We start from the raw sequence: 135,471 nt of genomic DNA, 5'->3' as shown, positions 1-135,471 counted from the left end.
AGAGCCTCAGTAAATTCAAAAAGATTGAAATTCTACCAATCAACTTTTCAGACCACAAAGGTATAAAACTAGAAATAAATTGTACAAAGAAAGCAAAAAGGCTCACAAACACATGGAGGCTTAACAACATTCTTCTAAACAGTCAATGGATCAATGACCAAATTAAAATGGAGATCCAGCAGTATATGGAAATAAATGACAACAACACAAAGCCCAACTCCTATGGGACACAGTGAAAGCAGTCTTAAGAGGAAAGTATATAGCAATCCAGGCATATTTAAAGAAGGAAGAACAAACCCAAATTAATAGTCTTATGTCACAATTATCAAAATTAGAAAAAGAAGAACAAATGAGGCCTAAAGTCAGCAGAAGGAGGGACATAATAGAGATCGGAGAAGAAATAAATAAAATTGAGAAGAAAAAAATCAATGAAACCAAGAGCTGATTCTTTGAGAAAATAAACAAGATAGATAAGCCTCTAGCCAGACTTATGAAGAGAATAAGAGAATCAACACACATCAACAGAATCAGAAACAAGAAAGGAAACATCACGACAGACCCCACAGAAATACAAAGAATTATTAGAGACTACTATGAAAACCTATATGATAACAAGCTGGAAAACCTAGTAGAAATGGACAGTTTTCTAGAAAAATACAAACTTCCAAGACTAACCAAGGAAGAAACACAAAATCTAAACAAACCAATTACCAGCAAAGAAATTGAAGCTGTAATCAAAAAACTACCCAAGAGAAAAAACCCCGGGCCAGATGGATTTACCTCGGAATTTTATCAGACATACAGAAAAAATATAATACCCATTCTCCTTAAAGTTTTCCAAAAAATAGAAGGGGAGGGAATACTCCCAAACTCATTCTATGAAGCCAACATCACCCTAATACCAGAACCGGGCAAAGACACCACAAAAAAAGAAAATTCCAGACCAATATCCCTAATGAATGTAGGATGCAAAAATACTCAACAAAATATTAGCAAACCAAATTCAAAAATACATCAAAAGGATCATACACCATGACCAAGTGGGATTCATCCCAGGGATGCAAGGATGGTGCAACATTCGAAAATCCATCAACATCATCCACCACATAAACAAAAAGAAGGACAAAAAGCACATGATCATCTCCATAGATGCTGAAAAAGCACTCAACAAAATTCAACATCCATTCATGGTAATAACTCACAACAAAATGGGTATAGAGGGCAAGTACCTCAACATAATAAAGGCCATATATGATAAACCCACAGCCAACATCATACTGAACAGTGAGAAGCTGAAAGCTTTTCCTCTGAGATTGGGAACAAGACACGGATGCACACTCTCCCCACTGTTATTCAACATAGTACTGGAGGTCCTATCCACGGCAATTAGACAAAACAAAGATATACAACCAATCCAAATTGGTAAAGAAGAACTTAAACAGTCACTATTTGCAGATGACATGACATTGTACATAAAAAACTCTAAAGACTCCACTCCAAAACTACTAGAACTGATATCGGAATACAGCAAAGTTGCAGGATACAAAATTAACACACAGAAATCTGTGGCTTTCCTATACACTAACAATAAACTAATAGAGAAATCAGGAAAACAATTCCATTCACAATTGCATCAAAAAGAATAAAATACTTAGGAATAATCCTAACCAAGGAAGTGAAAGACCTATACCCTGAAAACTATAAGACACTCTTAAGATAAATTAAAGAGGACACTAACAAATGGAAACTCATCCCATGCTCTTGGCTAGGAAGAATTAATATCGTCAAAATGGCCATCCTGCCCAAAGCAATATACAGATTTGAAGCAATCCCTATCAAATTACCAATAACATTCTTCAACAAACTGGAACAAATAGTTCAAAAATTCATATGGAAACACCAAAGACCCCAAATAGCCAAAGCAATCCTGAGAAAGGAGAATAAAGTGGGGGGGATCTCAGTCCCCAACTTCAAGCTCTACTACAAAGCCACAGTAATCAAGACAGTTTGGTACTGGCACAAGAACAGAGCCACAGACCAGTGGAACAGAATAGAGTCCAGACATTAACCCAAACATATATGGTCAATTAATATACGATAAAGGAGCCATGGACATACAATGGGGAAATGACAGTCTCTTCAACAGATGGTGCTGGCAAAACTGGACAGCTACATGTAAGAGAATGAAACTGGATCATTGTCTAATCCCATACACAAAAGCAAATTCAAAATGGATCAAAGACCTGCATGTAAGTCATGAAACCACAAAACTCTTAGAAAAAACATAGGCAAAAATCTCTTGGACATAAACATGAGCGACTTCTTCATGAACATATCTCCCCGGGCAAGGAAAACAAAAGCAAAAATGAACAAGTGGGACTATATCAAGCTGAAAAGCTTCTGTACAGCAAAGGACACCATCAATAGAACAAAAAGGTACCCTACAGTATGTGAGAATATATTCATAAATGACAGATCTGATAAAGGGTTGACATCCAAAATATATAAAGAGCTCATGCACCTCAACAAACAAAAAGCAAATAATCCAATTAAAAAATGGGCAGAGGAGCTGAATAGACAGTTCTCTAAAGAAGAAATTCAGATGGCCAACAGACACATGAAAAGATACTCCACATCGCTTGTCATCAGAGAAATGCAAATTAAAACCACAATGAGATATCATCTCACACCAGTAAGGATGGCTACCATCCAAAAGACAAACAACAACAAATGTTGGGAGGTTGCGGAGAAAGGGGAACCCTCCTACACTGCTGGTGGGAATGTAAATTAGTTCAACCATTGTGGAAAGCAGTATAGAGGTTCCTCAAAATGCTCAAAATAGAAATACCATTTGACCCAGGAATTCCACTTCTAGGAATTTACCCTAAGAATGCAGCACTCCAGTTTGAAAAAGACATATGCACCCCTATGTTTATTGCTGCACTATTTACAATAGCCAAGATATGGAAGCAACCTAAATGTCTATCAGTAGATGAATGGATAAAGAAGATGTGGTACATATACACAATGGAATATTACTCAGCCATAAGAAAAAAACAAATCCTACCATTCGCAACAACATGGATGGAGCTAGAGGGTATTATGCTCGGTAAAATAAGCCATGCGGAGAAAGACAAGTACTAAATGATTTCACTCATATGTGGAGTATAAGAACAAAAGAAAACTGAAGGAACAAAACAGCAGCAGAAGCACAGAACCCAAGAATGGACTAATAGTTACCAAAGGAAAAGGGACTGGGGAGGACAGGTGGGAAGGGAGGGATAAGGGCGGGAAGAAAAGAAAGGGGGCATTACGATTAGCATGTGTAGTGTTGGGGGGGCACGGGAAGGGCTGTGCAACACAGAGAAGACAAGTAGTGATTTTACAGCATTTACTATGTTGAAGGACAGTGACTGTGAACTTGGTGACAAGTAGTGATTTTACAGCATCTTACTATTTTGATGGACAGTGACTGTGAACGGGGATGTGGGGGGGACTTGGTGAAGAGGGGAGCCTAGTAAACATAATGTCCTTCATGTAATTGTAGATTAATGATACCAAAAAAATAAAAAATAAAAAATAATAATAACAAAAATAAAAATGTGATTAGAAATACTGTAAAAATAATAAATAAATAAATAAAAATACTGAAAAAAATGGTTAAGACAGTAGCATACCTCACCACAATAAAAGTAAATAAATGAGAAAAAATACCAACTATCTTCTATTCTGGCAGTAAGTGAAGGGGTAATGTTGATGTAGTGGAAGTCACCCTGAAGCTTTCAAATTAGATTTCAAATCTAAGTCCTATGATGAGATGATGTATCATTTTTTCATTAATGTTGTTGGCAGTTAAGGAGAGGTACAAGGCCTTCTCCATTTAGCCCTTTCTCTAAAAATAGCCCTTGTTTGCTGAGTTAGGTTAATGTCAGAATTCTGCTCCATTGAGTACATCAATGGCAACTCTACATGGTTTCCAGTTACCACTAGCCCTGGCATAAGACAGATTGCACTCAAAATTTAAAGAAAAAAAATTGTACCATATGCATGTCTTATACATTCAAAAACAAGGGAAGGAAAAAATCCATTTTAAACAATACATAATTATTACATTTTGTAATGTTCCTTTTGTGTACCCGTCAAAATCTCCTGCACATATAACTCTTTGAAACACTGACCTAGTACGTGCCCCAGTCATCTCATCTTCATCACACTGGTTTTAACTGTGCGTTCAAGTTTCACTTTCTACACCAGACTTGGAGAGTAAGAGCCTGGTCTGAGTCCCACTGTCCCCAAGCACCGAACGCTGGACTCCCAGTGGAGCCTCCTAGCCGTTGCAAATAAAGACCTAGCCGATTCCTTCGTCCCTTTCAGCTACCGCCGTCCACGAGTTCCGACTGAACGTTGTTGAACAACAATTTCGCCTTTTTTAGCCCCGATTTTCTCTGCTGCAAAATGGGAACGAGGGTAGCAGCCTCGCCGTGTGAGAGTGAGAAGTCAGATGATGGGTGTGAAACTGCTGTAGCACTCTAGAAATTCATTCATTCATTCATCTATTTAACAGGCAGTTACTAAGCTCTCAGAGCAGTGCGGCACGGTTACCACAGCGTACACCCTCTCCTAGCGCAGATCTCACCCCTTGGATGCGGTGATGGAGAGGGCGTCACCCCACCAGTTTTTCTCCCTCAGAACTCCGGGTGGCGACCTTATTCAAAATGGCGCAGGCAGCCTCGGGGGGCTAGTGCGGCGGCGCAGACTCCGCATGCCCTCTGACCTGCTGGCAGCGATGGACGGGCAGCCGGGCGCCGCCATATTGGCTGTTGTCCTGTGAGGGGAGCGGCGGCGGCGGTGGTGGAGGCGGCAACACGAGTGGTGCGAGAGGTGCGAGGGAGCGGCACGAGCAGCAGCATGACTCGGAGGCGGAGCAGGCCAAGCGGCGGCGCGGGCCGCCGTGATCGGGCGCGGGCCGCGGGGCCGCAGAAGCCCCAGGCGCCCGAACCCCCGCCGCCGCCGAGCCTGGAAGCGGGACCGGGAGCAGGACCCCCAGAGGCGCTGGTGGAGCCCGACCGCGACAGCCCCAGGGAGGAGGACGAGCTCAAGCTGGCGCCCGGCCCTCAGGTAGGAGCCAGCGAGTCCGGCTGCTCCGGCGCTTTCACCTCCCGGAGCGGGGTCGGGGCGGGCTTGGGGATAGACCTTCCTCTCCCGGCTGGAGCCGGAGCCTTTCCCCCAGGGCCGTGGCCGAGGCGTTCTCCCCCGAGGCGGGAGTGAAGGCCAGACCCTTCTCCCCAATGCCGAGGCACGGCCTGTCCTGCCCTCCTGAGACCAGGCTGCCTGTCCTCTCCCAGCGCCTGCAGCCGGAGGAGAGGCTGAACGTTCTGGTCGCACACCCACACTGGTACCGGCCCGAATCCGGAGAGCACAGCTCAGCTCTCTGTCCTCCACCTCCCGCCGGGCCCACCTGCCCCCTAACCCACCCACAGGCCATTTCAGGGCGCTGGGGCTGGAAGGCTGCAGCCTTTTCCCTCTCCCCACGGAGGCGGCTCCACCCTTTCCCCTCGCTGCCTGCAGCCACTGCCCCCTCAGCAGCTGTGCCCCCAGCTCCTGGGGCCTCCCTCCTCACCCTGCCAACAGAGTAGTTGGAGCAGACAGGCCGCCCAGAAAACTATTTGGTGGAGCTCCCGCACTGAGGTGGAAACCCAACAGAGCCCGCCCTTTCTCCCCTCTGTACCCCTGACCCCCGAGGCAGGCCGCTCGCGACCCTCAAGTCCCTGGGTTTGGCGAATCCTGCTGAGAGCGGTAGGAGGGCTCTCCAAAGCTTCCAGCTTGCCACTTGGAGGAAGGTCACTTTGTTTCGAGCAAAGAAGATAATGGGAGGTACTCTGCCAGTGTTCACTGAGAGGCCGGGATGGCATGAGCCACAATTGCTCTGGGAGGGTTGTAGCACCTGGGGCTGGGTGGCTCGCCCTAAGCTTGCTCTGACAAAAGAGTTTGAGTTGGTCTTTTGGCTGAGCCTGCCTAGGAAGGCAGGCTCCTGCAGGAGTCTTGGAGGGTCGGATACAGCGCCGGATGAGGATGAGGCGTGGCGGAAGATGCGTTTGGCTCTGCAGACACTGCATCGGGCAGCAGGGGACTCTGGGAGGCTGGTGCAGCCAGAAGGCATGGCTCTTGACAGCCTTCTAGTAGAATCTCTGGAATTGTGCATGTGAGTGGGGATGCCTTTTGGGGTACCATTCCCAGAAAGCCTTTCCTGACCTCCCCAGTTGTGTGAGGTGCCCTCTCTGTGCCCACAACCCCCTGTGCTCCTTTCTGTTAGCACTCCCCATTCTGTGATGAGGCATTCTGTTGATATGTCTGTTCCTCACACCGCACTGTGAACTCCACAGGGGCACAGACTATGTCATCTTTCTCTAGTCCTCCACACCTAGCCCTGCGACACCCTGACACAGAGTAGAAATAACTAGGAGACTGAGATGAGAGAATGAATCCATTGAGAACTTGTTCTTATCGTAACACAGTTTTGATGCTGGTCTCCTTTGTGTCTCAGATCACAGTAAGATTTTTAATTAGTGAAAATGTCACCACTTACTGAGTGTCAGAAGCCCCACATTCACCCACACCCCGGGCTGAGACTGGTTCCAAAGGATGTGACCCCCCCAAGTTGGATTCCCCCTTCACCTGGTCTGATTTCCAACCCTGAAGGTGCTTGCCACTTAGTCAGCTTACAATATTCATGGCCAGAAAGTTTGAAGGGTGGCTTAACTATTTAGCTTTTATTTAGGACAACTTCCCTAAGAGCAATAGGCTTTATTAACATGGTAGGTTCCTACCATGTTCTTATCTACTTTGCTGTTTGACCTGCCAATTCATTCATTTATTCATGCCAGGCACTTTACATATCTTCTAATCTTCCCACCACTGCTGTGTTCTCCTTAGTATTTAAGCACAATGTGATGAGTTAACTTGGTGGAATTATTGGTCTGCTTTTACTACATAAACTCTGAGAGTGTAAGAACCCATGTCAGTCAGTCACCATTGTACCCCTATGCCTGGTGATTAACAAATGTTAATGAATGAACTGAAGGATAAAAATACTATTACCCCTGTTTTTCAGATGAAGAAACAGAAACTCAAAGCAACTAAACATTTGCCCACAACTAAACATTTGCCCAAATAACTCCCATTACAGGTCTCAGCTCCCCCACCCTCAAAGGACACTCTTGTGTGCTCTGGTGGATTTAACAAGGTATTTTTTTTTTTACAATAGCCACAAAGATGAAACAAAGTGACAGATTCTGCTCTCATTGTGTCCCAGCTTTTTGGCTGTGGAGGGAGGTTCTGGATGCAGAAGCAGGCTTTTGTGCCCTGGTGAAAAGCACCTGCTGAAAGGGTTGGGGTCAGTCATTCACAGGTGTGCCTTTGAGGAGGATCTCTGGTTCCCACAGCCACTTATACCCTTGTCTTACGTACACAGAATGGGTAGTAAGTAAGGTGAAATTCAGTGTCATGTGCTGAACTGAAGCCAAAGAACAGCAGATAGGACCACTTGCAGTCCACAGACAGGTTCTGATGTCCCAAGTCACACATTGTTTTGGTTTTATTTTGATTTGAGCCAATATTTTAAAAACCAAAAGGTTTCCCACAAAACTGGAACTATGCCATCTCTTAAAACTAAAAACCTGGTGCCGCTGGGCCCTTATTTCTGTGAGGCAGTACTCTGCAGTCTCTGAGTAATGTGTGCCCTTTATCGTATGAAGGATACCTGACCTGCGCCAGTCCTGGGGCTGCCTGGGAATGCAGAAGTGAATGCCCACACGGGGCTCATCGTCCAGAGAACATACATATATAATCGCAGTAAGGCTAACAGAGCATCCCTTCCTCTGAGTTAAGGTTCATAGGCCACTCTGATTCCACCCCGTGCCTGTCGTTATTTGCATAACCTTATACATTTAAATACAGGACCTTGAGGTTAACTGGGATCCCCAAAGTCCTTCCATTGTTTTAGGCCACTAAATTACATTGATCTGTCCACTAAGAACCCAATTCCTCGTTTACTAAACAAGGAGACTAAAACGGTTTATTGACTTATTAGCAAAGAAAAAGCAACAAAGCAGTTGAAGGAGCAGTGAGAAATAGTGTTTAGTCTTACAGACTTGAGGTGAACTCTTAAGCTCAGTCTCTTTCTGGTTTTGGGCTTGGCATGTTTCTTCCCCTCTCTCACCCTCCTTAGCAACATCACAGGAGAATGTGGAGCAACCCACATAGCACCTAGCCCAGCAAGGCTCCTCAGGCAAGAGCAGGAGCTGGAGGTGGTGTGGGTAGTAGCTGTGCCAGATGGCCACCCAAAGCATGAGGGTTCTCACCTGCCAGATCTGCTAGCTGTCTTTAGGTCTCTCTTGGACCACTCAGCTTGTAATCCATAAACCCCAGGAGACTCCCTACACTATAAACCAGCAGTTGGTGGGGGTTGAGCTCATCCTGCCCTTCCCATCTCTGATCTCTCTACAGCATCCCCTGAGACTTTGCCCAGCCTAGTTTAAACGGACTCTAGAGACCTGGTACCTCCACTGCTCAGAGTTAAACCTGTTCCCTCAAGGGCCTGGAGCAGATGATCAGTCAGTATCTTTATTAAAACTGTTTTATTATCCACTCAACATGCATTGCAGCCTCTGTGTCAGGATTTTATTTGGGGCATACAGATGAATAAGATAGTCCCTATAGCCACGGGCCTCCCCTGAACATCACCACCCACCCAGCCTGGCTACTCATTGTAAGTAGGAGGAAATTATAACTGAAAGGAGATCCCTGCCACCTCTGGTTCTTGGTAAGCCAGTAGAGATTCACTATGTAGAAATGCCAAAAGGCCTTTGAAGATGAAGATTTAACCACTAAGATTTTTTTAATTTTAATTTCCTTAAAATATTCCAGAGCTACAAGCTTAATGTCTGACAGCAGATGAACTATTAAGATCCTAACACCTTTACAGAGCCTAGAATTTTGACAGCAGGGGCTGCTTAATTCATTTCTGGGGTATTTATTGTGCATGGTCCTTATGTGCTCAATAAATGGCTGTTAAATGATAATAAAATAATAAGCTAGGTTTCTATCACTTTTTTCTTACCTGCCCCTAATGCTGGGCCAGGGTGGCAGTCATTCATGTAGGCCCATTGCACACACACCATGAGCAGTCTTCTCATCTGAGCTGGCGTTCATCTGTTCTGCAGACACTAATGGACACCTAATCTGCCAGGCCCTGGGCTAGCTGGAGATGCAGAAGTGAATCAGACATGCTTCCTTCCCACAGGGGGCTCATGGTCTGGAGAACGTGTATGTAGTAACTACAGTTAGGCTGGAAGAGCATCGCTGCCTGTGAGTTAAGTTTCAAGTCCTTGAATCTAGTATGTGGTTTTCAGAAGTGTTTCAGCCTTTTGGTTTGTTTTCTCACGTATAAGATAATGGTGATGCCAATATTAGGGTGTCAAGCACTTAGCACATATGGTGTCTCTGATTACTATAGATGCTTGGTGCTGAGGATGCACAAACATGATAGCCTAGAGAAGGCTTCTCAGAGCTGAGGCTTCAAAGCCAAGTAGAAGTTGCTCCAGAGTAAAAGATTGGAGAAAGAGTCTAAACAAAGGAAGCAACATAAACAAAGACCCAGAAGCAAGAACTGTCTGACTCTGGAAAGTGGCAGGAGGTCAGCCTGGAGAGGTTAACGGGGTTCTTGAAAACCACACCAAGAAGTTTGGGTTTTATCCTATAATCAATGAGGGATCAATGAAAGACTTTAAGTAAGAAAGTGAATGTAATAGACTTCAGTAAACTCTCTGATAGCATGGGATGAAGTTCTCTATGATAGAGGCAGCTGTGCTTGCTTGATTTCTGCTCTTCCTCACCCCAGCCTAACTAAATAACAGATCTCCTATGCTTTGCTGGACCCTGCCCCAGACCTACAGAATCAGAATTTTTAGGTCTGCAGCCCAGGAATCTGTTGTTGTTAAATTGCCCCAGGTGATTATGGTGTGTAGCTGGGTCTGGGAACTGCTGAATTGAGGGTGCTGTGGGGATCTTTGTGGAGGCCTAGGATATTCTTCAAACAGTGGGTCTTCCTAGGAAGGAGCTTTTCAATAAGGAGGAATAGAAACAACTTAAGTTTAAAAAAAGGGGGGTGCCTGCCAGTTTTGTTGTTGCCCTATTAGTGATGTTCTCTAACTGGCAGTCTTCCATTGTATATCAAAACACTTACCCTTGCCTACCTACTATATGCTGACACCTCTGCTGAACAGCTGGGATGCAGTGAATCATGGGATGCAAGGCCCTGCCCTTGAAAAGCTCAGGGTTGTAGAGTATGTACCAACAACTGGGATACATGAGATAAGCTCTATTTGAGAGATCTGTAAAAAAAGGTGTTAGAGCATCCCAAATCAAAGCACAGTTCATTCTGCTTGTGAACTTAGGAGAATATAACACCCAAACTAAGCCTAAAAAAGGAAGAGGCAGAAGGAATAGCAGGGGTGAGGGTGCAAGTGCTTTACATATTTGGTGGATGGAATAGTTAATGGTTCTTCATGGCAGGATGTGCAGAGCAGAGAAAGAGTGAGGAGAAGCAGACTCATGTCCAGGGAAAAGCCACATGTTTGCATCCTTTGGTTCTGTGCCGGTGCTCCCACCATGCCCTTCAGACTAAGCTCATGAACATGCTGCAGTTTATACACCATCTCCCCTTTACCCAAGGCCTTCAGCTATCCAGCTTCCTTTGGGTTTCCCTGTACATTCTGAAATGAATAGATCTCCTTATATACCCTGCAAAGTGATACAGGGAAACTAAGACAGAAAGAAGGGGTCTGAAACACCAAACGTTCTTACTAGGAAGTTGTAGCAGAGAGCATGGACTGGGGGGTTCAAAGAGGCCTTGGAGGTCACCTGTCTAGTCCTGTCCTGTGCTTCAAGTAATAACTTTGGATTGGGCAAGTCTCACTTAGTAAGTTTCCCTGTCATTTCTTCCAGGACAGAAGAGGAAAGAAACTAACGGGTATTGAGCACCTACTGTGTGCCAGGCCCAGGCCAGGTACTTTACATGATTTATTTCCTTCTGTCCTCACAACTCTGTGAAGTATGGTTTTATTCTCATTTCATAAATGAGGAAATTGAGGCTCAAAGAAATTTAGTAATAATCCAAGATCATACTGAAAATGGCAGAACTGGGATTTGAACCACAATACTCTATCTCCAAAGTTTATACTCTTCCACCCATGAGAAATTTGTTCTAGGGTTACAGGGTAGTAGGTAACATTGTTCACCTGAGATTCCAGGTTAATAAGAAGCAGTTTAGGCCTTCCTGTGACTGCTCCCAAAAAGCAGGTCCAACAGATGAGTTAGCCTCAGTGGGGTGGAAGGCTTTTGGAGTCAGGGAGATTCACTGCCCCATCCTTGACTCAGCTTGTACAACCAGAGAGGATTCTCCACAGACTGGCTTAATGGTATGAAACAGCTGTCCTTCTTGGAAGGACCTGAGCCAACAGCCTGAGTAGGAGTTTGAGTGAAAGTTTTAGGGCACTAAGGTGCAGTTACATCAGCTCCCTAAGAATTTAGCCCTGATGCCAGCATTAAAAGTATCTGAGATTCTTAGCACTGATGCCCTCTCATCAGCGGCCTGAAGTGATGCAGTCATTCCTTAGCAGGAAAGGGTTGGTTCATCTGTGTCTTAGATTCTATCCTTGGTGTAGAGCAGCTGAGACGTGAACCAAAGGGGCTTGAAGCATTTGTTCATTTATTCAATGAATGTCTGCTATGTGCCAGGCCCATGCCAAGCCTAGTTTCCTGGGCACGCTTAAATGACCAAGATGCACCCCCTACCCCCAAAGAGTGCTCATTCTACCAAGGGTTTGGGGGCAGACAGAATATATCTATGGCACACTGTGATAGGTTCTGTACTCAAAGATTGAATTCTGCTTATTCTGGCCCAGCAAAAGCTGCTTCGACCTTTGGCCAAGATCTTGGAGGATGAGTAGTAGTTTGCCAAGAAGTAGAGCTGAGGTGCTAGGATGTATCTGAGGAACAATAGGAATAGAACCTAAGATTCTCAGGTGTTAAGTGTGGAAGTGGAGCATAGAGAAGTCAGCTGGGACAGAGATTGCCATGGTAGTGAGCTCGACCAGAAAGGAAGGAAAGATGAGCTAAAGGAAGATCCTCAAACTGGATAGGTATGGAAAAGGCACATAATAAGCTTACATGGGGTAGAGAAGCACAACATTCTAGTTTTTTTAAATTTGTGCATTGATTTTAATTGTGTATAATTTTAATTTGTGTTCCTGCCTGATTCTCCAAAACATATATGGGAGTTGGGGAGCATTGACAACTGAGGCATGAACCTGCCTGGTTTAAGCATGTGTTTTTAAGGCAGGAATTCTATTGTTTGATGTTTCCTAGCACCTAGCACAATGGTTGGCACCAGGTGGGGGCTCTGAAAGTGTTTTGCTGGGTGAAGAGATGAATGGATGAACAGAAGAGTGAATGATGATTGAGCTGATGAGTTTTTCTAAGCTGAGGATTAATCATTTTCTCTGCTTCTAGAAGGGAACTTTACCTGCTACTGTTGTCCTCTGCCTGTGTTGGTGACAGGGAGGCTCTTGGGAGTTGGTTGCCTCGAGAGTAGAGTGCTCTAATGGGCCATTTCAGAGTAAATTTTTGAAGCTGTTGCAGGGCTGCTGGGTAGATACAGCATGTGTCTTGCGGGAACCCTCTACAAACATACTGGAACTCTTGCAAGTGAAAGGAATCCATGAGAGGAATGAGAGCCAGGTTTAGTGCTGGAAATTAGATCCAACTTCAGAACAGTCCTTGAATACTGCCTGGTCTGGTGACCTTGGGTTATTCCCCAGCAGTTCCCAAATTCGGACAGAAAGGTGACATGGAAAATTTATTCATACCCCAAAACAGCTATCCAGATATGCTCTGAACTGTATTGTTGTTCATCACTATTGCTTACTGCACACCTGCTGGGTGACAGGTGCTGTTAGCACTGTTAGATGCTTTACATCAGCAGTTCTCCCAAGTGCTTGTTCTTGGGGCTCTTTTACATTCCTAAAGATTATTGAGGACTCAGAAGAGCTTTCTTTTGTATGTTTTATCCATTGATATTTACCAAATTAAATAATAAAGCAGAGAAAATTTAAAAATAGTTACTAATTCATTTGAGAGTAACAGTATTAAACCTGTTTAGTGAAATAAAACTATTTTCAAAGTCGTGAGAGAAATGGTCTTGTTTTCATTTTTGCAAGTTTATGTCTGGCTTAATAGAAAAAAGCTGGATTCTCATGCATGCTTCTGTATTCAATCTGTTACAATTCATTGTTTTGGTTGAAGTATATAAAAAAAAGCCATCCTGAGGCACAGATACATAGTTGGAAAAGGGAGGCCTTTCCAGATGATTGTTGATATTCTTTGCAATATGGGATCTGAGCCTATATCAATGAAATCTTTATACTCATTTACATTAAAATCCTTTGGTCCATCTAGCACTTTTGAATGTATTTTTTAGTAATGCATGATTCTGTAACATCATGCTTTGATCATTTGGAAAATAGATTCACTGAGCTATGCAGATCTTAGTGTTTCTCTGTTTCATTTTACATATCAAGAGATAACATTTATTAGTATCACCACCAATTTCACCAGAAAAGTCTTTAAGTATTGGGAAGCTGTTAAGCTCATGATGGTGGACACAAATTTTCCAAAATTCTAGTTTTAGACTGCAGGTTTGAATTTTATCATTGGCCACACATAAAAAGTTGTTTTGCTTGACGTGAAGTTTCCTTGAAGCTCATTTTGTATATTTTTTCAGAAATTGTCTGCCAGTACCCAAGTCCAGATAACCATAGTTTTTACCATTCTTTCAAGTAAAAATCCATGTCCCATGAAAAAATTGGATTCCCCTTCTTTGATTTTTACCTCTTTTTATCCAGGAAAATTTAGAATGCCTTAGCATAATGTTTCTCGGGCAAGACAGAGAAGTCGGGCCTGTTCAGATGAAGGAGCAGAGATACTGGTTATAGTGGCTGCACACAACAGCCTCCTGGGCTAGGAGTTGCCCTTGTCTGTGGTTCATCTGACTCCTGGACCACTCTAGGGGTACACATAAGACATGGGTCCTCTGTGTGAGTGACCTACTCTCCAGAGATTCTGTTTTTGCTCAGAATGTGAAGCAGAATTACCCTGGAGCTTTTTTGAGTAGATCCCAAATCCAAAGAACCGCTAGAACCATTCCTTGTTCTTCCCCAGTCTTTTGCCTAAGGCTAGACCTATATCTGGAGACCAAGGTCTGGTCTGTATCCAGACCTGAATCTCGAATTTAAACAGGTGAAAAGGAGTAATTAGTCATTGCCGAGGGCTGTAGGTTTAAGAATCAGATCCATCAGCCTTTGTGATAACGAAAAATGGTGGGTGTTTCATTCACTCAGTGTACATTTATTGATCTTGTTCTTGTGTGGGAATACTGTTTGAGGTGCTAAAAATACAGCATAAGAACAGCTAGTTGAAAGCCTGAGTTGACTTAAGGGCATAAGGGGTCATGATCTCCCGGAATCTGGAAAGTAGCAGAAGATTGCAGTCAAAGGGAATTCTGAACTTATTATTTCTGCCAAAGCAAAAATTTGAGGAGCTGTGGTAGTGCTGACTGATCATAACATCTCCAGGGTTTGGGATTCTCACCACCCTCCAGCAGTTAGAGAAAAAAATCAGAAAAGTCCCCAGGTTCCACCGGGCACTGTACCCAAGGGCAGGCACCAAGGCTTAGTGTTTAAGACAGCTTTGGGGGTGGCCCCCAGACCTTCCTGAGCCTAGAGAGAAGGACAAGTATACCACACTCAGGACAGTGAATAAACTAATTTCCAGTATAGTCTTACTAAGAACAGAACAGCTAAGGGGTCTAGATAACAGGTTGAGTGCCTACTGTGTAGATCCCTTGAGCTAAGCTTGGCATCTGTGATGTCACTTAATTCTCTGGGCAACCTTATGCAATGTGGTCAGTATCATCCCAGCTTCAGTTAGGACTCGACTAGCTTTCCAGGCCCTGTGTTTCTTCCTTTAACTGGAAGCACAGTCTGTCCTGTAAATCCACTTCCACTAATGGCTATTCTCATTTATTATGTATACCAGTTTGGCTCTAGGAAGAGTCACATTATTTCCATGAATAGGGCATACCATTGTAATTCCTAAGGAATGCAGTCTTCCACTGTCCCTCACTTGGGATTGGAGCCATTCAGGTGGAATTCCAGAGTGGGAAGATGGCTTTTCTTTGTGGGGAGCAATAATTTCGAGCACTGTTTCACCAAGCTGCCTGCTAGCTGTATTGTCATAGGGACACTTAACAAAGCAGATTTAGCCACCATGTGCCTAACTGAGCATATACCCTGTGCTATACTGTGAGGGATCCAGACAAGAATCAGAACTGGTGCTTGCCTTCTAGGAGCAAAACCTATTAGAAGGGACAGAAGATGCAGGTAAATAAATTAAGTGGAAGGTACAAGTGCTGTAACCAAGGCACAGTGGCTATGGAGGTGCAGGGAGGAGATGTGAATTATAAGAGGGATTCTAGGAAAGCTGGGATACGGTTAGATTCAAGCTGGGTCTTTAAGCTCCCCTCCCAACTTCTTACTGATAAATGTAGAAAGGAAGGGGATTTTCAGCAGAGAATTGCCTTTAGCAAAGGCATGAGATAGGAGAATACAGAGAGTATTGGGGGATCTCAAGGAACGACTTCATAGAGTTGTGGGCAAAGATTAAGATGTTTTAGATTCATCACACATGAGAGATTCTTGCATTCTTACAAACTACAGTAACTATTTTCAATCCTAGCCCTGATTTTAAATATTATTTCTCACTACTCTCATTATGTTTATGTTAGTTCAGTATGTTGAGTAACGTGTTACGGGTCTGGCACCAGACTAGATGCTTTATCACATTTAATGCTCACAGCGACCCCACAAATCAGGACTTAATCCGATTTTACAGATAAGGAGACAGAGTAGAACTTGCCCAAAACCATATGGCTGGTAAGCGGTATGGAAATGCCAAAGCCAATGTATTTCCACTAACCGTAGCATTCCCCAAAAGTGCTTTGGCAACTAGTATAGTCACATTGACCACACATTTAATTTACAAGAATTCTGTATTTTCTTTTAAAAGAAACAGGAAAACACTTACGATGCATTGCCATATACATTACACATTTGAATTATTGATGCCGCCAAAATCATATATGCTGTACTTCATTGGCCATATAAAGAATTTCAAGAATAATTTTACTCATACATGATTTTCATCTTATATAATAGTTTTAGAACCTAACACCCAAATGAAAGGAAGCTCTATTGTAGTAAAATTACATGTTCTGGAGTTTGCCTTACAAATATGGTCACTATCTTTACAGGGAGAGGGACTTGGTTGTTGGCTTCACCTTCTCCCCACCGGGGTTATTGTGGCACCTTATAGCTATCAAAAGTTTCCTGGTACACTTCTCAGAAAGGCATCCATTGCCTTAATTTCTCTGAACACCATCCTTCTCCATCAACCCTCCACCCTTGCCATGAGATACTCAACACCATATGCTTCTACAATTACAGTGAAGTTTCTCTTCCTTGCTCATTGAAATGCTTCCTTGGCAGAGACCATTTAGGCAGCATCTCACGTGAGTTCCACTCTCTGCCTCTCTTTCTCTGTACTCTTCCAAGGTCCTTGTACTTCCCCAAATGTTTTATCATGCTCCTTCTTGGTACTACTGTTTGGTGCCTTTCTTTCTAGAAACGAGAGACCCAGGTCAGTTACAGACTTAAGGATACCCTGATGCCAACGTATTGTGAGAAGGTGATTTTATTCAAGAAAGATGATGGCATTTATTTTATTGGTAGGATGAGGATGATGTCCTTAATCCTTTACTTAATCCTCTGCAAACACCTGTCACCTAGTGGTGGGTAAGTTTGGAAGGTATGTCAGTTAACTATTGTGTGTAACAAACCACCCCTAAAACTTAGTGGCTTAAAACAACACTATTATTTTTAATGAGTCTCTGGGTTGATTGGATGTTCTACCCTGGGCTCACTCATGTATCTGATCCACTAGCTGATCAGCAGGGAAGACTATTTTCTCCATGTCTTTCACATCTCTCCAGCAGCTAGCCCAATCATGCTCTTACAGCACGGCAGAGGCACACGAGCGAGCAAGCCCAGCCATGCAAGGAAGCAAGTATTATTGCAAACTTATGCTGGCAGCACCTTGGCTAACATCCCATTGGCCAAAGAAAGTGACATGACCAAGCGCAGTTTCAGAGAGAGGGGGGAGCTACAGAGTTGCAGGATATAAAAAAAGCCATTAATTGGGGTCATTAAATCAATCAGTACCCTAGTACATACCCCTCAAAGTGACAGGAAACCTATAGACATGTTTCTAGGTCATATTTATCCTAGAAGGAAAAAAGTCCAAATTATAATTACTGTGTATTGGGCCTGTGCTATGGACATGCACAGGGCTAGGCACTTCCCTGTTTATTCACTGAGCCTCATAACAACTCTACAAGGTAGGTAGGAAGTCAGAGCTTGGGAAATTAAATAACTTGCTCAAGGTCGCCTGGCTAATGCGTGGCAGGCCAGGCAGGGATTAGAATGTGTGTCGGTCTGGTGCCCAAAGCCCAACTTCTTTTCACCACACCTCACTGCCTCTCAGAAGCACCAAGGTCTGCCTTACCTTATCTCCAACACAGTTTCCAGATGAGTTGATGCTTTTTGACTAACTATACAAACCCCTCCTCCAGAATGCTGCTGTGATCCTAATAGAATTGTGCAGCTTTCCAGAAACCCACATACTCTCCCAAACTCTGCATTAACTGAAAGCATTTTTTTCCTCCCAGATGGCATTGGTCTGTGGACTGCACAGACAATCCAAAATTTGCGGCCTGTCCCAGACATTCCAAAGAAGGAAGGGCCATCTTCTCATTAACCTTCAAGATTTGGGGACATTGGGGCATTAGGACTTTGAGCATAAGCTTTGGAGTCAGCCTGAAAGGGTTCAAATCCTAGTTCTACCACTCACTAGCTCTATAACCTTGGGCAACTTATTTGATTTCTTGAAATCTGTTTCTTCATCTTTAAAAAAAATGGGAATGACACCTAGTTTGCAGAGCTGTTACAGTAACTAAAATTGTGCATATGAAGTGCCTAACCCAGTGCCTGGCACGTAATAAGTGACATTATTAGTAGCATGAATATTATTTCTAAGCAGAGCCTTTCTCCTCCTGGGAAACCCTGTTTCTGTCTGTTGGACAGGTTCCCCCCACCTCCAGCCAGTCTGTGCAGACTTGCTGCCTGCTGTGTCATCGGGAACGCAAAGGCTGGGAAGAAGGCCCTTCCCAAAACGGACTGGTATTGCAGGGTGAGAAGCTGCCCCCTGACTTCATGCCAAAGCTCGTCAAGAATCTCCTAGGCGAGATGCCTCTATGGGTCTGCCAGAGTTGCCGAAAGAGCATGGAGGAAGATGAAAGGCAGACAGGTCGAGAACATGCAGTGGCGGTAGGTAACCGCTGAGAAGGGGTCTCTGAATGCAGGAAGGCTGCCTGCCCAGAGAAGTCTGGCTGTTGAGCTGTTCCTTCCCTTTAGCTGGCTCTCCTTGGACAGCTGCTGCGCACAGGTGCTGAGAGGCAGCTGGGCTGTATCCACACACTGGTGGTTTGGGTTCACAGTTGGGGAAAGAAGAGAGGCTGCAGGCGGCCCACTGGCTCCTAAGGAGAGTCTGTGCACGTTGTGAGGGCCAGCTTGTAGGTTCTGGTAGATCGAGATCCTGCCCCTTCCATGTCATCTTGCTGCCGTCATCTCTGTGGCAGCTGAAAGCCAACCAGTATGATGTGGAGGGCAAAGGTCAGCTTGAGAGTCTGTATTGTGCCTCAGTTAGAAAGTCTCCCAGAAGCCTGAGAGCCATCTTAAGTGCCATCTCCTGAATCACAGTGGCCAGACTTTCCTTCAGCCCCTCTCTTTTACCCAGGACCAGACAGCTTCAGGACTCCTGACTTGAAGGCCCTTGCTCTCCTTGGCAGCTCTCAGGACTCCCTAAAGACCCACAGTTGACAGGCAGTCAGTCTCTGCCCCTACCAGTCTCTCTCCCTAGTATCCACACCCTTCACTTCATCAGGGGTACCACAGCCCCTCCTGGCAAATGTTTGGCCAGAATTTGCCCTTGTACCTGGAGTTATGGGAGTTGTGCTTTGGCCACATGGCACAGGGGCCTGGAGGAGGTAAGTTAGTTTAGGCAGCAGAGGGTCAGCTCTGATGTGTGCTCTTTCACCATAAGCCTTTTTCTTCCCCCTTCTCCAGATCTCCTTGTCACACACATCCTGCAAATCACAGTCTTGTGGGGGTGACTCTCATTCTTCTTCGTCTTCTTCTTCATCGTCCTCATCCTCGTCCTCCTGCCACGGGAACTCAGGGGACTGGGATCCCAGCTCGTTCCTGTCAGCACATAAGCTCTCAGGCCTTTGGAACTCCCCACACCCCAGTGGGGCCATGCCGGTTAGCTCGCTTGGGAGTCCTCCTACCATCCCTGGTGAGTCTCCAAACTCAGAGGAGAGCCAGGCCACATAAATGTAAAGAGCTGTGTTTTCTTAACCACTTTGTTCAAACAAGTCAAAAGATCAGTTATTAATATAAGTAAAATAGCAGCTCTTCTAATGGAAGCAGAGGGGATACCTAGCCCTTTACTGTTTCTGTGGGATGGGACTCCTGTTCCTAGGACTCTGAAGTTGAAAAATACCGCTGTCATTGGTTCTGATCACTATTCCCATTGGATCCAGGAAGGGACCTGATGAACACTGGCTGAGAAGAAAGTGGAGTCTGAGAGGGCCCTTACGAAATTAGGCCTTAGATCACCTAACACCTGACCCTGGCGGCAGCACAGAGGACCTGGGTGCCTTCATCTTCCAAGGCCTCCTTTTCTCCACCTGAGGGATGGATAGAAAAGCACTGCACTTTCATCCACAAGAGATTGGCAGTGTAAGCTGCTGTGATTATTACCCAATTTTGCAGCTTTATAAGCCTTCTTTAAACCCTGAGATAACTTTAGAAACCCAAGGAAAAATCTCAGCTTACTGATGTACTATGTAAATGTGAATTGCTATCTACTTGAGTTCTTCAAAGGGTTCCTTCCCCCAGAATTGTGCGAGTTGAACAGTACATAATGCCAGTTATTCTGGAGCATAAGCCAGAGAGGGTCATCAAAGCCTTTTCCCACTTCTCCTCTGAAATCTGGGACCACCTGAGAGTCCAGCATACCCTGGCTGCCTCAATCCTCACGGCCCAAAGGCAGAGTTAGCCTGCTACTCATTGGCTTTTGTAGATTCTGCCCTGAACCTGAGCAATGCCAATAAACAAGCAGGTCCTAAAGAGACCCTGAAAGATAGAACACGTGTCCTCTGTGCCACGGCAGAAGTGTGATGGTCTTCCATGGGGCCAGCATTTTGGTGCCTTCTCTCTCAGGCCTGGGTTCCTTGATCCTGCCATGTTGCTGCCTGCAGAGAAACCTCTCCAGCCCAAGCCACCACTGGACTTTCCCAAAATCTCACAAGTCCACTGTGCTGAGACAGTGGTTCCTCTGGTCATAGTAAGCAGGATGCTGTGACAGTGAGCCCCTGGGCTTTCCTTCCCATGGTTTGAACTCCCACTCTGACTTCTTTCTCCCCCGTCTGCCCACAGGTGAGGTTTTCTCCATCTCGGAGCACCACCGGCACTCAGACCTCACTGCTCCACCTAATAGCCCCACCGGCCACCACCCCCAGCCAGCATCGCTGATCCCATCTCACCTTGGATCCTTTAGCTCACCACCCCACCCACATCTGCTGCCCACCACCCCAGCAGCGCCTTTCCCTGTCCAGGCTTCTGAATGCCCTATTGCCGCTGCTGCCACTCCCCACACCCCAGGGACATGTCAGAGCCCCCATCTGCCCTCCACCAGCTTGCCGCTCCTGAAAATGCCCCCACCATTCTCAGGGTGCAGCCACCCCTGCAGTGGGCACTGCAGCGGGCACTGCAGCGGGCCTCTCCTCCCGCCACCCAGCTCTCAGCAGCTTCCGAGCACTCACAGGTAAGTGGGTGTGGGAGGGGCAGGCGCCCCACTCACCTGAACTTAGCATTTGGTTGGAAATTGAAGGGTACATCTTGTTTGTTATTTTTCATAGTTTTTCCAGTTATAAAAGAAACATGTGCTCATTATTTTTTTTAAACTTGCAAACGTTTAGAAATGTATAAAGAAAAAGTTCCCTCACAACCTAAAGATAAACTTCTAACGCTGTGGTATATTTTCTTCCTGATATTTCTGTGTGTAAGTATTATAATTCGATCTAGGTTCTATACATTTTTGTGTACTTTTTAAAATTATACCATAATCATTTCCCCAGTTAAAATTCTTCAAAAACTTTTCAATGGCCACATAATGTTTTACTGTATAGCTGTAACATAATTTATTTTATAACTCTCCAATTCCCGGACATTTAGGCATTTCTAGTTTTTAACCATTATAAACAAGATTCTAATATGCATCTGTGCACCCAGATCTGTCTTTGAGTCAAGAATTATGACTTTCAGGTAGATTCCTAGAAGTAATTAAGTACTGAGGAAGTTTATGTTAATATATTTTCTATATATATAAACTTGAAAGATACAAATTTTTGGAGAATATAGATGTACATTTTTGTATTATAAATCATATCTGTGTTTATTATGCATTTCCATTTCCCATTCTAAAATCCTGCTACCCCAATACAACTACTCTTAGCTGTTTTCCCTCTGTGTCTTGCCCACACAGTGTTGGTGGTATCTGTCATTTTTGACCATCTGGTTTCACTTGGCATTGTTAAGTTCCTGTGTGGTATTTTGAGGCCTTGCTAAAGGCTAGAAAATACCCTCCATAGTACACTTTTTCTCCAGTTGCCAAACATTTAGGTCATTCCAACATTTTAACATTATAATGTCTCTGAAGATGTCTTTGCTGAAAGCTTTTTCCCTCTTTTGGATTCTTCTCCTTGGAAAAGATTCCTCAGACTGAAAAAAGTTCTCATTTTAAAGGATGTTAAATGTCTTTTTTTTCTTTGTCTTTATTTTTGTTAAGAAGTGTTCTTAACACACATTGAAAAATTACTTTGCAAAGGGCTCTTCAAACTGACATATAGCCACCAATATTAGGGGGCTAGTTTTCTCCATATTCTCAGGAGCACTGCATATTTTGATTATGCTAATATAGAGGAAGAATGGTCAGTTTGAACTAAGCATCTCTAAGCACCACTGCTAATGGCTCCGGCTCTCCTTTTCTACCCCTTCAGCTCAGACTGCCCTGGGAGCTGAGCCTCCTCACTGTTCTTTGCCCTATCTTTCCTCCTGGTTCCCATCACTGATAGCCAGCACAAGGCTCTGGAACATTTAGCTCCAATTCTGGGACCTTGCAGGCCCATGTCTCTTCCTTACCCTGGAAAAACAGTCAATACTAAAGGTGTTCCCAGTGCTTCCTCAAGTCCAGAGGCAGAGCAGTGTAGTGAGAGAGCATGAGCTTTGCATACACAGAGACACAGGCTGAGTCCTGGCCACTCCTTGGCCAAAGCAGTTAGGCACTCTGAACCTCTGTCTCTTCCACTGAAAGGTGGTGAGAGTGGCACCTGTTTTGCAGGACTTTGGGGATGGTTACAAATGACATGCTACAGATCTGGTACAAACAGTAGTTGTTAGAGTTTGGCCTACAGGGCACATTTGCTTTCCTAACCTCAAGGCACCATGGCTAAGGTAGCTCCACCCACTGGTGCCGACTCAGTCTTAAGGAGCTCAGAGAGTGAGAGGAGACCTCGTTAACCTCCTTCAGGTGCTCTAGGGAGCTATCCAACCACTAATCTGCTCAGACACCCATTTACTGAGCACCTACTGTGTGCATGGATGTTAAACTATATACTGGGACCCAAACATAGAAGTGGCATGGTCCCTGCCCTCAGGGAATGTAAAGGCTGGTCTGAGAGACAAACAAGCAAACAGACATTGCAGTAAAGTGTGATAGACAGTACGTTACAGAGAGATATACATGGTACCCTCCAACTGCAGGAAGGTTGCATGGTAGGTGTGGGCAGGGGAGGCATGGGAAACTTTTCCAGAATAGCATCATTGAGCTGTGCCCTGAGGGACAGTGAAGGTGTTGGCCCTATGAAAAGCATTGATGTGGTCTTACTACCTTGCCCTTCATAGGATGAGACAGAGGAAGGGTAGTTGTGACGGTGATGGGTGGGGGTGCATTCCCAGGCTCCCACGTTGCAGCCTACCCTCCCTCATGTTTGGGCCTATCTTTCTACCCCATCAGCAGGGACCCTGGGTGCAAGGGGCACAAGTTTACACACAGTGGCCTGGCCTGCCAGCTGCCCCAGCCCTGCGAGGCAGATGAGGGGCTGGGCGAGGAAGAGGACAGCAGCTCAGAACGTAGCTCCTGCACCTCATCCTCCACCCACCAGAGGGATGGGAAGTTCTGTGACTGTTGCTACTGTGAGTTCTTCGGCCACAACGCGGTGAGTGAGCCTGCAAGGCCACAGAGGGCTGGGAACCGGCCAAGGTGAGCCAAAGAAATACCCCACTCTCCCCAGAGACCCCTTTGCTCACAGGGGTAGTAACTGCACTGGGACCCTATGAGTCCTCACATCTGTGTCCGCTCACTTGATCCTCAAAGCACATTTGTGAGGTAGAGACTTAAATATTTTGTTACCTTTGCACTTTTTGCGGTTTCTCTTAAGGTCGACTTTTTTCCTTAGGCAAAAGGAAAGGAAATGGCAGAGAGAAAGCTATGATTCTGATGAGTGTGTATATGTTTATAATCACAGAGAAGTGAACACTTGTGTGTGATGGAGGCAGAGTGGAAGCAAAGGCTCTCAGTCCTTCAAGTGTGAGGGACAGGCCATGAGCAGAGATGGCACCAGGAAGGAGGCTCAGAGCAGAGTACATGCTATCTCTCTGGACAGGGGGAGAAGACAGTTCAGAAGTCTCATAAGGTGAAGAGGAGAGGGCTGCCAGCTAGGGTAGAGCAGTTGAGGACAGAAGAAAGTAATCACATTGCTAGTCACCTTTGAGCTAGTGGTTATTATCTTCATTTTAGAGGTGACAAAATAGAGGCTCAAAGACTCAGTGACCTGCCCAAGGTCATACAGCATCCAAGTGACAGGGCCCGGGCTCAAACCTTCTTTCCTACTCCCAACACTGTCACATCCCTTCCACTTCCTCCACCCACCACTGCCTTGGCTTTGAGCCTGGCTGAGGGTGAAGCCATTTGGCCTTTGTGGCTGTGGTAGAAAGAACAGTTGTCTCACTTCTCACCACATGTTCCATGCCAGTGGGTGGGAGTGCTATGGGCTTCCCAGGCCCAGGGTATAACATCAGCACCTCCCCCTCCCCCAGCCACCCGCTGCCCCGACGAGTCGGAATTATACCGAGATCCGAGAGAAGCTCCGCTCAAGGCTGACCAGGCGGAAAGAGGAGCTGCCTATGAAGGGGGGCACCCTGGGAGGGATCCCTGGGGAGCCCGCCGTGGACCACCGAGATGTCGATGAACTGCTGGAATTCATCAACAGCACGGAGCCCAAAGTCCCCAACAGCGCCAGGGCCGCCAAGCGGGCCCGGCACAAGCTGAAAAAGAAGGTGGGTGTGGGGGGGAGCCCAGCTCTACCACCTCTCTTCCCTGAGGAATCCCTTGTCCCAACCCCCAAGACTTGGAGCATGAATGGTGCTGGCTACCAAAGGCCTTGGCATAGTTCTATGCTCTGGGAAGGTCTGAACGAGCTCAGGAGGCATTGGGGTCAGGGGGCCTGGAGACCAGTGACTGGAAGGAAAACACATCCTGGCCTCAGAAGCCACTTGCTGGATTCCTCAAAGCCCAGGCAGGACTTGCTTCAGTCAGTCAGTCAGTCATTTATTCTCAACAAACACTTCTGCAAATACTGGGAGCCAAAGTATGATGCAGTTAAGTTCTCATCCTAGAAAAGCTCAGCCCAGTGAAAAGACTGGTAAAACTCGACAGGCGCATTAGCATGTGACAAGTACTGGGATGAGGGAAGCCCCCCATCATCCTGCCTGGGCATGCTAGAAATGGTTATACCAAGAGGCTGACTTAGAAGCTGAGTTATAGGGAGTAAATACAACTTTTATCAGGAAGTTCCTCCTAGCAGTAGGCATAGCACATGCACAGCCACTTGGTGAAACCAGAGCTCAAACAGAGAGTAGAGGTGGGGAGGGGCCTCATAGCCTGGCTGAGGAGCTTTGACTTGATTCTACAGCTGAGGGGGAGTCACTAGAGAGCTTTAACCAGAGAATGCACTTGGTTGGATCTGTATTTCAGGATTACTGTGTTGCAATCTGGAAGGCCCTGGAGGGATGATACTCCAGAAAACTGAGAGCCAGGGGAGAGATGAATGGTGGGGGTGGGCTGGAGAAGGAGAGATGGATCTTGAGAGGAAGCAGAAGTGACAGGCTTTGATGATCTAATTGCAGGACAGGGAGATGAAGGAGTCAGAGGTATCCCCCAGTTGTTTGCTTGGGTGACTGGCAAGAACATGCCTTTCACTGAGCAAGGTTAGGATGGCAAAAGACTGGGTATTCAGTGGGGCACAGTGACTTGGAGGTTCTTGTGAGACATCCAAGTGCAGGTGAGGTGTGGGGCTGGGAGTTGCCAGCATGGTGATGTAATTAAAGCTATGGGCATGACTTCACCCTTAGGCTAAGTGAGCTTCTCCCAGTGGGCTGAGGATAGACCCCAGTGAGCTATTTCCAGGCAGCCCTGCTGCCTGGTGAACCCCAGGGCTTGATGGCTCGTCCCCTGCCACCTCATTACCTCTTTGCCTGCCTGCCTCCTGCTGTGTCTCCATAGTGCCACACTCAGGAACTCAGAAGAAATTGGGTTTGGCCACCAACTAGCTCCAGGTCCTGGGTGGTCAAATAGCTCTGGTGCTCTGGAAAGCAGCAGTGATTATCTTTCTCTAGCCTAGAGGACAACCAGGACCCTTTCCCTGCAGCCTGAAGTAGTGAACCAAGGGGTCCCACCACTCTTCAGAAAATGGTCGGCATTTTTGTTCTCCCATCCAGGATCATCTGGCATGCGGTGGGCAGCAGTGGTATCTTTGGCCTTTCCTCGCCTCTTAAGGCAGCGTTCCTGTTAGGTCCCAGCAAGCACACTTCAGAGTTCCCAGGCACAGTGTGCTTTCCATAAATCATGTGCCCACACATCCTTTTCCTTTCACCAGTAACATTCTCTGCTTCCTTCCAAGCTCAGTTCAGATGTTTCCTCCTTGGCAGACATCCTCAGGTAACTTCTGCTGAACTGCTACACCTTGCACATCTCTCTAGTCTGCCATTTATCACACTCTGCTCCCTTATTCCAAAACTTGCTGCACAGCTACTGTCTGCCCAGCCCAATCTAGAGGCCAGGATACAACACGGAAGCAGGCAGCTGCAAATTAGTGTGATAGGCAGTAATGGCCATTAATCTGTTTCTACATCAGACTCTTCCCCAGTGTCCCTTCCCCACCTCCCAGATTTAATTACCCACAGTCTTGCTGCCCACCAAAAACACAGCTTTCCCTAGGAGCCATCCAGTGTAGATGGCACATCCTTTCCCGCTTTGGGAGAAAGATAAAACTGAATGTCTCTCTGCCCCCTGACACCTTTTCCAGACTTTAACTCTCTCCCCTTCATGTCCTAATCCCTGCTTCTTTGGAACAAACCTCTGTCTCTGTCATCTACAAACTCCCAGCCACTCCTCTTCATCTACTGAAGACTGTCATCTGCTGCTTTCTCCTCTTTCCAGACCAGTAGAGATCCCTTGCCCATTGTTCGCTTGCTCTCTCACTGACATTCCTTGCCCCATTGCCCTTCCATTACGAACACTCAGAAAAATCACAACCCTGGGTTCCATCCCAACCTGCCTTTCCCCTTCTGCACCTCAAGGAAAGCACGGGATCCAGCCTATCTGTGGCACCCTGGCCACATGGTCTCCTGGTTGCCTGAGCTACAGGAGGTCTCTGGTAGCTCCCTGGTCTTCTTGCTTCTCATCATTTCCATTCACCACAGCCCCTTTGTCAGACCCATTCTCCTCAAACCTCCAGGCTTTTCCCACCCCACCTTATTTTTTGACAGATAACCTTACTTGTTACTTCAGCAAGATAAAAAAGCAGGGGATAGACTCTCTCTGTCTTACCACCCTACCTGCAAACTTTCTTCTTGTCAAGAGGGAAGAGTTACTCCTTTTCCTCCCAGAGGCTAGTGCAGCCCTTTTCTGCCTCCTCAGTCTAACAGCTACTTCCTGCTCTGTGGCTCCCACCTGTCCTCTAGGCTGTTTCCCATCAGCATTTAAACTACACCTAGTACTACTCTCTTTTAAAAAGCAAACTGTTCCTTGGGTGTACAGCCTCTCTCACCCATCTACTCTCTTTCCTGTAGATCACAGCCAGATTTCTTAGAAAATGTCTGCATTTACTGTCCTTACTCTTCCTGTCAGCTCTCTGCCAACTGTTTTCCACTCCACCCCCAACAAAGAGCCACTAGTTAATTTTTTGTCACCAAATCACACTCTCCTGTTCCATCTTCCTCATCCACTAGGTAAAGTTTACACTTCTGTGTTGGTTCTTCTCTTCAAACATTGTTCTCTTTGGCATCTCAGTCCCCAGCCAAGTGCGGGCAGGGAAGGGACATGGCAACACCATGTTCTCCAACTTGCTCACCTTCCTCTCTGACCTCTTTTCTCTCTCCTTTGTGAGCTCCTCATCCTCTATCTGACCCTCCCCCTTGAGAACATCTCTTGGGCAAAAAGCTATCATCTAGATAGTGTTGCTCCCAGTTCAGTTGATTTAATGTCAGCCTGTTTCTTCCCTGCACTTCATTCACACTGATGTCCTACAGCTGCTGTTGGGTGCCTCCTCGCAGATAGCCCGCAGGTACCCAAACTGAGCTTGTTCTCTTTCTCCGAAGAGGAGAGGCCTGCTCTTCCTTCTCTGTTGCCTGTCTAGTTAATGGCACCACCATCTATACAGTTGCCTGAACCAGAGCCTGTGTGCCATCCTGGGAGGAATGCATCGTCGTGTGTAAGAGCAGCAGGGCTTGGAGTTGGACCTCAGTTTGAAACCCCGCTCTGCCACACTCACTGTATGACCTTGGGCAAATCATTTAACCTCTAAGCCTCAGTTTCTTCATCCATAAAATGAGAATAACAGAACCTAACTCAGATTGTTGTGAGAGTGAAATGGAGTGATGCACAGAAAGGTTCAGTAGAGTGAGCACCTGGTCAGTGTAGCTGCTATAGCAGTAGTCTTGGTTGTCCATGTTTCCGGGACTCACCCCATTCTCTCTCCCCAACTGTCACCAAGAGTTCTGGCCACACTGCCTACCAAATAGCTCAAGCCGTCCACTTCTCTCCCTCCACCTTACTGCCGCTACCTTAAAAGCCTTCAATGACTGAACATTGCCCTCAGGACCAAACCCAGACTCAAGCATGGCCTGCAGGCCTCTTCAGGATCCAGCCCCTGCTTAGCTTTCCAGCTTCATCTGTCAGTCGCTCTCTCTGGCCTTCCTGTCCACCCCTAGCTCAGCCCCCATTCCAAAAGAAATCTGGGTTCCACCTATCACTCTGATTGCTTGTATTCCCTAAAGATTTTGTGTGTTGCCATTTCCCAGCCTTTATACTTGCTCTTCCTTCTGCCTAGAAGATGCTTGTCTTATGCTCTCCAGGATAACCCATTCACCCTTCAGTGCTCAGGGAGATACTGCCTCCTCTAAGAAGTACCCCCTCATGACCCAGTCTGGAATCCCAGAGCACCCTGTGCTTTCTTCCCTGTAGCTCTTGTCGCTCAGAATTAAGCAGCCTGTGTTTGCATGTCTGTCTTCCCCAGCATAGAGCAGAGTGAGCAGAGACTGTGTCTCATGCACGGCTGAATTCCCAGAGCCCAGCCCAGTGCCTCACTGTCAACAGTCAAGAAAAGGATTATCAAACAGTCTTGAAAAACCCTAGGAGCTCTGCCGATCAGCTGGGTGTGCTATCCCCCTCTGCGGTGTGACCTTACGCCAACTCCTTATTCTTCCCAGAGTGGAGTACCCTCATCTGTAAACTGAGGAGGATGCTACAACAAGGGCAGTTGTGAGGATTAAATGAAACTTGGAGGGTGGGTGGTACCAGGCTCTTGGTACATAACAGAAAATAAGTGCTTCTGTGCTTTTCCTCTCGCTACCAAACTGTACATGGTTCCACATCACTTGCTGTTCACCATTAGTTTTCAGACTTCTTTGTTTAGTAGCAGAACTCTTCTGCAAGTGGAATCTTCCATGGAACCTCAATTCCTAACAAATAAAAGCAAAGCTGTTCTGGTGCAGGGGAGGAGCAAAGTAAAGGACTTTCCAGTCCTTTGCCTGTCCTCAAGGTCTCAAGGCTCTGCCTGTGGCTTTGAACTTCACAGCGCACAGCTGGAAACACCCTTCCAGACTGAGCTTCTTCCTCACCTGAGCACCACAGTGCCAAGGCATAACCTTAATAACGCCTGTGGAAAGGGACATACACCCTCTCAGATGTCCTGCAACACTATGAAGTATATAGGTGGATAATTTTTCTCCCACATTTACAAATGAGGAGAATAAGGTTCAGAGAGAGTAAGTGATTTGTCCAAGGTCCCACAGTTGTGGTCCTAATAAGCTGAGCCTGTATTCAAAAAAGATGAAAGAATAAATGTGTACCTGCTGGGGTACAAGATCACCCTCTCTTAAGTTGACTGTGAGGTAGTAGCAAGGCCTCTTTTGTTCCTGTTTCCTTTTCCTGTTTCTCCGCATCCATTCCCAAATCAACTAGAAATACCTGAAATGGTGGAAGTCATCCAGCTCCTGGTACATCACCCCCTACCTGTAGGCTTTTGACATCTGTCTCCTATCTCCCCCTAAAGGCCTCCCTAGCCTGCTGGTACCTTGAGGTTGGGCAGAGGAGTGGGGAGACTTAGAGCCCACAAACTCATTTTCACTCTCAGAACCAGGTCTGTTAACACTGACTGGCAGGATCCAGTCTCCCTAAGCTTCCTGGTCCTCACCCAGTCAGCAGGGCTGCTTTTACATATTGCTTTGGGGCCGCATGTATCTGTCCTTTGTATGCTATTGGGCACAATCTAGATGTGCTAACCAACTGAACAGTGAATGGCCTTCCTATAGGAATATCACCCTCTTCAGTAGCACTCATACATGTTCAGAGGGCACACACATTCCTGGCCACCCAAACCGTCTGATAGACCATGGCAGCCTAACAGCCCCACATCTTCCTTCTTGAAAAACCCCCACCATATCACAGCTTTTTTGTCCCCTACCACTTGCATAATTGGAGAAAATGTCTCTGCAGCAGCCATCTTCCTTACATGGATTCCCTCTTTGGTCTTCACACCAGAATTATGTCCCCATTTTACAGATGGATCCACTGACACTCAGCCAGAAAGTGAATTGCTTAAGCTCAGGCCTAGGAGGCAAGATGTAGTTAGCAATGTTCCTGTCTCTTTGAGTCCTAGCCTTCAGGCCCTGTGACTGACACTGGGGCTGTAGATGAACAAGCCATAAACACCCTACCCTCTGTGGATGTAACCACCTCTGCAACTGGGACAGGTACCTGTCTGATTATATTTTGTCCTCACTCCTGCAGAGTGGGCAAGTAGGCCAGGTTCATGAGGCCTTGCCTCTATCCAGTTAGCAGCAAAGCTAAGCCCCAGGCTGATGTGTCAGGTGTCATCTTGTGATTGGCAGCTGCCAGGTCCCAGCTCAACCTGCCTCTTGTATTGGCAGGAAAAGGAGAAGGCCCAGTTAGCGGCAGAAGCTCTAAAGCAGGTGAATCGTGTTTCTGGAAACCGGGAAGCAAGGTCTGCCAGAGAAAGGCTCTTGGAGTGGCCTGACCATGAGCTAGATCGGGTCAACAACTTCCTGAGCAACCGTCTGCAGGAGATCAAGAACACTGTCAAAGACTCCATCCGTGCCAGCTTCAGTATGTGTGAGCTCAGCATGGACAGCAATGGTTTCTCTAAGGAGGGGGCTGCAGAGCCAGAACCCCAGAGTCTACCCCCCTCAAACCTCAATGGCTCCTCAGAGCAACGGCCTGACATCAGCCTTGACCTGTCCCCTTTGACTTTGGGCTCCCCTCAGAACCACACGTTACAAGCCCCAGGCGAGCCAACTCCACCCTGGGCAGAAATAAGAGGGCCCCACCCACCATGGACAGAGGTGAGGGGCCCCCCACCTGGTATCATCCCTGAGAATGGGCTAGTGAGGAGACTTAACACTGTGCCCAACCTGTCCCGGGTGATCTGGGTCAAGACACCCAAACTAGGTAACCCTAGCTGTGAGGAGCCAGGTGCAAAGGAGGTCCCCATTTGCAAGCAAGAGCTGCCTGAGCCTGTGGCCTCAGTTGGGAAGCCACGGAAAGGCAAAAGACAGGGCAGTCAGGCCAAGAAGAATGAGGTGAGCCTAGTTGCCCGGTCCCCAGCCAGTCTCGAGGTTCCCAATACCAAGGGCCAGACTCCCAGCCCCAAGCAGCCAGGTAAGGCTCCAGAGCCTCCCAAAGAGGGCAGCTGTGCCGAAGCTGGAGAGGGAGGCGGAGGGAGCCAGCCAGGACCAGGCTGGGCCAGCAGCCCCAAAACTGACAAGGAGAAGGTCAGCATCTGGCGAAACTGGCCAGGTGAGGCCAAGGCACGGCCTCCAGAGCAGGAGTCTGTGCAGCACCCAGGCCCAGCAAGGCCACAGAGTTTGCCACAGGGCAAGGGTCGCAGCCGCCGCAGCCGCAACAAGCAAGAGAAGACAGCCACCTCCTTGGGTGAGTGCACTAGGACCTGAGTGGCTGACCCTCACCCAGCCAGGCCACAGGGTGGAGGGCAGTCCTTGTGTGTGGGCAGTGCTTCCCCAAGAGCGTGACCCCTAGAGGCCTGGCTGTGGGCACTCAGCCCTCCTGGCTGTGTCTTCCTAGACGATGTGTTCCTGCCCAAGGACATGGATGGGGTAGAGATGGATGAGACTGACCGGGAGGTGGAGTACTTCAAGAGGTAGGTGAGGGGCTGCCTGCTCTCCGGCCCACACTCAGGCCTCTCCCTCAGCCCTGTGCCTCCAGAGGAAGAGCCTCTCTCCAAGGTGTCTCCTACCAGCCTATCTGCTGGAAGCCAAGTAACCACTTGACAGGACAGGGCATCTGAGAAAGTACAAGGGAAGGGGAGAAGGAAGCAAGTCAGGCCCCAAGAACCAAGGCTTTCTCCAGCTTTATTCACTTGTACTTCCTCTGCTCTGCCTGGGCTGAACTCTGGGGCAGAGGTGAGTCAGACAGTATAGATGGGGAGAATGAACCACAACCAAGCTGAAACCTGAGGAATAAGACCAAGTGGGCCAGATGAAACGGAAAGGATATTCATGACAGCAGGGCTAGCAGGTAAAAAGGTTTGAGGGTAAAAAATACATACAGTACTTAGGGAAACATAAGACAGCCCAGTATAGCTTGAATAAAATACAGGGTGAGCAGAGAGCCTGTATCCCAAGGCATTGTTACTCTCTTCATATACTGTTCCCTGGGCTCGTGGACACCCTGTCCAGGAAGCCCCTAAGCCAGCGAAGCTCCCGTACCTGTTAGACCCCAATATCTGGGAGCCAGAGGAGTTGTGCGGAGCTGACCTGGTCTCTTTACGTTTAGAAGAGGGGTTCAGCAGGGAGGGGAGGGAACCTCTGATTGTGCTTCTCCCAAACCTGATAGATTCTGTTTGGATTCTGCAAAGCAAACTCGTCAGAAAGTTGCTGTGAACTGGACCAACTTCAGCCTCAAGAAAACCACTCCCAGCACAGCTCAGTGAGGTATGGAGACCCCCAAGTATTGTGTGCACCCCTCTCCCCAAGCTCTGCCACCTTCTGGGTCCCTGCCAGACTATTTCATACTCTGGGGCACACGGAGTTGGGCTGGGGCTTGACAGCACTGGCCCCTGCCTCTCCACAGTGACCGCCCCAGCGGGCTGTGCGCTCTGAAGACACAAGCCCCTTTTCTCCTATGGCACTCACCCCCAGGCCTCCACTGCTCCTCACTGGCCCAGGCCCTGAAGAGCCTGCACTGTCACCCTAGGCTACCTCCACCAGGCTTCCTTTTCCTTTACTGGCTGCCTCCCAAATGCCCAGGCAGCTGTGAACCCGAGGGCTGTACCCACCCCTGACATTTTCAGCCTGACCTTTACCTGGCCTGGTTCCTCCATGTAGGCTACCAGAGTACTTCCCAGCTAAAGCCACGCAAGAAGGAGCCAGACCCAGGAGAGTGGGCAGACGAGCAAGACGAGACCTTCGAGAGAGGTTATGTAGGCCTGGAGAAGTTGGTGGGCATTCTCCCCAAATAGAATAGGTTCCATCAGGAAACTGATAGCTAAGCTGCCTCCTAGAATAGATCTGGCCCCAAGCTAGGCTGTGGCCTCTCTTCCCAGCCACCTGCATAGGTCCTTTTGTCTGAGATACTGGCCTATCAGATGACTAAGAACAGAAGACTGAGAAGGCACTGGGCTGAGAACCATATTGCAGGAGAAAAGGTGTCTGGCTGGCAGGTCTTGGTGCTGGGCTTGGGCCAAATGGCTGTGCAGGGCTGTATCTCAACCCTGGGCTATGTCCCTGCAGTCAGGCATTTTCTGGCTAGTAACCACCCAGCTTGTCTAGGGCAGGTGGGCTGAGCTCAGGGACTCCACAGAAGGATGCTCTCGCCTGTGCTCTTTTCAGTGCCAGGGCAGCAGACTTCCTGGACCCTTGTTCCCTTTTGGGTCGGGATCCCCCACCTTAGATGCCAGCCTTAGCTCTGGGCTTTCATCTGTTGCCCCTTTTCAGAGGAAAGGGAGTGCACCTCCTCCTGAAGGCCAGTGCCCCGTCCAGGAACCCTCATCCAGCGTCTCCCACTCCCTGTAGCTGATCTCCTTCCCAAGACAGGAGACACCCCCCACTACCCCCAAAAGTGCTCTCCATTGACCACTTCTACCCTGACCAGCACAGAATTAAGCCCCAAGTACATGAGAAAGCAGAGCTGACACAGAATCAGGATTCAGCCGTGCTGTGTAACTGGAGCCTGTGGCAGGAGTCTGAGCTCATACACTGCCTCTCTGCTGCCTGTCAGTAGGAGAGCAAGTGCCAGAGGATGGGTTCCTACTCCACCCTGCCCTGGGGGGATGTACTGTAATGGGGTCCTGGGACAATCTTTGGAATCTAGGATACTGCTCCACATCTGGACAGAACCCCAGGTCTGGGGCTCTGACCCCCAATAGGGTCTTAACCTTCGTTCTGTGCTGGAGGTGACTGAAGAAGTCATTCAGTGTTTTCCACCCAGGAAGCAAAAATAGTAGGCAACTATTCCTGCCTCCACAGGGACCCATGGGGACCCATGGGAACGCAAAACTAGCACAGAGAGGCTAAGGCGAGGGCCTCGTTCACCATGTGGCCATGCTCTCCTGTTTTCTCAGCTCTGGCCGGGTCAAGCTTCTTAAGGGTGTCCTGAGACCCCAACTGCCAGCTGACGGTCTACAGTTTCTTCCTCCACATCCCCACCTATCCAAGACTCCCCTGCTCCCCACCATCCTGGACCGACCAAAAGCTGAATGGATGCCGTGCTGTGCTGGGGCCCCTCAGGACCTCCAGAGCCGCTTCCTGGTGCTACACAGCCTCCACACTCAGAGCCTGGGGGCTGGGCTGGCCTATGGGCCGGAGCTGATGGTACTGCTGGCCCAACACTGCTCTCTTTGTGTTTGGTTTTTTTGTTTTCATTTGTTTTTTGTTTTTTTGTTTTTCAATTCTTTACTTTTGATACTGTGAAGATCTTTCCTGCCGAAAGATAAAGCAACATTTGGACACAGTCTGTGTTGGTGGTTTGCTGTTCTGGGTAGGAGGTGAGGTGAGAGGTGTACTCAGAAGCAATGGGTCAACCTTAGTCAGTAACCTTATTGAGCACATACTATACATCAACAGTTTGGCATAGCTTCCGCTTAATCTTCACAGCAATTCTAAGTGGAACTGTTACCCATTTTACAGATAAGGAAACTGAAGCTAGAATAGGAAAGTGATTTCATGAGCTCAGTCTGGCCAACTGGTATTAGAGCACAGGCCTGGATGACAGCAGATTTGTGCCCTTTCCTCCTGCTGGGAGGATGCTAGGCTGTGAACCCAAAGCAGCCCCTTCCCCATGCTGTGTCTTACTTTTCCCCTCTGCAAAGGAGGTGAGTTAGAGGGAGTTGGTTTCTGTGCAGCTGATGTGAGAAGGGGTCTGGGAAAATCTTGAGTTCATGGACCATGCACCTATAGCCTGGGTGATGGGGATTTTCAGGGTAGTTGGGTAAGTAGAGTTTCTGTAAATTGAGAAGGGGCATGTAGCCTAAGTGCCTGAGAATTAAGAGGATAATGAACCGATCTATAAAGAAAAGCACACAATCTCATTCCTGACTCCCCACTCCCCACCCCTATAGTGGATCCGGTTTGTAAAGTCAGATTTGAAAATAATACATATGCTAGAGGTGCCTCACACACATTTGTGTCCCAACTCCTTGCCCTCTGCCCATGTCATTTTCTCTACTAAAACCAGCTCTTAACTTCAGCTCAAGTGGGGAGCAATGAATGTAGTGGCCATACAGTCACTAAGAGCCCCTTATGGAGTGTCAGGAGCAGGATCAGAAACCACTCCCTGCCTCACTTGCCTAGGGTTAAAACCTACCAATGGCTGGCAGTCAGCGCCAGCTTCCTCTTCTGAAATAAAACAGCATTGCCCACAGGCTCACAATTCCTGGTCCCCAGCCTTTCCAATTCCCAAGGAAGTGTGGATGATTCCCTGTGAAACCTTTCACTGTGTATGTATTACCTGGGTTCCTCCCTACCTTGAACTTGTGCACCAGGCTCCTGCCAGTTAACATAGCTATCCAAAATTGTGCTTCATCACTCAAAAATTGAAGATCTGATCAAACAGCCACTTTACCTACAGAGAAAGAGCTCTGTGGGTGATAATCAGGGCCTCCATGCCTGGTTCCTGCCTCTGGCACTTCAGACACAGCAGATGCCCTCAGTCTTCCATCTAGGCCTTGTACCCTGCAGTCTGTAAACTTTTGATCACATATTTCCCTCTTCCCCAATTACCCTTCCTTCATTACTTCCTGCTGATACTTCCAAAAGCACCCCTTTGTCTATCTTAATATTTCTCCTTAATCTCAAGACAGTTATCAATACATTTCTGCCTCAATCTGTAGACTCAAAAATCAGGTTTGTGTCTTGCTCATCTTTGATCTGCCTCGGCACTACACAGTGTATGACACATGCTCAAGTTAAGTGTATTAATGAAGGAAAGAAGGGTACTGACCCATCACTCCTCTGAAATTCCGTGGCAGTCACAGCCCTGCGTGCCCTGGGCCCAGTCTACCTTTCCAGCTGGCTACTCCCACCCCATTCCTGCTGGGTGACTTCTTGATTCCCTGAGGAATCTGTATTTGTACATGGCCAGGCCTTCACTCCTGCAGGACCCTCTATCATGAGGCCTCTCTCTTCCATTCCCTGTTCTGAGACGCCATAAATCCCTGGAAACTCGTATCCAAGTCTTGAAGCCTCTGGTTCCTCAGGCACTCTGAGCTCTGTTAACAGCATTTACAGTAATACGTGTGTATGTACAGGCTGTCAGTTAACCATCGTCATCAGTATTTTATTTATCCCTCACCACTGATTCCTTATATAGATGAGGACACCAGTCAGTGGCAGTGCATGTTGGGTCATTTATTCCGCAAGACGCACGCACCCTGGCCCCGTGGCCCGTACGGAGGAGTCTCAGGATGCCAGCTGGCCCTGCCCTTGAGCGTGCCGGGTGACGTCAGGGTGTGGCAGACCGCCCTCTTCGGGATCTGCGGTTTCCACTCGGGGCTTCCACTCAGTTCTTAATATCAACCTAAGTGCCCCAGGATCTGATATGCCCCATCCTTCCAGGGAAACCTGGGGCAGCAGACCTGGGCTGGGGGGACATCTCCTTCCACCTGAGCTTCCTTGAGGGGACCCAGGAGTCCTCAGGCCCTGGTCTCTAAAGCTTCTGTGTCGTTTTGTAGCAGAGTGACGATAGGGGATGGGGGAGGGTGTTTATTTTTTGTCCCTCCATATCCTTTCTTGGGCACCTCAGCATCTGATCCCTGCGCGCCTGCTGCCATCTGGCCTGGTTAGAGCCAGAAAAAGGAGGGACATTTCCCCAGAATCCGCATGTTCCCCTAGTGATTGCAGCCCATCGCCATTGTGGTGCCTGGCTTTAACTCGGACCCATGCTTACGATTCCTTTCTGCAGAGAGACGCGGCTGGCGGCTCAGCAGGAACTACCTTTCTCATGAACCCAGGGCCCCCGGGCCCCCACCCTTCCTCTTGCACCGGGCTTGGTTTGGGTCCTTAGTGTATACTCCAAATCCACCAGCGTCCCACAATACCCTGTCTGACGCTTTCGCCCTCAGCCCTGGCAACAGCTGTGTAGAGAGCTACCCATAGGGACGTTGACGCCGCGCTGAAAGTTTGTCCCTCTGCGCGATCCGGCACTTAGCGGTCGTTGCTAGGTGCCGTCCTCCGCTCCTTCACATCTGATTGGATCTCTCGAAAATGAGGCGGAGTTTTCCGTAGCGCGCATGCGTGCAGTAAAGGATGGAGGAGTCGGAACCTGAGCGGAAGGTGGGAGCGAGGTTGGGGTCCGCGCGGGTGGCAGGCGGTAGTGAAGTCTGGGGGTCTGGGTCTGACTCGTGTGTATCTGCAGCGGTCTCGCACAGACGAGGTAACTGCCGCAGGAAGCCGCTCCGAGGCAGAGGATGAGGACGACGAGGACTACGTGCCCTACGTTCCGTTGCGACAGCGCCGGCAGCTGCTGGTGAGGGCCCTGCGTGGGAGGAGGAATGAGGGAGTGGGATGGAAGGTTGTCTGTGGAATGGGGGTTCGGCCCCAGGCGGGAGGAGGTGTCCTGACACGGGACCATGGCCCCCAAGCAAACGGAGGACTAGCGACCTCATCAAAACAGTATGACAGCTCCCTGTCTGCGGGGCGCAAGACTCTCCCGAAGCAGAATCCCCCGGGCCCTTTGCCTTGCACCGTCTTGGGCTTGGCTCTGAGGGGCGCTCGTGGACCCTCAGCTCCAGAAGCTGCTGCAGCGGAGGCGCAAGGGAGCTACGGAGGAGGAGCAGCAAGACAGCGGCAGCGAGCCCCGGGGAGATGAGGACGACATCCCGCTGGGCCCTCAGTCCAATGTCAGCCTCCTGGATCAGCACCAGCACCTCAAGGAGAAGGCCGAAGGTGGGTAGGGCAGCAGCGGGAAGGCTGAGCTTGGTGCACTGCTTTGGTGTCTCTTTGCATCTTCTGCTTCTTGTCTCAGCCCGCAAAGAATCTGCCAAGGAAAAGCAGCTGAAGGAAGAGGAGAAGATTCTGGAGAGTGTGGCTGAGGGCCGAGGTATAGTTGTAGCTAGAGCAGGGGGAAGTGGACTGAGCCTCCTCCTCCAACCCCACGCATGTTTTACCTCAGGGGGCCTGGCCTCTGGGAAGCAGGATCCAGCCCTGAGTAACATTTGTCTTCTCAGCCTTAATGTCAGTGAAGGAGATGGCTAAGGGAATCACATACGATGACCCAATCAAAACCAGGTATGTCTTGCCAGTCTGTAGGAAGGCAGTCACCCTTACTTGGGATGGTGTGTGGCTGAGACTGGCAGGGACACCTCAAAGCCAGCTGTGCCCAGACCCTCTTTTGACCCCTACCACCCACCCATACAGTTGGACACCACCCCGTTATGTCCTGAGCGTGTCTGAAGAGCGGCATGAGCGTGTACGGAGAAAGTACCACATCCTGGTGGAAGGAGATGGCATCCCACCACCCATCAAGAGCTTCAAGGAAATGAAATTTCCTGCAGGTACCTAGGAACTGGGAAAGGCTGACACATTCACAGCCAAGCATCTTTGAGCCAAGCATCCTAACCCCCCTAAGCTCGGCAGCTACAGTGGTGAATCTAGCCACTAGGGATGGAAGGATTTGAGGAGGGGTTTCCTTTTGCTCCTTTTTCAGTTGCTCCAGCTCTGCATGTTTCCTGTTCTCTTCTATTAGGGAGCTTCAGTGGGCAAGTGACATTGGCCTTAGACAGACCTGCATGTGAATCCTACCCCCATATAGCCTAGGAGTCTCAGACAAGTGTGTTTTTCTTTCTTTCTCTGGGCCTGTGTTTCACCATTTGTAACTTGAGGGAGATGGTGCTAATTTTAAAGGATTTGGGTCACGGTAAAGTACCTGTGAAACACAAAGATAATGCCGGCGTTGTTTTCCATAGCCATCCTGAGAGGCCTGAAGAAGAAAGGCATCCACCATCCTACACCCATTCAGATCCAGGGCATCCCCACCATGTGAGTGTGGAACTGGGGGCCCAGAGGAGGGTGACAACAGGGAAAAACAGTCACTAGATGTCCACTTGGAGAAGCAGTGTTCTGCTGAGCCTGACCCTCTGACCTGTTCTTCCCTAACAGTTTATCCGGCCGTGACATGATAGGCATTGCCTTCACTGGTTCAGGCAAGACGCTGGTGTTCACATTGCCTGTCATCATGTTCTGCCTGGAACAAGAAAAGAGATTACCTTTCTCCAAGCGTGAAGGGCCCTATGGACTCATCATCTGCCCCTCAGTAAGACAGACTGGCATGGAGGGCAGGGCAGAGATGGAACCACCTTCTGGTGCCAGCGTCTGCCTCTGTACATACAGCGGGAACTGGCCCGGCAGACCCACGGGATCTTGGAGTATTACTGCCGCCTGCTACAGGAGGACAGCTCACCTCTCCTGCGCTGCGCTCTCTGCATCGGGGGCATGTCTGTCAAGGAGCAGATGGAAACCATCCGACAGTGAGCACAGTCAGCCCCACCTTATGGGTCTGCCCAAAGCCCCTAAACAAGCTAAAGGATGCTTTGCTTTAGCTATTCCACAGGTCCTTGCAGAGGCCTCCTGTGGGCCCAGCTCTCAAGGAGCTCCCCATCTAATGAGGAGATTGATAAGTAGGGCAGAAGGATGTGGTAAGTTAGTGTGGGGGCACAACAGATGCAGTCAGGTATCTGGGAGGTCAGGAAGTCAGGGTATTCCAGGCAGAAGCACATAGGGGGTCTGGGGCGTCCAGGAAGGTCAGGGTCATTAGTGTGGTCCATCAGGAGGCTAAGGCATTGGGGAGGGGCTGGACCCATGCCCTTTCCACACAGTGCAGTTCCCAACAGACATTGTCAAATTCCCTGAACCAGGCCCTGGGGTCACAGACAGGCCAGACCCAGCCCCTGTTCTTGAGACATTCCCAGTCCCAGAAAAGATTTAGGCACAGAAAGGATGGATTCAGTGTACCAGGACAGGTGAGCCTATCAAGGATGTGTACAAAGAGAGCTGCAGCAGCACAGGCTGAGGCCTGTCTGCAGAGTTAAGACAGTGTTCCTGGGGGTGAGAGGAGAAGGGAGAGAGGAGTGCCAGGCAGAGGTGACACATGGTGGGGAGGATCTCTGACAGTGCTTGAGAAGGCTCCAGCCTCCTCCAGGAGAGACATCTGCTGTATGTGGAGCAGGGTGGTGGGAATGACAGGAAGGGGACAGCTGAGGAGACACAGAGGAGTCCAGAGGGAAGAACAGGACAGAGTGCTTGTCTCCAGGTATAGGGATGGGTAGGTGGCCCCAGCCTCTGGGTCTCTTCTTCTTGATTTCTAGTGGGGTGCACATGATGGTAGCCACCCCTGGACGCCTCATGGATCTGCTGCAGAAGAAGATGGTCAGCCTAGACATCTGTCGCTACCTGGCTCTGGATGAGGCTGATCGCATGATTGACATGGGCTTTGAGGGCGACATCCGCACCATCTTTTCCTACTTCAAGGTGCCCATCCCCACCCAGCCAGGACATTCCCTGCACCCCGCACTCCACATTCACTTGTGGAGGGCCCTGAGACCCTGCACTGCCCACTCACTGTCCCTACTTCAGGGGCTATAACCTAGCTGATCAGCTTCCCAGTCTCCATATGCCCTCAGCCCCAGCCCTACCCTTCCTCAGGGCCAGCGGCAGACCCTGCTTTTCAGTGCCACCATGCCAAAGAAGATTCAGAACTTTGCCAAGAGCGCACTGGTAAAACCTGTCACAATCAACGTGGGGCGCGCTGGGGCTGCCAGCCTGGATGTTATCCAGGTGGGCAGGCCCTCCTGATGTGCACAGTCTCACTTGTGAGGGCTGGGTCTTGTGAAATTCCCTTGAAGCTGATTGAAGCAGGGTTGGGGGGCATCCCTGTGGACACTGAGGGTTTCATTCCAAGCCACAGCCCTTAGCTGGAAACATTCTTAGGGGGGCCAGCTTTTGGTAGCAAGAGGCTTTTGGATTGGGGGCCTGGCCTCTGTGGTGGGGCCAGGGCTGGTGAGCCTATTCTCAAGATCACCTGACAGGGACCCTGTGGTGGCAGGAGGTGGAATATGTGAAGGAAGAAGCCAAAATGGTGTACTTGCTCGAGTGCTTGCAGAAGACACCCCCACCTGTGAGTGTACCACCCAGGACCCCCAGGATGAAGGGGTGGGTGGGAGGGGCCTCATGCTGGGGAAGGGCAGGGACACACAGGCAGAGTCAGTCCCCGTGATTGGAGTTGGCCCTCCCGGACAGGTGCTCATCTTTGCAGAGAAGAAAGCAGATGTGGACGCCATCCATGAGTACCTGCTTCTCAAGGGGGTCGAGGCTGTGGCCATCCATGGGGGCAAAGGTTAGGGGGCATATGCTTAGGCATAGACCTGATTGCCATCACAGACTCTCACCTCGTCCCTTTCCCTGCCTGGCCAGCCTGCCACTGCTCCCCAGATGCCTGCTATCACTCTAACAGCTGCCTGACCCTTCCCAGACCAGGAGGAGAGGACCAAGGCCATTGAGGCATTCCGGGAGGGCAAGAAGGATGTTCTCGTGGCCACAGACGTAGCCTCCAAGGGCCTCGACTTCCCTGCCATCCAGCATGTGATCAATTACGACATGCCTGAGGAGATCGAGAACTACGGTGGGGAGCTTGGGAGCTAGCGGGTGGGCTTGTCTCCAGCCCCTGGGCAGTGGACCAGAGGCTCTGTCCCTCTCTCTGCAGTGCACCGTATCGGCCGCACTGGGCGCTCAGGAAACACAGGCATTGCCACCACCTTCATCAACAAAGCCTGTGGTGAGTCTGCCACCAGGGCCACCTCAGCTGTCCCCAGGACCTCCTCCTGGGGGACGGGCCACCCACGTCCCAGTTACAGAGCCCAAGGTTGGTCCTGATGGTTCCCCTCTGCCTCCACAGACGAGTCCGTGTTGATGGACCTCAAAGCCCTACTGTTGGAGGCCAAGCAGAAGGTGCCGCCTGTGCTGCAAGTGCTGCACTGTGGGGACGAGTCCATGCTGGACATCGGAGGTGACCGGAGAGCAGGAGACACTAGCTGGTGGGGGGCGGGGGATGGGCCCGACACATCTGGGGGAGCACCATAGAACAGGTCCATGCTGCACAGTAGTGGGCTGGGGGGCTGCCGGGGGGCCTAGCTCTGGGGTGTGGAGCCTGGCCCTGTGACCATGCTGATCCCCGCCCCCATACCCCATACCCCCAGGAGAGCGAGGCTGTGCCTTCTGCGGGGGCCTGGGCCATCGGATCACTGACTGCCCTAAACTGGAGGCTATGCAGACCAAGCAGGTCAGCAACATCGGCCGCAAGGACTACCTGGCCCACAGCTCCATGGACTTCTGAGCTGCGCCTCCTCTCCAAGAGGCCTTAGTCCCTGGTGCTCCAACCGCCTCCCATACACACCAGCCCCCGGACAAAAAGCCAGCATCCTTGGCCCAGCTGGCTGGGCTGGGCCAGGCCAGGCCTGGCTGCCTGCTCCCTGTGCCTCTCAGAATTACTATTTTTGTTCCACTTTACCCCAGCTGCCAATAAAGCACAAGACTCTCTGGTCTGAGCCCAGCCCTGCCTCTGTGTTTCGTTTTGTCTACCCATTTCCTGGGCAGGCCTGACCCTCTGAGGCAGGGCCCTGGCATCTCCCCCCATTGCTGCCAACACCACCCTGCTGGTTCTTGGCTGTGGAAGGAGTCACCTAGTTGGGGCCCCTGCTCTGGGGGTTCAGGGCATCTCCTTGGGCTACTGGATTAATGACTCAAGGAGGGACCACATTGGTGGGCCAAAGGGAAATGGTTGGATTTTCTGGTTTGTCTGGTTAGCTCTTCCAACGTCCAGCCCTGCCCCAGTCCCCCTCTTCCTGTCAGTTATGTGAAGCTCCTGGAGTCCCTTGGGGGGCAGCTCCCCACCTCGGGGCCTCTCTCCACCTGCCTGCCCATGCAAGGCTCCCAGGAGAGGGCCCTCTGCTCCCTCACGGAGGGGGCAGCAGATGCCACAGGACTGCTACTCAGGATACAACACTCCCTGACCCCTCTGTGTGGCCAGCTCCCTGCTGGGCTCAGCACCAGGACAAACCAGGCAGGCGCCTGCTCAGAAGAGACAGATGAGATAGGAAGAAACGGGTGGCAGTCATGAGACTGCTGGCAAATGGGGCAGGATTTTGGCATCTGGCACGGGGTAGACAGGAAGGACACTGGTGGTGGCCTCTCCATGCCAGATACTTCATGTATAAGGCCACATGCTTATGCCAGCAGGACAACAGTTGCTTAAGCCATATTTGTCACTTGGTGTGTGGCCTTGGGCAAGTTACTTAATGTTTCTGAGACTCTATTTCCTCATCATTGAAATGGCAATGAGAATGCAAAGGACATGGTATCAGGCTTCTGGAACCCAGCAAAGCCAGGTGAGGGGTCCCTTGAAAGATTTCCTGCCCACACCCCATAGGTGACCCCTGAACAGTGTTCCCCAGCCTAGTTACACACTCCTTTCCATTGGCAGCATTGAATGCATGACATGAGGCTGTCCCCAGAATTCAAACACACAGCAGAGCCCTGATACTGGCCCTCTAGCAGGGTGATGAAAAAAAAAAAAAGGCACCTAACAAAAGGCAGAGCTTAAAAAGAGCCTGTGAGAATTTTATTGTTATTAACAACCATTTGATCAATAAATATGAGAGATGCCCTCTCAAACAAAAAAAAAAAAAAAAAAAAAAAGAACCTGTGAGCTCTCACACCCTCAGGTGGCCAGGGTTGCACCAGGAGGGCGGGTTCACTGCTGCAGCCTCAGTACTCTCAGACGGCATTGGGCGGCCAAGGGAGGTCTTCCGGAGGAAGAGGAGGCACAGCACCAAGTAGCACCATGGTGAGGGGTGCCTGGAGGGCCTGGGCTGAGGGGAGATGGAGTCCAGAACACTCCACACCTTGAGTCCTGAGCCGAGGAGCCCAGACTAGACTGGAGGGCAGTGGGGAGCCTGGAAGTGTTTGGGAAGGGGAGTTTAGTTTAGGGCTGGCAGAGAGGGCTGGGCCCAGGTGCGGCAGTGGTTCAAAAGGGAGATGGCGAGGCTGGCAATAGACGGGTCTGTGAAGACGGAGAGGAGCAAGTGCAATATCAGAAATACTTCCGAGATAAAGACAAGCAGGGCAGGACTGAGTGAGACAGTACCAACTAGAGCTCTGAGTGGAAAAGCTGGAGTTTGCTAGTCCAGCTAGAGGAGGCTCCTAGGGCGGGGACGGGGCTGTGGGAATGCCAGGAACCAGAGCACACACTGCCCCAGACGGGAGGGGTCGGAGCTTATGACTCAGGGAACCAGAGGCTTACACCCAGCTGACCCAGTGCAGGAATGGGCCATCTGCCCTCAAGTGGTCTGAGGCTCCTGCCAGGCACATGTGGGCACCTTGGGCCAGCTGGAACCCAAGGAAGAAATGTGTGATACCTCCCACCCTCTGTCCTCTATTCTTCACTGAAGACAGGGCTCCCCTCCCCCAACCCCTGCAGCTGCTCACTGGACGGAGGGAGGGGGAAGTGGCCAGAAGGGGAAGTGTGAGGAGTTCCCCTCCAGCCTGTCACCAGTCTCGTCAGGCCCTCGGAGTGGCTGCCCAGGGCTGGGCTGTGGCCATGGAGCCTCTGGAGACCCCCATCAAGGATGGCATCCTCTACCAGCAGCACACCAAGTTTGGCAAGGTGGGACCCTGGCAGCCAGGCAGCTGCCTGAGAAAAATGGTGGGCTTCGCTCCAGTGTCAGAGAGCTTCCAGGGCCTGGGAGAATGGGGAAGGGAGTCAGGGTGGGGTTCCAGCCCAAGTGCGGGGTTATGGAACTGAGCCCACTCAACCTGAGCGGGCTGGGCTGAGCACGTCTTTGTGGGAAACTGCCTCACTTATAGATGGAGAAGCCAGGAGCAGGGAGGGTTTAAGACTCCAAACCTTGGGGCAGGGCTGAGCAGACAAGCTGGCTAATCCAAGAGCCTTCCTCCGGCCTAGGAGGGGGCCAGGGGCTGCGCTGGAGGAGCCCTCAGAAGTACAGCCCCACCCTGCAAAAGCAGCCCCGCTTGGCTCCTCCCAGTTCTGTCATGGGACCTGCTGGGGAGTTCACCTTTCTCCTCCGGCAGCTGGCCCTGCCCTGTCACAGACCAGCTGCAGCTGCTGCCCAGGCAGAGAAACAGTCTGTTTCCTTTGCTTGATGTTATTTGCATGTTTCCTTCCTTGCCATCTTGAAACTGAGGCCTCCCTCTCATCCCAACCCTTGTCCCATGGCCCAAATGATCTTTTCTTTGTAGGGGAGAGAGCACCACCATAATGGCAGTAGAGGTGGTCTGCCCCAGCGACTAGGTCCCTAATGGACAGAAGACAGTAGAAGCCCCACCCTTGACTCCTCATGACTTTCTGAGACACGGCACTAGTGTTCATGGGGGTGATGGTTAGGAAAGTGTGGGGCAGATCTGAACTTAGGACTGACTGGCCCTAAGCACTGACTGTTCACCCTGCTGGGCTGGCTGTGGCAAGGGCTCCTTCCCTGGGGCCCTGAGCTGCTGGAGGAGGCAGAGGCCAGCCAGGGTGGCCAGGAGCATTTGCTGAGTGGCTTATGCTGAGCTGAGCCGAGCTGTAGGGAGAACCGCCACCCAAGGGTCTTCTCCCCGATCCTCATTCCTCACAGAAGTCCTGGAGGAAGGTATGGGGTCTGCTGTATGCAGGAGGCCCATCAGGCGTGGCACGGCTGGAGAGCTGGGAGGTCCGGGATGGCGGCCCAGGACCAGTAGGTGACAGGTCTGTGGGGCCTGGCCGGCGAGGGGAGCGGCGGGTCATCCGCCTGGCTGACTGCGTTTCCGTGTTGCCGGCTGATGGTGAGAGCTGCCCCCGGGACACTGGTGCCTTCCTGCTTACCACCACGGAGCGAAGCCACCTTCTGGCGGCACAGCACCGCCAAGCATGGATGGGGCCCATCTGCCAGCTGGCCTTCCCGGTAAGCACAGGGTGGGCAGGCGGGGCAGCCAGGGGCCAGCCCAAGGGATCACCTGACGACCCCCTTGTTCGTTTCCATGCTCATTCACATCCTGTCACACAGCAAGTACCTGCCAAGTACCTGTGAGCCTGGGAAACAGCCCAGAATCCCCCAGAACAAATCTCAGAAGGCCATGCATGTATGGAGAAAATGAAAGTCTGGGAGGAGCCAGGAGGGAATAGGGGAAGCCAGGGTGGTCCAGGAAGGCCTCTCAGGAGGAGACAGTGAGCCTGAGTCCTCCAGCACATATAAGAACCCACCAGGCAAAGATCTGAGGAAACAACCCCCCAGACGTTGAGGGGTGAGAAGTGTCCTGAACAGAGGGAACAACACTGGCAAAGGCCTTGTGGTAGGGGAAAAGTTTGGTGTGTTCAAGGGGCAGAAAGAGGGCCAGTATGGCCGGAGGGTAAGGGGTGGCAGGGGCTCAAGAGGAGGCTAAGGTAGGGAGTTGAGTGGAAGCCAGCTGAGACCGCTTTGGGCCATGTGCAGAGTTTTGGGTTTTATTCTGAGAGGAGAAAGCTGAGGGGGTTTGAGCCAGGGACTAAGAGTTTTAAAACTTCATAGTCTATGATGCACTAAAAGGAAATGAATCTGGGAGTTCCTCAAAAACTTCACATAGAGTTAACCTATGACCCAGCAATTCCACTACTAGGTATAAACCCAACAGAATTGAAACAGGTGTTCAAACAAGACTAGTATAAGTATGTTCAATGCAGCATTATTATTAACAATAGCCAAAAGGGGAAAACTGATGAATGGATAAACTAACCGTGGTCTATCTCTACAACAGAACGTTACTTGGCTATAAAAAGGAATGAAGTACTGATACATGCTGCGCCATGGATGGGCCTGGAAAACATTATGCTAAGCACAAAAGGCCACAGATTGCATGATTCCTTTTATGTGAAATACCTAGGATAGGCGAATCCATAGCAACGGAAAGCAGCTAACTTAGTGGTTGCCAGGGGCAGGGGGAGAGAGAATGGGGAGTGGCTGCTAATGGCCACAGGGTTTCCATTTGAAGTGATGAAAAAGTTCTGGAACTAGATAAAAGTGTCGATTGCAGAACCTTGTGACTATATTTTTTAAAAAAAACACTAAATTAAGCACTTTAAAATGGTTAAAATGGTAAAAAAAAAAAATTTTTTTCCTAAAATGGTAAATTTTGTGTTGTATGCTTTACTATCAGTTGTAAACTGTTTTAAAAATAAAGTGAACAGGAGCAAAAAGACCGGCAAGAAAGCCACTGCACATGACCATGGCCATGCTCCTGACCCTGGCTGTGTTCCAGTAGGCCTAGGCTGTGGTGGGGACACTGGGAGTCAGAGCTCCAGGGACTGGGGGGATGAGGGGTGGAGGGGGGAGATGGGAGAGGAGTGAGGGGCACCCCCCCACCGAACTTCTGCCCCTTTACATCTCCAAGCTGTCATGGGGGACTCAGTCAGTGTATGCCTGGCCGAACTCGAGGATGATGGGGGACATCCTCCTGTGTGCCTTTCCAGCTCTCAGCACCCTCAAGGGGGGAGCTAGGGGGTGCACATGGACTCAGAGGGGTACCCAGGGCCCTGCAGTGTGTTAGAGGCAAAACTGGGACTGGAACCCAGGTCCCTGGATGCCCTTGTTTGTCAGGGAGTCCTGGGTTACTGACCCCAGGGAAGGGTGTGGGAAGAGGAGGGGGAGCCCCTGACCTCTGACCTTATCCCATTTGCCAGGGCACAGGGGAGAGTTCCTCAGGATCAGGGGAGGCTGGGGATCCTAAGAGAGGCCTGGTCCCCATGGAGGAGAACTCCATCTACTCCTCCTGGCAAGAAGGTGAGTTGGGGAGGTACAGGGGAAGCCTTGGTCTCACTCCACGCAGGTCTTGGATCTTGGATCTTTGGGGAACCCACGGGGGCTGTGCTTGCTCCCTCATGGTCCTCCCGCCTGCAGTGAGCAAGTTTCCAGTGGTTGTGCAGAGGACCGAGGCTGCCATGCGCTGCCAGCTAAAAGGGCCCTACCTCCTGGTGCTGGGCCAGGATGCCATTCAGTTGAGAGAGCCCTCCAGCCCCCAGGTCCTCTACACCTGGCCCTACCGCTTCCTGCGCAAGTTCGGCTCTGACAAGGTGAGGTGCTGGGTGGCCACCCCACCCCACTGGTCCTGCAGGGAGGAGTGGTGGGTGACGGGCACCCTGGCCTCTCAGCTATGACCTGCCCATGCCACCCCTTCTGCACTCCAGGGTGTGTTCTCCTTTGAAGCTGGCCGCCGTTGTGACTCAGGTGAGGGCTTCTTCGCCTTCAGCAGCCCGCAAGCCCTTGACCTGTGTGGCGTAGTGGCCGCTGCCATCAGCCGCCAGAGGGAGCAGCTACCGGTGCTGGCTGGGCCCCGGCCCTGCCCACTGTTGCGGGCCACCTCCCTGCCCTCACTGGACCCACCCAGTGAGCTGCAGGAGGGACCCCCAGGGCCTGAGCCTCCCAGCTCCCAGAGGGTACTCCTGGCTGAGCCTGGACCCCAGAGCCTGCCGCCACTGCTGGGCACGGAGCCCCTCATCAAGCCAGCGCCCGAGCTCTATGCCTCAGTGTGCAAGAGGGCCAGTGGGCCCCCACGTGTTGCTGAGCACCTCTACGAGAACCTGTGTGTACTGGAGGCAGGCTCTGTTCCCCCCAGCGATGGTGGGCCCGTGCAGGAGGGCCCTAGTGGCCACAGCCCCTTAGCCAGCCCCATCTACCACAACAGCGAGGACCTGGGCTGGCCCGGCCCGGCCCATGACAGCAGCCTGGAAGCCCAATACCGGCGACTGCTGGAGCTGGAGCTGGGCAACAACTACGAGGAGGCTGGAGGTTCTGGCCGCCCCTGCACTCACACGGGCTTCAAGGCCAAGCTGGTGACACTGCTGAGCAGAGAGCGGAAGAAGGGCCCAGTCCCCTGTGACCGGCCCTGAATGTCTTGTGTGGTGTGGCAGCAGGAGGAAAGGAAGGCTCTGTCCCTGGGACAGGAGGGAGGGCAAATAATGGACTAGAGACACAGCCCTGCATCCACCCTGGCCTGTGGGGACAAGGCAGGCAGCCTGGGGAGGGCTCCCCACGTGCCCTGCCAGTCCCCTAGGGTATGGTGTACAGATATACTGGTAATAAAGTCTCCCAGCTCCCCATCCATCTTGTGGCCCACAGTCCACACCTTCTCACCTCAGCTCCTGTCAGTGGCACTCATGGGTCCCCGTGTATACACAGACCCTCACTTCACAGGTGTTGCAGCAAACATCACTGTGGATTACTGTGCTCAGTTCCAGGGACACACATGACTTGGACTTGACCTCTGCCACCAGTGTGCTCAAGTCCCCTTGACCAGATGGGTGGGATGCAGATAATTATGATCCATGTGGTCCTGTGCAGCAGAAATGGCTCAGTCAGGCAGGGGGAGAGGTGAGGCTTGCTGATGGGAGAGGGGCCCTCTGGATTGAGCGTTAAGGGCAGGCAGGGCTTCACCAGGCCGGCAGCAATCCCTGGGGCTTTCTAGGCCAAGGATGGATATGCACAGGCCCAGAGACAAAGAGAAGAGTGTTGTCACAGAATGGCAGTTGGTGGCCAAGCATGAGAGTCCTGACCATCCTGTAATGAACTTGGTCTCATCCTCAGTGGAGGAACACAGTCATGGTGGGGAAGGAGCAGTGTGGACAACAGAAGTGAGGGGGCTACACTGCTGATGGAGAAGCCTGAGCTGGGGAGGAGTGGATGGGTGGGAGAGGAAGGGGCGGGAGGAAGGGACTTCAAAGATGTGCACACCCAAAACTCCTGCTCCCCACTGAGACTCAAATATATGCAGACGCTTCTGGGAAGCTTCAGGCCTCCGTCTCCTCAAATGTCACAGATGAAAGTCAAATTACCTGCCAGGCATACATTCGTTCCTTAAGAGTTTTACCATGTGCTTGGTCCATGCCACACACTGGGGATGCAGCCATGTTCAAGACAGCCCACATTCCAGAGGGAGACAAGCAAGTCTCTTAAAGACTTTAGTGCTCTCATTCTACTGCTGCCACCATCCCTGGAGTCTCCATGAACATAGCATCATATGCCCAAAGACCTGGCCTCCTGGCCCCTTGACCTCAACTCTGCCTCAGCTGCTCACACCCTTGGCACATCCCAAACCTTGTAACAGTGATACTCCCTCTTTGCCACCTTATTTCCAAGCATCCACCTCTTTCTTTCATTCCAGCCCACTTCCTCTAGCATGGCCCATAAAGCTCCTCTCCAGCTACAGTGACCTTTTTCTCACCATCTGTGTGGCCACTGTCCTCAGTTCCATTCTTTTCTGACAGATTCTGTGCTCCACCAACATGGTCAACCCATCACGCTCCCCTTTCCTTCTCTTATTTGTCTGGCAAAGCCCTCGGCGTCGGTAAGCTCAGCTCCCCTCAGCGCTTGCCTCCCAGCAGCTAGCTGCTCACAGCAGAGAAATTCACATCCTCTGGCTGATTGCATTCTCTTTTAACAATATGATCTCAAGTCTCAATGGACAGGCTCTCCAGAGAGACTGCATGTCCCAGAGTGACTTCTTTCCTCCCCTTCAAGACTTCACATGTTCTCCTCTCTGTCCCTGCCCATCGCACCTCGGAGAGACTCCGGAGAAAGTGCAGCCAACAGAAGCAAACGCCCTGAACCGCCCACCTCCTGTCCAAGTGCCTCAGCACCTGCGCCATCTCCTTCCTGCCCTCCAGGGGGAGCAGTGTTTGCTCCCCAACATGTGCTCCACTCCTAGCACCTCACAGCTGGGCAACCTTTGATCTCACAGTCACCTCAGCCATGTCCCCATTTCTCTGTTCCTCTTCACAGTGAAACTCCTCAAAAGTTGTTGATTACTCTCATTTCCACTTTCTCATCTTCCATTCTCCCTTCCACCAACTCCAGCTCCCGTGGTCCTGCTACTCCATTACATCACCCTCACCAGGGTCACCAACCTTCTTGTTCGCCAAAACAAAAGCAATTCGGACTGACTTTGTGACCCAGACTCCCTGACAGCCCTCCTTGCACCACTGTCTTTATTTGCTTTTCCTCCTTCCCCATGGCCTGTCCCTCCCAGCCTCTGCTGTCCCCTCCTCTGCCAGCTCTGCCTGGGGCTCTGGCCTCAGACACAGGCTCAATCCTGGTTGTCCACAGAATCACCCTGGAGCTTTTAAAAATGGCCCATGCCTAGGTCCACACCCAGGGGCTGGGATTTCCTCAGTCCCAACAGGGCCTGAGTGCCACTGTCTGCTTTCAGCTTGCCAGCCAGTTGTAATGTGTGCCCAGGGTGGAGAAGCACTGCCTTGAGCAGCTGCTCTGGCCTCCAGCTCTCACAGATCATCTCAATGCTGATGACTCCCCAATGTCTATTTTCAGCATAGACGTCTCCCCTGAGACCCAGGTGTAAGAACCCAACTACACCTAAAAGGCATCTCCAAATGCCACATGTGAAGGGAGGTTGGGGGAAGGGGCTTCCAGGCAGTGCTATCCCATGGTGTCTGCGGCCACAGAGGGCAAAGCCCAGAAGGTTGTTAGAGCCACAGGGAGGCAGAGTTCAGAGCCACTTTGGAAGCTCCTCCTGATGGACAAAGTCTTCCCATGATCCATCAGGCTGCCTGCCAGAGAGCAAGCTGAGGCCAGGAGGCTCTCAGGGTGGTTGCAGCAGGGCCCATCCGCCCCATGGGGGCAACCCAGCCCTTGCCAGCTCTGCAAATCCCAGGACACAGTGGAGATTACCCAGAGAGTCAGGGTCATGATCAGAACTGGGTCCCTGCTTTCTTATTATAAATCTAAGTCTAGCATGCTTTCTTATTATAAATCTAAGTCTCTTTGTTTCATTTTGTGAGGTTCTAATGAGATGGTGAAAGAGAAAGTCTTCAGAAATTCCAAGACTCTGAGCACCTTGCCCTGGAGCTGCAGGTGTCCTAGACACCAGGGGGCACTGCATCCTATTCTGGGGCCTGTTCCTACCCAGGAGCTGCCTATGCTGGGAGCTCTGGTGGTTCCATACAGGCCTGAGCCTTGCAAGGGCCTAAAGAATGGGACTGTGGGGTCCTCTCTGCTGGAGGACTACCAGGACCCCAGGCTGCCCTTCTTCCTTTGCTCATTTGCTAGTTCACCTACTCAATCCTCTTTGAACTGCTCATTCACATCCACTGTGTGCAGGCACTGGGGAAATGGTGGACAAGACACACAAGTCTCTGCTCCCATGGGACTAATATTCCAACGGGGACAAAGGGCAGTGAAGAAACAAACAGTATAATGTCGGATGGTGGTAAATGCTATGGGGAGAAACAAAGCAGGGTAAGGGACTAGTGCATGATGTGGGTGAGGTGTCAAGGGGCTGCTGTTTTAGCTAAGGTGATCAGGGAAGGCCCCTTGGAGGAGACAACAGCTGAGCAGAGACCTGAACAAAGTGGGAGAGCCTGTTGTTTAGATATCAGGGGGAAAGTGTTCCAAACAGGAGCTGCAAGTGCAAATCTCTGAGGCAGAAATATGCTTGACTTGTTGGAGGAGGCCAGAGTGGCTGGAGTGGAGTGAGTAAGGGGAAAAGTGGGAGGAGGACCCAGCTTATTAGTGCCATATATATCTTAAGGACATTGGAGTTTTATTTTAAGTGCAACAAGAAGCCTACTGGAATGCTTAAAGCTGAGGGTGGTGTGATTTTTGCTTTAAAAATATAACTTTGGCTGCTGCATGGAAAAGACTGTGGAGTGGGCAAGAGAGATGTCAGGAGACTGTTAGGGTGTCTAGGCATGAGATGAGTGGCAGGGACAGCACTGGCCGCAGAGACCAGATGTGGAACATATTCTGAAGATGGAATTTGCAAAATCTGGGGTATGAAAGAGAAGAGAAAAGAAGGATAACTTCATAGTTTGTAGTGGACCAGGTGGATGAATGCTGGTGTCATTTACAGAGGTGAAGAAGGATTTAGGAAGGTGGGGAAAGCACTAATTTAAATTAAGACATGATGGTTTGAGATATCTAGTAGACTTCCAAGTAGAGGCTGGACAGCCTCTTGGATATTGGAGTCTGGAGTTCTTCAGGGGAGGTCAGAGTTGGACATACAACTTGGGAGTCCTTGCCATGTGGGTGTTATTTATAGCCACTGGGCAGGATGGGGTCCCAGCTAGTGAATGCAGACAGGCAAGATCTGTTGGCCATGCTGCAAGGCAGAAGAGGAGCTGCCAAAAGAGATGGAGAGGGAGGAAGCAATGGGGCAGAGGGAGGCATGAAGCCAGGGAAAGAGGCACCAGTCCTGCTCTCAGGCAGGGTGAAAGAGAAGCTGAGAACCCTGCATTGATTTGATAACCTGGAGGTCATTGGAGAACCATAGGATTGGTGGAAACAACAGCCTGACCAGAGCGGGTTCAAGAGAGAACAGAAAACAAGTGGAGACAGGGCAACAGACAACACTTTTTGCAGAATTTTACTCTCCAGAGGAGTGGGATGAAAGAGCAATAGCTGGAGAGAGAATTGGGGTCAAGAGAGGATTTCTGCAAAGACGAGAACTCTCACAGCAGTTTGTGTAGTGAGGGGAATGAGGCAGAACAAGGGGAATGTTAATGACGGCAGAGGTGGGAGAAGGGCATCCATGCCTTCTTAAGAGCTGAGGGGTGGACGTCTATGCACTCACCCACACATTCCCGTCCCTGTTCAAATTCCCCCGCCGCCTAGCCGCCCGGGGTTGAGCGCTAGCGGCAAAGTTGGGACTCTGACATTACCGCTAGAGTCCTCCAGTTACACTCACAGTGGAGGCGCTGCCCGCTCTGCCATGGGGTACAAGGCCACAGCCCATCTCGACAGTGTGTGGTTGATGCTGAGCAGGGGTGGCTGGCAGCCAGCTGCTGAATGCCGGAGGTTAGAGGGTGGAAGTGACGGCTCAGATCCTGACCCCACCTCAACTAACCCCACCTCCGCGTGTCCCCTTCAAGTCCCTCCGTCGTCCATTTAGAAATTCTGGAGCCGTGGATGGCTGCACATTACGCCAAACAATGCCTCCTCACAGCGGTCCAACGAGGTATTACTGTCCTATTTTTCCAAGGAGGAAACAGGTTCGGAAAGTGCAGGTCTGTTCCCTTTCCAAAGCCACTTTCTTTCCCCTTAGCCAGTGGGAGGAGAAAGGCGCTGGACGAGCGGCAAGCGGACCAGCCATGCGCTACATCCCCATCCCACAGCCAGGTCCCCGCCCAGACTCCGCGCAGACCCCGCCCACCGCCTTCCAGCTCAAAGTGAGATTGAGCGGGGCGAGAGGATTGGGTGGGGCTTCCAACCAGCAAAGACACCGCCCGTGGGCGTGACTTAAATGGGGCGTGGCCTAAGTCTCCACCCCGCTTCAGCCGCCTCAAAGGGGACGGTGGCCGCGGGGGCGGGATCAGAGCACTGGCATCCGATCCCTACGCTGTTCTTGGAACCTGCCGCCTAGCAGCGCCCCACCGGGGCCGAGCAGGTACAGGCGACCGGGTGGGTGTCTCGGACTGGGCCACGCTGGGGACAGGAGCCTGCTGGGAACCACAGAGGGCATTGGGGATTGTGGCTAACGCTGCGCTTTCTCCCATGGGCCCGGGCCCCTGTCTCCGCCTCCGCCTTCCTACGGCTAAGCCGGCTGCGGCGGGGCCGACTGGCGCCTGCGCCGCTTCCTGCGCTCAGGACTTGGCCAGTGCATGGGGCCTGGGCGGGGGCTCAGGGGGAAACTGAGTCACGCCGGGATGGAAGCAGGCCTGTGTAGGAGGCACCATCCCCGTGGGCTCCAGAACGAATCCCCTTCCTGGCTACGCTTTGGGGTCCTAGGCCCCACCGATCAACATTGTGGCCGCGGCACCGCCCGGTACCCTCCAGGGCCCAGGGGTCGGTCCGAGGCGCCGAGCAGCCTCACCCACCCGGAATGGCTAGGACCCGCTCCAGCCGCCTCCCTTCACTGTCTTCCCACCCCTCCCCCTCGCGTCCCGAGCCCCCGTGTGCTCCCTCCGCTGACTCTCCGCACAGTGTCAGCTTACACGCCTTATATAGTCCGAGCAGGCTCCAGCCGCGGCCTGCCTGCCGGGACCTGGGGGCGGGGGAGAGGAGCGCCGGCCCCTGACTCACCTCGCCTTTTCTCAAAGGCTCAAGGGTGGCTTGGGGGGAGGCTGTGCCAAATCAGACTTGTGGCTCACTCCCGGATGAGAAGAACCTTAAGATAGGATGTGGGGTCTCCTCACTGTCCCAGTCCCTGTCTTTGCAAAATGTGGTCTGCCATTCAGCAGCTCAGCAAACCTGACAAGGTGCCCGCCTACCCATGCCCTGGGTGTGCTCAGCGTCTCCCAGGTGCCTGCTTGGCACCAGCCCAGATTAGTGTCCAGAGCTGGGCCCGTCTGTGCACCCACCATGCCAGTCACTCACTTTTTTCTCTTTTCAGGAGCAGGCACCATGGATTCCTTTAAGGTGATACTAGAGGGGCCTGCACCTTGGGGCTTCCGGCTGCAGGGGGGCAAGGACTTCAATGTGCCCCTCTCCATCTCCCGGGTGAGCCTAGGTTGGGGTAGGGGTGCCCCCAGGAATCTTTGGGTGCTCAGGTGTGTCCGATGGTGGGTGTTGGGAATCCCGAGTCTGAGTGGGAGTGAGCCAGGTGTAATAGACCAGGAGGTGCCCAGGCCCAGAGAGGTGGGCACCTGCGACAAGGACTCCCAACCAGGTGGATACTGAGAAAGGAGCAGCCTCTACACTTCCCCAGCAGGACACTGTATCTGATACCATCCCACAGAGCTCCTGAGGCACGCACCTCTGATTCCCTGGGGGAATCTCATTCTGCAGGAGAGGAGCCTGAGGTCCTCAGGAAGTGTCTAAGCTGCTTGAAGGAGGAATGTTTGGAGCCAGGCCCCAGGCAGGGCACTCTGATTGCAAGATCTCACTTCAGCCTCATTGGCATCTAAGGAATAGCAATTGTCATCCTGTTTTTCCAGAGAGGGAACCCAGGGCTCCGAGATCTAGAAGGGCTCCTTCAGAGATTCCATTGCAAAGCAGGGATTTGAATTCAGGCACTGGGATGGCCTACAGTTTTCAGGAGTAGAAGGTGGGGTTGTCTCCAGCCAAAGGAAGACCTCTATCCTATCCACTGGTCCCATTCAAGTTGTAGTGGCCTACAGTGATGTGGGCCTGGGCTCTAGGGCTCTGACTTCAGCTCCTGAGAGTCTTTCTGCCCTTGTGGGGGTGGAGCTGGGGGCTGGCTCCTCCCTGTGGCAGGGGGATTGCCTTATAAGCGCAAGAATGCAGCCCCACACTGGGATGACCAACTGGTGGCAGGAGTCTGAGCTGAAAAAGGCTGGCCTGGGCCTGAATCCCTGAACCCCATTGGTGGGCCCCTTCAGCTGCTGGCCATGAGGCCATGGCTCCAGCTCTAGGGTCAGTTGTGGGACACAAAGAACAAACTACCTACCCAGGGAGGGTGAGGCCAGTCCTTGGGCTGGTGTCTCTTATTGTGGCCTGAGGGTCAGGAGGGGGCAGGGACTTCCTGCTCCCACATCTGTCTGCTCAGAGAGGTTCACCCAGGCACCTGGTAGGCAGGCAGCTGTTGGAAGCCTAGGGCAAGCTCTGCTTAGAGGGGGCCAAAAGGTTGTCCAGGCACTGCCCATCCTGAGAGGGGCCCAGGGCGGAGTCTGTGGAAGTTGGGCTTGGTGACCAGGGCAGGCAGCAGTTACTATTCTTCCCAGTGACCTTTCCATGGGGTTCCCCTAGAAACTGTACCCCTGCTGGGTAGCTAAGGGCAGTGGTCCCCCTTCCATACCTACCCACCCCTACACAGTTCTCAAGCCTTACCAGCCCTGAAAACCTATCCTGTATCTCCCTCCTTGGGAAAGTGCTGGCCGTTGTGACTTGGGGGCCAGAGGCTTTGACCAACCCAACTCCTGTCTTCGCTGGTGGGGATGGGCAACATAATGGCAGGGGGATGAGGTGGGGGTTTGGGGTGGGGGGATTGTATTTTCAAATGTGGCCTGTTGGGGGCACTCTGGGCCTAAGCTCCCCAGTAGGCAGCACCAGCTGTGGGTGGGGCCACCAGCTGAGCCCAGCCCTGAAGTTGGAGCTAGGCCCCTGGTGAGAGGGTGGGCTGCTGGGCCAGGGGGCTGGCAGGGTGATCTTTTTCCCTCGCTGGGCAGGCCCTTCCCTCTCCCCTGACCCCAGCATGGAGCAGGGAGGGAGGGGCTAGGGCTGGCTGAGGGCCTTGGCTGGGAGATGAGGTAATGTCTGGGACTTGGGGGTTGGGCTGCTCAGTAGAGCTCTTGGGCTGACTCACCCCCACCCCATGCAGTATCCAGCCCCCTGGCTTTTCCCCTTGGTCCCTCAGGCCTCCCTGATCTCTCCAGTCACTCCCCCAGAGCTTCTCCTGCTTTGCTATAACTCTCTGACCACTGTTCTGTTCCTCAGGTGCTTCCTGTCTTTCTAGATACTCGGGAAAGGAAGTGGTCCACAATTTCCCAACCCCTCTCCAGGACCCAGCTGCTCCTGTCCACGCCAAGGCTCCCACCTCAGGCTCGGCTCCCAGGAGCTAGCCCATGTGGGTAGGGAGTGGCTGGACCAGCTTTCCCTTCTTCTGACTCACCATGATCTCAACTAAGTCATTTCCTCTCAAGGGCGTCACTTCCCCATGCCCATTATAAGGGGTTGTTGGATTGAACTAAAGGTGAGATAGGAGATACAGGCCCCAAACCTAACCAGGGGTTCAAAGATTCATTCTAGTTAGGCTAACCTCTGAGCTGTGCCATAACACTCAGCACAGGTGGCCTGGTGTAGGGGAGCCTTAGGGTCAGGGTCAAAACTGGCCTTGCCACTTAGTAGGGCAGCTTTAGAGAAGTTACTTCATCTCTCTGTTTTCCCATGTACAAAATGGGTATAATCCCAGACTCTACTCCACAGGGCTGTGGAGGATTCAGTGTCAGTATCTGGCACTGCTAGGTGCTTAATAATGTAAGCTGCTATTCTTAGAGGGTGCTGAAGAAGGAGCCACCCTGTCTTACCCTTCCAGTCTCCCAAACATGAAACAGATGTCAAACCCAGCTCTCCCTTATTGCCCCAGTGCTGCCAGTCTCTGTGTCTGGTCCCTCTGCCCTCTGCTATCTCCCTGGAACCTCTTGCCTCTCCTCTCCCTGCCTCAACTCAGTCCGTGTACCAGCCCACTTGAGGAGCCTCCTGCAGCCATGGACAGCCTCTATCTCCCAGACCTTCCTTGCCTGGCGTGTGAATTGTAAATCTGCGTTCCACCACTGCCCCACAGAAGTCTGCTCGGGGCCAGGCCCCTTGCCTTGCCGGATAGACGGCAGCCCTGTGAGCTTAGACCCATGAACAGGAGTGCCGCCCTTTCTGGGTTCCTGCCACTGGGCTAGAGGGCTGGGAGGGCCCTATGGGGTTTGTCAGGGTCGCCTCTGTTGGAATTCTGGGAAATGGCCCACTCTGGGCCTTCAAACTGCTTATGGCCCACTTAACATCAAGGCCAAGTCCTGGTTCCTTCTGGCATTCAAGACTCAAAAAGGACTCTCACTCCTTAGGTAGCACCTCCCACTCTATTTACCAAGACCCACCTCTTCCCAGAAGCCATCCCTGATGGTCTCAGCTCATGCTGGTAGTGACCATTCCTTCCAGCTTACTATTTCCCCTCTAATCGCAGGAAGCAGTGATTCCCAGCTCAAAGCCCTGTGGGGGAGAGGGTGTTACGGCAATTGAAAGCTTTAGAGTAACACTCATTTACAGCCTATGAAGCCCCACTTGACACCTTGGGCCCCTTCAGGCACTGTTCACTGGGAACCTGGAGATGATGGAGCCTGTTCCTAGCTCTCAAAGGGTCCTGGCAGCTCTCTGCAGTTGGCCCCAGGACAGGGTGCTGGGAGTGTGAAAGGTCAGTGTGAGCATCTAGTAGTGTCAGGGAGGAACTTGCACAAGCCAGAGGGTGAGTGGAACAGGGCAAGAGGCCGGCAGGGAACCTCAAAAGACTGTGGTTGGAGCTGAAAAGCTTGGGGTTCAGCCTAGTGGAGACTGTTTGTTGGCATCAGCAGTTTCTAGACAGTGGGGTGGATCATGGAAGTGAATAAATAAGCAAGGTGTTTGGGTGATCATGAAGCTCAGGAGAACCCCACCCCTTCCAGGTCACTTTAGCATCCAACAGCTGCCCGGAAACATGTTGAAAGAAGAGGTCTCTGGGTTCTGGAAGTGGGGCAGCTTAAGCAGGGTTGACTATTGCTGGCCTCAGTTTAGTCTGCAGTCTTGGGCCTCCGTGACCGTCCATCTCTCCGTAGCTTACTCCCGGAGGTAAAGCTGCACAGGCCGGTGTGGCTGTGGGTGACTGGGTACTGAACATCGATGGTGAGAATGCTGGGGGCCTCACGCACATTGAGGCCCAGAACAAGATCCGTGCCTGCGGGGAGCGCCTCAGCCTGGGTCTCAGCAGGTCCGTGGCCACTGGGCTGCCAAGAGGGTGGGGTGCCCTCAGGCCTGGCCTGCTATCTGTCATCCCTTCTCCTCCTCCAGGGCCCAGCCTTCTCAGAGCAAACAGCAGAAGGTAGATGATGGATGGGTCTGGGACATCTGGGCGGCGGGCGGGATAGGAGTGGACGTCGGCTCCCTTAGTGCAGCTTCGGTACCCCCATCCCTGGCTAGAAATAGGGGGTGGAAGCCGAAGCTGGGGAGGGTCGGGGAAAGTGGAGTTAGGCCAGGGGCTGCCGCACGGTCCGGACACTTGGCATGTCTGTCTCTGTCTGCCCGCTGCCCCCCGCTGGCCCGTGCTGTAAGCTGCACTCCTCTGCTCTCAACCGTTGGGGTATGAGAGCTGCGCTCCTAAATGGCCCCCGCCCGGTAGCCTCCCGCCAGATGTGCGGGGGCGGGGCTGGAGCGCTGCTGTCCTCTCCGCGCCAGTGAGGCGCCCCGGCCAGCCCAGGTTCCCGCCGCACGCCCTGCACCGCTCTGTCTCCGCCCAGGCACAGGCCCCCGCCGCGGAGTCCCCGCGGTACATCTTTGCACCCAGCGTCTCCCTCAACAAGACGGCCCGGCCCTTTGGGGCGCCCCTGCCCGCTGACAGCGTCCCGCAACACAATGGGTACGTTCGTCTTGCCTGCCCACCGCCCACACCCCTTCGAGCCCCACGTACGCTGCTGTTGCTCATGCGTGTGCACTGCGTCCCGGCGCGTCGGAACCGTGCGGCAGCGACCCCTGGCGGCCGGGCGGGGACCGCAGGCACTGGGCCCTTCCAAGGGTGTGGCTCCGGCCCAGGCGCTGCACTTCTGGGGTCTCTGACTGAGGCGGCCTGCCCCACCGCCTGCGGCCCCGGGTTGGGGTGTGGTGTTGGGCCAACTGAGCCCCAGACACTCAATGCAGCCTTGCCCACAGCTACTCTGACCTCTTGCCATCTTTCTTCTTCCCCGTGTCTGTCCTTTTGTCCCTTTATCTGTCCATCTGTCTTATTTCTTTCACAGGTGCAGACCCCTGACAAGTCAGTGAGCCCCCTCTGCCTGTCCCTCTCTTCCTTTCTTTTGACATTCTGGGCGGTGGCCCCTCCCTACCCTGACTGCCCTGTCCTCTCACTTAACACCCACCCACCCACCCACCCAGCAGGGCCCTGGCCTTGTCCTTCTTCACTCCCATTACCATAGCCCATTTGTACCAAACCCTGGGAGGGGCTGCCCCCACTGTGCGCCCCCAGCATGAGGTTCTGAGCCACACCCTCCCCACAGACAGCCGCTCCGACCGCTGGTCCCAGATGCCAGCAAGCAGCGGCTGACGGAGGACACGGAGGACTGGCGGCCGCGGCCCGGGACAGGACAGTCCCGTTCCTTCCGCATCCTCGCTCACCTCACAGGCACCGAGTTCAGTAAGTGCCAGCCCAGGGCAGGGCCGACTCTCCTGCTGGCCCTCAGCCCAGGCCTGGGTTCAGCTGGAGCCCTCTCTGTGCCCTGTGACCCTCCACCAGGGCTCAGGGTTGGGGTGTCTCTCTGTCTTCTCTTGGTCAATGCCTCCCTCTGCCTCTTCAGTGCAAGACCCGGATGAGGAGCATCTGAAGAAATCAAGGTAAAAGAACATGCCGAGCCCTCTCATGCCCTACCTCTCGTTCCAGCCACAGCCCCGCTCCTGCTCCTAAGGATCCCCAGCCAGGACTCCATTCTCCTTCCTTCTTTCCTTTTTCCTGGCACCCTCCTGATGGCAGGGCACCATCCTCCCTCCCTTCCTCCCTTCTATCTCCTCTTTCTTCCACTTCCTCCTCCTTCTCTCTCTGTCCCTCAGGGAAAAGTATGTCCTGGAGCTGCAGAGCCCACACTACACCCGCCTCCGGGACTGGCACCACCAGCGCTCTGCCCACGTGCTCAACATGCAGTCGTAGCTTGGCCCTCACCTGCCAGCTGCCCTCTCTGCTTCTCTCTTTCCATATTTCTCTTGCCCAGGGCACCCACCTTGGTGCCTCCAGCTTCTGCCTACCTCACCACCCCTTTCCTACCCCTGGACTGAGCTTCCTGCTAGGCTGGCACACGGTCTGGCTCCGTCTGACACTGCCTTCCCTCTTTGCCCTATGGTACTGCTGACTGCCTGGTCTGTGCTGGCTTGGGCATGGAAATAAACATTCTCAGCCCTGCTTTCTCTGCCTCTGTCTTCTATCTTTGTGGGCTTGGTTTGCCTTTTGGGCTTAGGGATGTTAGGTGGTTAAGACCCAGTGTGGGCACTGCCAGTCTGGGTCTTAGTGGGAGGCAGTACCTGGTCCAGGGTGCCCTGCCATCAGAGCTGGATCTCTGGGGTGAGGAAGCCCTAAGAGCTGCCCAGAAGCAAGAGCCCTGCTCTACCTCCCAGTCCCATACAACAGGCCAGCCAGCTGGAACCTGGCTAGGAGAAGCTGCCCTACCCATCCCTACCCCAGTGGGACCTGGAATCCAACCCAGCAGCTCTCATATACCCAGGCATCTCCCGTGGGGCAAGCAGGATCAAGGTTGGGGGGTGGAGCCATGCCAGGAACCTCAGCTATACAGGGCCTTGAATGGCAGATCTTACAGCCAGGTGCCCAGGACAGAAGCCCCAGCCCCAGCTTCAGCTACACCCCAGGACCCCTGGCCTGGTGAGAGAATGGGCTTGCTTATGGGGAAAGGGAAAGGTGGGTAGTTTCCAGGGGCTTGGGGGTGGTGGGCCCCTCCAAGCTGCCCTGGCACTACCCCCATCCTGTGGGGTCACTGGGTACCCTCTGGAGATAATTTCCTTGGCCCTGGCAGGCCCTACCACCCCTAGCCCCACTAGCCGCCCACCCTGGGCTGTGGACCCTGCATTTGCTGAGCGCTACGCCCCGGACAAGACAAGCACGGTGCTGACCCGGCACAGCCAGCCAGCCACACCCACACCTCTGCAGAACCGCACCTCCATCGTGCAGGCAGCCTCTGGAGGGGGCACAGGAGCGGGTGGTGGCAGCAATGGCAAGACTCCTGTATGCCACCAGTGCCACAAGGTCATCCGGTGGGTGGCCCTGTTCCTTTCCTACCCTGGCCTTTCCTGTCTGGGAATCTGGCCCTGGCATCTTTCCGATTACTACTCTCCCATTAGTCTTCCCACTGATCTCAGCTGCCACTGCAAGAGAATAAGGATTCAGTTGCTAGTTGGAACTGAGGGAGGGACCTAGCCTGGGTCTTCAGATTCTGAATCCCACGTTACCTCCGCCCACCCCACCCTACATGGTCTCCATCAGTGTTGCCCTGGTGAGATTGAAGAAGTGTGTCAAGGATGTCTGCTGCTCCCTGGGCAAGGAAGGGCCTGCCCCCTCCTAGCCCCGCTGCCTCTGTCCTGCTTATTTGGTTTCTGCTCTAAAAGTAGGCCGGCCAGAGGCCCCTTCCTCTCTGCGCTGCTCCCTGGGGCCCAGCAGGGTTACACAGTGCCCTCCAGAGTCAGTGTGCCAAATTCTAGAGCCTTCCTACTTCTCGGCCCCAGCCCTGCCCTGCTTTTAACTCGTGCCAACTCTTAGGCTCTGCAAAGCACACCCTCCTTCAGACACCCCCATTTACCTGGGACCTCCAGGCCCCTGCCCAAGTGAGATGGAATAGCCAAGCAGAACCCAAATGGGCACCAGGGTTGGCTCAGGTGCCCCTGATCTGCAAGGCCCGAGGGTACTCTGGGCCTCCCACCCCCATTTCCTCTGGTTTGTCTCATTAGTCCCCACCCAGTGCAGCCCTCCTCCCTGTTCCAGCACTGCCCCTGTCCCTCATCTCCTTTCATTAAAGCAGTGCAGCTTCATTATTCTTGCTCTGTGACATTGGGCAAACCTATTTTCTCCCGTTTGGTAATTGGGGAGAACGAACTTTCCCTTCAAGGCTTCAGAATAGATGCTCAGTGAACCCACTTGGGCTATGGCCAGAAGCCCCAGCCACATTTGCATACACTTCCTCTCACTGCTCTGCCTCCCCCTCAGGGGCCGTTATCTGGTGGCACTGGGCCATGCATACCACCCCGAGGAGTTTGTGTGCAGCCAGTGTGGAAAGGTTCTGGAAGAGGGCGGCTTCTTTGAGGAGAAGGGTGCCATCTTCTGCCCCTCCTGCTATGATGTGCGCTATGCACCCAGCTGTGCCAAGTGCAAGAAGAAGATCACAGGCGTGAGTGGGGCTGGTGGGCGGGTGAGAAGGTGAGCTCGACCCTGAGCGTCAAGCACCTCCTGGGCCTGGGGGCTCTCCCTGGCTGCGCTGTTGATGTCTCTGTACATTAGCCAGGGTCCTCTTAGTAAATGTCCAAAATCCTCCTCAGAGGGGCTCAAGCAAGCAAGAGTGTACAGGTTTCCCTTGCTATCTGAAAGTAGAGCCTTCCTGTGAAATCTTTTTAAGCTGAAATGGTGTAAAGCAAAAGAAGCGATTACCATTAATTTATACGGAAAAACTTTTGAGCCTTCCCAGACCAGGAAAATAACCTCTCTTAGGCTTTTCCCATACCTTAGGACACATAATGGCTATACAAAATAAATCGAGAGAAAGCGCAGATGCTCACACAGTTTGAAGCTCTGGCGGCTTGATGCTGAGAGGCTGAGGTTGGTTCCCGGGGAAGGAGCCCAGCGGTGCCACTCTCACTGCTCAGGGTGTGCATGCCTCTAGAAATGCAAAGCAAATGCTGACCACTATTTTTGCTTTTTGTCAGACTTTCTTCAGTTAGCAAAAACAGGTACTAACGTAGGTCTTTTGTAAAAGCAAAGTGGCATAACACAAACTTTGAAAAAGTAGGGGATACCTGTATTGGCTCAAATAATCAGAAAGCCCAAGGGACTAACTTAAGGCCCAGTTGAGTGCAGGTCCCAAGGTTATCAGGATTCTTCTACCTCTCGCCTTTGTTTTCATCTGCATTCGCTTCATTCCCAGCATGATTTTCCCTAGAAAGCAGCAAAGATGGTGCCACAGCGGCTCCAGGGCTACATCTCAGCTTAGCACTACCAAGTGAATGAGAGCGCCTCTGAGCCACTTGATACAGCAGGAGTTCCTGATGCTCCTCGGCCTGGGTTGTGTCACATGCCCATCTCTGAACCAAGCCCTGTGACTCGAATTGGCCAGGCCTGGGTGACACCCATTCCTGGAGCAGGGATTGGGTGGCCTTGCCTGAATCATAGACTGAGAGTAAGGGAAGACTGGCTCCCCAAAATGAAACTGGCTGCCATGACCCTAAGAAAGAAAGTGAGCGGTGGACAGGCAAGCATGAGAGATGGCAGCTGTCAGTGGGATTGCCTGCAGCTGTGGGAGCAGAAAGCCCCGCTACAGAGATTAAACAGAAGGGGTTATTTACTTCAGTCACAAGAACTCCAGGACTGGAACAGCAGCTCAAGGGTGCCTTTATGTTTTTCCTGTCTTTTGGCTCCAAAATCCTTAGCATGTAGACCTTTGTCTCCAGGCCAACTGTCTCATGGTCTGACTGCCCCAGGCGTTTTATTCTTGTTGCGACAGGAAGGAGAGGGAAGGGGCAAACGGCATTCTTGTAATGAGATGTTTGACCCTGAAAGACAAACCAGGAACCTGCCCCTTTATCTCAGTGGTTGAAATTGCTAGACTGTGAGCAGCTGGACCACAGGGGAGGCTGGCAAACCCAGTATTTTAGCCTCCATCCCCCTTAAGGAAGGAAGGGAAAAGGGTTGTAACAGGCTTTGGAGAGACTAATCCACCCACATGTCGGCCGTTCCTCATGCGTGAGAACACAGAAACCCTGAAGGATAGCTCCTTTGCCTGAAGGGCACAGGACTATTGAGTGGCAAAACCAGACATTCAGATTCAAAAACTTGTGATTCAAAATCCTATTCTTCCCACTGAGGCTGAACATTGGACATAGCCTGGCCAGGTTTCCTGTGGCGAAACCTGACTGCCAACTGGAGCTCCGCTTGGGACTTGAGTCAGTGTGTGTCACGAACTGTGAGGTCAGTTTGGTTATTCCCCTTACAGATGAAAGAATTTTGCCCAAGATCCATCATTTTCCTGCCAGTTTAGGCCACACCCATCAGAATGTTGTAGTGGAATGGGCTGGATCCCAGCACCTGTCTTGAGCTGGATCTGCTTCCACAGATCAAGGCCCTACTGTTCGGTGACCTCTCTGAGTAGGAAGTAGCTTGGAAACGGATCAAGAAGAGTGCCCCAAGCAGAGGGGATGGCTTATGTCACAAGGCAGCAGTTGGGAAGGGTGTGAGATGAGGCTGAGGAGGTGGGCAAGGGCTGTGCTGGGAGTCTGGAGCTGGGATCTGGTGAGGCCAGGTGTGCGGTGAGCCGCAGCAAGCTTTCTCTAGGGCAGGAGCTGGAGGCCCAGCTGGAGAAGAGGCGCAGGCTGCTGCAGCCCAGGTCAGGGCAGTAGGGACGGGAAAGGCAGGCAGAGTTAGGGAACTTTAGCAGGTAAAACAGACATCAATAACTGGCTCACAGGTTCTTCTGAGCTCTTGCTGACGGCGCCATGCCCAGCTCTGGCGTCCTCACGCTCCTGCCCAAGCCCTGTCCTACCAGCTTGTGGCCAGGCTCCTTCCCTGAGCGCTCTGACTGCTCCTTGAAAAGAGGCATACCAGGCAGAGGGAAGAACCAGCTGTGGGGTCAGCTGGACTTGGACACAAAGCCCACTTTTCAAATCTGTTCAAATCTAGTCACAATAAGTGACTAGAGCAAGTCACTGTCTCTGGGACTCACTAAAATGGAGGTGGCAGTAACTCCCTCACCAGGATGTTTGTGAGGCATATGTGGGATGTGACACGGATGTTGTAGACGGCACAGATGGGCCATCTGAGAGCTAGGTGCACTATCTCAAAAAATCAGGAGATTTCACTTTAACACCTAGAATTCCATCTTCACCTTACGAACATTCCTGAGCATCAACACTGCCCCTACTGGCAGGCACTAGGCCTGGGACTCCCAGCTTCAAGCGCAGGGCGGTCCTCACAACAACCCTGCAAGGCTGGGATTAGGTTCCCATTTCACAAGGGAAGGAACCAAGTGCCAAGAGATGGTAAAGGTGTTGGCCAAGTCACCCAACTAAGAAGCAAGGTCAGGCTGAACCCACGGATCTGAACCCCCTCCAGGTCCCACACTGACCTCTGCCTGCTCCAGATCCAAATGCTGCTGGTGGGCCCTAGGGTCCCGGGAACCAATCACACAGCCCCTCCCTGGGCCTCTACTGCCTCCCCTCTCCATTGAAGCAGGTTAACTCAGCTCACAAGCATTTATTTACGACCTCTCACAGGGCCAGGCACTGTTGGGATGTATCAGCTGATAGAACAGTTCTTGTTTTTCCTGGACCTTATTTTTGAACAGGAAGGAGAGAAGGGGCAAATGATAAGCAATAGACACAATAAGTAAATTATGTGGTACTGTGTAAGAGAAAAACAGAGTTCAGAGCATTAGGAGCATGTCACTAGGAAGGCAGGTCTATTAGCTGGTGTTGGAGTGGGCCTCACAGGGAAGGTGACATATGAGCAGAAACTTGAGGGGAAGGCTGAGACTTGAAAATGTGCAGCAGAGCAGTCCAGACATGGGACAGCCTAGTGCAGCAACCATGGGCAGGAGGCCATGTGGGGAGAGCAGAGAGGCAGAGGCCAGACCTGCCTGCCTCTGGTCCCTTCTCAGGGCTTTGGCCTTTACTCAGAGAAATATAGAACCGGCAGGGATTCAAGCAGAAGGGTTTGTGGCCTGGCTCAGAGTGACATCAGTCTGTAGGGCTGAGGGAGGAGCTCAGAGGCCAGTTTTGTGCAGTCACCAAGGCCAGATGCCCAGGGCTCACTTCCTGCATCAGGGCAGCCACAAGAGGTCAGAATGTGGATGTGACGCTGCTTGGTGGACCCAACAGGATTTCCTGGCAGACTTGGTGCAGGGTATGAGAGAAAGAGGGGAATCTGGCCTGAGCAGATGGAAGGATGGAGTTGGGGATGGCTATGGGAGGAGTAGGTTTGAGGCATGAAGATTGGGAGCCGACCTTTGGACAAGGCAAGTCTGAGAGGTATAGAGGACATCCACAGGGAGATCGCACAGGTGGAGATACAGTGTGAGAGGGGTGGGGATGGTGAGATGTAACGCTTACTTGGTGAGGAAGAGGGCCCAAGGCCAGCCTTCCTGTGTCCCCAGCTCTGAGAGGAGGGGGCCAAGCCCCCTGGTGACTGTCGCCTCCTCCCAGGAGATCATGCATGCCCTGAAGATGACCTGGCATGTGCATTGCTTCATCTGCGTGGCCTGCAAGACACCCATTCGGAACAGGGCCTTCTACATGGAGGAAGGTGCGCCCTACTGTGAGCGAGGTAGGTGGGTATGCAGGTGAGGGGTGGGGCTGGGGTGAGGGGCTGGTGAGAACCAAGTGCCCCCTCTTCTCTGCCTCCATCCTCAGACTATGAAAAGATGTTTGGCACAAAATGCCGTGGCTGTGACTTCAAGATTGATGCTGGGGACCGCTTTCTGGAGGCCCTGGGCTTCAGCTGGCACGACACATGTTTTGTGTGTGCGGTGAGTGCCTCCCCTCGGACTCGGACTCAGGCTCCCCGCCCCACATCTCGTGTTCTTTGCCAGCTTCCTTTCCACCCCCTGCCTCTGGGGTTCATGAGAGGTTGGGAAGGGGCCTCTTCTGCCACCTCCAAGCCCATGTGACTGGACCTTGGCTGTCCCCAGATATGTCAAATCAACCTGGAAGGAAAGACTTTCTACTCCAAGAAGGACAAGCCCCTCTGCAAGAGCCATGCCTTCTCCCACGTGTGAATCCCTCCCACCCACTGCTGCCTCACCCAGCCCAGCTGCCGGGGTCGGCTGCTTCTTTGAGAGTCATCGCTCCAGACTCCTGGGTAGGGTTGGCAAAGGTCATCCCAACCCCAACTCTTGGCCTAAGCCTGGGGTTTGAGGCACTGCCCTATCCCCTTCTTCTCCTACTCCCCCCACCACCATCACACACCGGTGCTGGCTGCACCGGCTCCTGTTCACCACCAGTGCCACAATAAACCTATGTACAGCTGTGCCCTGCGTGCACTTCCTCCTGTGCATTAGGAAAGGGGATTTGAGGCACATAGCAGGCTGGAGGTTAAGATGGCTTTTTCCAGAATGACCATCTTGGCAGTCCTGTGGTGAGGACATGGAGGGCTCAAGGTCAATAAGAGGAGGAAGTAAGAGGGGATCCATGTGCTGGGCCCAGGCACCCACAGAAGTGGGGGGAGCCTGGTCTGGCCTGGCTTAGAGGCCAGAGAAGAGAAGTTGGGGGTGCATCAGCAAAGATGGGACATGAGAAATGTTAACAGCCAGAGTGAAGGCCCAGAGCTGCCAGCTCCCATCCATGTGGTACGGCAAGCAGTGGGGCTGCAGAGGACAGATTCTAGGTCCTAGGAGGCTACCAGTGCCAGACCAAGGAGTTGGGATTGCCTCCCGATGGCAAGGCTGGGGTGGGGGGGTCAGGGCACAGAGGATTTTGAAACAGTGAAGTAAACAGTTCCGATTCATGGTGTAAAAGATCCCTGGAAGCCATGAGCAGGGTGGCTGGGAGGAGGGAGATGAGGAGGTATAGGAGCCAGGGGAAGGGAGGAGCAGAAAACAGCATGGCAGATGGGAAATCAGCCTAGGGTAGGGGCTTGTGGGATGTAGGGTGAGGAGAGGAAGGATGGCAACTTTGCTGGGCATCTGGGATGTACCAGCTATTGGTGGCATCTCATGTGATCCTCCCAGCCACCCTATGAGCTGTCTGCAGTTACTCTTATTTTATGGATGAAAGTTTAGGGGACCTGACCAAGGTTGCATGCCACTGAGCCACAAGCCAGGCCTGAAGCTGGGTGCGCTGTCCGGAGACCTGAGTGCCACTGAGCACCATTCACCAGCAAGCGTCCCATAGAGACTGGCTTCTGCCGGCTATCTCAAAATCTGGAGGCTCTATCATGGCCCCATCTTTCCCCAGGGCCTCTTGCTTCCCACTGGTGCCCTCTGTCACCCTACAGGGACTGTCACCTCTCCTGTCCGAAGCCTGGATTGGAGAGGGACTGTGGAGAGGGCCCAAATTAGGCCAGGACAACTCAGCATGCCCATAGCCACCTGTGCAAGGCTCCTTGGCATGGAGACCTTGAGCATGCTGAGGTTGTTGGCATTCTCAAGAGGTCCTTGGGCCCATCCTTTTCTAAAGAACAGAAAGGGCTCTCTGTTTTGTTCTCTCGAGGACCCCTGGGGCATGAACACAGGGCCCTGTATTGTTTGCATGTCTTGCAGAGCCTAGAACGGTGCCTGGCACATTGGCCAATGAATGAATGTTGAATGACTCAAGCAGGTGTCTGTGGGACATTTAGGAGACAAATTCAGGGAGCAGCTGAATCAAGTCCAGATTTACCTTGGGATTCCATTCAAGAGTGAGTTTGAGACAGTCTGGAACAGTGATCAGAGGTGCTAGTAATTGATGCCCAGAGAGAACAGGGCCCAGGCAGGTCACATCAGGAGTAAAGCAGGTGGAATATGATTCTCATTCAACCTGGACATCCCCAGCACATCAAAGAGAATCTCACTTCCACAAAGAAATGTTCTCTCTCCCATTTCTCCTGAACCATGAAGCCCTCAATCCATCCTTGGTTTCCATGGTTACAAGCAAGCAAGTGCACAGGGTGGATGGTGATTGCTGCTGGGAACCTTCTGGGCAGAGTCGGGGGCAGCCGCCCTCAGCCTCAACCAAGGGTTATGCGTGGGAATGCCAGGCTTGGCCGGATCTGCCAGTTTACTAACAGTATTCAGAAATTCAGACTTTTATGTCAAATCTGGTTTTTGAATGTTGGCAACTAAAATTTTTAAGCGTCCTATTTAAAAAAATAATAAATATGGTCAAATTCAGTGTGTGGACAGCTGGGGTCCCAGCATAGAGAAGTGGCAACATTGTGGCACTGGGCAGAGAACCCAGGAGGCAGCAGAGGACAACAGCCTCCAAACAGCCCCTGGCAGGGCAGCCGGGACAGGGCAGTAGCGTTTGCCAGAAGTTGCCAACAATTGTCGGGCAGATAAAGCCGAGGAGTCCCCATGGCATTTCGCAATAAGGTGACGTTTGCCAGATCAGTTTAGCAGAGAGCTGGGGTGGCTGCCAGGGTTAAAGGGACAAAGTGGGGGTGGGGGTGAGGAGGTGGACCAAGAGTGGAGATGAGAGACTGTAGACAGCTCTTTCAAGAGGCTTGGCTGTGGTGGGTCAAAAGAGACTGACCCGCTGGCGTCCAGGATCAGTCTAGCAGCCAAGACGGGTGGAGGGAGGAAGCTGGGAGGTGTCCGCAAGGGAAGGTTGGTAGAAGAAGTTGGGGGGCTGGGGATATAAAGGAGAGTAGAATAAAGAGCAGAGCTGGGAACTGAATCTCAGCATGGAGCTAGTCTAAAGGAAGTAAAAACAAGCGTGGGGCACCTGTTCTGAATGGTCACCTCTGGCAAGAACCCAAGAGCAATCACTGGTGCAATCACACACACTTAAGAGATGACATTAAAGGAATGCTTCAGGGCAGGGAATGGAGGCTCAGAGAAGGAAAGTGACCTGTCCAGAGCCACCCAGCAGGAATGGCCTAGGTTTCCTCTACAGATGATAGGCGGAAGGTCTCCCAGCTGCCCTCCACAGAGCTGCAGGGATCACTGTGTTCCAAAGCTGAGGTGCAAGGCTGTGTTGGTGGAGGCAGTGGGAACTGGGAAATGTCATGCCAGGCAGGGGAGGCCATTAGCTCCCTGGGACAGTGCAGTTTCCCCCACCAAGGGGGCAGAGCCCATGGCAGGGGGCGGAGTGGGCAGCTGGAGAAGCAGCAGGAGAGAGGGGGGCTTTTGCCATCTCTGAGCAGTTTGAGCTCATTTGAAGTTAGCAGGGAGAGGTGGTGGAGAGGAACTGTTTTGCTGGAGAACAGAGCACAGAAGCAGGAACTGATGATTCTGATCTGCCTCCTCAGTGCTGGACCCCACGTGGCTCTGGAACACACACAAGGAACACAATCCCTTGGGCCCCTCCAAGCAGCCCTGCTACAAGGAAGGGAGCTGAGGCCAGGGATTAGAGGGCCTGGCTCTCCTGGTCCACAGGGAGTGGCAGCCAGGGCTGGGATTTGCACCAGCGTAGGCCTGGGTCTAAAGCCAACCCTGGGAGTGGAGGAAGGGTCCTTTCCCGAAGTGGGGCAGGGAGCCGTAGGGTTCTAGGGGCCTTAGTGCAGAAAGGAGCAGCTTGCTGCAAGCCTGGGAAAAACCCAGGAGGGTGGGGCCAGCCATGGCAGACTGTGCAGCCAGGGCACTACAGGGCAGCCAGGGAGGGCCCCAGCTACCAGCCTGCTCCCTCCTGCTCAGGGCCTGGGAGCACTAGGAGATCAACTCAACTTTCACCTGTGTCCTTGCTACTGACAAAAATGACCCCAGCTTGAAGACTAGGTAGATTAGGAAGGACTCTTTCAGCTAAAGTTCAGACTAAACAAGAACAGGAATAGCATCTCATCCAACTGAACAGGTTAATGTCTTCAGAGAGGGTGGGAGCTGGTGTCTGTGGACATTACTGGGAGTCTGAGTTCTCTCACTTCCTCTGTCTCAACTCTGCTTTCCTCAGTGCTGCCTGTATTTTCAAGTGGCTCTCCCCATTATTGACACAGATGCCCTTGAGCCAGTTCCAGGCCTAAATCCTGCCAGCTGAGCAGCCCCAGTGGGGCCTTTCTTAAAGGTTCCAGCAAAAGCCCCAAGGCTGATGCCCATTGGACTGACTTGGGACACATGTCCATCCCTAAAACAGTCACTGGGTCTGACCCACAGGCCTGGATCACATGCTCCCCTCTGAAGCCTGTAATGGAAAATCAGCCCTTAGACAGGAACCAGGATGCCTGACCATGGACGTCCACTGCAGTGGGCACACTTCTCCCCTTCCAAGCCCAGGACCCCTGCCACCTGACTCCTTCCCTAAACTCCATCGCTGTAGCCTCAGTAACTACTTCTGACCAAAGTCCAGGTCAGGCCAGCCCCTGGATGTGGAAATGGGGGTGCTAAGAGAGGAAGCGGGGAGAGCAGGTAGGGTGCTGAAGTGACATGGAACAGTCCTGCATCCAGACTTTGCCACTAACTCGCGGTGTGCCTCCAGGCAACTCGCTGCTCCGAGCCTTGGTTTTCCCATCTGTAAAATAGTAATAACAGCCAACGCATTGTGCACTGAAGCACTTTGTAGATATTTATTTAAAATCCTCAAACTCAATGAGGCAGGTACCATCCTCCTCCTCCTTCTCATTTTATAGTTGAAGATAAGTGAGACCAGAAAGGTCAAGCAATGAGTCTAACATCACACAGTTAGCAAGGTCTGCATGGCAGCAATGAGCCTGCCAGGAGCAGAAAGTGGCTGGCTCTGTGCCAGGGCCCATGCCTGGGGAGCGCCATGAGCACTGTACCGATGAGGGGCCACTGTTGAAGGTGTCCTTGGTAAGGAGCTTGCAGAGGCAGGATGAAGACAGAGAAGGCTCCACCAGTGGTGCTTAAAAGGTCCTGAGGGTGACCAGACACCTGCCTTTAGAGATGTGGGGAGGCAAAGAAGAAAGGGCACCAGCGGTGAGAGGAGGGTAGGGCTTCGAGGATGAAGGGCCAGGTTTCTCACATTCTAAGCCTCCATCCAGCCCCATTTTATCCTGTTATTAAAGAGGAAATTCGGTGAGGGAAAGCGTTCTAGCCAAGGTCACACAGCAAGTGACCAGCTTCTGGATCTGAATCTTCTCTCTTGTCTTTTCCACACCAAGAACCCAGAAGCCATTGGACCAGCCTCCAGTGTGGGGGAGCTTGCTCTCTGGGGGTGGGAGAGACCTGATATGTTGGTGACTTGAAGGTGATCACTGCTTTACAGACAGGAAGGCAAGTGGGGCCCTCCAAGGAGGCAGCCAGCACCCAGTACCCACTCATGAAGGCTGGGTGTGGGGGTTTCAGAGCAGTGGGTAGCTAAAAGGAAGCAGTTTCACAGAGGAAAGAGATCAGTGGTCACCCCCTCCCCCTGGTCAAGGGAACTGAGGACCACAATGGGGACCACTTCAGAGTCACTAGCTGACCTTTGCCAGAGCAGTGCCATGGGTAACCAGGGAAGAAGGAGGGAGATTATAGACACACAAATTATGGGATGAAGATGGTGTGGTGGGGTGAAAGATGAGAAGATCAGGAGTGGGCTCCAGGGCCGGCGAACAAGGAACCCTCCTGCTCCTCTAGAAATAGAGAAAATTGGGTACGGGGCCTACTGGAACTGTATCTTTGTAATTTTTCTGTCATCTGAAACTTCTAAAATTAAGTTTATTTCAAAAAATAGATGGCAAAGATGTGACAGTGTGTATGGCTGGAGAGTTTGTAGGTGGCTGGGGGAGGCAGGCCTTTGAGAAGGGAGAGCTCCCACCTTGGGCTTCTGTCTTTTGGATGTGCAATTGCTGAGCAGGAGGTGCGGGAGGGGCAGGTGGGAGGAGTTCTGAGCTGGGACAAGTCAAAAGAAGGGAGAGACTGGGGCCTGAGGTCCCTCTACCTATATCCCTCCCAGGTGCCCCTCAGCCCTCCTGTGGGTCTCCTTCCTCCCCAGAATCCCGCTGAGTGTGCGTGGGCCTTGCTCCAAGTGGGGACGGTAGAGAAACTGCCAGGGCCAGGGATCCATGGGCAAAGTGGGCCAGCGAGTTCCCCAGGCAGGGGCCTGTGAAATGTTAAAAGAGGTTCTTCCTACTCCAAAGCCCTGGGGAATCACTGCTGGAGGTCAGTGCACATACTGCTCTCCTCCTCTTGGCATAGCTGATTACCCGACTCAGAACTCTGGAAGCCCAATCACAACACCTCCTCTTCTACCTCCCAGATTGGATGGAGTAAAGTTTTGCTCAGGTTCTGTCAACTCCCTGGGAAGATGGGGATGGAAGGATCTGTAGGTGGTGGAAAAGACTTCTTGGAGCTGGGGGAGGTTTCCAGGTCCCACCTGAGTAAGGAGTGCTCCACCAGGAGGCCTTGGCAGTGATGCCCACCCCCTGCAGGGGACTGCTGCATTCAGAGCTTTGGGAAATAAAGGTGCCAGGAGGTGGAGGTGTCCTCGGAGGAGCTCTGTCCTGGGAGTGTGGGGTTAGCTGCTGCTTCCGGAACTCTCCTTGGGATTCCTCTGGGAGGCCTGAGACTTGGGAGAAAAAGCCCATCTGAGAGCGCCCAAGAGGCAGCTGCTAAGGAGAGGGTGTTGAGCATAGGGGTTGGGGGAAGAGGATGAGAACGCTGGGCCTATGAGCTGGGTTGGGGTGGGAATGGTCAAGGAGGCAGGGGCAGAGAGGTGTGGTTGGGAATGGGTCAGAACGAGAACAGGGTAAGCTGGACTGAGAAGGGTGCAGCTAGGGGTAGGGTATGATGAATGGTTGGGATACAGGCTGAGCCTCGGAACGGGAGTGGGCTGGAGCTGGGTCGAGCGAGAAAGGGGTTGGCTTTGGGGTGGGGATGCCGGTGGCAGTGAATAGTGATGCGGATGGACTAAGAATGGACAGTTCAGAGTTGGGAATGGGCTGCAGAGGGACCAGGGGTGGCTGTTGCATGGACTGGATTGGGGTTAGGACACAAATGGGTGTTTGGGACGGGCCAGGGATGAGGGTGAGGCTGGGATGGAGAGAAATTAAACACGGAGTGGGGCTGGGCCCCATAGCAGTGCAGTGGATTTGGGATTGGGATAGAGAGCTGAGAAGGGTGAAGCTGGGCCAGGATAGGGGTTGCAGACGCGAGTCGCGGCGAGATGGGGACCGGACCGGATTTGGGGCTGGAGAAGAGGGTGAGCGCCTAGGCTGGGGACACGTCGGTGAGGGGTCGGGACATGGGTGGGACGCTGCCTGCGAGCGCTGTAGCAGATTGGCCTTCGGGTGCGGCGCTCTGGGGCTGTGGGTGAGGGGCGCGGGGGCGCCCCGGGGCAGGCCGGGAAGGGGGGGCGGGCCTCCCCCTGGGCCGAGCCTGGGCGGCGCTAGGACCGAGCGCGCGGAGGGAGCGAGCCGGGCGGAGCCAGCGCCCCCCGCCCCCTGCCGGCCGGCTCCCCTCCCCCGGGCGCTGGCTCTCGCTGCTCGCTACACTGCAGAGGCTCCGAGGCGGCGGCGGCGACTCCCTCTTTCCCTCCCTCCTCCTCTGGCCGGCAGTCTGTCTGTGCGTCTGTCCGTTCGGCCTCAGTCCGGCCCGCAGCATGGCCGGAGTCAGCTTCAGCGGCCACCGCCTGGAGCTGCTAGCGGCGTACGAAGAGGTGATTCGGGAGGAGAGCGCGGCGGACTGGTGAGCCCCCCGCCCCCGCCCTCCGGCCCCTTTGTCCCCGCGCCGCCGCCGCCGCCGCCGCCTTTGTTTCCACCCAGCCCCGCCGCTCCGCAGCCGTGAAGGGAGGGGGAGACCCCGAAATGGTGCAGCGGCCCGGGAGGGCCTGGGAGGGGCTGCCTTTGTGCGCGCCGGGGGAGGGGCCGGACGAGCCAGGCGGGGCACTGCCGTCCCCCGAGCGCCGGGAGGCGGCCCCAGTCGCGCGCTGGGAGCGGTGGCCGGACACAGGCCAGGGAGATGCAGAGTCCAGATGTGTGGCCCGGGGCCGCATGGCTCTGCGTGAGCCCATCCCCCGCGCCGGGCTCGGGGGACAGGTGTGCATGGGGCGACCAAGGGCACCTTCGCCACCTTCGAGTGGGTGAGGACCTAGCGAGGACACGACTAGGACCTAGCTAGCGGAGCCAGCGCAGCCCGCCTGGCCCAGCCTGGCCTGGCCACAGCACAAAGGAAAGCTAGGGCGGGGGAGGAGCACGGCAGGCTGGGGGCCGGGGTGCCCCGCCCACCGGGGGGGCCTCTTCCGAGTTGGGGTGCGATGGAAAGACATTCATTTCCACATGGCAATTGCCAAGTGACTCCTACTGCCTACTGCCCTTCGGGGTTGTGGAGGAGGTACGGTTTGAGCCCTCCTCTTACTGACCTGAAAGGGATTCAGGGACTAGGCAGCTGGGCTGGGAAATGCCAAGGGGACCGAACAGCCTGCCTAGGGGCCCAGCTGGGGTCCTTGAGGGGAAACCCTCAGGCATACAAGTGTGGAGGGAGCCTCCAAAGAGGGAAGAGTGGGTGAGTAGGTCCACCGAACCCTAGCCCAAGGGCCCAGTGGTAAGGAGCTCTCAGCTCCCTGGTGGGGGAGGAGCTAGGCTGCCCTCTCCCCTCTCCCCTCTCCCCTCTCCCCAGCTGTTGTCTCCCCCTGAGCTGTGGGAGGGGCTGGACCAGCTGCTCTGGGGCTGGAGTCCTGAGGGTGGCAGGCAAGCTAAGGGGTTCTGCACTGTCCCAGTCAGAAATCATCCTCCTCCCAAAAATACTCTTTCTTGGGGCAGGTGCCCATTCTGTTTCTTAAGCTTTTTCTCCCCCCGGCAGGTGGGAAACTGAGCACAGAGTGCGGGCAGGGCTGAGGAACTTCACTTGGGCTGACTTCACCCTCATGCTGGGAGGGCAGTTGGGTAGGAAAACTGACCTGGGGGCTGGAGAAGGGGATAAGAGGGCCAGGCGTCCATGCCCCGGTACTGCAGCACTGGCAGGTGGCCAGGCCTGGAGGGATGGACGTGGGAGACAAGCTCTCATGTCCTGCAGGTCAATCACAAGAGAGACCAGCACATGCTCAGCCTGCCTGAGGCCCACCCATTGTCCCAGCCCTGCCCCTGGGTAGCTGAGATCATGGGAGGAGCTCGGGGCAACTGGCCAGGTTGACCTGGTCCACAAGCCTGCCTAGGGATATGGGCCCTGCCAGCAGAGAGCCACAGCCCTCCTCAGAGGCACCTGCCAGCAGAGAGGCACCTTGCCCTCCAGTCTAGTGAGTGCTGTCCACCACCTCCCTATTTCCCCCTAATCTCCTAAAGCAGAGGTCCGGCAGCCCATTATGGGGCCATACAACCACTGCTGGCCTACATCCTGCTCAGCAGAGGCCTAGGCTTCTACCACCTAGCAACATCCATGTGGCCCAAGTGAGTTATTCATCACTGGTGTGTGTCACACCCCCATCTGGGTTGTATGTGGGACACACACAGATGCACACATGCACCCTCACACATATACACATTTGCTCTCTCCCAAGGGCCCAAATAGCATTTCATAAAAAGGATGTGAGGCTCACATCCTTCAGAGAAGGGCATGAATGAACCCAGTGCCCAGCACAGAACCAGGGGTACAGTGGGGTCTTAAGACTCAGGGGCAGACCCTCCATTCGGAGGCCACAGGAAGGCATGTTGGGCAAAATTGCTGTCTGGGCAAAGGGGGCTTGGCACTGCCCTTCCTTACCTTGCCTCTGAGTAGGGGAGAAGGGGCTGGGGGAGCCTACTCCTAGGTGGCATGGCACGGCCTCTGAAAAGAACCACTGCCCAGGCACTGGGAGCAGGGGACCCAGAAGTCAGGTTGTGCAGTGGGTATAGCCGGTGTTTTCCACAGCTCTCCCCAGTCCAGTTTCTCTGGCCTAGATGGTCCCTCAACATTCTGTCAGTATCACAAACACCTACTGATGCTGCTCTGTGCTGGACCCCGGACCCAGAGCGGTATGTTGAATGACTGAGTCAGATGTCTCACCTTCACAAAGCTTATAGTCACAGGCTTACAGTTGGGGGCCGTGTCTATCTCCAGGGGTTGGAGCTGGTGAGACATGTAGATTTCTGGGCCCCTTACCACAATATTTTGCATTTTCCCCAGCTTCCATCCACCCAGGCCCAGGCACAGGTCTAATAAGATCTGGGGTGGGCTCAGATCCTTCATCCCATCCCTGCTGAGGTGTGGTTAAGAGCTCCAGGCAGGTGCAGCTCAGGGCAGGACTTCCTGGAGAGCTGGCACGAGGCCCTGAAGGATTTCAGCCAGGGGTGCGCATGGGTGAAGCAGGTCTAGCTTTCCAGTGAAGCGAACAACATATGCAAAAGCTTCAGAGTGGGAAATACCCAGAACTGTGTTCAGGATCAGGGAGCCATCCGGTGGAACCCAAGTGTGTGGTCTGGATACAGAGGTCTGGCTGGAAAGGCAGGCAGGGCGGAGCTCAGGATTGAAAGCCTGATGAAGGCTCTGAACTTAGGTAGTTTCAGCTAGGCCAGGACTATGTCCATAGCAGGAAAAGGCGGCCAGAGTTGGATAGGCAAGGGTTGCGGATGGAAGAGGTCCTCAGCAGGCCAGGTGTTCCTGGGAGGAGCAGAGGCCCTTGGAGAGCCTCAGAGAGGCTGAGTCGTCCCTGGGAAGTGTGATATCTAGAGCAGTGTTGGGAACCAAGGTCTTTGAGTTCTGCCTCAGTTTCTCATCAGTGGAATGGAGAGGAGCAGACCCTGCTTCTCTGAGAACCCGTTGTTCCCAGTGATGGGTTAGGGTAGCCGGACAGGTGGTGGGACAGCTGTGCTTCGAAGCAGCTGCCAAGGTTGGGGCCCAGGCAACAGCTGGACCAGGAGCTCCCAGCCCCACAGCCCACCTGTGTCTTTGTCAGGAGAGAGGGATCCCAAGAAGCGAGGAGGGTCCTAGGGGGTGGCATTTGGCCTTGGCAGTGACTTGTGCTGACCTCAGGGGACTGGGCCAGGCCCTCTTCCCTCCTCCCTCCCCCTTCCCTTCTTTCCTTCCCTCCTTTATTTCCTCTCCATCCCTTCCTTCCCTTCCTTGTCTTCTCTTCCTCTTCTCTCCGTTTCTCCCTCTCGTTCTCTTCTCTATCCCCCCTGTGTTCCTGCCTCCCCTCCTCGCTCAGCCTTCTGTTGCCTTGGCGATAGGGAAAGGGGAACGTGGGGAAGGGGCTGAGCCTCTGGGTCAAGCCTTCTCCCTTGCACTGGCGGGTCCTCAGGAGCAGATGTCTCTGCCTTCCCTTCCATGAAATGGATGCTGTACCGCTGCCGCCATGGCAGGAAAAGCTAGAGAGGAGGAGCGGGTAAGAAGGCTGCCAGGTCAGTTTTCTGGCAGAGCTAAGCAGAAGTCCGGCAGTCCCAGGAGGTGGGGGCCTCAGCTTGGGCAGAGGTCCCTTGCGGCTAGAAGGCCAGGAGAATGTAGCCACTCAGGGGCCAGTCTGGGTGAGAGTGAGGAGAGTGACAGTGGTGACCTCATCCCCATTTCAGAGAGGCAGAGATTGAGGCCAAGGGCGTGTCCCTAGGGTCCTTTGTGCTCTGGAGAATGCAGCTGGGGTGGGCAAGTGGGGTGCTAATTGCCAGGTTGCCATGGTTACCAGGGGATGCCCAGAGCTTAGCAGCATCAGGTCCTCTCGCCTCCCCTCCCTCGCTGTGGGGGAAGGGGCAGTGGGTACGGAGGAACTGAACGCACCAGGTAGGTTCCTGGCGACGGCCAATCAGGTATTAGGAGCGTGGTAGCCAGGGAACAGTAACTAAGGAACCGTTGCCTTGGAATCTCCATCTCACACCCGCTGGCTGGGTTGTAGGCTGCCAGGGCCAGAGCTCCAAGGACGCAAGTGAGGACCAGACAGCAATTTGTGCCCCATTGTCTACTCCTCACCTGACTCAGGCCTCCCTCCCCCAGGTCCCAGGCCACACCCCTGCTGGGCTTTAGCCAAAAATGGTGCCTAGCTCTGTCGTTATGACAACACAGTTGTGCTAGCCTGGAACCCCGATGCTCCACAGCCCCGTCTTGCCCCTCTGTGTCCCTCCTCCTCCCCAGAGCTGTCCCCACCCAAAATTGGCAGCCTGGGCCCTGACAGTTCTCCAGGCCACCCCTCCCTCTCCCCAGGGCTCTGTACACTTATGAGGATGGCTCAGATGACCTCAAGCTTGCAGCGTCAGGAGGTAAGAATTCCAGCCATTCCTTTGCCTTCCTTTCCACCCCCTCCTCCACCCCCTCCGGTTGTTTTCTTCCCCACCCTCCTGGCTCCAGGCCACCTCCCTGCCTGCATCCAGCAGACCCACACTGATCTGGCGGGTGTCTTTCCTCTGGTCATCCCTCAGATCCCTAGGGTGGGGAGGGAGTCTTGTTTGCTGTTGGATTATGATAAGAAAGCCTCAGAGAGGGAGAGTAACTTGCCCGAAGTCACACAGCTAGGAGGGAAGGGGCCTGGCAGGGATGGCCCAGATTACCCCACTTTCTCTAGAGCCTAAGGGCTTTATTTTACCTCTCTGGGCATTAGCATAGCATGAGACTTGAGGATGTGTGAAGAGTGAGACATGAGGATGTGTGAAGAACAAACACTTCCTCAGTCGTACCCCAAATCAGGCCCTGGGGGTTGCAAAGGCATCCTCCCTCCTGCCAGCCACCTCTCTCCCATACCAGCACAGAACTCTGGGACCTCCGGATCTCTGGTGCCCACAGAGCCCGCAAGCAGAGCTTCCCTTGGGGTTTCAGGCCCCTTGTGGGGTAAGGGTTCAGGAGATGGGGTGTCCTGACAGCCTCCCGATTCCCCCAGATGGGGGTTTACAGGAGCTCTCAGGCCACTTTGAGAACCAGAAGGTGATGTACGGCTTCTGCAGTGTCAAGGACTCCCAGGCTGCTCTGCCAAAATACGTGCTCATCAACTGGGTATGCGGCTATGGGTTGGGGAAGGGAGCTGAAGGTCCCAGAACAGTTTCCCTCCACCAATTGACACTGCTGGAGAGAACCCCACCAGTGTCCTAGAAGAGAACCCGGGGCCTTAGGCTCCTGCCCCCTCTTGTCCTTTACCAGTTCCCTCTTTGTTGTCCTTTTCCAATTCCCTTTTGGTTGGGTACTTTGCAGGTTGGTGAAGATGTGCCTGATGCCCGCAAATGTGCTTGTGCCAGCCACGTGGCTAAGGTGGCTGAGTTCTTCCAGGTGTGAATGGGGCCAGGGCTCATGGGGGTGGGGCTGGGACCAACCACCCCCGGCAGGGTCTGTGTGCGATGTTTGGACGGGAGGGAGCCACGCTGCCTGAACTTGTTTTCTTGCTGCAGGGTGTCGATGTGATAGTGAATGCCAGCAGTGTGGAAGACATAGATGCGGGTGCCATTGGGCAGCGGCTTTCCAACGGGCTGGCACGGCTGTCCAGCCCCGTGCTGCACCGACTGCGGCTGCGTGAGGATGAGAATGCTGAGCCGGTGGTCAGTGTGTGCCTAGAGCAGGCTGGCCTTGCCTAGGGCTCCACCCGTCCTGTCCCTCTCTATTCTCACCCATGTGGTTGCTCCAGGAGCATTCAGCCTATTCTCTGCACTCATGCTAGGCCATCTAATTCCACAGGGCACCAGCTATCAGAAGACCGATGCAGCTGTGGAAATGAAGCGGATTAACCGTGAACAGTTCTGGGAGCAGGCCAAGGTATGACCCTGACCTTGGCCTTTGGGCTGAGCTTTCCCTTCCTGGTCCCACCCCATGAGGTAGCTCTGGGCCTCTCTCCCCAAGTCCATCCCTTCACCAGTGTGTCCCATTCCGTGAGCTAGCCCCAGTTTAAAGAGTAAGCCCTTTGGCCTTATGCCCATGGAGTCTACCCCTGAATTCCCAGAACTGGTGACTCCCCAGTGCAGGGATGGGATGGGCTGGAGGGGCAAGGGTGGGCCCACAGGCTCAGGACCCACACTGCCTTGGCATGGGGGCTTTCAGAAGGAGGAAGAGCTGAGGAAGGAGGAAGAGCGAAGGAAGGCCCTGGATGAGAGACTCAGGTTTGAGCAAGAGCGCATGGAGCAGGAGCGGCAGGAGCAGGAGGAGCGCGAGCGGCGCTACCGGGAGCGGGAGCAGCAGATCGAGGAGCACAGGTGCGCCGCGCCCCACCCTGCCCTGCCACTGTGCTGCTAGGCCCACCCTGAGGGATGCCTGCCGGCCTATCATTCCAGGAGGAAACAGCAGACGTTGGAAGCTGAGGAGGCCAAGAGGCGGTTGAAGGAGCAATCTATCTTTGTAAGTTCTTAGCCAGGGCTCCCAGTCTCCTCCTGAGGGAAGTAAGGATGGTCTCAGTTTTCCTGGGCCTCATGGGGAGATCGGTGGCTTGGGAACAGTGCTAAGTGTTAGGGATGCCTCTGCTCGGAGTATCACAGAGTGTCAGGCATGCCACCTGATGTGGGGCTCTGTTCCCTGGCTGTGGAAAGAGATCTCCTTAGAGTAGTCTATACTCAAGACTGAAAGAAAAAATCTCCCTTGACTCAGGCCTTCTTTGACCTCCACCCTCCCTTCTGCTCCATGTGGGGCCCGAGGGGCTTGGATAGATCAGACACATGCCCTGCACTTAGGGCACTTGAGGCCTGGTCCCCACTGCATGAGTGTAGCAGAGTCACATGAATGAATTTGCTCCAGGGCTGAGTATCTGGCAGGTGTGTATAGTGTCTTCAGAGCAGCCCATAAAGCCTGTGGATTAATCCTTTGAAAGGCACAGTGGAGTTGAATCTTCATGCTTTGAATTGAATTTTATATTTCAGAAATAGCTAAGGTTATTCAGGGCACAGTGCAGTTTGAGACAGGAGGTGGACGATAGTTGGCTGAATTGGGACTACAGTGGGCAGATGTTGGGCTGTGGGACTCAAATGAGCTCCAGGGTCACACCCACAGGTGACTAGAAGGGAGGAGACTGGACAGCCCTGCAGACCCTGGCATTAAGTGGCTGTGATAGATCACTCGGTCATCGAGGGGTGTTACAGCCTGCGGTTAGTAAGCCCTAGCTGCATTCATTCATTCATTCAGCAAACCCTTGCTACTTGCTATGTGTCAGATATTAAAAACAAAACAACATGGACAAAGCCTTTCTAAAATTAACTGATTAATTAATTCTTAACTGTGGCAAAATATATAGAACACAAATGTGCCATCTTAACCATTTCTAAGGCTACAGTTTAGTGGCATTAAGTATATTCATCTTAAGTACAGCCATCTCCACTGTTTATCTCCAGAATTTTTTCATCTTCCCATATTGAAACTGTGTCCTCACTAAACGCTTAATACCCCCATTCTCCCCTCCCCAGCCCCTGGCAACCACCTTTCTACTTTTTACTGCTTCTATGGATTTGATTATTCTTAAGTACCTCATATGAGTGGAATCATACAATATTTTCTCTTTTGTGACTGGCTTATTTCACTTAGCATAATGTTTTCAAGGTTCATACATGTGTCAGAATGTCCTTCCTTTTTAAGTCCAGTGTATACACTACGTTTTGTTATTCTGTTCAGAGCAAGGTCTTTTTGAAAAAGCTTGTTTTTATAGAAAATTTCAAACACATGTACACAAAAGTAGAAAAAATAATATAGTGAACCCCCTGAACTGATCACTCATCTTAATCAATTATCAGTGTTTCAGGCAAAGTCTTAAAGCCTTACTCCATTATTTTATAGTCTCATCTGGCCCTTCAAGTGTGGCTCATGTGACAGTGACTGGGTGTTCTAGCAGGTCAGTGTGGTGACCCTACAACTTTAGGTCCTCTAAGGTCTCATGTGAGACACTTTGAAATTTAGAACCATAAAGTGCTTTCTCTTGGCTTAAGGAGGTGTTCTGCTTTTTCTCCTCTGATAAAAATTGCATTTCTTGTCTGAGTTCCTTTTTTGACTGGGCTGCTGGGGAGCTTCCATGTATCTGAAGGTGCTCAGACACAGCAGTGCTGTTAATCTTTATGGCTAATATCTTTATCTCTCCTACCTAGAGCCCTAATTTGCTTCAGTGTTTTTCGTATGGTTGGTAGTGAAGGCTTTTGTGGTAAGCTGCCAATTTTTAATGAGGCAGAGGAACCTAGCAAGGTTACACTAGGCAGAGGACCAGCAAAGGGAAGGCAAGAAGCCTCACCGGAGCCCAGGGGGCTGAGGAGCAGGAGAAATTTGGGAAGAGAGAGCAAGGTCAGAGGAGTTGTTTAGACTTCATTCTGGAAGAAACAAAGTTGTGGGTAGAATGACAACCCTCTTAAGCAGAGATACTATGAAGGGCCATTCTCCTCATGTGCCCTCACAAGTAAGTTTAAGTTTTATGTTATGAGCTCAAAAACAAATGTTGTTTCACCACCTCACCTGTGGCTTTTTCTCTGTGCACCAGTCCCTCCTGCCTCATGTGCCCAGGAGCGGCAGGAGCACTGATTAAGAGGCTTTGGTATAGCGAGTTCATTTGAGCAAGCATGCCAACTAAAGCTTGTGTTGGCCACTCACATACAAACTTGAGTCCTTGTCTTGTGTTACCCACAGAGGGCAGGGGAGATGGCCCCTGAAACAGGAAGTTATGACATAGTGTAATCTGTGGTGCATGCCTGGAATACCTCGGGGAGACCCAGAGAAGGAAATGACCTGAATGGGGCAGGGAATTCTTCCCTAGGAGGCAGTGCCCAAGCTGAGGCCAGCAGCGGGAAGAGGTGGACATGGGGTGGGGGTCAGGCATTCAGAGAGAGAGTCCTCCCCCCAAGCTGAGGCCCAGAGGTGGGAAATGGTATGAGTGTTCCAGGAATTATGACTGCTTTGTGCTGAGCACTTTGTGTGCATCTTACAGGATGTGTGGGTGAATCAGAGCCAGAGGGGATGTTGGAGAGGTGATGGGCTAGATCGGGTAGGGGGAGGGATGTGACCCAAACAAGGGGCCTCACCTACCTATATTCCTGGGGTTGCAATCTCAAAACAGCAAGTGAAGTGGGCAGGTAAAGTACAGTATGTAGTGGTGGGGACTGTGGCAAGCTGGAAAGCACACATCTGGCATAAGGGCTGCAGCAGCACAGGTCTGGCTGATGGTTGCTTTGGGGCATGCAGGCCATTGTTGCCAGGGTTTGTGGCATTTCAGAGAAACTGTAGACCCCGATTTTAGTATGAAACTTCCCTGATTTTTAAGGGGTAGAAACTAGCTTACATGTTTTTAAAACAAGATACTGGCAAAACAAAAGCCATCTGTGGGCCACATTCAGCCAGTACTTGCTGTGGCTCATGGGAAGCCCCTGAGAGATATTAAGCTAGAAAAAAATCATGGTGTGATTTGGACTACGGAGAGGTCTTTTACAGGAATAGAGCAGGGAAGCAGGGGACTAATGAGGAAGCCTTGGTTGTGATGCCAAGATCCAGGCAGCAGTGTTGAAATAGGAAGTACTGGAATAGGAAGTCCAAAAAAAGTTAGCTACAAAGCAGGGAGTGCTCCTGAATAGCCTTGGGTACCTGGGCAGGTGTGGGGGTGAGCGAGTGGGAGGAGCTCAGCTAGGTAGGTGCTCAGGAGTCTGTCTGGGCTGGAGATGAGGTGGCTGAAGGCCTTGCTGATGGAGAGCAGGAGCTGTGTCACTGGATGGTGAAGGGAACAGAGGTGCCACTTCCAAGCCCCTCCTGCCAGATTATGGGGAAGACATGGGGCTGTAAGAAGGCCAAGAGCTCCTTGGGGGTAGCACCCAGGACACTGTCCATGTGGTTTCTAGGGTGACCAGCGGGATGAAGAGGAAGAGACCCAGATGAAGAAGTCAGAATCCGAGGTAGAGGTGAGCACTGCGGGATAGGGTGGATGAGGCAGGCAGGGCTGCCTCACCTGGGCCCTGACCTTTTCCTTCTGTCCCCAGGAGGCAGCAGCCATTATTGCCCAGCGGCCTGACAACCCACGGGAGTTCTTTAAGCAGCAGGAACGAGTTGCATCAGCCTCTGCAGGCAGCTGCGATGTGCCCTCACCCTTCAATCACCGACCAGGTAGTCCCAGGTCCCACCCACACTGAACCCCACTCCCAAAGAGCCTCTTTGGGACTCTTTCTTGGAAGGGAAGCCTTGCCCAAGGACCCCTTGGAGAAGGCAAGGCCAACCCCTTGGAGAAGGCAAGGCCATTCAAGTGTGCTTCACCTATGGCTTCCTAGGTGGCTGGAGCGAGAAGGGATTGGGTGGGGCTTGATGTAGGCTGAGCAATGGCTAGTGCTTGAGGCTGCCTGGGCAGCTCTGGCATGGGCTTCAGCACCCCACCGCCTCAGGGAGCAGCCCTGCTGTGTTTGAACTAGGTCTTGCCTGAAGGGCTGAGGGTGCTTATGGGGTGGGCTCTTGCCCTGGCCCTGAGTTTGAACAGCTTGGATGGAGCCTGCACCCAGGTTTCCCTGTTGGGATTCTCCCTAAGCAGCTTCCACCTCCCTGCAAAGCACCCTTCCACTCCCTCTCTGCTGCTCTAAGTGCTTGCCCCTGCTGTGTGCTTGTCAGCCCTGTACCCCAGGGGTGGGGCAGGCTATCTGTGGGCGTGTGCTGCTCAGAGGCTGGCTACATGTGGCAGGCTCCTTGCTGTGCGTGGCTGGTGCTGGTGAGAGTTGTCAGATGGCTTGAGGCTGTTTCCCAGCTTGGCTGAGTGTGTGTTCTCTGGCTCATGGCAGCTTGGACTTCCATGGCAGCCCTGGGGGCGGGTGAGGCCTCAGAGTGGGGGTGGGGGACACTGACCCTTTCTTGTCCTCTGTCTCTCTCTGTCTGTCTCTCTTGGCAGGTCGTCCGTACTGCCCTTTCATAAAGGCATCGGACAGTGGGCCTTCCTCCTCCTCCTCTTCCTCCTCCTCCCCTCCACGGACTCCCTTTCCCTATATCACCTGTCACCGCACCCCAAACCTCTCTTCCTCCCTCCCATGTAGGTAGCAGCCCCAGGCCTCGGTGGGGCGGGTAAGGAGGGCCCCGCTTCCCAGCAGCTCCCACCCCTATCCTATCACTCCCTAAACCTGACCTCTGATCTCTGGTGTTTTTCGCCAGAGCAGGTACTACCTGCCTTTCCCCTGGCCCTGAAGGGGCGCTGGCCCCAAGGAACCTGGCTTACAGGGTCTGGAGCTGTGGTCTGGCCCCTGGGGGGGCCTGGGGAGCTCCCAGCCCCCACCAAAGACTCCAGAGAGAAAGTGCTGGCCAGTCCCCAAGGTGGACAATCCTGGTCCCACCTGGCTCTTGGCCTTCACTGACCAGCCTGGGGGTTCATTCCACAGGCAGCCACCTGGACAGCCACCGGAGGATGGCACCCACCCCTATCCCTACCCGGAGCCCATCTGACTCCAGCACGGCCTCCACCCCTGTTGCTGAGCAGATTGAGCGGGCCCTGGATGAGGTCACGTCCTCGCAGCCCCCGCCACTGCCACCACCACCCCCGGCAGCCCAAGGTGATGGGCCCTAGCTATACCGGCCTCTCACCAATCCCTGGGCTGGGAACTGCAGGTGGCAATGGCAGCCATTCCCCAGGGAGCTGGGCCACCTATCACCCAGACTCTACTGCCCTGGAAGTGGCTGTTTCAGGGAGGAGCTCTGGTATCACAGACCTGCCCTTTCTGAGCCTCAGTGTCTCCCTGGAGTGGGGATCAGGCCTTCCTCCCAGGGCAGCCAAGCAGTTTAGAGACAAAGATAAAGGGTCCAGTGGGGCCCAGGAAGGTGCCCTGCCTGGAGCTCTTGGAGGCTTGCTTTTATGAAAGTCGCTGACTCCTCAGTGGGTGGACAAGGTATTGTAGGGTGGGTGTCCTGGGCCTGCATCCTTCCAAGGGAGCTGATCACACCTGTCTCCTCCATTTGTGCTGTGACAGAGACCCAGGAGCACGGTCTCACTCTGGATACTGAAGAGACCAGCAAGGAGGCCAGAGCAGAGGCAGTCCCTCGGGCCTGGGCTGGCCCCACAGAGGAGCCCCCCCAGGCGCCAGAGCCTCCCCAGGGACAGGGCAGCCCTATGGAGGACTTGATGTTCATGACATCTGCGGAGCAGGCTGTCCTGGTCGCCCCCGTGGAGCCTGCCACGACCGACACCCCCGCCGCCAGCGCCACAGCAGCTGATGCCCTGGAACCCACCACTGCCACTACCGACACCGCTGTTGCCAATACCATCACCCCCACTGCTGCCAGCCTCACTGATCCATGGCCTGGCAACGGGGAAGGGGTCTCTGCACCCCAGGCCGAGCCAAGGGCCCCAACCCCACCCTCGGCTGCTGAGGTCACTCTGGCGGAGGTCCCCTTGCTGGATGAGGTGGTCCGGGAGCCACTGCTGCCAGCAGGCAAAGGCTGTGCTAACCTTCTCAGTTGTGATGAGCTGCCTGAGCCGCCAGCCACCTTCTGTGACCCAGGGGAGGGAGTGGGAGAGCCCTTGGCTGCCCCGCAGACCCCAACTCTGCCCTCGGCTCTGGAGGGGCTAGATCAGGAGCCAGAGCTGGAGCCAGAACCCCACCTGCTGACCAATGGCGAGACCACCCAGAAGGAGGGGACCCAGGTTGGGCAGGGGCAGCCTGATGGGAGGGGTGGGAGTCAGGGCTTCAGCAAGGGTACCCCTTTTTCTCTAAGAGTCACATTGGAGGGAAGCTCCATTCCATCCCCCCCACTCTCAGGTCTGCTTTTGTTCCTACGGCAGGTATCTCTGTTTCCCTGACAACCACTGATGGAATCACTGGTTGCTAGGGAAACAGCTCTTGCCTGGTAGGTGTCCACCCTAGCCCTGCAGGGTGGGGCCCAGTGACCTGGAGTTTTCCCTCTGCAGGCCAGTGAGGGTTACTTCAGCCAGTCACAGGAGGAGGAGTTCGCCCAATCGGAAGAGTTATGTGCAAAGGCTCCGCCTCCTGTATTCTACAACAAGCCTCCAGGTAGTACTGGTGTGGGTGATGACGAATTCGAGTGTGGGTGCTGGGTTTGTGCGCAGGGAGGTCCCTCGCGCGCGCGCGCACACACACACACACACACACACACACACACACCGCGCACACGCACACACACACACACACCACACACACACACACACACACCCCTCGCGCGCGCGCGCGCGCACACACACACCACACACACACACACACACACACACACACACACACACACACACACACACACACACACACACACAGCTGGCACAGCTCCAAGGGGATGCGGGACACAGCCAAGCATCTGCAGAGCTATCTCCTTAACTCCCCTTCCTTAACAATACCGTAGAAATCGACATTACCTGTTGGGATGCAGACCCAGTACCAGAAGAGGAGGAAGGCTTCGAGGGTGGCGATTAGCCGTGGTGCCCGCCCTCAGGCTGCCCTCGCCAAGGCCGCCCAACTGCGCCGGCCTCCGGCCATACGGCCCGCCACGCCTGCACTCGCAGCAGCTCCGCCTGGCACCCAGTCCGGATTCCGGCCCTGGCTGGGGACTTGGCCGCTTCCTTACCCACAGGGCCTGACTTTTACAGCTTTTCTTTTTTTTTTTAAAGTTGATAGGAGACTTGTACAGTTGACTGGTTTTCTTCCCGTTGGTAGTTGAGACGCTATTGCAAACTCCACCCCCTTCTCGCCCGGTCCAGATTGTAGTTCTTAGTCCTCCCTGCTCACTCAGCTGGCCAGGGTGGAAGCCTCACCCTGCTTGGGGCCTGGCGTCGGGGGAGCTCTGGTGGGAAAATGTTCCCCCACCTTTTTTTCCTAGTTTTATGTTTCTTGGAAAAATATCACTTTGTATTCTCTATCCAGGGCTTCAGATATTTTGCACGAATTTTAAAACATGGCAATAAATGGCTCATGGGCTCTGGCTCCCTGGGACCCCCTCCCCTCCCCGCCCTTCTCCTGACCCCTTCCCGCCTGGCCCAAAGGAAGTAGCAGGCCCAGCAGGGGCCCCTCAGCTTCCCAGCCCTTACCTGCCCCCTCCTGCTGGGCAGGTCCCAGGCTGGAGGCCCTAGGCTCCATTCAGGTCAGGGCTATGGGTGGGGCCTGAGGCTTGGGTGGCCCCTCCCCAATACCTCCCTTTTGCTTGGGTTCCTTTTTCACGTTCAGTAACTGTTTTTTGGAAAGCACAAACTTATGTAACGGGTCGTGCTCATGTCTGTTAATAAAGAAATTCAGATCCCTTTGGGCCTGCTGCTCCGGGCCTCCAGGGTCTGATCTTGGGAGGGCCGCCTGCCCTGACCCCCATTCCCACTTCTTCCCACTTCCAAGGCCTCAGAGGGCACCCTCACTGACACTTCACAGGCAGGGAAGATGGAATCTGAGGCTCCCAGAACTAGTCTCTGACCTGACGCATGGTGATCACAGGGTTATCCTGCATTCTCAGGTCAGCTATAGCTGAAGGGCGCATTTCAGGTTTTGTCCTGCTAAGGCCCAGGCGCAGCTGGCCACGAGAACCTTGGGCGCAAGCAGTGGGTGTCCCCTCCGCTTGTACTAAACCAGATCACACACCTTTATTATCTTCAAAATGTAACAAACGGGGTAAGAAATCCCTCCCCCCTCCCCCCACGATCCAAGGGAAGCATTTAAAAAGCCTCACAGTCAGGCCAGGAGTTCGAGGGTGGGGCCCAAAATGCCGGGCGCCCCTCTATACGGCTGTAGTCCTCCCGAACAAGGGGATGGAGACCGGCAGGCGCCAAGCTCCGTGCTCCAGCGGCTCGCGGCTGCTGAGCTCCGAGTCAGTCCAGCTGGGGAAGACCCGACGGCCGCGGTCCGCCTGCAGGCAGAGTGCAGGGCAGGGCGGCGCTGGTCGCGGGGCACTTGGCAGGTGCAGCGCCGACGTGTAGCCCCGATCCAGGAAGAGCGGCTTGTAGCTGGGCGGCGGCTGTTCTTGTTTCTCCGCGCTATCGCGGCGGCTCAGAAAGGGCGTGACGATCTTGCGGTAGAGGCCGCGCGTGTCGGTGAGCACCTCACTGTAGGGCGGCGGTGGCTCGGCCATCAGCACCGCCTCTTCGTAGCACGGTGGTTTGGACATGTCAGATTCTGTTGCGGAATGGAAAGCGGTTCGGGGGAGTGAGGACACCCGTCCCCAAGCTTCCACAGAAACCTTGGCTAGCCACCAACTCTGGATCCAGCCCGCTCCCCTCAGGTTTTCAGGGAGCCTTGCCCGTCAGCATGAGTGTCCGCTGCCAAGACCCGCCCACCCGTGTGGTTCCTGGCGGAGCTCCGCACTTACCTTGGCGCGGGTAGCTCCAGGGCCGCGGCGGAACTGCCAGATGCGGCGGCGGCGGCGGGTGGGGAAGCGCGTGGTGGTGCGCGTGCGGGTGCGCGGGCCCGTGGTGCAGCAGCGGGTGTACGTGCACGTGCTGATGCGCGTGCGCCGGCGTCTCCAGGCGGCCGCGCTGCGGCGGTGGCGGCGGCGCCAGGCCTGGGGGGCTCCCAGCCAGGCTGCCCTCGAGCTCTAGGGGCTCCAGCTCGAGGGCGCGCAGGTTCTGCTCACGCAGTCGTTCCTCCTGGCGCCGTTTGAGGCGGCGGCGCAGGAAGCTGCAGAAGCAGCAGAGGAGAACAATGAGACCCCAGATGAGCCAGAAACCGGCGAAACACGTGAGGAACGTGTAGGTGCCCTGGGACATAACCATGGCGGCGGCGCGGGCTGCGGGTCTTCGGCTCTGTCACTGAAATCTGGGCTCCTCTACGTGGCCCCAGGCCCGCGCCACACTCCCTGGAGCCGCCACAGTCACTCGGCGACCCGCGGCCTGGGGCTGCCAGCGGCGGGGCTCACGTCGTGCGCGCGCCGGCGGGGGGCAGCAGCAGCGACACCCGCTCCTTCCCATGGCGCCGGCAGGGGCGCGGCGGGCCTCACCCGGGGCCGCGCAGGACCTGCGGGACAGACGGGGCGTGGTGAAGGCGCGCTGCAGCCCCCGACGACTTCCCCGTGCGCTCCTGTGCCTTGCGCAGTTCCGAGAAAGTCTCCTTTGCGGGAACCCCCGCGCTCCCCGGAGGCCTGGTGACGTCACCTGGGATGACGTCACGCCGCTGAGGTTCCCCCGGTAGGGTTTTCCCGGATCCGAGACCAGGCCGCCGCCCCTGAGCTCAAATGCTGAGGGGACTCCAGGCCGGCCAGCAGGGGGAGCGCAAAGGCCAGAATTGGCCTCGGCACGCAGGAGAGTTTCGTCACCCACTTCCCCGGCTCGGAAAGGGTTTGAGCCCTTTGGGCAGACACCCAAGGCGCCGAAGAGGAGTCTCGTTAGGGTTGTTCTGCGGCGAGGAAAGGGGTAGGGGAATCTACCTTCTAGAGTTCTACAAAGCAGCCCACTGTTACGGCATACACCGGACAGCCCCTGGCGTTCAAAGCCTGGCACCCGCTCCCACCTCTGGCTCCCTAAAGTAAGGAACTTGCCGGCCTGCGCCACGGCCTCCTGGGGGTTGCCGCTCTTACGTAGGGGACCTCGGGCGGTTGGTTCCAGCTGTTGCAGCGCGCAACCGGCCTCCCTTTGCGCCGCCGGGCGTGGGCCGTCCCCTCGCTTTCTTTCCTCTAGGCGCCTCTACCTGCCATCACCCAGCACCATCTCTGCTTCCCGAGCCTCCTACCCAAGCACAGTCCCGCTTAGCCCGACCCTTCTTGCTCCAAGGCGCCTTGTCGTATACCCCCAGTTCACTTCCCTTTCTGCAGAGGGTGGGGCAAGTAGCTCGTCTTCGGTACCACCTGGTTCCATACCACACCAGATGGGCACCTCTACTTCTACAGCCAAGATTAAGAGGGGAACCTTGTATCGTAAGCATTATGTAAGAGGGAACCCTGACTTCAGAGTAATGGTTGCAGGAGACTGTTCACTACCTACATAACAGAAACAGAGCCCTTCTTGAATGCCTTATACCCAGTGCTTTCACTCTTTGGGTTAACTGGAATTATTCCTATTTTACAGACAAGGAAAGGGGGTAAGCAATTAGCCGTGCAGATGGCAGTGCCATAATGTGAATCCAAATCTAGGCACAAAACACTAGCTCAGGGTGGGAGAGGGCTGCTACTTTAGCTACTTGGTGGGCTTCTTCCAGGAGCGCCAGGAACAATGCCCTCTACCTTGCACCCTCCATCCTCAGCATGTCCAAGGTACACACATTCAGCTCTGGGGGCATGGTAAGCCTGAGCCCCAAAGTGAGGGCTCCCCATCAAGCCAACCTTCAGACTGGTCTTGCAGCAACCTGGGGGTAAGTCAGGCCAGGGGCCACCCCACACTTCTCCCTAGATGGTCCTATTTGACTCCATGGCTGCCATGTGCCATGTGCCACTTGGTGCCTGTGCCAGTCCTTTTCCCCTGGGTCTGCGTTCCAGAACAGACAATGGCAGGAACAATAGCTCTACCCGCCCCCTCGACAGCCCTGCCATGAGGTTGCCATGGTGATGCAGCCCAGATAAAAACACGATGCTGCCAGTCACTGGGAGTTAATTAAATCTGTTGTTCTCCTTTTCCTGAGCCCACAGGAATTTTCAGGAATGCTCTGAGGAAGCTGGCACTAACTAGGGGGCTCATTGGCCTGCAGAACAGGAACACCTCTGGGTCAGAAAAGGAACTTCTGGGGCTGGAGGTGATGGGAGTTTAGCTGAATTAGAAATAGAAATACCTGCTAAGGACTGTCTTTGCTGCATGTCAGGCATTGTTCTAGACCTTTTGCATTCAGAATCTTCTGCAGTCTTCACCATCACCTTCTCACTGGGGGCCAATTTGATAGATGAGGACACAGGCCCAGAGCTTGCCCCAGGTCACACAGCTAAGGGGAGTTATTTAGCCTTAGTCTGAATCCAAAGTCTGCATCAAAACACTTTCACCTACATGACAACTGAGATGTAAATAAAAAGCCTGGTGCATGTGAGCACTCAGTAAATGAGGACGTGGTAGCTGTGGGAACATTGGGCAGACCGGCCAGCATGTAGCCAAAACACCTTCCTGTTCCTTCCCACGAAGGCCCTGGTGCTTCTGGTCACCAGCCCTCAGCTCAAGAGTGGGAAAGGCTATGGGGTGGAGGAGAGGTGGGATGGCAGCTTCAGGGTTAACAAGGGACAAAGGACAGGGACTATGCCTAGGCCCAGCTCGACTGGCTGGGCATCAGGGCAGACTGGGGCACTTCACACCCAAGACCCACCGGGTGCCACTGCCACCCCTCATCCAGGTGGGAACCACTCACTGCTGCATTTTACAGACTAGGCCACTGTGGGTCCATGAGAGGAAAATGCTTGTCTAAGTCCTCACAGCTGAGCTGTCTCCTGACCCCAGTTGGAGTGGGCAAGGGTTTGATGCTAAACACTCCCTCCTAGGCTGCTGCTTCACTCCAGCATCTGGAATCCTGCCTGAGGCCTGCCTCCTGCATGTATCTGGCCCACAGGAGTCACTCAGCTCAATACATTCATCAAATCCACAGTAGGTGCTCAATACATAAACATCAAGAGATTCATTCAGATCTTCCCAAATGTTCTTCCTGAACAGGCCAAGCTTCTCAAAGCCTCCTTAAAGTGCCTTTGCCTCTCATGCCTCATGCATGCTCCCACCCATGTCTGGGGAGCCATTCAGGGCAGACCCTGCCTGCAGCCTCTTGCTCACAGCCACTCACCTCCCCTATGGCCTCCAGACTGTCCATAGCAAATACCTGCTACCTGTCCAACTGTGTGTGCTGGGAGTGGTGCCTTCATCCTTAAGTCGGCCATTTTATGATTTTTCTGTTTCCTCTTTCTCCTTACCTTCTTACGGGCTTATTTCAACATTTTTTAAGGACTCCATCTTGATTTACTTGTAGAGCTTGTTAACATACCACTTTGAACGGTTTTCTCGGGCCACACAGGGGGACAAAAGAGACCCAGAGGGGTGAGTTTAACTTCCATGTTTCTTTGGTTTCCTTATCAGTGACTGGTGAAAACTGAGCTAATCCACGCAAAAGGTTTGGAGATGCCAAAAAAATACTAGCACCGATAATGACAGCTTCAGAGCTGGAGATGCAGGGATGTGTGTGTCCTTAAGGCGCTCTGTGCCTGAGGGCTGGACAGATAGTTCTCATGGCCACCCTATGAACTAGGCTGGCATTCTTTCCATTGGACAAATGAGATACTTAGCTCGAGATTAAATGATACTCAAGGTCCCACAGATCTCTTATTCCAGGGCCTGGTACACTGCTGCAGGCGCCCATCACATTGCTCCTCTGCGTGAGGAATCCTGGCACCCCAGCCTTAGGCCCCAAAGATCTGCTACTGGGTCATTTATCTCAGCAAAGAGCCCACCATTCACTCCATCAGCCAAATCCTGTTGTTTTTACCCTCAGTGCAGTAGAACCATCTGTTACCATCAGACAGTGCCTTCATCTGTCTACCTCCTTTGGTCCTCCTGCCACTGCCTTAGCCAGGTCACTATCTTCTCTCACCTGGGCCCTATTCCCATGCTTGCCACTACTTTCTACTTTGTGCTGCGCTCCTGCCCAGCCTAGCCCCTCTCCACATTGCCCATTTCCCCCAGGCCCTCTCCTACCTGGACCCTTGGTATCTCCCTACTGTCTTAGAGACAGGCCAGCTACTTCAGACAGTTGAGATGGATGGGGCCCTTGTCTGCCTTTCTAGCAAATTCCCAGCAGACTGCTGCTGCTGGTCCAGGGAGTACACCTTGAGAAACCCTGTCCTAGATTACAACCTCCAGGATATGCTCCTGCCATGGCATCTGCAGTCTCACCTCATCCTCCGCAGTAAGTCTCTGTTCCCATCCAGCACAACTGAGAATTCTGCTTACTCTTTGGCAATGCAAAGGGCCTGCACTGCAGCCCTGCTGCTCTTGCCCCAGTACTCACTACTCAGCCTCATGGCCTGACCTGCCAATTCCCTGGACAAGTCAGCCCCCGGTTCCCTTCCCTGCCTGGATGAGAAGCCCAGTGATAGGACAGCATTTAGTAGTGGCCTGTGCGCAACACCAGAGGCTGTACTGTCTTGATCATCTGGCTCACGGCAGCTCAAAAACTGCTTGTTGAAGAAGTGACTACTGGTGCCCCATTCCCCGTTTGGTCTTTTAGCTGGAGGACAAAGAACACCTCAAGAACTGGGTCTACATCCAATTTACTCCTGGGAAATGTCGGCCATTTACCAAAATGTCACTGAAAGAGAAACCATCACCCAGCTCTTGGCCCATGCAGGGTGATTTATAAGCAAACTTGAGGACCCATACATTCATGTAAATAAAAGGAAAAGACTACATGGTCTTCATATGCCAGGGGCTCTAAAGTGGATAGAGGGAATCCTAGGCAGCAGGAACTCTGGGTCATGAGGTTCCCTGGTGGTTAGTCCAGAGCTGCTGGTCAAGTGAAGGGACAGGGACTCAAGATCAGGGGACAGGAGAGGGAGGGGGGAAAGGGGCTAGCTAGCTCAGGCCCACACAGCCAGATAGTTGTGAAGCCCAGGTGACTGCAAAGCACACTGTGCTGGCAGGAAGGGCATTTCAGGAGACACTGGTAACACTTTTATCCAAGACAGATGAACTGAGGCCAGAGAGAGAGATGACAGGAATTGTCCCAACTGCCACAGTCAGTCAGGGCCAGACAAAGCTAAGAACTAGGCCACGGTATAGTTGTGGCAACCTCACCTGTAGGTAGCATCTCTTGTGACCCAACCCTAGCACTGGGCCAGTAGCCCAGGTCTTAGAAACAGCACACAGGACAACAAGAGACTGGGGCCCCGGAGAGCTTGTGGGCAGAGGTCTTCCTTGGCTATGTCTACTGTACTCAGGTCTGCCTCTCCTAAGGAGTTAGCCACACCTCAGGGGCAGGGGGAGAGGTGAGGGGAGATGATGATACTCTCTTCTGTGGGGCAGCACAGTGGAACACGAAGAGCACTGAAGTGGGAGCCCTGGGTTCAAATTCTGTTTTTGCCCAGACTGGGCTGTGTGACACCATCCTGGCTCTTTCCAGGCCTCAGCTGGTTTCTTTACTTGTAAAAAAGGGATGATAAAGACTGCCTGGCAGTGCCAAGAGAGGAGCAAAACTGATGAGGGATGTTAAAATACCTCAGGACCACTGTGCACAGCTGCATAGGACAAACCAAATGCTTGCACCTTGCAGCCTCAAGGACCTCAAATGTGGGACCAGCCCATGGCATTCTATCTCCCTAAGCTTGGGTATGGTCTAGCCAAAACTGCCATCAGTTTACTATGGGTGAGAGGTCTCAGTTTTGTGACTCTCAGGCTGGACACAGTAATTCATGGACATGTTTTGTTGGTCCACATCAATTTTTCAAAATACTCTGATTAGTTGCCAACATTTAAAAACCAGGAGATTTTATACAGAAGTCAATTTCTGGCTCAGCTTGTAAACTGAACAATCTGGTCATATCAAGTCTACATTCTTACCAGGTGACAGACTGCAGCCAAGTAGCTCCTTGGCTCACTTCACTCATTCTGTTGTCCCCTGGGCCCTGGAAGCATTTGGGTTTCCAGCCCCTGAGCCTGACAGAGCACTCACTGGGGCCAGCACTGCATGGCCCATCTCTTAAATTCCTCCTGCCACAGCCAGGGCTGCAAGCTGCCCAGGTCACAGAGCCTGCAAACCAAGGACTAGCCTCATGGGTTTCCTAGGGAACTGAAGTAGCCCTCACTGCCCAGTCTCCCCCAGGGGGAGAAAATGGAGGGAGTGAAGGAGCCAGGCCAGCAGCGGCACAGTCCTATAGAGTATCTGGAGGAGCAAGAATCTGGCTGACTTCGCTGGAAGGAAAGGTGTGCAAAGGCCTGAGAGACAGGAAACTTCCTCACTGGAGAAATGTGAAAGGAGGTTAAGAATGTCCTACAGTTCTTTTCACCTTGGCACAGGAGATGATGGTTAGCAGGCCGAGAGGGGCTGTGCCAGAAGGGGAACCTGCCCTAGAAACCTAGCTCCACCACTTACTGGTGTGTGACCTCGAGCAAGTCACTTTACTTCCATGAACCTCAGAGTCCTCATTTCTAAAATGGAGATAATACACTTACCTTGCACAATTTTAAGGATTAGAAGATAATGGATGCAGAGTACTCAATACAGGTCCTACACAGAGCAGGAACAGAAAGGAGCCTATGAATAATTCCAAAGGCACTCCTGCCTGCAGGAGGAAGACCCAGGCGTGATTTAGGGCAGTACCCATCTAAGGCATCTTATGCTAAGGCCTCAAATTCCTCATACAATGGTCATATCAGGTACCCAGGAAATATCCCTGGATGGGAAAGGAAACCCAAGGTGGTTGTGGTCGCTGGGATGTTGGGTCCAAGGCCTGCAGTCAGAGGCTGGCAACTGCTGAGTCAGGCCTGCGAGAGCTGGCAAAAGGGCCATTTCACTCCCCAGCATACTACCCACTGAAGGAAGGTTGGGAGGGAGCCAGAGGTCATTTCCTCTTACTCAGAGGCCAGTCTCCTCCCAGAGGAGCTCCTCTGGAGTACAGAGCATCTCCATGTGGCGCTGGCCTGCCTGTTGGCCAACCTGCATGTCACCCAATACAGTCTGGGCTTTGTGCTCAGACAAGAAAGGGACATTTGTGATCCAGACAGTGGGCCGGGGTGCTCCCATTTGGCCCGGGCTTTAGCTTCCCTGGGTCAGCAATGTCCTTTCCTCTGCTCCTGCCCACACTGCTCCCACCCTTCCCTGGAGAATAGTGGCTTGGAACATGAAGCAGAGACCCACCGCCGGCCCAAACCGCGGTCTGGCACATGCCCTAGCCATGAGGAGGAAGGATGAGAGCTTCTTTCCTCTCCCCTGGTAAGGAACCCTCTGGGCCATTCAACTCGGGTCAGGCCATTTTGCAGGCGGGTGGTGGTAATGGTGGTGGCTGGGCACAGACCCGGGACCCAGCCTCCACGTCTCCTCCTACCGCTGCAAGCCCAGAGACTGGGCCGCCCCCACGTTTGCGGCCACACCAGGAGCCCTGCAGCGACGACTGCAGCCACGTGGGATCCAGCTCGTGCCCACGGGGCCGATTGCCCCCACCCCCACCCTCGACGAGGTATGGAGGCAGACACACCCCGACAGGCCAGAGAATCTAAGTTCACCCACCGCGAGAGGGGGAGTCCCCGCACCCCGTCTCTTCTTGCGCCCCCGGGGATGCGGCCCCGCGTGGGGGAGGTGTGGGAGGGGGCATCGCCGCCCCGCAGTCGCGTTGCCGGGGAGCGCAACCCCGTTGCCGTGGCAACCGTTTCCAAGCGAACCGGTGCTGCGCCCCACTCTGGCTCCCTCGTTCACTGGCGCCCTCCCTCTCCCTCCCTCCCTTTTCCCCTCCTTCCCTCCCTCTGGTGTGGGCTGGGGGAGGACCTGGCCGGGGTGGGGGTGGGGGTCCGGGGCGGCGACCCGGGGCCAGAGCGCGGAGCTGCCGCGGGGAGGGGCTCAGCCCGGGACCATCTTCCGTCCGCGCTCTGGGCCCGTACGGCCTGCCGCCGCCGCCGCAGTACTCACGGGCCCGGGCATCCTCCTCGAGCTCGTCCTCCTGGCTCGGGGCAAGCGGCGCGGGCCCCGCGGACGGAGCCACCGGCCTGGGGGACGCGGCGGCGGCCGCCGAGAGCTGGCTGTAGCAGCGAACGCGGCTCCGAGCGCTGGGCTGGAGCTGCGGAGCGCGCGCACGGGCGCGTACACGGCACCTCCCAAGCCCGGCGTGCGCGCGCGCGGCGGCCGCCAGAGGGCTCCCACCCCCCCCCACCATTCGCGGCCGAGAAGGTTGTCCCGGGAGCCAAAGGCCGACGACCCGGCACCCACCTGCCGCGCCCGAGACTCGCGAGCAGCGCGCCAGGCACACCCGGCACAGGAAACGCCTCACAGCTCAGGACAACAGGGTGTTCGGAACGGGCACACGCAGGCAGACCTGGTGCATATTGTCAGCGGAGCACACAGGAGCAGCTTAGAGAACCCTGACACCCACACACAGCTCAGCCCGGGAAGCACACACGACCAGGCCCCGAACACATCCTGAAAGTCACTGGACACACGCAGTGGACAGTGGTGGTTACAGGTAGGTGCCCCAAGTCACGGCGGCTCCCATGGTGTCCCCAGCAAGCACACATCACCACCTGCCTAGAAAGAAGTATTACAGGGAGGACAGCCTAGTGCTGGACCCACAGCTGCGGCCTCCAGACCCTGCTCATCCCCAGGGAACACAGGTGAACCCTCCTAAGGGCCCCAGTGTCTAGGTTCTGAGCCTGAACCTTGTTGTTACCATCTTTTTACTGGGTTGTTTCTAGTCGCAACTTCTCTACCACCCTAGGATGACCCAAAAGCACCCTCCACCACATCAGGAGGGACATTTTGGGTTGCAAGTGACAGAACCCAAAAACGGGCTTCAGTCCAAAGGTATTTGGCTCAGGTAACTGGGAAGTCTAGCCATGGGTGAGATTTTAGCTGTGCTCACAGTTGGTTCCAGGTGTTCCAGCAGTGAGTGGCACCAGACATGTATCTGTTCTCTCCACTCTGCTCCCTTCCGTTTTACATCATTTCCGGGAAATTTTTCCCATGTGGTGGTGAGGATGACCCCACAGCTCTAGGCTTTTACCCTGCCACCCACCATCACTGAGGGCAACTCATTGCACCCTATAGGTGCCATTGTAATGGGCCTGGGAATCCAAGAGTTGCTCCCTCAGCCCACAGTGGGCAGGTCTCCAACCTGGGCTTTCATACTTCTTTGATTTGGAGTCAGGCTTAATGATGCAAAGATACAAAAATGGCTGTGGCATCTTGTTTCAAAGAATGAGAGCTGTCACAGTTCTGGTTCTTCCTATCAGTTCCCCCCTTAGCACTTCCATCACTTGCAACAAAAGATCCCTAACAGGCCATTTGGGTCACATGCCCTCGGTGTATGAGTACACTGGGGGTGCAAGTCCAGCTCCATTTAAACCACATGAACTGAGGGGTTCCCCAAAGGACACGTGGGGTGCTTTTGTACAAGCTAGGCAGACACCCTGGCACAACCAGTTAAAACCCTTCAGAGATTACCCCTCATTCCAGATGAGACTCGTATCCACACAGCTTTCAAAGCCGTGTGCCTATCTTCTTACTGACCCTGGCTCCAGCCACTCCCTCCTTCCACCCCTCATCCACCCCATCCCACATTCAACCACTCTAAACCACTAGAGGTTCTAGACCATCCATCTGGCTCCACCTGGGCACAACAGGTTGTGTCTTGGAGGGCACTACCTCTGACAAGCTTTGTGACCACAGACTCCCCTGCTTGTCCCCAGGCCCAGGCCTGTATCAGTCCCAGACCCACTAGATGTAGAATCGTCTCTGCCACAGTGCTGATTGCACTTGACCCAACTGTTCCCATGTCTGCCTCCCCACCAGACTGAGCTCCAAGTTGGCAGGGGCCTCAATCCCACCTGGGTCCCCAGCTCCTACCATAGTGCTGGATGGAGACGCAGTGAGCTTAGAGAGGGATGCCGGGAAGTGAATTCTGGGTTTCCTCTGCCAAGGATCCACTGTGGTAAGGGCTTTAAGGAGAGCTGAACCCTAGCCAAGAAGTTCCCTGGGCTCCTACCTGGCTCAAGGGAGTGCTGAGTGGGAGGTTCAAACCCACCTGCAGGCAGAGTGCCCCAGGGACCTGCCCACTGTGGCACCCATTCACCCTTACCCATCTGCCCAGGGCTGGGCTCCAGCCTCTGCACACTAGTACCTACATAACTGCCTTCCCCAACAGAGCCTGAAGCAGAGAGGCAAATGCACTCTGGGCCCCAACCTCACAGAATCTAGATTCACCTTCAGCTGGCTTCCCCTCTACCCTACAATGGCCACTTACCAGCAGAAGACCTTGAGCGAGGTCCTCTCCTTACCGTGTTTCCCTCAAGTTAATAGACACAGCAAAGCATGCTCTGTATACCATCAAGAGTTGGGATTGCACTAGAGGCCCCTTCTGCTAAATTGGTGCATGGAGCCTCCCCACTGCCCTTGATAGCTGTTAGCTTGGCACCCAGCATCCACTCCTCTAACAGGCAAAAGTTCTGCCAGTGACCCAGGGGCTCAAAGGCATGACTGGCTGCTTTGGTGGGTTCTTCTAGTCGCCCTATGAGGCCATGGGTATCACAGCTATCTTTCCAGACAAGGAAGGTGCCTATGCAAAGCCAGCTTGAAAAGTGGCCAGGTTGAAACTTGAACCCAAAAGTGTCCAGTTGCAAAGCTCATGTGACCTCTGTAGCACTGGATGCCCAGCCCAAAGGCCAGGAACAAATCCCTGGGGGCTGGGACGACTGGAAGGATATGGAGCAACAACAGGTTTGTGGAGTCTAGGACAGACCTGTGGCCAACAGGCTATCACCCCCAAGTCTTTGCATAAGTGAAATGCTATGAGATGCTCCCCAACCCCTTTCTGTTACCCAGATGAATACGTCTCCTTCAAGGGCTGGCTCAACTGCTACCTTCAGAGAAACTTCCCTGGTGCCCATGTAGCTGCTCCCTACCCAGCTCTCACCCATCCTAACTCCCAACATCACTCTGTCTCATCTCTGCCCAGCCACATTTCAAGGACAGAGCAGATGGATGGCTTTAATATTGCAGTCCTGGGCAGAGCACACAGCAGGTGTCCAGATAAAACCAAGTAGGTGTTCTTAACAGGGCCTTCCACCTCACTCCCAGACCACTCCAAGCCCATGACTGGTGGCCAGGCCACCTTGGGCTCGGAGGGAACACCACCAGCCGAGCCTTCTTCTCCAGCACAGGCAAAGCCAGGCCCATACCCTAGTGGGGACTGAGGGCTTCTTACTTCAGGCCTCATCTCATTTAGGAAGCTGAGAAACCCAATGACCTGGCTGCCTGGAGAAGCTACCCCAAGATCAGCCCTGGGGATTCCTGGTCATTGCTGGAAAGGTAGCCCCCACCAGGCCTACCTCTAGTCCCTTCCCACTTCCAACAGGGCCAGGGAAGCAAGAAAATCCCTGGAGCACCAGGAGCAAGAAAGAGGCAGGCAGGGGCAGCTGGCCAGGTTTGTCCTCGGACTGTATTCACACAGAGACACGTGGCAGCTTACAATGGACAAAATGAGTAATAAAAATTGGCTTTAAATATGGAAAACCAGGGCCCTGTAATCCCATATCCCGTGCTACCCTAAACACTGGGATCAGGATGGCCATCACAGTCTGGAAAGAGCCAGGGCTGGGGCCTGGGGCACAGGCACAAAGCCTCAGCCTACCCTTACACACACACACACACACACACACTCGTGCACATGCACACACCCCACGGGCACACACAGGGAGGGGCAGATTATTGCTGGGCACATATGTATTGTTATGAGGGGAGTCTGGAATGTTTTGAGGGTTGGCCAGGGACACCTTCCCCTTCCCATGGTCTGGACTCAGGTGTTTCTACAAGAGGTGTCTCAGGACAGGGCCCAGCACAAGGAATGAGGTGCCCTGGGAGCTGGAAGGCAGAGGCAGACCTGTCTAGGACAGCCTAGGCAGTGGACTGAGGGGTCCCAGGATCAGCCCAATCTTGGGTCACACTTTGGCAAAGGCCTAGGGGATACAGAGGCCCCAGATCCAGTTCTGACAAGTGCTGAGAAGGGCAGCATCGGACCCCAGAGGCGGTGGCCTAAGCCCAGGGCAGCAAGAGCAGGCACAAGTCTCACTTGGAAGTCAGTGGTGCTGAGCACAGTGCTGGGGGTCAGAGGCCCGGCCTGGCCTGGCCCAGCTTTGGCCCATTCAAGCTAGGCCAGAGGAGCCTTGAGTTTGGCAGTGGCCCCTCTGCCAGCTCCAGGGTGGGTCTTAAGAATACTCTGGTTGCTATATACATTCATACAAATACATAAATACAGAAAGCCCCGAGCTCCACAGACAAGAGCTGAAGGGACGCACCTTTGTCCCAGGGACAGCCCAGGCCTTGCCAAACCCAGCCAGACCAGAGGCTGAGGGGCAGAGGACACCAGGGACAGCTCCGGCTGTATTCCCCAGGCCACGACTTGAGTGGACAATGGGGAAGACCACTGTGCAAAACTGTAAACAGTGCTCTGATAGCTGCTACCGCCAACCGCTGGTGTAGGCCTCGGGCTTGGGGCTAGAGGCGGGTGGGGAGCTCGAGGCGGGTAGGGAGCTCTTCCTCACTGTCGCTGCAGTTCCCACAGCAATCCTGGAGGGGTGGGGAAGACACAGAGGGAGAGAGGCAGAGCACGTGCCATTAGCCACCAGTGCTGTCACCTGGGCTGGCCCTGCCAGAGCAGGCTGGGAGCTGCCCGGGGCCATGCTTTAAGGATGGGGTCCCCATGAGGGGCCTAAAACAGTAGCTCAAGCCAGACACATGTGGACATCAGTGCAGAGGCTGCTGGGAACAGACTTAAGTAAGGGAGACCAGGAGGATCCCAGGCTCTGCCAGGGCAAAGCTCCATTCAGCTCCTCTCCCCTGGGCTGGTGGAGGCAGGGCACAGGGAGACAGATGGCTAAGCAAGGCCAGCAGCTTGAAGGTGCCAGGATGCAGGTAACGGAAGCGGGGGTGGGGGGTTGGGAGGGAGCGGGCACCAGACTTCTTTCGCCCACATCTTGCCTCTGCCATGGAAGGGCTGCCCGTGGCTCCCCGAGGCTAGGCAGCGAGGCCAACCCACGGGGAGCCCACACTGCTCACCTCTGGAAAAAGAAAAGAGGCTGTGAGCCCAGCCAGGGGTTGGGGACAGGCGGGAATGAGGCCAGACCCTGGATACCACTGGCATAGCTGGAGGATGCCCACTTCCAGCTCATGCGGGCACCAGCTCTGCCTCCCACCCACCATCCCCTGAAGCCAGCCTGGGGGGCCCAATAGGACACTGCTGGGGATTACCTGGCGACTGAAGAGTCTCTGTAGCAGCCCTTTCTTGGGGGGTGCAGGCGGCTGGCCCTTCCAGTCTAGGTCTGGGGGAACCGAGCCATCCAGCCCGAAAACGTTCAGCTCCTGGAAGCATTCAGTCTCCACCATCTGCCACAAAACAGGCAGCTATGAGAACTGCCCCCAGGGCCACCACCCTGCAGCTCACCCCAGCAGCTGGGCAGGCCCCCACCTCATTCTGCCAGGGGATGGGCACACTGCCCGTGGCAAACTTCTGATAGAAGTCCTGGTCGGTGGGTTCTAGCTCCACACCCTTAACTGTGGAAAACTGTTCAATGTCCAGAACATCCTTGCAGTAAATGGCCTGGGGCTAGGGGAACAGAGGCAGCAGTCAGATAGGAACACCACACACCCACACCCATACCCAAGGGAAGGCAGCTCAGCCCTGAGAATCACTCTAGCCTTGGCCTCGTTATGCCCTGACCCTTGCAACTCTCTGCTTTGAATTAGAAATCAGGAGCCCTGTGTACTTTGCAAGCACAGCAAACCCTTCTTAAATTAGGGACTGTTAGCCCTCTCTAATCACTGACCAATGAAGCTGTTGATGGTAGGCTTTTCCCAGGTGGCAGTACCTGACCCACTGAAGCCAGCCAGCCCCCACAGGACCTTGTGGAGACAGTATAGGCACCCCTCCACCTGCACACGACTGTCTAGGTGTGCAAGTGGTGAGGTGAACACAGGTTGAACTTTAGCTGACCTTTTCCGGTGGGCCCCTCATGCAGGGCCTGGAGCTAACAGGTCCTGTCCTGACATGTCCAATTGTTTGCCCCATCCTTTCATGCTTCATAGCCAACTAGAGAATGAGTCCTCCCACCTTCCCAAACCCCTAGGCCCTGCTGGGAGCCTACCTCACTGCAGGCGACCACTTTCTTTTTTATCTTTACATTGTTTCCTAAATCCTACTAAGGATGTTTATTAAAACATCATTGTGTAAAATGGTACAGCTGCTTTGGAAAACAGTCTGGCAGTACACAAAAGGTTAAACGCAGTGTTAGCACATGAACCAGCAATTCTACTCCTAAGTATATATCCAAGAGAAATGAAAACATATGTTCCCACAAAAACTTGTATGTGAATGTTCACAGCAACATTATTCATAATAGCCAAAAAGTGGAAACAATCCTAATGTCTATCTACTGATGAACAGATAAAGAAAATGTGGCATATTCATACAATGAAATATGATTCTGTCATAAAAAAGGCACAAAGTACTGATACATGCTGTAGTACTGATGAACCTTGAAAACATTGTGCAAAGTCAAAGAAGTCAGTCACAAAGGACCACATATTACATATTGTCTAACTCAATTTATATGAAATGCTCAGAATAAGCAAATACATAGAGACAGAAAGCAGATTATTGGTTGCAAGGGGCCAGGGGGAGGGGAGAATGGAGAGTGACAGTTAATGGGTATGGGATTTTTTTGGGGAGCGGGAGGGGTGATGAAAATGTTCTAAAATAAATCATGGTGATGGTTGCATAACCCTAGGTATGCTGAAAGCCATTTAATTACTCACTTTAAATGAGTGAATTGTACAATAAGTGAATTAAATCTCAATAAACCTGTTAAAAACTGTATAATCATGTTTTTCATCTGTTGCTTCTAAGTGGTCAAACTCCAGTTTTTCTAATTTTGAATGAAAGACCCAGGGGCAGTGGGATGATTTCAAGGTTAATGAGATGACTGAAGGGGGGGCCAGAGTAAACTTGAGTGGTAGTGCCAGCCCCAAAGCAGGCCTCTGGACATCAGAGTCTCAGCTCAATCGCCCGCCCCAATGCCCACACTGCTGGTGATGGTGAGGCCTACAGGACACGGTCTTTCGCAGGCAGCAGGCTCCTAACTCGCTTCCTACTTCCACTCAGACTCCGACAGCTCACCCTGCCATATTTCACATTCCTACTTGACATTCCCCAAAGGCCCCCACCACACTCAGAATAAGACCACCAGACCCTTTCCCTGCATGCACTCACCACAGCCACACTGGCCTCCTCCCTGCTGTTCTAGCTCTCAAAGCTGGTCCCTGCCCCAGGAGCTCAATGGCTGGCTGTTCCTTCTTGGAATTCTCACACCCCAATACTTGACACAGCTCTCTCTTTCAGTTATTTTAGGCTTCTGCTTAACCATCAGCTCCTCAGAGACCATCCTGTTTAAAAATACTCCCACAACACATCATTCTTTATCTTTTTCTTAGCCTGCTTTATTTTTTTTCTGTTGTATTTCATATTACCTGAAATTCTTTTTCATATAGTGGTTTATTTTGATGTGTCTCCCTATTAGAACATGAAGGCAGGATTGGGTCCTGTTGACCGCATTATCTCCAATATCTGACACATGAGCACTCAGATAATTGTTGAATGAATAAACAATCACATGTGCAGTTGACAGCCATCAACCTGGCCTGCCCATCACCTTCCTGCCTCACCAGTGTTCCTGGTGAACTGTCAATCACACACTCAGTTCTCTTACACCAGTGGGGGGGGGGGGTGGCAAGCACATGACCTAATCTTGGCCAATCAGAATCTTCCTTGTGACTTCATACATAGAAGCCTAAATTCAGTGGGAGAAGTCAACAGGCTGCAGCAGAGCCAAGAGATGGAGTCCTGGCAAGATGGCATGAAACACTGATGCTGGCCTTCCTCTGAGACTTTCTGGCCAAACAAATAAGCTTCATGTTGGCCATAATCAAACAAGTTGAGTTTCTGCCACTTGGAAGGTGACTTGAGGATGTTCCTGCCTGCAGGATGCCTGACCCACTGAGATGCTCGGCAAATGGGTGAGACGCTAAGGGGGTGGTCAGTGCTGCCGGGTGTGGTGGCAGCAGATTTTCTGCCAGCCCAACAGCCTTTATCCCGCTGGCAATGGAATCTTGGTTTTTCTTTGGGGAACTGATCTCCCCCATTGGCAGTGGTTCAGGTGGGCATGTGATCCCAGTATGGCCACTGGGAGCCCCTGAATAATCAGAGGCAATGAGCATCAGCCTTAGGAGTTTTTTCTCCTTTTTAGGACTTCTTTTGAAATTATTGGGTAAGAGGTACTCTCTGTCTACTGGGGTGGCTGAGCTAGTAGGATGTGAGCCTGAACTGCTGGGCCCACCACTGCCACACCCTGAGAGAGCTGCCTGAATGGAGACTGCACGTTGATCAGGTCAGTGGGGAGAGGAAGAAAGAGGATTCCTATAACACTGTTGGAGCCCTGGATCAGGTATGCCAAGAGACAGATCTACTCCGGGACTTTTCACTTTTGTGAACCCAGTGAGTTACCCATTTTGTTGGTTAAGACATTTGAGTTGGGTTTTCTAACACTTGCACTGAAGGTGGCCTGACATCCTCCAAGAGCCTGGACCCAAAGCCCCTGCCCTGGCCTGGCCCTGCCCTGAGCAGGAATGGGTGGCACTCACATCAGGCTTGAAGGGTGGCTCCTGCATGCCAGCTCCCAGACGCTTGAAGTTCAGCTTCTTGAAGAGGGCGTGCTCCTTCACCTCGCGGGCACCACCCCCACGACACCCCAGGCGCTCAGCAGGGTCCTTGCAGAGGAGCTGCAGCAGGGCAGGGCAAGTCAGGGTGACCTCTGGAGAGGTGTCCCCAGCCCTGGTCCTGGCCAGCCAGGCCTCCCGCCGGCTGCCATACCTGGGAGCAGAGCGAGCGGGCCTGTGGGGAAAAGCGCTCAGAGTACTCCTCAGGCACCTCCTTCACCAGCCGCTCCACCTCCTCCCGCTTGATCTTCTTCTTCCTCTGCTGGAAAGGCGACTGGCCTGCAATCATCTCGTACAGGAGGCAGCCTAGTGCCCACCAGTCTGGACTGAACATGTACCGTTCATTCTTCACCACCTCTGGAGCTGGACAGTTTGGAACGGGAGTTAGAGCTGGGCAGGAGGTGGGTACTGAGCCCTGGGACCCCAGGAATGCCCAGTGCACACCAAGGCAGGGGATCAGCTCAAAACATCCATCCATCTGCCAGGTAGAGTACATGCCCTGTCAGAGGGAGCTGACATGGCCCTGCAGGGAGCCAAGTCTTCTGATCTCTCAAGAGAAGTGAGGAATCTGTAGTTTTAATGTGAAGCTGTCTGGCTTATCGAATGTTGATGACAACCCATTCAGATTATTTTAGAAACAACTTGATTCAAATACAAATGTAGGCCTAATCAGGCCATGTGGCTACCAGTTTGCAACCATTAGATTTAAAATTAGAACAAGGAAAGGAGGACACTCATTTGCTGAATACCTACTGTCTGTCAATGCAGGTACCTGGGAATTTTTGCCTCTACTACCTCTTTTCATCTTCAAGGGAACCCTGGGAGAAGGTATGATGATTGCTTTAGGAAAGTGAGGCTGGAGAAGTGGAGTGTGTGGCCCAAGGACCCAGGACATACAAGCAAGGGGAGCAGCCTGTAGCCTGTAGCTGTCTACTGTGTCATGTGGTCACCAAGGGCAATATGGGGGTCACATCTTGGCCCCCACCACACACAGGCATGGGCACTCTACTCTCAGCATGTGCGGTTCAGGGTGGGGAAGGCTGGAGCCACAGAAACAGGTTTGAGTCCCTTCTCATTTTTCACTGGCGGCCACCTGTGGGCCCAGCCAATAGTAGCTCAGTATTTAGTGAGTGAACAATATGGATTCACAGGTGTGTAGGGCCCTAGATGAATCTTGGCCTCCTAATCTATAAAAAAGCAGTATCAGCTTTTTCTACTCCCTGGGGCACAGGAGACTCCCAAAGAGAAGTGGTAGTACTGGACCCAGCACAGCAAGGGGACCCAGGAGGCCAGTAGGAGACTCACCCATGTAGCCCACGGTGCCCACGCGGCCTTTGATGGTCTGGCCCTCAGGCACATGCACAGCCAACCCCAAGTCAGAGATGCGGATGTGACCTGAACGTGGGTGAAAAAGGGGGACCAATTAAGCAGGTGGACCAGACCCCACCCCACTCCACGCCACCTCTGCAGCCCCCCACCCACCGTGGTCATCCAACAGGATGTTCTCTGGCTTCAGGTCCCTGTGGAGAAAAAAGAACAGGGTCAGATGCTGCTCAGTTTGCTGGGCAGCCAGATGGGGCCACCCCCTCCCATCTGGCTTGTGTCCTGGGATGGCATGTGGAGCAAGGTGCAGGAGCCACTTGCTGCTAGGGAAACAGCCCTGTCCCCCCCCCAGCAGCAGCCCCAACTCAAGGAAATAACTGAAGGGCCTACAGGGCCAGGACTCCCAGGACTCACTAGGTAGGTGGAAGGCAGCTCGCACCAAGGGAAGCTCCCCAGATGTCACCAAGTAGCCTTGCTCACCCCTGGTGTCATGGGGCTCCCACCTTCCCCTTCTTTGTTGGCTGACTCTACTTTCTTGTCCATCAAATGGAGTTACTCATCCATCCCCTCACAGGGCTGTGAAGCTAAACAAAATCACTACCAATAACAAGTATAGCTCCCTAGTTGAGCCCTGTGCACCCCACTCCATGCACTTTACTGAACCATCTCATTTGGTCTTTGTAACAACGTGCACAGCAAGAATTATCATCTCTGCTTCCCAAGAAAGGAAATGTCGTTGGGAGCAGGAACCTGACTGACCCAATGTCACAAAGAAAGGTGTGACAACATCAGGACTCACACACAGGTCAGCCAGACCTCAGGACCTGGGTTCTGAGCATCTAAAATCTGCCTAGCATGGGCAAGCATGGAGCCATGAGTCAGGGTCTGGCAGGGTTCAGACAGGCTTATCTTGCAGCGACAGCCCCAGCACACCAATAACCTTCCACAGCCTCCGCCACATGCAGCAGGGAGGGCCAAAGCCTGAACCTGTACACGATGCGCTCCCGGTGCAGGTCCTCCAGGCCACAGCAGATCTCTGCGGCGTAGAAGATGGCCCGTGCCTCAGGAAAGCCAGCCTGGCCCATGTGGTAAATGTGGAACTTAAGGTCACCTCCGTTCATCAGCGTCAGTACCAGGCACAGCGCATCCTTGGTCTCATAGGCATAGGCCAAGCTCACCTGTGGCGAAGGGACCCAAGCCCTCAAGCAGGAGCCACAGGCAACGTGGTGGCAGGGCTGCTGCCAACCACCCCAAAAAATCCTTCTCAGTGCCACTCCTTTGGGGCCCAGCCTGCTTCCCAAGCCTGGTGTCAACATCCCAAACACGCCCTTCGCAGGCATCTCCCAGGCCAGGGAGGGTGGGAAGAGACCTTAGCCTGATGAGTGAGGAGGGCAGGGTAAGCGCATGGCCAGGGGGCAGAGAGAGATCTCCTGTCTGTACTTACTACAAACCTACTGTTCACTTTCTCCAGGATCTGCTTCTCATTGAGTGCCATGGCCTCCCCTTTCCGCTTCTTAATCCGCTTCTTCTCCAGCTTCTTGCAAGCGTACATTTTGCCTGTTGCCCGCACCTGGCAGGCACACACCTATAGCCAGGGTAGTTGGGAAAAACAGGGACCAGTTGTGCCCTTCCTGGGAGTCCAGGGGCTCAGAGCTGGAAAGGCCCTGGACCAGCCTACCCCACTTCCACACAATGCCAGGGAACTCTGGCCTGGCTACTTACCTCTCCAAAGCCACCTTTGCCCAGAACTCGGTACTGCCTGAAGGTATTTTTGGTCACGGGCTGCCTGTGAGCAAGGGGTTGGAGAGCACATGCTGGTTGAGCAAGGCCTGGGAGAACCCCAGCAACCTGGCTACTCAGTTCGAGCCATCAAGTTGCTCACCTTTCCAGCCACTTCCACTGCAGGAAACGGTTGAAGTAGATGCTGTCGAGGTAGTCGGCAAAAGGGGCCATGCTCAGGTACTCATGGGTCAGCCTGTTGAGAAGGCCCAGCCTGCCAGTCAGCCTGACACCCCAGGTTCTCAGCTTGATGGGCCAGGCCCTGTTATGTGCATACTCATCCCAAAAGGCAACACCTCAGCCAACCCTCCTGCTAACCCACCTAGACAGGAGACACACACACCCATGCTATAGCTGAATAAGCTACAGAGAGGGGAAGCAACCTGCCCAAGGTCACACAGCAGGGGCAACCCTGGGGTAAGAGGCTAAGCTCCCTCACCAGCTGCTGAGCTGTTCACAACCTCTGGGCCCACAGAAGCTCCCTCCTTGGGACACAATTCCAGGCCCAGGGCCAGTGACAGCTTACCGGGTGAGCTCCTGGAAGAGGTCTTTGCAGGGCCCCTGCTCCAGCTGCTGGGTGCAGTTAGTCACCAGTTGCCAGGGGACCTCAGGGATAAGGTCAGGACCCTGAGGACAGGCCGCAGACAGGTGAGTGTAGGTGGCTCCCTTAGCCAGTGTCCCACTACCAGGTCATAAATGGCAGACATCTCAAGCCCATGTTAGGGACAACTGTAGCCAGTAGTGCACCAGCCCTGCCTGGTTGCTGAACTCAGTTCCTGTAGCTACCCTTGAGGCAGGGTGAAGCAGAGCCACTGGCAGCCTGCCTGGCCCAGAGCCCGGGCCCACCCTCCTGGGCTCCATGCCCACAGGGCTGGCTGGTGAGCTGGAGCAGCGCCAGGGCACTCTCTGTGGTCATTCCTCTCCCTATCACTGCGCTCTCCCCACTGCTGTCATCCTTCCATCACTGCTCACTCACCGTGTGGCTCAGAAAATTCTGCATTAGCCGCCGCCCACACGCCTTCCGCTTCTCATCAGGGGTCACTTCATACTCGGCCTGCAGGGTGGAAGGCAGAGAAGCCTAGGGTCTGGGCTGAGTGACAGGTATAGAGAAATGGGGCACACATGGCCCAGGACCTCTGCCCACCCTTGGTGTTGGGCTGGGCCTCACTCACCACCCCATCCAGGAAGGCAATGCAGCGCATAAGCTCAGGCCTCGTTGCACAGAACTCTCGGAACAGTAGGCGCCCAATAGGCTGCCGCTCACACAAGCTATGGTAGTCACGCTCTGCAAGCAGATGTGGGAACTGCTGGGTCCCAGACCTAGAGCCTGCCAGTGGGGCACTCCTGCCCATACCACCAGGCCCTGGGGCCCCCACAGCTTCCAGCCCTGCAGTATGGCAGCCACTATCTCTTCTGGAACCCACACCACAACACTGAGGTGGACATACTCTTATTCCCATCATAGCTTGGGTCTCTGAGGCCCAGAGAGGCTAACTTATTTGCCCAATATCACAAAGCCAGGAATGTGACCCCAGAGCAGGGGCCTTTACCTCCCCCTGCTATCTTCCAGTTCACACCAGTTGTATACGTCACAGTACTGGGGTTGGGTGTGGTCTGTGAGGTTCCGGCTGGCTCGGGCCAGGCCCAAACCTGCTGCCTGCCTGGCGAAAGTGCAGGAGGAAGCTGTGGCTTCCGGCAAGCTTGAGGCTAGGCCTCCTTCCCAGGCGGTAGAAGCAGCCATGGTATGCTCCCTGCCCACGTGCATGCTTAGAGGGGGCCTGGGCAACTGTGGGTGCTGCTTGGACCTAGGGACTCAGCCAAGATAAGCAGGAACTAGAGTCCTGGAGCCTTCTGGTCAAGCTTTGGTGGGCCCTCCCCAGGGCTGGGCTGAGCACAGGCCTCGGGCTCCCAACGCAATCTGTGGGCTGGCTCTGACTCCAACTGAGCCCTCTGTCCCATTCACCATAGGCCTGGCCCTCCCTTCCTCTGCTTCTCTCAGGTTGCCCCAAATCTGACCCTGCCCTACTCCCCATGCCCACCCCAACCACCCCTGCTGTCCGGTTTGTTCTCTGTCCTCCACCCATCTCAAGCCCAGGAACTGAAACTGGGGTGGGTTGGGCAGCCTCAATCTTCCTGCTCCCGGGACACCCCTGCTGACCCTGCCCCCCTGCCCCACAGCAAGGTCTCAGGGGAGGCTCCCTCCAGCACCAGCAGGTCCCCCTTGCCTCAGCACACCCCTCCCCCTCCCCAGTCTCCACCCAGGCCTCACCAAGGCTGAGCCTCAGCTCTTCACACTGGCTGATATGGGGGAACTGCAGCATCTGTCGCCATTTCTTGCTTTTACCTTTGCGATTCCCGCCACCACCTGTGGGAACAAACAGGTGCTGGGTCTCGAGTCCTGCCGCCATTGTGCCTGCACTCAAAGGTTCAGGATTAAAGTCTGGAGCCTACTTTACTTCAGGAGGCCCCTCGGGCCTTCCTCGCACGTGCTCCAACATACCCACACGGGGTTCCAGGAGGGTTGGTCCCCTGGACCCTACTGCAGGGGCTCCTGGGCTGAAAGAGCTCAGAGGGGCAGTGAGGCCAGGCTGCTGGGGAAGCTTCAGCTGCTCCCTACCAGGTAGGAGTTTCCCAGGTAAAGAAAATAGAGAAGGACATGACAGTGTAGGAACTGTTTTAAGTCATGCCCAGAAGGAAGAGACTCCAAGACATGTCCCACAGGCCAGAGGCAGAAGATAGGCTGGGTCACTGGGGAGGCTCCAGGGCCCTATTACTTGGCCCTGCATCAGAGATATCAGAGACTCAAACAAGACGGCGGCAGGAAGGCTGGCCCTCAGGATCCCCACCCTTGGACATAAGGGCTTCTTTGGCCCTGATACCTGCCTCATTTTACCTAGCTGAGCCTTGGATCTACAGCTGCTGAGACCACAGTAGGAGCTCAAATGCCTCCAAAGCCAGACAGGTATGGTAAATGTGAGCCCAAAGGAGGCAACAGGGGATGGTGGGGAGTATGGTGAACTGGACTGGGCATGCCTCCTTTAAGAGGAACAGCTACAGCACAATTCCAGCTCATTGTTTGATTGTTGCTAGATAGGAATGATGGCTCAGTGTGGCCAGTTCTTCTGATTTTTCAAAAGCAGCTGGGAATCTGGACTATTATATGAAATATTGGTTCCTATTAGAAAAAAAAAAAAACCCTGCTGCAACCAAATAAATAAAACATGTTGAAGAGCTAGCCAGAGGTATTCCCTGGGCCACAAGTTTGAGAACAGTGGAAGGAACCTGAGTCTATGGGTCTCAGAGAACTGGGTTTGAATCTCCAATTTACACTTTGGGTCCATGCCTTGCTCTACATGAACCTCAACTTCTCCATGTGTACTCAGGTTCAATACCTCCAGAGGTGTTGTCAGGGTGACTAGGAAAGTCTGTGTCCAGCACCCAGTAGGGCTATGGCAAGAGGTGGACCACAGCTCCAACAACTCAATGGCAACCTCAGGCAACCACCTTCCCTTGCCTGGCCTCGGTTTCCCCTCTGCTTTCCCCAGCCTTGTTTCCCTTTGGCCTGGCTAGAGGCAGGTGGTGCAGGACTGACTTTTAGGGAGGGGCAGGACTGGATCCCTTGACGGGTTCTAGGACCTAAGGTGATGGAGGAGGAAGTGTTGAAGAGCACCCATTGAGAAACCTGCTAGCAGCCCTCCTGCGCCTGCTCCCCACATACCTTGCAGTCATTGCTCCACTGTGAAGGATCAGCAGCCCCCACCCCCAACCTGGGGCAAGGCCTCCCCAGAAAGGGAACTCCTCCCCCACCCCCACAAGTCCCTCACCCAACCCTCCATCCGCCTGCCCCCCACCAGTTACTTCCTCCTCTCCCTCCTCCCAGCCACATCAAGGCAGCAGCAGAGTCACATGCAAATATCCTGTCCTGGAACTGCCACCCAAGGAGTCAGGGGGGCTTCTCCCCACCCTAGCCTGGCCCCCTCCTTGTGCCTCTAGGCATGTGCGAAAGGAAAAAGGACTTAGTGAGGGCTCAGACCTCCAGGGCCACCTCACCTCATCCTCACAGCAACTCTGCCAGACTGGGCCCAATTTCATAAGAAAACTGAGACCCTGAACTGAGGAATTCAACCCATCCAAGATCACGAAGCCTAGAGGGTCCAGAGGCAGGATGTGAACCCAGCTTCCTGGGACCATGACCCAAGCTCCCTTCTCACCAGACATGCTGGGCACCTATTAGGTGTCATCCGAATACACATACCAAGGGTTCTCAAACCACTTAGGGCCTCAGATCACGGGAAGTTTACAAAGGCCCAGCTGCAAGCTGTCAGCTCATGATGGGATTCTGATGCAGTCAGTCTCTGGGCCAGGGTTCAGAACTCGGTGACAATCAGAATTTCCTTTAGTTTTCATATCCCATCCCCAGCCACTCCACCGAAAGGGTTACTGAAGTTCAGAGCGAAGAGACTTGTCTGAAGCCATGCAGGTGAAACGGGCAGAGCCAGGTTGCAGTAAGGGTTTTCAAGTGGAGGCACAGGCCGGGTCTGGCCATACTCCCCTAGGCCACACCCAGGGCCTAAGGAAGCCTGTCTGAAGGTGCTCACACTCTGGCCAGGCAAGGCAGTAGCTACAGCCCTAGGAAGAGAGGCCTGGTCAGGCTCTTCCCACCTCCCCCCTCCCTAGCTGGCTGAATGACGATGCAGAACAGAATCCACAGATGCCCCCAGAGGCCGGGAGGAAGGCCTAGCCCCCGGACTTGATAAGGGACAGGAGATAGGGAGGCTCTGAGCACTAAGGACCCAGCCTACCATGCCCATTTCCAGGCAGCACTGCTCTATGATCAACACCCACTAAACAGGAAGGGGGCACCAAATACTATGCTAGCTGGGGGCTCCTCTGAGCTTCCTACAGACCATGTTGGGGGTATTGTGTGTCCCAGTCTGCATCTGTTTCACACCTGTAAAATGGGGCAGAAAGGTGAAGCTGATGACCCTTTCAGCCTGGAAGACTAGCAAGGAGTGGAAAAACTGTCACAAGCTCACTGCCCTAGAGTTCCAAAAAGAAGGGTCTTGTTCATTACTGGTCCCCAGCCCTTTGGACAGGACAGGGAGTAGAATGGGTGTTTGGTGATTACGTTACTGACGTGGACAGGGGCAGCTGAGGGGTAGACTAACTACAAGGCAGTGAGGACCAGGTCTGGTAATTCTGTGTCCCCCACGCTCCCATAAAGCAGGTGCCTGGTAACATCTGGGGGTAGGAACCACACATTCACCAGACCTACTCCTTCTGCCAGGCCTTGCAGTTACAGTCCCACAAGCCTGGCACGCTCTCTTCCTTCAAAGCTCAGCGTCCACTTATTTCTGTGCCTGTTTGGCCCTCAAGACTCGTGGGCTTCCTAAGGGCAAAAACCGTGATCCATTCACCTCTTTCCTCAGTGTCCTGAGGCAATGGGCAAGTGACAGTCATGTTGGTAGCATTTGTGACAAGCAGTTTCCCAAGTCGAATGGGTTGTGCTATAGCAGAGGCTCCATTCATTCATTACCCAAACCTTTATCCTGTACTAACTTTGTGACGGTCCAGGCTGGGCGCGGGGTCTGGGCCCGGGGCAGGTAGGGTAGATTGCCCCTTCCCGGGGTATCTTCTCGCCTCCCACCTGGGAGAGGCCACAGAGAGGTTCTTCTGAAGCCCAAGTCCTACCCGTCCCTCTTCCTTCCTCTCTCCTTCCCTCACACCCCCTCTACTCCAACGCCGCGAGGGCGGCGGCCTGACTCCCGCCCCTTCCTGGGCCCCCGACTCCGCGGGGCAGGTACGAAGGAGGACAGCCGGCCGGAAAGACTCGTGTCTGCGCTAGGCGCGGGGCGCGGAGCGCGCTGCCCTAAGTGATGGGGCGACTGGGGTGACCCGCCGAGCTCAGAGGCCGTGCGTCGGGGTTCCCCGCACCCAGCCGCCCTCCCGGCCTCCTCACCTTCCCGGGCCTTGAGAAGCACCGTGTTCGCTACGATGTTCTCGAGCTCCATGGGCTGCGGCGCTGCCGGGCCCGCCGGGCCGCGCCGCCGGCCGGGATCGCGCGCGGGAGCCGGGGCCGGAGGGCGATCGGCGCGGCTCGGCTCGGCTAGCAGTGACCGCACCGCGGCCTCCCGGGCCTCCCCGGCCACCGCCGCCCGCTGTGCACTCCCCGCCCCCTTCGGGAGGGCCGCCCCGGCCCCGGCCCCGCCCCGCCCTCTGTTTACTTTACTCGGCCAATAACTGGGCGAGCGCTCCCCGCGCCGTCTTCCCATTAGACAGCTTCTCCACCTTCCCCACCCCCTGAGCCAGGGTTTCGCTCAAAGAAGTGGGGGGCGGAATTTAATACGTTACCTCGTCTTGGTTGGTCTGCGGTGGGGTTCAGCCCCTAGGTTCGAATTTCTGAGCCTTCATAGGAGAGCGAACTGCCAATTAGGGCCGAGCCCTCTCTAGGACAACGGAGGTGTGCTCTGGGTCACGCCCTGGATACCAGATGTTTGATTGGATAAAGTAAACGTCATTCATTCTCAACCCTACCCTCTGATTGGGTCATCAGAGAGGGATGTGGTCCGCCTTGGCTTTTCCAAGGTTTGTAGAGGATGCATTTGATATCCTAGTCCTCCTGCAAGCGCGCCGAGGACTGATTTGGACCATGTGTCCGGCCGTACTCCTTTAGGTCAGCCCATCCCGCAGGGCGCACGTCAGAAGCGGGAAGAGACTCAGAGGAGGCTGGAGGCCTACCCAAGGGCTCCCTGGCCTCCAGCCCGGCTGCCGCGGGCGTGCCCGCCCCGCCCGAACAGCCGGATGTTGTGATTTCTCTCCACCCACTCGACCTCACCAGCCCTTGGCCTCTGCTGCCTTATTAGGCAGGTCTACCGCCCCAAGACGTTGGGATGAGCTCACGCCCATTTTACAGGTGGGGGACCGAGGCGCCAGAGGTCTAGTGGCTGGCTCCAGGCTGAGGACTAGGGAGGAAACGGAGCCGAAGTTTTACAGCTAATCAACACTTAGCTCAACATCCTGCTCCCTCCACTCTCACTTGACACAGCAGGACACGAGGCTTGCCTAAACAGCGAGTAAGGCACAGCCAGATTCGACTAGGCTTCTCTGATCCCTACCCATTCTTTCATCCCACATACAGAGCTCCCTCTTTGTGACAGGCACTGAGCCAGGTGCTGGGGAATACAGTGGTGTCAGCAAGATGGCCAAACTCCCTGATTACATGCTGGAGAGGGATAAAGGTGATAATCTTACAAACAAATACATGGGATGGTCTCAGAGAGGTTAAGTGGTGTTACTAAGACGTTAAGACAAAATACTAAAAGAGCGAGGGGGAATGGTCTCAGGGTGCCACATGTGAGCAGATCTACCCACACAAGGCTCTGGAGGAACAATTTAAATAACTGCAAATCCTCTGATCCTAGATTAACTTTGGTGTGTTCTAGTAACAGGAAGAAGGCCTATGTAACTTCATGGCCCAGTGGTCTGAGATGAGGTGAACAAGCTAGATCATGGAAGTCTTTGTAGACCGTTTTCCTTAGGTGAAATGCCTTTGAGTGGATGATTTATACTTTAAGAGATCACTCCAGCTGGTGATCTTTTAAGGGGTCCAAGAGCGGAAGCAGAGGAAGCAGTTGGATGGCACCGGAATTCCCAGAGAGTAGATGTCTGAGACCAAGAAGGTGGCAGTGCAGATGGAGAAAAGGGCATGGATCTAGTACACATTTGGGAATAAAAATAAGTACCTTGAGAGAGGCAAACCCAGTGGCCAGTAGGGCAAAAGGCAGGTATGTCACACAAGAAGGCTGTTGTATCCAAGTGAGACCTGAGGGTTATGTGAGAATATGCAGGTTGCAGAGGTAACTGGAATGCGGAGGGAAGGAGCCTTCTGAACAGAGAGCCAGTGCATGTTCAAAGCTCTGTAAAGGAAGGTGGTAAGGGCTCATGTATTCAGCGTCTGAGGGCAGAGCACTGGACTAGAGTTTCAGGTACGCATTGGGCTGGGCAAGGGGGGCAAGAAATGAAGCTGAGACCTTGGAGGGGCCTGGGTCAGTTTGGTCCCTAGAAACCGAATATATACAAATATAATTGGACTTCATTTTGAGGGGAGTGGCTTGCTGCCAAGGGTATTCTAAGGCAGGGAAGTACTGTGATCAGATGTGCTTACTCTGAGCTGCACTGTGGAGGACATGCTGGGGTGAGGAGAGAAGGGCTTAGAATGATTTGTAAACACCTGTTGTTTTGGCTCACAGTATCTGAACACCCCTCGCCTTTGCAAGGAAACCTATGAAATGCCGAGACAGGCCCTGCTTTCCACTAGGGAAATCACAGGGGAGGCAGAATTTTCTCTCTGAGGTTCCTGGTAGCTGGAACATGCTTCAACATTGAATCCAAAGCAAGTAATTAACGTAAGACGTCAAAGCAACCATTGAGGATCCATTATGGAAGCAGGAAGCAGGGGAACAAAAGGAGGAGGTGGTCAAGCCAGGCCTTTCCTGGGGTAGGGGTATTCAATAGGCACCCAAGAGTATCTAGTCAATTCCTTGTCTGCCTAAGTTACCCAAACTGGCTTTGTTGTTTGCAGTCAAGTACCCTGAGTAAGAAAGGTGGGAGGCCTTTTGAGAGGAACCACTGGAGAGAGGAATGACAGTGCCCTGTGCTACAGCAGTGGCCAAGGGGTGCAGACAAGTGGCCAGACTAGGAATGGTCATGGAGCTCAGATGAACAGGACTTGGCAACAGATAGGGGGTGAAGAGGGGAAGATGTCACACACAACTCTCAGGTTCTGGCTTGTCAATCCATTCTCCACCTACAACCAAAATGAACCTTTTTTAAAAGGGAAATCTGCACTGACCATCTAAGATAGACATTTCTAAGAATTTATCCTACAAATATAATTGTACTCAAGCAAAATAAGAAATGAATGTTCAACGTTATTCATTAAAGCATTGTCCAAAAAGATGAACTACATTAATTATCCTTAATAGGAACTGATAAATAAAATTTGATCCTTTCCAGTACAGGAATATTACGTAGCTGTTTAAAAAAAAAAGGTGTGCAGGTGCTTTTCATGTACTGATAAAACAATCTCCAAAATACACTGTAAAATGAAAAAAGCAAAGTGCAGAACAGTGTGTAAGGTTTGCTACTATTTATTTAAAAAGGGTCGGGATAGGCCAGGCTATGGTATAGTAACAAACAATCCCCGAGTTTGGTGACTTAAAACAACAAAAGTTTATTTTTCAGATATGCTACATGTCCAACACAGGTTGCTGGGAGGTGGGGAGGCTCCATTCAGAGCAGTCTCTCAGGGACCAGGATGATAGGGATTCCATCTCAATTTGTGCTTCTGTGATGGCAGACATTAAAATGAAATGTGGTGAATCATACATTGACCCTTAAAGCTTGCACCCAAAAGTGATAGAGGTCACTTCTGCTCACATTTCCTTGGCTGAGGCAAACCACATGGCCACAACTAACTTGGGGAGGGTTGCAGATTGTATTTTCCAAAGATGAGCATTGCAATAAGCTCCCGTTCTGTAGGCACTTCTGCAATGTGACCTAGTCATCACCACAGCAAGAGGTGTGCTTTACTTTCCCTGTTCTTCACTCTGGTCTGTCCTTAGTGGCTCTTGTCATCAGTAGGATCTGGTGGAAGTGATGATGCACATGAGATCTGAGGCTAGTCAGAACAGGCCGTGCAGCCTGGTACGATTGCAAGGCCTGTTTTCCAGAAGCTTCTCTCAGGATGTTCCCTCAGAATCAGCAGCCATGCTGTGAGAAGCCCAGATGTGTAGGTGCTCTGCTTTGATTGACAGTCCCAGCTAAGCCCAGATCTTCTATTCTTCCCAACCTGAGCACCAAACACATGAATGAGGAAGCCTCCAGGTGATTCCAGCTCCTGGCCATTGGAATCAGCCCCAGCCATTCAAAGGTCTCCAACTGAGGTTCCTGCTATGGTGGTGCATAAACAAGCCATCCCTGCTGCATCCTGGCTGAATTCCAGATCCACAAAATCCATGATAATAAAATAGTTGTTTTATGCCAGTAAGTTGGGAGCAGTTTTATGCAGGAATAGATTTCTGGAGTAATTACTATATGCCTGCAAGGAGAATTGAACTGGAAATATTTGGTGAGCAACACTAACAACTACTACAGACAAATTTGCTTCTATCCACATGGGCTACCTCTGGAAAGCCACATGAGGCATGGGAACAGTAGTTGCCTCTGGGAAATGGGAATTAAGTGGCTGGGGATGTGGGGGGGTAGCTTTTCATCACATATCCTTTTGGACTCACATCATGTGGCAGTATTGTTTATTTTAAAAACAATCAACCTAATCTTGTCACTCTTCTGCTTAGAACCCTGCAGAGGCTTCCTGGGGTGGGCAGCCTTTAGGATGGCCCCAGTGATCCTCACTCAACTCCCGGTATTCACACCATGATGTGCTCCCCTCGCCTTGAGTGTCAGTGACTTAATGACTCACTTCTACTGGAAAGAATGCAGCAGAAATGATGGAATGTCACTTCCCAGATTGCAGTACTAAACGACTGGCTTCCATTTCAGGCACCCACTCTCATCCCCTTGCTGGCTCACTGAAGAAAGCTAGCTGCCAGGTTGTAAGTGGCCCAATGGAGAGGCAAGGACCTGAGGTCTCTGGCCAACAGCCTTGTGAGTGAACTTGGAAGTGGATCCTCTCCCAGTCAAGATGACTGCAGCCAGTTCAACAGCGCCCAGGTTCCTGTCCCGCAGAAACTGTGACACAATAAATGTTTGTTGTTCAAGCTTTTTAATTTGGGGCGATTTGTTATCTCTTACTGGCAGCAATAAAGAACTAATATACTTTCCATTACACTTAAAAGTAAAACCCAAACTCCTCCTCATGACCTCCTGAGGCCCAACTGGATCTGGGCCCATGTAGCTCTCATCATCTCACACCCCGCTCCCCCTTGTCATGCTCTGTGGAGGTCATCTGTCTGGAGCACTGTCCAATACAGCAGCCACTAGCCTCACGTGGCTATTTAAATTTAAATTAATTTAAATGAAACAATGAAAATTCAGTTCCTCAGTAACACTAACCACATTTCGGTGCTCAGTAGCCATGTGTAACTAGTGGCTCCCATATTGAACAACACAGAAAATATTCCCATCATCACGGAAGTTCTATCAGACAGCAATGGTCTAGAGGAAGGAGGGGCTTCCATTTGTACAAAGATTCCATGGTGACATCCAGGATGATTGGGAGAAAAACGGTACCACCAACTGAGGAGGAATGAAGGATGGTGGGCTGGATACCTTTTGGTCCCCTAAACTTGTCTGAACAGGCAGTCCCGCCAACACTTGAAATCCATACCCCAAGTCTCTGCTAGAGAAGAGGGGGGTTTGTGCATGTTTGGGTGCTTCTAGACACTTGTGAGCAGGAACCTGATGGCCTCCCACTTCTCCCATAGACCCACACCCTAGATGTAGCAAGACAGAAGACAGAGCAAGAAGATGGTGCCTTCCTGCTCTGGTCCAAAGAAGTTAATGGACAACGTTAGGTGTGCAGAGAGATCTGGGGCAGGTGTCTAGAAATTGCTGAGAAGAGGGAGTATGTCCACATGGGAAAGTTTCTTTGTAAACGTTTGTAGATTGAGCCCCAACCCTATGCCAGCCTCTGCTCTTTCACACGCATTCTCATTCAGACATTTAGGAAGTCTTCTAGACTGTGTGGGTGCCCATCTCTCCCTAAAGAGGTATGGCAATTAAGGTTTAAAGAGGCAAAGCCCCTGACCCATGGTCATGTTGAGGGTCAGTGGCCAAGACGGGATTCAAATTCATTGCTGTTTTTTTCCCCTCCAGTCCTTGTTTCTTTCTAAGGTCATTATTTTCCTATTCTTTAAGCTATTGATTTACAGTTGCTCATGAGGGGTTTTGTTTTGTTTTGCTTTAGGAACTTCCTGTAACCATTTTTCAATTCTGCCATTAGTTAGGACTTTTGATTGCAACTAAAGCTGGCTTAAGCAAAATAGGGAATTTATTGGTTCCAGTAGCTAAAAGTATAGGCAGTAGCTCTGACTTTAAGTGTCTTTAGATTCCAGGTCTCAGATGGTGTCACTCAAAAGTTGTCTTTCCCATATCCTGAATCTGCTTTTAATCCATATTTGCTTTATTCTCAGCTAGGTTTTCCCTCTAAGATGTTAAACATGGCTGCCAGCAGCTCCAAGTTCTTTTCTTACCAAATGTGGCAAATTCTATGGAAAGAGAAAGACTCTTACCTTGATTCCAGCAAAAATCCTGGGGCTGCCTCTCACTGCTTTGATGTGGGTCAGGTGTTCATTTTGAACCAATCTCTGAGGACAGAGAGAGGCAGTATTCTGATTGGCCAGGTCTGGATCACATGCCCACTCGATCCCAGCTGAGGCATGGGGTAAGTCATCTGGAATCAGCCCACCTATGTTAAGTTCTCAAAAGCTGGCTAACGAATCACCCTAAAACTTGTAGTTTAAAATGGTAACAACCAATGAGCATTTCTCACTGTCTCTGAGGTTCAAGAACAATAATATTAAATGTACACCTCAAGACAAACAAATTCAGTAGCAGCTTAGCTGGATAGCTCTGGCTTGAGCTCTTTTGTGAGACTGCAGGCCAGATATTGGCTAGGGCTGCAGTATCCACTTCCAAGGTGGTCCAGGCACACAGGTGTCAAATTGGTGCTGGCTGTTGGCAGCCTTCACTTTCCCTTCACACAGGCCTTTCCGCAAGGTGGCTTGAGTGTCCTCATGGCATGGCAGCTGCCTTTCCCCAGAGTGCTCCAAGAGACCAAGGCAGAAACTGAAATGCCTATTATGACCTGGACTTGGAAGTCAACCACCATCACGTCTGCTGTAGTCTACTGGACCAACAGAACAGCTCTGACTCTGTGTGGGAAGAGACTATACAAGGCCATGAATCCCAGGAGTCCAGGATCAGTGGGGGCCATCTTGGAGACTGACTCCCACAACTTGCCTCCATCCTTCCTGCCCTGTTTGCTCTGCTTTTCCTATGTGTTGGCTTCATTCTCAGGCAGGCTCTTCCTAAGCAGTGACAAAGATGGCCATCAACATCTCCAGGCTCACATTATTAGTAACCTCCGTGGGCAGAAAGCATTTTTTCCCAAAGGTTCTGGCAAAAGTCCCAAGGCTGGCTCTGACTGGCCAAACTTGCATATGCTTATCCCTAAACCAAAGGCTGTGGCCTAGAGATAGCACATTCAGATTGGCCACACCCAGGTCATAACCCCAGACCTAGAACCGAGAGTAGAGTTGACAGCATTAGAGATTCATAGAGTAGATGAAAGAGGAGTGATTCCCAAAGGAAAAATCAGGGTGTCATTACTGAACCAGGGTGAATGGTTGTTGGGCAGGAAAAACAATATATACCCATGCCACCTTCTCTTGTGCTCCAACTGCACACTTTAGCATCCCTTGGTTTAGCATCTTTCTCAAGGGATTATTTACTTTCTTGGCTCACTTTCTGTGGTAGGTAGAACTCTAAGATGGCCTCTAAGATCTCTGGTGTATATATACCTTCTCCTGGTTATTCAATCAAACACGAATCTAGATGTTTCTATTGATGAATGCTGCAGATATGATTTAGGCTCCAAGTCAGTTTACCTTAAAATAGGGAGATTATCCTTGGTGGGCATGACCTAATTAGGTGAGCCCTTAAATGGAATGGAGTTCTTCCTGGCAAAGCAGATTCAAAGTGTGAAAGAGTCAACATGGGGGAGATTGTCTAGATTGTCTGTTGTTGGCCTGAGAGATGGAGGGGGCCAAATGGCAAGAAATTCAGATAGCCTCTATGAACTGAGGGTGGCCCCTGGCTGACAGCCTTCAAAGAAACAGGGACCGAGGTCCTACAAATGCAAGGAACTGAATTCTGTCAATGACCTGAATGACCTTCTAATTGGATTTTTCCCTAAAGCATCCAGAAAACTTCATCTCAGTTTTGTGATACTGTGAGCAGAAAATCCTGTCATTAGTGAACTAATAAATGGGAATTTTTTTAAGCTTAGAGGTTTGTGGTTAATTTCAGACAAAAAGAGAAAACAAATATACTTCTCCAGGGACTCTAAGATCCTTAAAGTAAAGATCTTCTCTTGATCTCCTTAATCTCCTCATTCGCAACAAGACCAAAAACATAAGAAAATCCCTCTTCCTGCTTCCTGTCCCATTATCTGGGAAAGAGAGGGGGAACCCAGCTCCTTCTACCTTCACCCACCAACTCCAAACTCACCTGGGCTTGGGGGCCTACCAAGGAAGCTGTTCTGCTTTGCCTTCCACAACCTGTGTACCCCCAGGCCCAGGAGGGCAGCTTTACCAATCTCTGCTTCCTAGGCCTCAGGGACCTTTGACCTATGACCAATTCTATTGATCTGGACTCTTGGGAATGCAGTTGGACCAAAGGACAGATGCCATGAAGGTTGTGCTGCTCCTGGGGTCCCTGCTGGTGAGCCTGGAGTCAGCGCTTTTGGTAAGGGCTATGGAAACCAGGATTGTGCTGGGGTTGCATAGCCTTGGTCTCTGTGCATGACCTTTGGGTCCAGATGACTAGAAGGCCTGTTTGGAAGGTGAGGACAGCTCATAAGGCCCAGGTGGAGGAGAGAGAGAAGCAGAGCTAGTGGATATGAGGACACAGCATGCATTTCTGGGTTGTTAAAGGAAGCTGGGGACTAGCATGGGATCAGAAGCAGGTTATGCCTTTCTGGAAAAATTCTCTGCCCTTTTCTCTCCCCGTGTAGACTCCACCTTGGAAAACCCCCAGGCAGCATAAGCACAGAGCAGATGAGCACACAGTAGGTAAGTGATCTGACTCTGCCTCCTTGGAGACTCCTGGATGGGAACAAGTATGAGAGGTAGTTTGCAAGTGGGCGGTCTTGGGCCCTTGGAATGAGGGAATTGGTCTTGAGTACTCTTCACTCTCTTCTCTGGAGTTGTCTGCCTGGGGTCAAACTGAGTGCCTACTAATGTGCTAGATCTTACTCCCATGGGCACCAGGGACCCAGAGTGATAGTGAGCTATGTGCTTCTTGAGAGCAGGGCTTGGGCTGTAGCTGAGTGCCCAGTCCAGCACCTCCTGCCTTCCTCAGTTTCTCCCATCTCCCTCTTCATTTCCTTCATCACTGCACTCTCGGGCATCAGTCATGCCACAGAGGCCAGGACCCTCACTAGATGAGGAAAGATCTAGAGCAAAGCTCTGGAGCTCAAATGCATCTGAATCCCAGCTTCATCACTTACAGTAATGCAGGGTGACTGGGCATGTGGTTTGACCTCTTGAAGCTTCAGTTTCCCCATCTGTAAAACTAGGCAGGTAATAGTAAATGTCTTAGGGTTGTGGAGAAGGGAAAATGAATAGTTAATCCACGTGAGGCACTCTGTCCACAGTCTAGTGCAGGGTAAAATGCTTAAAACATATTAGCTTTTATTGTCAAGCTGCCTTTTAGCTGGGGAATGCCTGCTGACTCCCCTGTCCTCTCACCCTGTCATAGCTCCACTGCCTTCATCATTTCCAGGCACCAAATATTTACCTAGAGTTGTGAACTAGATGGACCCTGCCCTGGTGAACCTGGCCCGGTCAGGTCAGGCTCCAGCCCCTTAGCCCGGCCTTGAGGCCCAGCATATCCACCACTGCCAGGCTCAGCGTCCTCTCCTCATCACTCCACTCCCAGCCTAACTGCTCTCTTGCCTCCTGCTGATCCAGCCTAGGGCCCTTCCCTTACCCACGTACCTGTGTAGGCTCCTCCTCTCTGTCCCTTCCAGTTACATCTTGAAGGTCTATCCCAAGCCCTTCTCTTTTCCTTTCCTGTCCCTAGTTTAGCTCTCAACAAGTGCCACTGTGCCTGTAACAGTGAAACAGAAGTCAGTTCTTAGCCAGCACGGCCTATGCGCCAGACTCTGTACTAAGTGTTTAATAGGAAGTATCTCCTTCTAACTTCACAAAACTCCTCTGAAGTAGATACAGTCTTATCTCATTATTTGTGGTAGTCATGTTCTATAAAGTAACCTTGAACACTGAATTTGCAAATACTGAACTATTGCTTCTAGAGGAAATATGGAGTTAGATTCCTATGAACTCTGGTCACAACATTTTGTTTGTTTGTTATCATTAATCTACAATCACATGAAGAACATTGTGTTTACTAGGCTCCCCCCTTCACCAAGTCCCCCCCACAAACCCCATTAGTCAGTGTCCATCAGCGTAGTAAGGTGCTGTAGAATCACTACTTGTCTTCTGTGTGTTGTACAGCCCTCCCCTGCCCACCCCCAACATTATACATACTAATCGTAATGCCCCCTTTCTTTTTCCCCGCCCAGTCACAACACTTTTATCGACCATCAATATATAACCTTGTTTTAAGTGTGGTTCTGTTTAAAGACACCTTACTTAATATATTGTTGGTTCATTAATATTGAACTCATGGCCAGCGGCACTATAACTCATGCCTGGAGGAAGTTTATCTAACACACAAACATTCCCAGAAAGCATGTCACAGCCCTCTTGCATGTTAGGACCACTAGGGAGCACTTCAGCACTATATTTGGGGGCTATTTTCAACAGCAAAATTATCTACCAAAAGCACAAAATTTTAAAAATGTGCCCCTCCATGAACTGAAAAGGGTGCTTGCTTACAGCAGAAGAGCTGAAATAAGAGCATCACCTTGTGTCACCTCCGCTGTGAACGTGTGCTTTGGGTGACTCAAATTTTTCACCACTCTACATCACCACTCAAGTGCCCCTGAAAGCACCTTGAGAACTGGTTTGGGGGTTACAAATACATTTTAGCAAGAAGGCAGATTCACAAATACAGAATCTGTGAGTAATGAGGTTTGATTGTACTATTTTTAAAAATTATAACAGCAATATTTTTATTGTAAAAAACTTAAGAAATTGCAGAAGTGCAAGAGAAGAAAAATGTCCTCCATAATTCACTGCCTGCCAAAAAAAAAATCTCTTACAAACCTGGGGGAGAAAGTCCTAGATTTCTTTTTCTATACATATGTAAATATATTCATAAAAAACCAGGACCATATTTGACATGCTATTTTTAACTTGCTTTTTTTCATTTAAAGTTATGAACACATTTCTGTAATAATCTATCCACACCATTCAAATGTTTTTGTTGTAATATACACATAATATACATTTCACTATCTTAACCATCTTAAGTGTACAATTCCACGGCATTAAGTACATTCATATTGTTGTGCTGTCATTACCACCATCCATTGCTGAATTCTTTTCATCTTGCAAAATGGAAACTCTTTGACTATACTGTAATTATCACCATTTTACAGATGAGGAAACTAAGGCTCAGAGTGTTCAAGTGACTTCAACATTCAGCAAGTGTCTACTAAATGCCTACTTTGTGGCAGGCACTCTTCTAAGCCTGGGGGCTGCAAACTTGCCCAAGATCACACTATAGTAGGTGGTGGAGCCAGGAGTCCACTTCAGCTGTCTGACTACTGAAACCAACCTCTTAAGCAGGAAGTGGCTGAAGGCACAATCTTTTTGTGGATCTATCCTTTTTCCAAACTGCCCCTGAGGGGAGGTGCTTGGGCAAGGGGGCACAGGGACTATTGTTAGGGAGTGTGTTATTCCTGCAGTGCTCACCGTCACTGGGGAGCCCTGCCACTTCCCCTTCCAGTATCACCGGCAGCTGTACCACAAATGCATCACTAGGGGCCGGCGTGGCCCCCTGCCCTGGTAAGACCATCCAGAAAGGGTTGGAGCAGGAGCCTGGGGGAGTTGGTCTCTGCGCATCCCTCTGCCCCAGGAACCCTGCTTGGAGAGAGAGGGCTATAATAGGGGAAGGTGGGCCAGCGCTCAGACAGAGCAAAAAAGCCTCATCTCTTTCTACAGGTGTGCTACCACCCCCAACTTTGAGCAGGACCAGCAATGGGCATACTGCCTGGAGCCCAAGAAAGTGAAAGGTGCCACACATAGCTTTTGGGGTGGCCCAGGGCCTTCTCCTCCCCCCTAGTTACTTTCCTGGGTATCATCAGACCTAATACCCCTGGGATTCTGGGCCCATCCCGCCCCTTCCTTCCCTCCAGAGGAAGAAGTTCTGGGAGGGGGTAGCCCCATTTTGCAGGTGGGTAAACTATGGCTTGAAACTTGGAGTGCCAGGGTCACAAGACAGGCAGGTTTGGGTAGGGACTTGGCCGTCTGCCTCACTCAGTCTCCTCGCTCTTCCTATACCTTGCCCCTCAGACCACTGCAGCAAACACAACCCCTGCCAGAAGGGGGGGACCTGTGTGAATATGCCAGGAGGCCCACACTGCATCTGTCCAGAACACTTCACTGGGAATCACTGCCAGAGAGGTAAGGAGATGCTGAGGCTTGGAAGGGAGTGCTGGTGGGGGGGTCCCTGGATCCCAAGAGACTTGGCATGGTCCCAGCCTCTCCGTAGACCACCCCTCTGCCTTTGTTCCCAGAGAAGTGCTTTGAGCCTCAGCTTCTTCAGTTCTTCCATGAGAAGGAAATTTGGTACAGGCTTTGGCCAGTAGGTGTGGCCAAGTGCTGGTGCAACGGTCCAGATGCCCAATGCAAGCAGCTGGCCAGCCAGGGTAAGTGGATGGGGCCGGAACTGGCCAGGAAGGAAGAAGGTGGAAAGTTCTGGAGGAGAAAGTGGCAGGGGTCCGGGTGGCCTGCCCAAAGCAGGGGGGGAAGTTCTCTGGGGGAGTCTTTGGGCCCAGAGGTGGCTCAATGCTCTCCTTCTCCCAGTCTGCAGCAGTAACCCTTGCCTCAACGGGGGCCACTGCCTAGAGGCAGATGGCCACCGCCTATGCCGTTGCCCTGCGGGCTATGCCGGACACATTTGCGATGTGGGTGAGTCAGGGTCTTGGGGGAAGCAGAAGCCCATCCCCCACCTAGGAACGGCTTGCGCAAAGGTATGAGGGAGAATGGGCAAAGCGGGTAAGAGGGCGGCGGGAAACCACACCATCTGCTGGCTGCAGCGAGCCTCCTCTCTCCCCAGACATTGGCGCGAGCTGCTACTACGGTCGAGGGCTCAGTTACCGCGGGGCTGCCAGGACCACCATCTCGAACGCACAGTGCCAGCCATGGGCCTCGGAGGCCACCTACCGGAACGTGACAGCAGAGCAAGCCCTGAAATGGGGACTGGGCGACCATGCCTTCTGCCGGTTCGCCGGGTGGGGGGCGGGACAGGGCATTCCCTCCTGTCCAGGGCCCTCTGAGGCTCCTCACGTTCAAATAGCGCCCCCTTCACCCCTCTCCTGTGGTTACAGGAACCCGGACAATGACACCCGCCCGTGGTGTTTCGTATGGAGCGGCAACCGGCTGAGCTGGGAATATTGCCGCCTGGCACAATGCCAGGCCCCAGCCCCAACGACACCCCAGATCCCGTCTCTAACTGGGATCCCCTCTGGGCATCAGGACCTCACCTTGCCCTCGCTTCCCGCATTGCAGAAGCCTCCGCCCACGCCTGCAGGTGGTTGGAAAGGGGCGGGAAGCGCGGGCAGAGAGGGCGCGGGGTTAGCAACATTCCCAGCGCATTTTGGGTCTCCTTGTTCTCAGGCTGGGCTCCTCACGCAGCCTCGCGCGCGACATCCCAGGCGCCGACTACTCTGCCCAGCACGGGCTTGGCGGGCTGTGGACAGCGCCTCCGGAAACGGCTGTCCTCGCTAAGCCGCGTCGTCGGGGGACTGGTGGCGCTGCCCGGCGCACACCCCTACATTGCCGCACTGTACTGGGGCCACAATTTCTGCGCCGGCAGCCTCATTGCCTCCTGCTGGGTGCTGACCGCGGCTCACTGCCTCCAGAACCGGCGAGTAACCGCCCTCCCAAGCCCCGCCTGGGACCCTAGCTCCCCTTCCCTCCTACCCAGCTTCCGAGAGACACCCGAACCCCTGCTTTACCTTCCCACCCTGCACCACTGTTCCCCCCACCCCTCACTTCCAGAGCTACCCAGGAGAAGCTGATACCCAGGCAGGAGGCATGTGGCCGGCTGGCCCTGAGCATGCTTCCTCTCCTCCATTCCGCCCACAGGCCGGCGCCCGAGGAGCTAACTGTGGTGCTTGGCCAGGACCGCCATAACCAGACCTGCAAGCAGTGCCAGACGCTGGCCGTGCGCGCCTACCGCCTGCACGAGGCCTTCTCACCCATCACCTACCAGCACGACCTAGGTGCGTGCGGATGCCCCTGTGGGGGCCAGGGGAAAAAGGTGGGGAGGGCTCAGAGCACTGGCTCCTCTGTCTCACACTCCTTCCCGCCTGGGTTAGCTCTGCTGCTCCTGCAGGAAAGCGCTGACGGCCGCTGCGCGCTCCCGTCACCTTTCGTTCAGCCCGTGTGCCTGCCCAGCCACGCCGAACCTGAGGCTGCGCTCTGTGAGGTGGCTGGCTGGGGCCACCAGTTCGAGGGTAGGCAGAAGAGCCAGGGCTGGGAGGGGAGACCACTGGTCACCTGGATAGGCAAGAGAAGCCTGCAGTTTTGGTTCCACCAGCAACAAGTGGGGCTGACCTGGTGGGTTGTGCGGACATGCAAGGCCCTTGTCTCTGCAGCCAGCACCTCTCAGGCCTGTTGGAGGGCCCCAAGTCTTCTGAGGGGTACAGGGAGAATCGCACTTTCCCTTGGTTTCCTCTGACCGCTAGGCTACAAGGGCTAACCAGGATGCCGGCCTTGGCACTCCAACAGCCAGTGGACTATTTGGGGAGCAAGGTTCTGAGACACTGGACAGAAGTGGGGGTGGAGGTCCAAATGGGTCCTGCTTCACCCAGCCTATTCAAATAGTGACTCCTCTCTGGCTTCAATGTCCTTGTCTATGAAATGGTGTAGATAGCAGTTCCCTCCCTCTTGGGCTTGTTGCTGGGGAGGAAGATCAGTGGGTTTAGAAGAACATGGAGCAGCCTAGTCCATCGCCCAGATGGCTGGCGGAATCGCGAGAGGTGTGAGGAAGGTGTTGTTGGTTCCTAGGGGCTGAGGAATATTCCAGCTTCCTGCAGGAGGCCCAGGTGCCGCTCCTCACTCGTGAACTCTGCTCCACCCCTGGTGCGCATGGAACTGCCTTTGCTCCTGGCATGCTCTGTGCTGGCTTCCTGGAGGGCGGCACTGATGCATGCCAGGTGAGCCCTTAGGCCTGCTGGGTGCCCTCCCTTAATCCCATCAAGTGCAGACCCCAGGCCAAGAGCTGATTGTCCCCTACCTACCCGACCTAGGGTGACTCTGGAGGCCCACTGGTGTGTGAGGACGAGGCTGCTGGGCACCAGCTCATCCTGCGAGGCATTGTCAGCTGGGGCTCAGGTTGTGGTGACCGCCATAAGCCTGGTGTCTACACAGACGTAGCCAACTACCTGACCTGGATCCGGGAACACACCAGTTCCTGACTGCCCAGGTCTTCCCCCCCTGGGCGATTCTGGAATGGGAGGGTGACTGGGGAATGATTGTGAACTGCAAGGGCAGTGTTGCATTCCTCCATTACCATGAGCCCAGGGCAAGGCATGGAATAGGCACTCAATAAAGTGTCTTTTGAAAATGCTTGAGAGGCATAGTTCTACAGTGGTCTCACTGGAAATGCCAAGACAGCAAACTGTGTACTTCTCTACATCCCTCAGAACATGATCTATAGAAATCTTAAGCAAGATTTATTTAGATTCATGTCCATTCTTACATTTACTGAGCTGTAGTGTGTACCAAGCCCTCTGCAAGGTAACACCACATATTATTCTTCCTATGAAACTTAACATTTTAAGTTTATAGAGCAGCTGTTCTCAATCTCAACTGTACATCAGAATCACCTGGGAAGCTTTTTGAATTTATGCCCAAGACTCACCTCAGGTCAATTAAATCAATATCTCTAGGGATGGGACATGGGTAATAGTATGTTTTTAAAATGCCCCAGGCGATTTCATGTGCAGCCGAGGTTGAGAACCATGGTTAGAAATGCTTAACATTAAAACAGTGGTATAGACCCTTACGGCTGGCCATGTGGAAGACTCTCACCCCACCCCCACCCTCACCCCGACAGGGCACTAGGGGAGTGGGTTTCAAAGTGTGGCTCTTGGACCATCAGCATCCCCAAAGATCTTGTTAGAAATGCATATTCTGTGGCTACATCCCATACTACTTAATCAGAAACTGAGTTGGGGCCCAGCAATCTGTTTAACAGCTTTCCAGGTTTTGATGCTCATCTGAGACCCACATCCTGGGGATTGGATGGTTACCAGGCAAGAGGTCTAGCTGTCCACACAGGGCAGTTTTTTGTTTTAAACCCATTCATACTGTGCTTGATGAGCCATTTAAGTTGGTTTTTGAAGGTTATCCAGACTCTTATGCAATTTCCTCCTTCAGACTAACTGTAGACTTCACTAGTTCTCCTAGAGCTACTCCCTTCCCCCCAACCACATTCTCCAGTGTAGATAGTCTCTCTGTGACATCACCATGCCTCAAGTCACAATCCCGCCCCCATATACATCACACTCTGAGTCGCGATGGGTGACTGGAAAGGCTACATCAGTGCGGTGCTGCGGGACCAGCGTATAGATGACGTGGCCATCGTGTGCCACTCGGACAGTCGCTGCGTGTGGGCGTCACGACCTGGGGGCCTGCTGGCGGCTATCTCACCTCAGGAGGTGGGTGTGCTCACAGGGCCTGACAGGCGCACCTTTCTGCAGACGGGCCTGAGCGTGGCAGGTCGCCGCTGCTGCGTCATCCGCGATCACTTGCTGTTGGAGGGCGACGGAGTGCTGGACGCGCACACCAAGGGGCTGGACAGGCGTGCAGTCTGCGTGGGCCACACGCCACGTGTGCTGCTTGTGCTCATGGGCCGACAGGGTGTGCATGGGGGCATCCTCAACAAGACTGTGCACAAGCTTATCCACGGGCTATGCATGCAGGGCACATAGCAGGACAGCCAGGCTGCCTGGGGCAGGGCCAAAATAAACTCTGTACCTGGGTTTGACCGGCTCATCTTAGGGCTGTGTGGAGGGAGTTGCAGATGAGGAAACTGGTTTACCTTAAGATTCTTGCAGAAGGGTTATATGGTAAGGCTAGGATACAGACACATCCCAGCCTCCTGTGCCCTACACCTGGCCCTCCCATCCATGTGTGCCTTGCAGAGGCCTCTGGCCTGACTCGCCAGGCCGTAGTCAATGGGTCTAGGCACCTTCTCAGTGTCCTAAGGACACTGCAGCTGAGGAAGAGTCCCAGGGAGTGGCCTTCTCAAACTCTCTAGCTCAGGCCTTAACACACTTTCTCAAAAAATTTTGCACAGTTCTGTGCAGAACCAACTGTAAAGGGAACCCCTTCCTACCCTTTTACACCCCTCCCCAGACACACAGGAGCTAGGATCTGTGGCATCAGGGAGTCAGGCGGGAGGTTGGTTCTTTTTCACCCACTCCAGTTGGCATGAGGAAGCACCAGCAAGGGTGGTAAGCAGGTGGAGTGGGGCTGGTAGCTTGGAGAGCCTCTCTGGGGCTCTCAGGCCCATGTATCTCCACCAGCATATCTCAGAGGGGATGGTAGGGGGACACATGTCCAAGACCATCTCAACCAGGCTGGGGCCCTAGAGCCTTCCTGCCCCCTTGGGGCCCAAAGGTCACAGAGAACTCCCTGAACTAGAGGGAGGAACTTTGGCATCCCCCACCCCTTGACCCTCACCCTGCAGGCCTCAGCTCCAGGGACCCTATGGGGAGGAGGAATTGAAAGTTTAGGTGGGTTTAAATGAGGCCTGGTTATTGTCCAAAGGTAGAGGACAAAAGTGGGAGGAGGGTGGCTAGTCATCCAGGACATGACCTCTCTTATTCATTTCTACCCTCCCTGTCCCCATTCCCTGCCCTAGTGTCACCCACAAGTCCCCACCTGTCACTTATTTTCTGGAGCACTGATCGTATCCCAGAAAGAGGGAGAGAGTGAGGAAGTGA

At 53.0% G+C, this 135,471-nt stretch overlaps 9 protein-coding genes across 47 annotated transcripts in view; 7 read left to right on the top strand and 2 right to left on the bottom strand.

The window, feature by feature from the left end:
* Positions 1 to 4,773: 4,773 nt before the first annotated feature.
* On the top strand, positions 4,774 to 34,902 carry FAM193B (family with sequence similarity 193 member B). Of its 14 annotated transcripts, XM_036995089.2 has the most exons (12): positions 5,635 to 6,202; positions 7,187 to 7,243; positions 11,005 to 11,065; positions 18,315 to 18,557; positions 19,356 to 19,584; positions 20,730 to 21,117; positions 23,368 to 23,569; positions 24,450 to 24,689; positions 30,843 to 31,863; positions 32,014 to 32,089; positions 32,785 to 32,882; positions 34,511 to 34,902. In XM_036995089.2, exons 4-11 carry the CDS (start codon positions 18,444 to 18,446, stop codon positions 32,879 to 32,881), a joined length of 2,367 nt encoding a protein of 788 aa, XP_036850984.1. In that variant the 5' UTR covers positions 5,635 to 6,202; positions 7,187 to 7,243; positions 11,005 to 11,065; positions 18,315 to 18,443; the 3' UTR covers position 32,882; positions 34,511 to 34,902. The 14 variants fall into 14 exon arrangements, 11 of the variants coding, with proteins under 11 accessions (XP_036850981.1, XP_036850982.1, XP_036850979.1 ...); XR_012129722.1 differs by lacking the exons at positions 5,635 to 6,202; positions 7,187 to 7,243; positions 11,005 to 11,065 and adding exons at positions 4,775 to 5,118; positions 33,276 to 33,365; XR_012129720.1 differs by lacking the exons at positions 5,635 to 6,202; positions 7,187 to 7,243; positions 11,005 to 11,065 and adding exons at positions 4,775 to 5,118; positions 33,276 to 33,370.
* A 2,718-nt stretch (positions 34,903 to 37,620) lies between these two features.
* On the top strand, positions 37,621 to 42,987 carry DDX41 (DEAD-box helicase 41). The gene is made up of 17 exons (XM_036995211.2): positions 37,621 to 37,718; positions 37,801 to 37,911; positions 38,171 to 38,330; positions 38,410 to 38,484; positions 38,612 to 38,672; positions 38,802 to 38,938; positions 39,350 to 39,422; positions 39,543 to 39,696; positions 39,774 to 39,910; positions 40,748 to 40,910; positions 41,085 to 41,216; positions 41,485 to 41,556; positions 41,679 to 41,775; positions 41,911 to 42,060; positions 42,142 to 42,213; positions 42,334 to 42,444; positions 42,635 to 42,987. Exons 1-17 carry the CDS (start codon positions 37,692 to 37,694, stop codon positions 42,769 to 42,771), a joined length of 1,869 nt encoding a protein of 622 aa, XP_036851106.1. The 5' UTR covers positions 37,621 to 37,691; the 3' UTR covers positions 42,772 to 42,987.
* A 2,002-nt stretch (positions 42,988 to 44,989) lies between these two features.
* On the top strand, positions 44,990 to 49,544 carry DOK3 (docking protein 3). The gene is made up of 5 exons (XM_017672549.3): positions 44,990 to 45,099; positions 46,070 to 46,375; positions 48,127 to 48,226; positions 48,344 to 48,516; positions 48,631 to 49,544. The coding sequence occupies exons 1-5, from the start codon at positions 45,034 to 45,036 to the stop codon at positions 49,330 to 49,332; spliced, it is 1,347 nt and encodes a 448-aa protein (XP_017528038.1). The 5' UTR covers positions 44,990 to 45,033; the 3' UTR covers positions 49,333 to 49,544.
* Positions 49,545 to 54,687: 5,143 nt separating this feature from the next.
* PDLIM7 (PDZ and LIM domain 7) lies at positions 54,688 to 68,806 on the top strand. Of its 19 annotated transcripts, none has more exons than XM_073232845.1 (16): positions 54,689 to 54,839; positions 55,785 to 55,891; positions 57,788 to 57,917; positions 57,994 to 58,043; positions 59,650 to 59,801; positions 59,882 to 59,912; positions 60,328 to 60,446; positions 60,823 to 60,843; positions 61,081 to 61,217; positions 61,378 to 61,414; positions 62,386 to 62,447; positions 62,599 to 62,836; positions 63,783 to 63,963; positions 67,982 to 68,102; positions 68,189 to 68,304; positions 68,467 to 68,806. In XM_073232845.1, the coding sequence occupies exons 2-16, from the start codon at positions 55,796 to 55,798 to the stop codon at positions 68,551 to 68,553; spliced, it is 1,578 nt and encodes a 525-aa protein (XP_073088946.1). In that variant the 5' UTR covers positions 54,689 to 54,839; positions 55,785 to 55,795; the 3' UTR covers positions 68,554 to 68,806. The 19 variants fall into 19 exon arrangements, 18 of the variants coding, with proteins under 18 accessions (XP_073088946.1, XP_073088943.1, XP_036851029.1 ...); XM_073232842.1 differs by having other exon boundaries at positions 62,377 to 62,447; XM_073232843.1 differs by having other exon boundaries at positions 54,719 to 54,853; positions 62,377 to 62,447.
* A 6,999-nt stretch (positions 68,807 to 75,805) lies between these two features.
* DBN1 (drebrin 1) lies at positions 75,806 to 89,769 on the top strand. Of its 3 annotated transcripts, none has more exons than XM_036995205.2 (15): positions 75,806 to 76,032; positions 80,449 to 80,504; positions 81,119 to 81,231; positions 81,427 to 81,501; positions 81,621 to 81,767; positions 81,904 to 81,981; positions 82,264 to 82,415; positions 82,494 to 82,557; positions 86,013 to 86,072; positions 86,151 to 86,274; positions 87,041 to 87,178; positions 87,522 to 87,692; positions 88,107 to 88,780; positions 89,045 to 89,147; positions 89,488 to 89,769. In XM_036995205.2, exons 1-15 carry the CDS (start codon positions 75,947 to 75,949, stop codon positions 89,556 to 89,558), a joined length of 2,112 nt encoding a protein of 703 aa, XP_036851100.1. In that variant the 5' UTR covers positions 75,806 to 75,946; the 3' UTR covers positions 89,559 to 89,769. The 3 variants fall into 3 exon arrangements, with proteins under 3 accessions (XP_036851100.1, XP_036851101.1, XP_073088910.1); XM_073232809.1 differs by lacking the exon at positions 75,806 to 76,032 and adding an exon at positions 77,164 to 77,228; XM_036995206.2 differs by lacking the exon at positions 87,041 to 87,178.
* A 942-nt stretch (positions 89,770 to 90,711) lies between these two features.
* On the bottom strand, positions 90,712 to 91,837 carry PRR7 (proline rich 7, synaptic). The gene is made up of 2 exons (XM_017675033.3): positions 91,432 to 91,837; positions 90,712 to 91,238 (listed from the first exon to the last, which is right to left on the bottom strand). The coding sequence occupies exons 1-2, from the start codon at positions 91,832 to 91,834 to the stop codon at positions 90,844 to 90,846; spliced, it is 798 nt and encodes a 265-aa protein (XP_017530522.2). The 5' UTR covers positions 91,835 to 91,837; the 3' UTR covers positions 90,712 to 90,843.
* A 108-nt stretch (positions 91,838 to 91,945) lies between these two features.
* Positions 91,946 to 117,751, bottom strand: GRK6 (G protein-coupled receptor kinase 6). 5 transcript variants are annotated; one of them, XM_036995075.2, is made up of 16 exons: positions 117,538 to 117,751; positions 113,848 to 113,943; positions 112,751 to 112,863; positions 112,555 to 112,632; positions 112,105 to 112,205; positions 111,682 to 111,774; positions 111,522 to 111,585; positions 111,244 to 111,384; positions 110,787 to 110,977; positions 109,959 to 109,996; positions 109,782 to 109,871; positions 108,631 to 108,839; positions 108,402 to 108,539; positions 105,175 to 105,312; positions 104,958 to 105,092; positions 91,946 to 92,075 (listed from the first exon to the last, which is right to left on the bottom strand). In XM_036995075.2, the coding sequence occupies exons 1-16, from the start codon at positions 117,587 to 117,589 to the stop codon at positions 92,055 to 92,057; spliced, it is 1,698 nt and encodes a 565-aa protein (XP_036850970.1). In that variant the 5' UTR covers positions 117,590 to 117,751; the 3' UTR covers positions 91,946 to 92,054. The 5 variants fall into 5 exon arrangements, with proteins under 5 accessions (XP_036850970.1, XP_036850968.1, XP_036850972.1 ...); XM_036995073.2 differs by lacking the exon at positions 91,946 to 92,075 and adding an exon at positions 103,132 to 104,276; XM_036995076.2 differs by lacking the exon at positions 91,946 to 92,075 and adding an exon at positions 104,392 to 104,767.
* An 8,201-nt stretch (positions 117,752 to 125,952) lies between these two features.
* F12 (coagulation factor XII) lies at positions 125,953 to 133,092 on the top strand. 2 transcript variants are annotated; one of them, XM_017675051.3, is made up of 14 exons: positions 125,953 to 126,068; positions 126,337 to 126,394; positions 129,199 to 129,298; positions 129,455 to 129,525; positions 129,806 to 129,916; positions 130,030 to 130,161; positions 130,319 to 130,423; positions 130,572 to 130,737; positions 130,843 to 131,045; positions 131,150 to 131,381; positions 131,603 to 131,739; positions 131,836 to 131,973; positions 132,527 to 132,675; positions 132,769 to 133,092. In XM_017675051.3, the coding sequence occupies exons 1-14, from the start codon at positions 125,985 to 125,987 to the stop codon at positions 132,934 to 132,936; spliced, it is 1,854 nt and encodes a 617-aa protein (XP_017530540.3). In that variant the 5' UTR covers positions 125,953 to 125,984; the 3' UTR covers positions 132,937 to 133,092. The 2 variants fall into 2 exon arrangements, with proteins under 2 accessions (XP_017530540.3, XP_017530539.3); XM_017675050.3 differs by having other exon boundaries at positions 131,132 to 131,381.
* A 138-nt stretch (positions 133,093 to 133,230) lies between these two features.
* The window catches only part of PFN3 (profilin 3), a 2,358-nt gene continuing 117 nt past the window's right edge, over positions 133,231 to 135,471 (top strand). The window contains exon 1 of the mRNA XM_017675054.3: positions 133,231 to 135,471. This exon is cut by the window's right edge and continues 117 nt beyond it. Within this exon, the coding sequence (XP_017530543.2) occupies positions 134,041 to 134,454 (414 nt within the window). The 5' untranslated portion in view covers positions 133,231 to 134,040 and the 3' untranslated portion in view covers positions 134,455 to 135,471.

The sequence above is a fragment of the Manis javanica genome, chromosome 1 (genome assembly GCF_040802235.1).
Source record: "Manis javanica isolate MJ-LG chromosome 1, MJ_LKY, whole genome shotgun sequence".
Lineage (NCBI taxonomy): Eukaryota > Metazoa > Chordata > Mammalia > Pholidota > Manidae > Manis > Manis javanica.
The sequence above is the reverse complement of the archived record's forward strand: the minus strand, read 5'-3'. Positions and strand labels throughout refer to the sequence as shown.

What these genes read in the sequence shown, in the direction of transcription:
- FAM193B (XM_036995083.2), top strand. Translation starts at nt 4,909, where the DNA reads ATGACTCGGAGGCGGAGCAGGCCAAGCGGCGGCGCGGGCCGCCGTGAT. An exon ending in GAAGACAGCCACCTCCTTGG is followed by an intron (nt 31,864 to 32,013) that starts GTGAGTGCACTA and finishes GTGTCTTCCTAG; the next exon opens with ACGATGTGTTCCTGCCCAAG. An exon ending in GAGGTGGAGTACTTCAAGAG is followed by an intron (nt 32,090 to 32,784) that starts GTAGGTGAGGGG and finishes CAAACCTGATAG; the next exon opens with ATTCTGTTTGGATTCTGCAA.
- DDX41 (XM_036995211.2), top strand. Translation starts at nt 37,692, where the DNA reads ATGGAGGAGTCGGAACCTGAGCGGAAG. An exon ending in AGTCGGAACCTGAGCGGAAG is followed by an intron (nt 37,719 to 37,800) that starts GTGGGAGCGAGG and finishes GTGTATCTGCAG; the next exon opens with CGGTCTCGCACAGACGAGGT. An exon ending in GGCCATCCATGGGGGCAAAG is followed by an intron (nt 41,776 to 41,910) that starts GTTAGGGGGCAT and finishes GACCCTTCCCAG; the next exon opens with ACCAGGAGGAGAGGACCAAG.
- DOK3 (XM_017672549.3), top strand. Translation starts at nt 45,034, where the DNA reads ATGGAGCCTCTGGAGACCCCCATCAAGGATGGCATCCTCTACCAGCAG. An exon ending in AGCACACCAAGTTTGGCAAG is followed by an intron (nt 45,100 to 46,069) that starts GTGGGACCCTGG and finishes CATTCCTCACAG; the next exon opens with AAGTCCTGGAGGAAGGTATG. An exon ending in TCTGCCAGCTGGCCTTCCCG is followed by an intron (nt 46,376 to 48,126) that starts GTAAGCACAGGG and finishes CCCATTTGCCAG; the next exon opens with GGCACAGGGGAGAGTTCCTC.
- PDLIM7 (XM_073232842.1), top strand. Translation starts at nt 55,796, where the DNA reads ATGGATTCCTTTAAGGTGATACTAGAGGGGCCTGCACCTTGGGGCTTC. An exon ending in TGCCCCTCTCCATCTCCCGG is followed by an intron (nt 55,892 to 57,787) that starts GTGAGCCTAGGT and finishes TCTGTTCCTCAG; the next exon opens with GTGCTTCCTGTCTTTCTAGA. An exon ending in ACACATGTTTTGTGTGTGCG is followed by an intron (nt 68,305 to 68,466) that starts GTGAGTGCCTCC and finishes GGCTGTCCCCAG; the next exon opens with ATATGTCAAATCAACCTGGA.
- DBN1 (XM_036995205.2), top strand. Translation starts at nt 75,947, where the DNA reads ATGGCCGGAGTCAGCTTCAGCGGCCACCGCCTGGAGCTGCTAGCGGCG. An exon ending in CCCAGAAGGAGGGGACCCAG is followed by an intron (nt 88,781 to 89,044) that starts GTTGGGCAGGGG and finishes TTCCCTCTGCAG; the next exon opens with GCCAGTGAGGGTTACTTCAG. An exon ending in ATTCTACAACAAGCCTCCAG is followed by an intron (nt 89,148 to 89,487) that starts GTAGTACTGGTG and finishes ACAATACCGTAG; the next exon opens with AAATCGACATTACCTGTTGG.
- PRR7 (XM_017675033.3), bottom strand. Translation starts at nt 91,834, where the DNA reads ATGGTTATGTCCCAGGGCACCTACACGTTCCTCACGTGTTTCGCCGGT. An exon ending in CTGGAGCTACCCGCGCCAAG is followed by an intron (nt 91,239 to 91,431) that starts GTAAGTGCGGAG and finishes ATTCCGCAACAG; the next exon opens with AATCTGACATGTCCAAACCA.
- GRK6 (XM_036995073.2), bottom strand. Translation starts at nt 117,589, where the DNA reads ATGGAGCTCGAGAACATCGTAGCGAACACGGTGCTTCTCAAGGCCCGG. An exon ending in CATCCTGTTGGATGACCACG is followed by an intron (nt 109,872 to 109,958) that starts GTGGGTGGGGGG and finishes ACCCACGTTCAG; the next exon opens with GTCACATCCGCATCTCTGAC. An exon ending in GGGCACCGTGGGCTACATGG is followed by an intron (nt 108,840 to 109,781) that starts GTGAGTCTCCTA and finishes CAAACTGTCCAG; the next exon opens with CTCCAGAGGTGGTGAAGAAT.
- F12 (XM_017675050.3), top strand. Translation starts at nt 125,985, where the DNA reads ATGCAGTTGGACCAAAGGACAGATGCCATGAAGGTTGTGCTGCTCCTG. An exon ending in CGGCGTGGCCCCCTGCCCTG is followed by an intron (nt 129,299 to 129,454) that starts GTAAGACCATCC and finishes CTCTTTCTACAG; the next exon opens with GTGTGCTACCACCCCCAACT. An exon ending in CTGGGGCCACCAGTTCGAGG is followed by an intron (nt 131,974 to 132,526) that starts GTAGGCAGAAGA and finishes GTTGGTTCCTAG; the next exon opens with GGGCTGAGGAATATTCCAGC.